Below are 144,179 nucleotides of genomic sequence, written 5' to 3'. Positions count from 1 at the left end.
AATCAAATCCAGTATGAAAATACTGTTACTTTACTCATGCAACAACATACAACTCCACTGTTACAAACATTTCAACATCAAAATTTACCATCTAATAAAAATGTCTCACTGTCTTACTGTACCCACTTCTCCCCTACTTCATTTGTAATGTTCGATACTATGATCATATCTCACCTTCTTTTGAGAAGTTATCATGGCTTAGGTTACATGAGAGGAGAAATCTGCACTCACTTTCTCTCTTATATCGAATTATGCACACTTCATCTCCCTAGTATTTATTCGCTCGTTTTCATACTCTCTCTCGCTATCATAATATTAATACTCGATCACAGCCCGATAACACGCCAGAAATTCCACTTCACACATCATCTCTGCATTCCTCATCTTTCAATGTTGCTACCTCTCGTCACTGGAACTCTCTGCCGCCTGAAGTCAAGGGCTGCCGAACATTGAAATGTTTCAAATCCAAGTTAGAAAATTATCTTATGACGAGTTGCCAAACTAACTTACTATTAGGACAAGTGTTGTATTGCATGTTTCCACGTATTCACATTTTTTTATGTGTTCTAGTGATATTTAACTTATTTTATATTATTGTTTTCATATATCTATAATGTGATAAGTTGAGCTATATATAATAATAATTTTCCTTATTGTGTGTACTTAAAAATATTGTATACATTGTATGCTTTGTACTGCACTATTTTATTACTATTATTATTATTATTATTATTACTATTCTTATTTTTATCATTATTATTATTATTACTATTCTTATTTTATTATTATTATTATTATTATTATTATTATTATTATTATTATTATCAATAATTGTCTTATTTTTTTATACTTTGTATGTCTCATTTATTTTGACCTGCTGTTCACATTTTATTATGCTTTTTTCTTTCTTTCTGTATGTTATATATTATGTCTGATTTCTACTTGTTGTTTACATTTTATTATTATTATTATTATCTTATTCAGTTTTGTGTGTAAAATTGTAGTGTACTTTGTAAATTTGTAGTGTTTTTTGTAACTCAGTTTTACTCCTGGTTGAGTGTTAGAGAAGGCTGTATGGCTTAACTCTGCCAGGTTAAATAAATTATTATTATTATTATTATTATTATTATTATTATTATTATTACTACTACTACTACTACTACTACTACTACTACTACTACTTATAGGCCTAGCTCTTTCTCTTTGAACCATGCCCCTTTCTCGAAAACTATAGTAATCTCTCAGAATTCGGAAATAAAATAAATTATGGAGCCTCAAAACGTTCCTTAATATTTCTTCGGACACTGGCAGCCATGGTTCCATCATACTTCGAGGAGGCAATACTTCTTACATAATTTATCGTTTTATTTTTTGTTCTCGCTACAAACGTTAACGTATAACTTACCTGCTGTGAGGCAAATGGAGTCGTTAGTATACGTTAGGGTGATAAAGAACAACAGCTAGTATGTAAGTGGGGGCCATCCCACTCATAATTATCGGAGGTATTTAAAGTTAACAATTTGTAGAACTACTGTAACTGAAAGAGACGGTGGGGGGAGAAAAACAAGGAAAAAAAAAATGCAACATTGAAGTTTTTCTATTGCATGTTTGAAGATTGTTATTTTCTGGACCATCACGTATATATCATAACAAAAAATGTTTTAGAAATTTGTTGTGAACAGAGGATTCAACACGTGATAAAGATGTGTTGCTAGTTGCATGGCGGTTCGCCTTTATGGCAAATACTTACTTACTTACTTACTTACTTACTTACTTACTTACTTACTTACTTACTTACTTACTGGCTTTTAAGGAACCCGGAGGTTCATTGCCGCCCTCACATAATCCCGCCATTGGTCCCTATCCTGAGCAAGATTAATCCAGTCTCTATCATCATATCCCACCTCCCTCAAATCAATATTAATATTATCCTCCCATCTACGTCTCGGTCTTCCTAAAGGCCTTTTTCCCTCCGGCTCCCAACTAACACTCTATATGTATTTCTGGATTCGCCCATACGTGCTACATGCCCGGCCCATCTCAAACGTCTGGATTGTATTTCGTTATTAGGCCTACAACCACATAAAATTATTCTTTATAAAAAGAGCATTCCTTTGATTATGAAGGTGAAGAATACAATGCGTGCAGTTATGTGTTGTGTAACTTTCTCCATTCTCCTGTAACTTCATCCCTCTTAGCCCCAAATATTTTCCTAAGCACCTTATTCTCAAACACTCTTAACCTATGTTCCTCTCTCAAAGTGGGAGTCCAAGTTTCACAACCATAAAGAACAACCGGTAATATAACTGTTTTATAAATTCTAACTTTCAGATTTTTTGACAGCAGACCAGATGATAAAAGCGTCTCAACCGAATAATAACAGGCATTTTCCATATTTATTCTGTGTTTAATTTCCTCCCGAGTATCATTTATATTTGTTACTGTTGCTCCAAGATATTTGAACTTCTCCACCTCTTCAAAAGATAAATTTCCAATTTTTATTTTTCCATTTCGTAGCAGCTGATGTAACCCGTTCAATTCCAAACCCTCTCTGTTATCCTGGACTTTCCTAATGGCATACTCTAGAGCAAAGTTAAAAAGTAAAGGTGATAGTGCATCTCCTTGCTTTACCCCACAGTGAATTGGAAACGCATCTGACAGAAATTGACCTATACGAACTCTGCTATACGTTTCACTGAGATACATATTAATTAATGGAACTAGTTTCTTGGGAATATCAAATTCAATAAGAATATCATATAAAACTTCTCTCTTAACCGAGTCACATGCCTTTTTTAAATCTATGACTAACTGATGCACTGTACTCTTATACTCCCATTTTTTCTCCATTATCTGTCGAATACAAAATATCTGGTCAATAGTTGATCTATTACGCCTAAAACCACACTGATTATCCCCAATAATTTCATCTACATATGGAGTTAATCTTCTCAAAAGAATATTGGACAAAATTTTGTACGACGTCAAAAAAAGTGATATTCCTCGAAAGTTACTACGGTTAGTCTTGTCCCTCTTCTTAAAGATAGGCAAATATTTTGAATAATATTTGAAGGGTTCAGAGCCATAGTGGGCCAAGCGCCATTTATTAAACACGGAGAAAGCAAGGGTTAAAGTTAAGTGAATACCATAGTTTAATGAAGATTGACGTATCATTTAGTTTTAATGTGTATGCTTTATATTACTTGCTATATGTTCCCATTGTATTATGGTAATAACTTCACTTTAACCCTTGTTTTCTATGGTTTTAGTAAATGGCGCTTGGCCCACTGTGGCTCTGAACCCTTCATTTATAGCCCAATAGCAACTCAGCTGTGCGGCTCTCGTTAAATGTGCTTCAATTGCTAATCGAACTCCAAAATATTCAGAATGTGACTGCTGAGTTGATTTTTTAATTCCACTTTTGTGTTTGACATTCACATTATCATGAAGCCGATACAGAACTTGAAACAATGTGTTTTAATGCTTCTATGACAGGGTTAAAAAAAAGAAAGTTCGCTTTAACATAATTTTTTCTAAAAAATTTGTTCTTTTAAGATTGTGTTCATAATGTGTGCATACGATTCATCTGCAATACTCGTAAATTTGACCGTATAACACCTTCCCTCCAGTTACTTTCATGGGTGCGTCTGAAGGAACGAAGAACAATACATTCACTGTCTCTTCTGTTTAGAATCATGCATACTTCTACTCCGAATTATCTGTTATCGCGCTTTCAATTTCTTACAACTCTTCGAAACCGACATCAAGCACTTCTTTCTATCCCTCATCATAGAACGTCTTTATACTCATATTCCTATACTGTAGAAATACCTCGCCTCTGGAATTCGTTACCTAATGATGTCAGGGACTGCCGGACTTTATCACAATTCAAAATTAAATTGGAAAATTTTGTCTTAGTTAAGGTTTTTAGGTATTGCTAGAATTATTGATTTGTGTTTTTTCTTTCTTTTTCTTTTTTAATCTAGATTAAAATTGTAAGTTTCTTGTTTATGTTAGTTAATTAGTTAGGATACAATTAATTATGATACTTAATCACTCATTTAAAGTTTGTGTGACTGCAACCTTTGTATATTTTTGTGTGGCTTTACTTTGTTTATAGTGTTTTTTTCTCTGTCTCTCCCTTTATTTTTTGTGTGGCTTTATGTTGTATATAGTGTATTTTTTTCTCTGTTTATTTCTATTATTGTATTTGTATTCCAGGTGTTGTGGAAGAGAAGGCCTGATGGCCTTAACTACAACAGAATAAATAAATAAATAGATAAATTAATTAATTAATACATACATAAATATCATTATCTCTATCCACCGAAAATTTCATTAGGACTCTCCAAGACAGATAAACAAAGAAAGATTTCCAATTAAAGTTATGTAAATAAGATACAACATGATTCCAGACAATAGGAAAATATATACCTACATTTGGCTTTATAGTATACTTCCTCCGTTCCAAAATATGGTATAGTAACAAACAAAACTAGTTTGGTTATTGCGCATGCGCGCACGAAATGTTTCGCGGTGTGGTATTCTGTTCAGTAGTGAAGGGACTATCAGACAGAGCAGTTGTGAATGTTTCTAGTCTTCTGTAGTGTATGAAACTATGATATTTAAATAGTTCATTATGAACAGAAATCAAATGGGCACCTGTTGTGGTGTTCCTGTTGCAGAAAACGTAACACCAACCCAGTCTAAGGCGCAACAGTCGTATAAAAACGGGTTGTCATTTATTACAGCTTTTATGATAATTTGTCTCTCTCAAAACACTGTTTATTTTTTCTTTTTAATTTGACATCAGAATGAAATGTAACTTATTTTTATGTTTTTCTTATGTTAATTTATCAAACAAATAAATATCTAGAAGATGTATTAATGTTACATTATATTACTGAGAACTTTTACAAATGTATACCATATTTTGGAACAGAATTAATTACATCTCTCTATACCATATTTTTGGAACAGAGGGAGTATCAAACATCTTCCGGTGCCCAAAAATTCATTCTTTCGATTCCAAATCCGTTGACGCCATTCCTCTCTATCATTCCATTGTCCTTCTTTATTGAATGTCATATTACATCATGTCAGACGTGGTCTTCCCATCTTATTTTTCCAGGAAGTATCCATTCTAAAATTATCTTGGGTAACCTTTCTTCTGACTTTATCCTAACACGTTAAAACCATTAAAGTCATTATTTTATTAATGAAAATGTGTATACACATTGTTTATTAGTAATTTGACAATGTAGATGAAAGCTTTTTTGACATATATTTCTTTTAAATTTATTAATTAACTTCATAAAAATTATGATGATTATGTTAATTAATGAATTAAAAACAATAATCAAGACTTTCTCTCGAAAACCCGTTCACCTACAATGTTAATTTACTAATGAACAATGCGTATAACATTTTCATTAACTTCTCATAAATAGCTTCAGAGAGAAAAGTGCCAGACGAAAAGAAAAATTGTCATTCTAGTATTTGTTGATGACGGAGAAAAATTCGCTCCGGCGCCGGGGACTCTGAGTTCTTCGCACTGGTTGCTCTACCCCTGAGCTATGCCGAGTCTCAATCCACAGCACCGGATCGAATCTTTCTCCCTTTGTGGCCTTACTCCATGTTTGACATACTGTATATTATGTCATCACGCAAGGAGCGCACTCATATGAGTCACTTGGGCGACCGGGACTCTACAGTTTGTTTGCACTGTTAGGCAGTAAAACCCAGTGCGTAGAACTGGGGGATCCCAGGCGCCGGAGCGAATTTTTCTCCGTCGTTAACAAATAATAACCATTAGTTCTACACGAGAATTCTGTGGGATTAAAAAATAATCATTTTTACATAGGTGTCACTCTAGTGTTTAATAAAATTGTCAACTGAAAGAAAACAACCCTAGTTACTTACTTTTGGTATCAATCAAGACAGCAGGATCTGTTTTATGATCGGTGGAAATTTTGTTTGTCCATCTGCTTATAGTTCTGCAGAAAATTCATTTTTTCTTTTGAGGTAGGCTTAAGGTAAATCATACGTAACAGCTGACAAACTTTACCAAGTGCCTTTAAATCCATCCGGCTTAAGGCTAGTTCACAATATACCGTAAACGAAAACGACAACGAGAACGAAAACGGAAATATTGTTAAAATAAATGTATTTAAATGTGAACATTCACAATTAACTATTGTGAATGCTCACATTTAAATACATTTATTTTAACATTAGTTTCGTTAACGTTCTCGTTGTCGTTTCCGTTCCTGGTTTATTGTGAATCAGCCTTTAATCTTATTGAGATTTTGTTTTCGTTTGTCGAGAAGCTGGCCCGACTCGATAACTCCCAATCTGGAAGACCGTGAGAACAAAAAAATTTGTGTTACTTTAACATACTGTTTTTTTTTTCATTTCATTTATTGTATTCTATAGATCTTACATTAACAATGAAGCTTTAAGATGAGGAACAAGTCAAAATTGTACAAGATTACAATTACAATTTTTACAATTTCAATTTCAATTTTTTACAATTTTTTTTTACCGAAATGAACTGTAGTGGACTAAATAGGCCTAGGTAATATTGCAATACAACAGAGAACAATCTACGTGAGCCATTTATTAAAAGTGGATTAGAATTGGATACTATGACAACGTCTAGGTTTCAAGTCCACAGGTAGGATTTGGGTCAGCTAACAAAGAGATGGACAATTAAAAATATTGTAACTTTTTTTATACTAAACAACAATGAAATTTTATTATCTCAACAATAGGATTTCCACTCTCTACAATTTAACTTCACTCCCGTCAACAATGGGATTTGCTCTCCGCACAGCAACACAGCGTTCGTTAGTGCACTCCAATGACGACAATGACAATTTACTTGGACTATTACGAACAACAATGAACTGTTAATCTTAACTAATATTTACAAAGCACTATTTACAAATCAGAACTGTCAGTTCTCAGTTCACAGTTCTTCTAGCTCAGTCACTCGAGTTCACAGTATCTCGAACCACAGACCTTCAGAGACAGTCCACTGTACTCGAACTCAGGTCCCTCCAACTGCGGTCCACTGCACTCGAACTCAGGTCCCTCCTACTGCGGTCCACTGCACTCGAACTCAGGCCTTCGGATGCTGACACAGTTGCGGACGCACACTCGAATCGAACACAGGTACACAAGACTGGCTGGCTTGCTCTGTTCACTGGCTTACTCACTGAACTAATCAACTGAAACTGCTGAAGTTCGCTCGCGTTTCTTCTTTTATAACCACAGCGACGTAGCCTAGAAAGTTCGAGTTCGCGATATTTCGACGCGTGTGTCCATTCTCGAATCATCTCGCACGCTGCTGCTCCCCTCCTCCACCGCGCGTAGCCATGCCCCAGGAGGCAGATGCGCGCGCACCCGCCCAAAACACGGCCGACTTAGCCTCTCCTCCTTCGGTCGTGAGATCGAATCTCACGTGGGCGTCACAATATGTTCACGATATGACAGAATAATTTAAGTAGACCAAGATGAATACGGCGATGTTGACGACGAAAAAAAGACAAATTTCTAAATCTGAATTACACTTTTATTTTGGCAGTTTACTGGATTTTGAACATATATATAAAATATCTACGTGATATAAGAAACTATGAGTAAATATTCCCATGAACTTGATTTGAAAATAAACCTAATCGAGGTTTTCTAAACAATGCCAATGCATGCGATTACAAACCGTTAGTGCTGTCATGGAGACCATACGGGGCCATACATCGTATGGGAACCTACAATTTTTTTTAATTCATCGTATGGGGAAAAGAAAATTTTGTCTGTACGGAGCTATAATGGCATATGGGTGTCTAAGTTTTGTATGTGATCTGTACAAATCTTAGATCATCTCTTGCTGTTCCTAATGTTTGTCTGATGTTCATAAACAAAAATTGTCCACCTCTGTAGCACTGAAATCCAGAAATATATAAAATAATGGTTGAAAAATAAGAAGTGCTGCAAAGACACACTCCAAGATTCATCGAGACAAGTGTGCATTTACGGTGGTGCTACATGGTGTATTGTTTTAATCAAACTTGTTGTACAATTAAAATGTAAAGCAAAACAATTTCTTTACTTCTTCTTTATTATTTAAAAAATCATTAAATAACAGTCGGAGAGATAGAGAGAGGAGAGTAAAATATATTTATGCTCGACCATGCCGAAATGTAGTAATTATACACCTGGCAGTAGCCCTTTAATGCACCTCATTAAAGTACACCTATTCATTATAATTCAGTTGTTCAGCCAATGACAAATCACCTTTGTAGCGTTATAAACCCGTCAGTATCGATTATTCTCGGATATGCAATCGAAAGACAATTAGCGAAAAGTCACGGAGGCTGGAAATCCAATACTGTCGCAGAAGGTTATGTTCTGTTACTATAATAATTAGCGTTAATTGTAAATAATATTCAAATAAATTCAATTTGTCATCTCGGTTTTCAATTCTAAATCAACTTCCAGGTTACTGTATATCAAGACTAATGTTCTCTAGGTTATATCAAAGTCAATGATATTCGTGCCTCGGAAAAAATCAATACTTTCGCGTCTGCGCACATCTCATAATTCAGGTCAGTTCCGTTCGTCACCAACATAACCATAACATGACAACTTATGAATAATTTCAAGTTAGAAATATGATCGAGCATAAAAAGTCGTATGAAACTTGCCTATAACGGTAATTAAGACGCTCATATGAAAATACTCGCGTCTTAATTACTGCCATTATAGGCTCGTTGCATAATGTACTATTCAAAGAGAAAACAAGGGGTGGGACGTATGGCCAAAGGAAGAATTATCATAACAGCACTTCAAAGAGTCAAAATTAAATGAATTCTATTTTGGCAATAAATTGAATTTTGACGATACAGAAAAACTATATCACTTAGGAAAATATTGCTGTGAAGTTGGTTTGAAACAAAGAAGTATGATCCAGTGTTGTTGACTCCTCACATTTTGAGTGTAACTTGAACCCTTATTGGGATCGTGATGAATTATCTCGATTTCTTTTTGTTACAGTGACGATTTCCAGGAACCCAGCAAGATGTTCCTCCAACAGACAGCACTGGAGGGTGATTCGTTTCTCTCAACATCGGCCTTGACTTCTCCAGTACCAGGAATCCATTCACAGCTCCACACGAGACATCCGAACTCTTCTCACATTTTTGGAATCTCTGGTTGGCGGTCCAAATATCGAACAGGATCCAAAGGTAAAAAAATATGATCCACAAAAATCCATAAATTACATGTTTTTGTGACCTAGTGTGTATGAGTCCATTGAGCCAGGGTTGCTATACGTACGACTGTACTCGTACGCATACGACTATTTTGACTAATTGCACGAGGTACGACCGAGGTCTATGTCGTACCCACTTTTGTACGACTATTTCACTGAAAGGAAAAAATAATGGGAACTTTATAATGTTGGTTTATAATTAAAATAAAATTGATGCTTAATTCGTCCCTTTTAGACAAGTTTTCTTCATTTATTATGTCCTGGACTAATATGAGAGAAACATGCTTTTAAGGGGGGAGGGGGGGAATGCTTTTAAAATCTGGAAACTATGCTTGCCATGGAAGTCATAATTTATCATCTTAAGCTCTAGGTTTCACGTATACGTCGCGGTTATACTAAAGTAATACAGGTTTAATTTTATTAACTTCCTTGTTTGTTCGACAAAGGAAGTCTTTTATGAGTATCAATTAAACAGTACCGCAGTAGCATTAAGAAGTCCAAACGCGCTGACATTATAGAGGTGTCGGGTTTGAGTTGACTGTAGATGAATTAATTTGATATAATTTTCAGCCGCATTTATTGATACTAAAACAGGCCTATCTGCCGCCGCGCCGGCCAAAGATCAAATTTCTGCTGACTTTAAATATAACAGCGTTGTTTCTAACCTAGCGTCATCGTGCACGTCTTACGACGATGACAGTGTTGATGATGAAGAAATGGGCGGTGATTTGTTGCAATGTTGAATGTCATTCTGGATGTGAACAATAATTAGTAGCATTTTTAATTCGAAATAAAATTTACTGGTAGACATATATGGGGATTATTCCTGTGTTCGTCCATGGTCTGGAATTTAGGTTAAGTTTAGATTTAAGACCTCTCCTAGCACCACATTATCATAACCATCCTATCACATCATCGGGGTAATGTAACTCCGCCTTCCAGGCGCCCCAACCTCAGAAGTGGGTTACAACTAAGCCACGGCCAAGAGAGAAGACCAGAAATGTCGAAAAGACAACCTGGTGGCATTGCATTAATATATATATATATATATATATACATCTTGAGCTATAGGTTTCACGTATATGGCGCGGTTATATCAATGTAATAAGAGTTTAATTTTATTAACTTCCTTGTTTGTTCGACAAATATATTATACAGCGTGTTTAAAAAATACGGGGCATAATTTCAGGTATGTATTTCCCACATGTAGATAATCAAAATAGTTCATTACAACATGTGTCCGGAAATGCTTCATTTCCGAGTTATGGCCTTCACAACATTGAAATTCACCGGAACGTTTTTCTTTCCGCAGGTCGTTGTCATTACAGAAGATGTTCAAAATGTCCACCTCCTGCTTGAATAAAGACCTCACATCGATGTCTCATTGACCGGCGAACACGATCCCAAACTCCAGGAGTATTGTGTATGTCCTCAGATATGATAATGATACAATTGATACTCTTTCAACAGTCTCCAGACAGTCGTATGAGGAACATTGACTTCCAAAGCTACCCTTCATGTGCTGATAGGAGTCATGTTCACAGCCTCCAGAATCTCCTCCTGTACTTCTGGAGTTGTAGATCTTGGTCGTCCCCTTCCCAAACCAGGAGAGTTAAATTTTCCATACTCGCACAGACGGTAATGGAGACGTACAAATGTCTTCCGATCTGGACATTGTCGCTGTGGGTACTTCTCCTGGTACAAACGACGAGCCAGCGCAGCATTGCCGTCCGCCTTACCGTACACGAAGTGTATCTCTGCCAGCTCTTGATTTGAATACATGTCGCACAGTCTAGCGCCTACACAACACTGAATGTAACCTTCGCCTCGGAATGAACTGTCAGAGTGTCCTCTTAATGTCTCCTTTGACGGCAACGACCTGCGGAAAGAAAAACGTTCCGGTGAATTTCAATGTTGTGAAGCATTTCCGGATACATGTTGTAATGAACTATTTTGATTGTCTACATGTGGGAAATACATACCTGAAATTATGCCCCGTATTTTTGAAACACCCTGTATATAGGTTTATTTTGCGATTATTTATCAACTGCGTAATGACACCCTGGCCCGCTCATTTCACAGTCAGATATGCTAACCATTACTACACAGCTGTGGACTAGAAATACATTAGGAAGTTGAGAAATGTACGACAATTTTATGCTGAAGTAGGCTACGACAATTTTCAAAAGTGAGTACGACGGTTTCGATTCTTTTATCTGGCAACCCTACATTGAACTGAGATGAAAGAAGTGTCAATCCATATAGTTAAAGTAAAGCGTGTTCTCGTTATAAGTGTCATTCTTTATATTAAAATTTCAACATTTTTATTCGATGTTTCGATTGTTCATAACTGAGCTTAAACTTCAGAGTAACCGCTATGCAGGCTCTAGTATTCGAAATAATATCATGTCACAGATATGAACAGAAATGTTGTTTTTCATCTTCTTCCTTTCACTTATAAGGCCAATTGCCTTTTTTATAATCTCTGGCCAGCGTTTAAAAGGGGTCTTTATAGACATCTTCTGCCTTCAAGACGATAAAAAGTTTACAGGGTATAGGCTACAGACGAGATTTACAATATAGTCTACTAGTACAACACAAAGTTTTAGTATCAATTTCATGAAGCGTTATTGAACGTCATGAATTGACCTACAGAATAGAAGGCGTGAGAAATTAGGTACTTCTTTAATTTGGCCCTAAATAATCTTATGTTTTGAGTTTCATTTTTTATATCGATATAATACTGGCCTACAAAGAAAAACCGTTTGTATGCTACTGAGGAAATATCAATTGATGCGCTGATTCCACATCTGTAATCAGATTTATCGTAGTACTTACTAAAATATATATTAAACTGTCTTGAAAATGTATTTGTACCATCTAATCATTACAAATATTTCGTTAAATGGCAGTAGTGTGTTACGATGAACTATTCTCTTGTTACCAGTTGTGCCAACTATATAATCTTCATTGAACTCTATGGACACTGGACAATTTATAGTCAAGAAGCTTTGCTGATTCAGTTTCATTTTTATTAAAACAGTTGCATTCCACTTCAATTATTAATATATATTAAACAATCTCTGATACGTGACTATCCATAATCTCATACAGCAGAAGCTAGGTATGACATAACCTAAATAATATAAACAAGATAAATTATAGAAATGTTTTAATTGAGGATGATGAAATAAACATGAATAATTTTGAAAGGTACAGTTATTGAAAGTACAATGCTGGCAAACAAAGAAACAAATGCTAGAGGAGATAAAAAACAAATGTTAGAGAAGTGATAAATATTGTGGGATAAGCAGCCATAATTGGTTGAAACACGTCATTTCGTACCGTTTTATTGGTCAAAAGTAATATGACGTAGTAAAAGCGTAATTGTCTTTGATAAAAATGAGAATAATTTCCAAGATATACAAAAATTATGTGAGAAATAAAACCAATGATGATTTTATTACTGTTGTGGACATGAAATTTCTACGACAACAATGGATAGCTATCCCTAGTGTATAAGTAGGGTCGTTTTCCACTTTAACATGAAGCTAGCTGCTGCTCTGTGTACATAGGGGAGTAGTGGGTACAGTGAGACACAAAATATTAAGACATTATGTATGCAAGTAATAATTGAAGTATTTTTAAAATCAAGTGCAATAGAAATAGACATTAAAACATGGAGTATAATAATACATACACAAAAATGTTAATAGATAAAGGACATAATATACAATACGTGTTTGTAAAAAAAAATGCAAATGTCTCACTGTTCCCATTCAGGAGGGTACAGTGAGACACCACAGTGTCTATTAATGGACATTGAAATAATTTACATTTATTTCAAAAGAAAGAAAAGCCTGCTGTCTCTTTATCTTGACATGTTCTATAGGCTTATTTAGAATCATTTTGATGTCTGACTTCGAAACCATTGAAACATCTGGAACATCTTGAAAAGTTAATTTTTCATGACATTTCAAACTTTTGCGAAAAAATTAAATGAAGTTTTGGTGACAACGAAGCTTATAGTTATAAGAATTTAAAGTAATTCTTTATTATTTTTAACATTTTCTTAAATTTTGTGAATAATTTTTTATTTATGAAACCATTAAATCGTAATGTATCCATTATTTTAAGCTACAGTTCCTAAATGGTTACTAGTATATTCATTTTTAATGTTAGTTACTGGTAAATGTAATATAATTACAGTTTGTTTTTGCAAATCATTGGTACATGGGAATAGTGAGACGTCTCAGTGTACCCTTCAATGGCATGTCTCACTGTTCCCTTTATGCATGGTTCATTTAAAAATGGTGGCATCACTTCAAAATTAAAACAAGAAAGACGAAACTTTGCCAAACACAATCTCAAATGCCATAGTATTAGGTAACGAAACATTAATATTTATATTTCATTTGTATATCCAATATAACCTTCATTAAACACAAGCCAAAATTTTACTTCTAGAGTGAAAAATTACGAATTATTTTTTCATCTCTCACCTTTATAACTAGAATCAAATCGAGTATGAAAATACTGTTGCTTTACTCATGCAACATACAACTCCACTGTTACCAACATCTCAACATCAAAATTTACCGTCTAATAAAATATGTCTCACTGTTCTCCCTGTCTTACTGTATCCACTTCTCCCCTACTAGCCGTGTAAGTGTATTTTTGGGAATCAGAGCGAAAATACATGTTGCCTAGATGTCATTCAAATTTTTATCGCCTTTTACTTTGATTTCGCAGAATCAAAAATGAATATGTTTAGACACCTGCAACTCATGTATTAATTGAGGTCAAGAAACTGTTGCGAAGACAATGCTGCTAATGGGATCTGATTGCATAGAAACAAAATGGAATGTGTTTAAAAACCCGCGACAATGAAGTCTCGTGTAGTGTAAATTTTCATTTCAACAAGTTTTACTGCGCAATCAAGGGAAGATTCAATACATGATCGATGTGCTTATGAGTTTAACCACCGACATGCCGAAAGAAAAAGTAGCAGAAAAGATTTACTGAAGAAATGGGTTTCTGAAGACAAATGTTTTTCTACTGATGGCAAAACCGTTTTCTGTGCAATATGACTTCTTAACACTTAGCCTATTACTTTAATTAATATTTGAGGAGAAAAATTCGCTCCGACGCCGGGGATCGAACCCGGGTCCTTGATTCTACGTACCAAGCACTCTGACCACTGAGCTACGCCGAATTCAATCCTCAGCACAGGACCGAACCCTCCTCCTTCAATGTTTCCCTTTGTGGCCTGACTCCAAGTTAGGCATATATGTTGACGAATATGTCCAATGTCAACTGCCATTATAATAGGAGCGCACTCAGTTGAGTGACTTATTTGGCCGGGATTCCGCAGTTAAGTGCACAGTAATCTGTACAGACATATGCACTGCAGCTATGAGAATATTCTGTAGGACAAATTAATAAATCCATAATATTCTATTACTTTAAGGGGAGAGGATGGTATTTTTTTGGTGAAAAATGAATAAATTAAAAAAAAAAAAATCTTTAAAATACTCTGTGATATGTGTGGAATGCATAGTATAACATTTTGTGGGTATTTGTGCCCTTATCGGAATTGAATTGAAAGAGGTGAATTGGGAGGACAAATTTAAAAGGTACGCAAAACGCGTCCTTGCAAGGGGTTCGGGGCTGCAAGAAACTAAATATGTGAGCTCCAAGCCTGTTGGCCACTAGTCTCACTCCGGATTACGCTGCTCCACTGAAGGAGCTCTAGAAAATTTTGAAGGGGACAACCGAAAATGGCCGTAACCTCTTAGGTACCACTTACGCGAGGGGGACGGAAATGTGATCAAAATGATCACGGGACGGGACGAGGATGAGGTAGCTGGTGTAAATCTGCACAGTGAAATGAACTGTGTCATTTCGCAGTGCAGGAGGAGTCGAGAAGACTCTGTCGTCTGTTGTTCGATGACAAGGCAGGTGAAGACCGCCGGGAGAGACGCCGTGAATTCTGAATCTGCAAATTGAAAGGTTCCCTGTCCTTTCGCATTGCGACTACATGAGTGACGTTGCACATGTATTTCATAATTTTATAGACTCTGAACTAGGGCATTAAGTTGTTTGTTAGAAAAAAGGGGAACTTATGGGGAAGAGCGTATAGGTCCGTGGCCCATTTATCTTAGGGCTCATCCCGACATTTGTCTTAACGCCTTAGGAAAACCACGGAAATACCTTAGGCTGGATGAGTTGTCTCAATATAAGAGACTAGCCAATTTGGCTTTTAGGTAAGAGGTCGATTGATTATGAATTTAGGATAGATGTAATTATTAATTAATTTAGAGTAATTAAGGGGTTCGTGGGAATATGAGTGCAGGATGTTATCGGATGTTGAGTCGCCATTTTTAAACTTCCTGCGTTATGGATTTTTAAATCACTCGCCCATTTTTATTGTTGTTTCCGGTAAATTGAATTTTCAAAAAAAAAATTTTTTTCTTTAAAATACCCTTTGATATGTGTGGAATGCATTGGATAACATTTTGTGGGTATTTGTATCCTTTCGGATGTTGAGGCGTCATTTTTAAACTTCCTGCGCTATGGATTTTTAAATCACACGTCCGCTTTTATCGGTTTCCGGTAACTTAATTTTTTTTGCTACATTGCCAGACAAAAATGAATATAATTTCTGAACTATTAAAGATACATGCATGCAATTTAGAACACACATTCTTTAGACTATTAGGAAACGTTTCCCTGTAACAGAATTTTGTTAATTGATTTCATTTAAAAAATACGTCCGTTTGTTTGCAAGAAAGGAAATCATAAAATTGTTATTAAATTTTAATTGTTTATTTTACAAACGTAGGGACTAATATCAAAACTCTGTTACAGACAGTTTGTAGAACATGCTTATGCAAATACATTGCACAAAACTGTTTGAATCTATCTTTAAAAACGGTTTAGATATATCGGTTTTAGTACAATCCTGCATTAGGTATAATTTTTTCAAATTTCGGCCCCAAATAATTCTTTTTTTCAAAATATTTTTATTTGTTTGAGTTGCCACAGCTATGAGCTCTCTACATACAAAAAATTAATATTTTACACCAAATAGGAAAAAAGTTAAAAAAAATACCATCCTCTCCCCTTAAGTTATTTTCATTTATATGGCATTATTGAATCTCTAAAGTGTAGTCCACACCTGTGGAGTAACGGTCAGCGCGTCTGGCCGCGAAACCAGGTGGCCCGGGTTCGAATCCCGGTCGAGGTTTTTTCCCGGGTTTTCCCCCAACCCAATACGAGCAAATGCTGGGTAACTTTCGGTGCTGGACCCCGGACTCATTTCACCGGCATTATCACATATCATTCAGACGCTAAATAACCTAGATATTGATACAGCGTCGTAAAATAACCCAATGTATTGCATTAGAGTGTATTTGTAATTTAATTAGGTTACTTTTATATTGTAAATTGGTACCGTACATATTTGAATCTCTCTCCTTTATTGATGTTTGTGTATATTTTTTACTGCATATATATCCATTTTTGCGCATATTTCAACAGTTTTTACTGCGTAGTTGGGTGCATATTTTCAGGTTTTTTAGTGCATAAAGTTTCGTGGTCTAGTAATAACAATAAACTTGTAATCTAGCCGCAATACTAAAAAATCTCACCGTTAACTTTGGAGGGTGTCTGAAAGATAAAGTTAGATCTCTTTGCCAAGAAGCTGAATAACTAAACAAAGAGTATACTGCTATCTCCCCAAGCAAACACGTAATTCTATTCCAATATTGCCACGTCTGTTGGCCATGTTTGAACCCGGATATGACATGAAGTAAGTATGCCACACAAAGGACAAAGCATATGTATTTTGCATTAAAGACTCTTAGCAGTAAATGATTTTATGAACTTCAGACATCGTTTATGCGCTTACTGTGGAAATATTGTTAATTTGACAGACTAATACGCTCCACGCATAGTTTTACAACATCTCGTACGTGCTGAAGTGTCATATTCGGAGTTGATTCCGTTACATAACGGTCTACGGTTTTTATTCCTAATTACGTTAGCTATCATACACTAGTAATTTCGTGTTCATTTTCTTTTACTCTTCGTGATGATGTGAACTTCCCTTTCTTTTGTTTCTATTTGATATTCCGTTTATTGTCGGCAGAAGGCACGTAGTTGTTCACAGACATTTACTTGTGACCTCGATGGTCGCAATGCATCTGGCTTTCAATATGAAGAGGTGCTAATGTATTTAGAAGTAATGCAGCGTGAAAAGAAAACATAGAATTAATAGCCCATACAATATGCGAGGCGCATCCAGAAAGTAAGTTTCCTGGTGCCGTTACTTACTTACTTCCTTACTTATTGGCTTTTAAGGAACTCGGAGGTTCATTGCCGCCCTCACATAAGCCCGCCATTGGTCCCTATCTTGAGCTAGATTAATCCAGTCTCTGTCATCATATCCCACCTCCCTCGAATCCATTTTAAATATTATCTTCCCATCTACGTCTCGGTCTTCCCAAAGGTCTTTGTCCCTCCGGCCTCCCAACTCATCATCATCATCTTCCTAACAAGAATAGCCAAGTGGCCTGTTACGGTCTCAAACTAGAATTTTCAGTCCATCTCTTCTTTGGACGGCCTAGAGATCTTTTGCCATATGGATGGTAATGAAACAGTGATTTTGGAATTCTGCATCGATTCATTCTTTCGAGATGACCCTTCCACTGAAGTTGATATTTGCTGATGAACTATATAATGGGTTCTATTTGAAGTTCTTGCATTATGTCCTAATTTTTTTTATGATCCCAGCGAGTATATCCAGCTGTTGCTCTCATAAACCTCATCTCACTTGCTGTTATTATACTGACATCTTTATTCTTCACAGTCCACGCTTCACTGCCATAGCTTAATACTGGCTGTGCTAAGGTTTTATACAAGCCTATTCTGCCTCCCAACTAACACTCTATATGCATTTCTGGATTCGCCCATACGTGCTACATGCCCTGCCCATCTCAAATGTCTCTGGATTTAATGTTCCTAATTATGTCAGGTGAGGAATACAATACGTGCACTTCTGTGTTGTGTAACTTTCTCCATTCTCATGTAACTTCATCCCTCTTAGCCCCAAATATTTTCCTAAGCAACTTATTCTGTAACATCCTTAACCTATCTTTCAAAGTGAGAGTCCAAGTTCCCTTGTGCCGTTTACAGAAAGAAAACACAATTTCATGGAAAGATTTATTGGAACAGATACAATAATTGTTAAGCTATTTTTCAACGTATCCCCCACCGGAACTGAGACATTTATCATACAGCGGGATCAACTTTTGTATCCCTATATCGTAGAAGTCTGCCGCCTGGGATCGGAAGCAGTGTGTGACAGCCGTCTCCATCTTTCTGTCTCTGTAACCGGACAGGAATATCTTGCGGTGTAAGAAACGATGGTAATCGCTGGGTCATAACAAATCTTATGCAGGAGTTCCGCTGGGAAGTGTTCCAACATCTACTCTAAAGCCCGGATCTCGTCCCCAGCGATTACCAACTTTTATTACCCCTCAAGAAATTCCTGTCCGCTCAGCATTTTCACAGTGACAGAGAGGTGTAGACGGCTGTCACACACTGGTTCCGATCCCAGGCGACAGACTTCTACGACCCAGGGGTACAAAAGTTGATCCCACGGTATGGCAAATGTCTCAATTCCGGTGGTGAATATGCTGAAAGATAGCTCAACAATTGTTGTATCTGTTCCAATAAATTTTTCCATGAAATTGGGTCTTCTTTCTCTATACGGCCTCAGGGAAACTTACTTTCTGGACGCGCCTCGTAATTAAAAAAATATTAAAGTTAAATAAGGAAAGTTTACCTTTTAAGTACCCTTAAATGTTTGTGAAATATGCCTATTTACAAATAAATTGTTCATTAATAGTTACGGAACAAGACCAAGCAAGAATAGTAGTGCCTATTTTACGAAAGTAAATAACGTAGAATTTATTAAGTTACATTTTCCAGTTCTCTTAAGAAAAATACCGGAATAGTAGGCCTAACTATTATGAAGGACTATGACCTGCTTCATGCCGAATTTTATATCCTTTAAGCTTTGCATTCCGTATGTACTAGTAAGAGCAGGTTTTTAAATTAAACAACCGTGTGATAGACGATAGTGTACATGTACACTTCCATCTCAGTCGTAATATGATTAAAAAGGCAATAATTGTTGGTATTTGGCGTGATCATCGAGGTAAATAATATTAATGGAAACAGGGCTAGATGTAACTTCTGCTACAAAACTGCAACCGCAGTTAGCTGTGGTGGTTATGGCAGCCATATTGATAATGTAATAGTAGTATACGTTACAAGAGCGGTATGTTTACGTTTTCATGTTCGAGGAAAAGATTGAAAAAGCGAAACGTAGTTGAGCTTTTTTTAATTTCCGAGAACATGAAAACAAACATACTGCTCGTGTATCGTACATTATTTTGTGCGAAGGTCGTTTATTACATACCTGAAAGACGAATTTCTAATTTGTTGCAATGAAGTCTCCATGTTGGTTTCTGTTCAATGACGCCAACTTCGGAACACCAAAATATCTTTCTTCAACATTGTTGCTGTAAAATGTTTTCTGTGTTTACTATACTCCAGCAGGCCGTGATATACGTCTGTCTTTTTTCCCCCCCAGTCTATAAATGCGAACTTAAAACAAACGGAAAGGTTATGTAATGATTTATTTTTCATTTTAATATTTTTAACAATATTATTTATATAACATATTGCAGTAATATCATCGACATCTGGAATCTCGTTGATTTTTTCACGGCTTCCTTAATGTTACTTGTATCAGGAATGCAATAAGTTTCGTGGAGTAGTAGACTTTACTTAATTTTTGCAAATATATAAAAACAATAATTAACATTGTAATTTAGGTGAAATTGCACTGGTAAGTTTCCAATTTATAATTATTACTATGTTAAACGTCTCTAAAAATAATATGTTAAAAGCCTAAAGCAGTAAAATGAATGTCGCGCTTAAGCGGTAAGAAGAGGGAAATTGTTATGTGTGTGAGGTTGGGAATACTGAATGTGGTATTTCACACTTACCGCGTATTGGTTCTGTGCGGAAAACAAGCAAATACGCACGATCTCGCACAAAAATATGTTACATTCGTCCATATGAATGCTTTCATGTGTTCAAATGGATTTCCCGAGACCGAAATACCATTGGCATTGTAGAGGATCAAAGAATAAAATATTTCTTGACTGACGACATAGAATCTGAAGTTTATGACGAAAATTAAGCTTAAGATATTCGAAATTGTCTCTTTACAAACATACATTATTATCCAAATATGTCATAGAAAGTAGAACATTTACCGTAAGTTACGTAAATAAAACGCCAATTTTTTTAAACTATACCGATAATATAGTACATTAATTAATTCCGGTTTTTATTATTATTTAATATCGGCTATTATAGTTTACAAAACAGTAATGCAGTAGCGCCGCATGTCGGTATTTGTTCGAATCAGTACTAACAGCCAGGTAACTACAGGGTGAGGCACAGTTACCAGTTGAAGCACAGATAACTGTAAAAATGACGACAACTGTTGTTTCGAAAGCTCGTTTCAAACATATCAGCGCGTTAAATCTTAGATAACTCTGTATGTACAGGTAACTGTCTTTCCAGAAACCGGGCATTAGTGTTCTGTCCAAGGGCAGGTCTTTCACTGCAAACCCAGCTTTCTCCAATATTTCCTATTTGCTTCCTTCCTTTTCCTTCTCTCATATGATCCATATATCTTAATGTCGTCTGTGATCTGAATGACTAAATAATATGCTCACAGACATTTATCGTTTTAAGTTCTGTAAAATTTATTCCAGGAAACAGCAAAGTTGATTCGAAAAAAGATTTAAATTACACGTAACCTGCAGTCCTAAAATATTGGAGAAAACGCTGGGCCTCACGTTTGCCGACCTGAATTCTAACAACAGGCCATATGAATAGATAATTAATTGAATTTAGGAATTTAAAAAGAATAATCGTATTAGTTATGTATTTACTGCTCAATTCAAAATAGTTCTATCACCCTACTAATATTTAAACACTGAAAGCGTATAATAAAATCTTAAAATATAGATATAAATCCTACTTTGAAATAAATGAGATAACTGGTAAAACAGTAATAACAGACTAATTAGTAATTTTAATTAAAATTAGTCCTCAATCCTCTGAGCCAAAAACCTCCAAAAATATCGTTACGTAGAGATGTCCAGGGGTAAAACGGTTGGTGTTGCTTCCAATAATCTCTTAATGCATGTTTTAATAAAACCGGAATCTGCAACGCATTGTTCATGTTAAATTTATCTCATATTTTTTTAGATTAGTTACTATTGTTAATTATAATCCGTGGCGCTACAGCCCACGAAGGGCTGAGACCGACCAGCCGGCTGCTGGCCTCACGGCCACATGCCGAAGCAGAGGTGGACGATCATCCAACCAGAATGGAGGTATCGTATGGTTAGCACGATGAGCCCCTCAGCCGTTATAGCTGGTTTGCGTAACCGGATTTCGCTACCTATCGTAGCTCCCCAAGTGCATCACGATTCTGGGTGAGCACCGGTCCCATACACTGGCCGAAATTTCATGAGAAAATTTCTTCTCCCATGAGGACTCGAACCAGCGCGCATTCCGTAACGCGAGTCCCAGACAGGATGCCTTAGACCACGATGCCACGGCGCGGGACTGTTACTATTGTTTCTCCGTATTATTAAATAACGCTGTTGGGATATAGTTTTGAATATAATCATGTTACATACAGGTATTCATTCATAGTGTTCTGCCCAAGGTCATGTCTTTAACTGCAAACCCATCATTCTCCAGTCTTTCCAATTTTTTTGCCTTCCTCTTAGTCTCCGCATACGTATGATCCATATATCTTAATGTCGTATATTATTTGATATCTTCTTCTGCCCTAAAATCTTCTCCCGTTCACATCTTTCACTAGGCAGTTTTTTTTATTAGCCAGTGACCCAACCAATTCCTTTTCCTCTTCCTGATCAGTTTCAGCATTATTCTTTCTTCACTCAATCTTTCCAACACAGTTTCGTTTCTTATTCTGTCTGTCCATTTCACACGCTCTCCATATCTACATTTCAAATACTTCTAGTCGTTTCTCTTCACTTCCCCGTAAAGTTCATGTTTCTGCTCCATACATTGTTATACTCCACACAAAGCACTTCACTAGTCTCTTTCTTAGTTCTTTTTCCAGAGGTCCGCTGAAGATGCTCCTTTTTCTATTAAAAGAAGCTTTGCCATTGCTATCCTTCTTTTGACTTCCTGGCAGCAGCTCATGTTACTGCATTATAGTACACCCCAAATATTTTAATCTGTCCACTTGCTCTACTGCCTCATTTAGAATTCGCAAGTCCACCTTCTTTACTTTTCTTCCTATGACCATGGTCTTCGTCTTGTTTGCCTTTATTTTCGTCCCATGCTGCTCACAGCTGTCATTTAACTCCAGTAGCATATCCCTTAGTGTCATCTCCTCTTCTGCTAACAGCGCCATATCAGCAGCAAATCTTATGCACTGCATTCTTCTTTCTCCTACTATCACTTCTCCCATGTTCTGAAAACAGTTCTTCACTAAATCCTCCAAGTAGATGTTGGACAGGAAAGGTGATAAACAGCATCCTTGACGTAGCTGTTCCTCTCCCTATTTCGCTTCCTATATAAACATAATTATATTCTTTAAAAATATATGAGATAATAATAATAATAATATTAATATTAATAATAATAATAATAATAATAATAGTTATTTTCCCTGGCAGAGTTAAGGCAATCAGGCCTTCTCTCCCACTCAACCAGGATCAAATCACACACAGAAAAATACATACCGGTATACAAATATTAACTTAAAATTAATAATAAACATAATAAAGTAAAAAAGAGAGATTGAATACATATACACAATCAGTATTAACTTTAAAATAATAATAATAAAAATATATATAATAAAAAAGAGACTGAATACATGATCACAAACAGGAAAATACATTCTAGTATACAAGTATTAACTTAAAAAAAAAGAATTAATACATATGAATATAATCTCACAACTAAAGGAATAGTACAATTAGTATGATCAGTACAGCACGTGTTACATTGAGACTGTGACAATTACCTAGAAATTAGTGTTAATGGAAAAATAAAGTAATGCCTGTGTAAAATAATAATAATAATAATAATAATAATAATAATAATAATAATAATAAATAAAAATTATAGCTAAAAACAGTAATTCTATGCATTTAAAATATTTCTAAACAACCTAATTTTAAACAACTGAGGACTAAGACTACCCCTGATTTCCATGAGCGGGCCATGGCTATTGAGAAAGAACTTGAGTACAGAGATGTCTGATGACGTGGTATTCATAGCAAGAGATTGTGCTGTGAACGTGCATTACGATTATGATGTGAAGCTAGGAGAGTAAACCGAGAGGCAAGGTAGTTGGGTGTGGAATCATGTATAATTCGATATAACAGTCAAAGAGAATGTACTAAACGTCGATCTTGCAAGCGGAGCCAGGAGAGTCGTAGAAAATATTCCGATATATGATCATGTCGGCGGATATTGAAAATAAATCGGACGCAGACAATATGTACACGTTGAAGTTTTTGAGAAAGTTCAGCACTTAGGTCGCTGTATAAAACATCGCAATAGTCAAAGTGAGATATTAAAAATTATTTCTAACAACATATTCCGGTAGGCAATATGAGAATATGATTTGATTGCAACAAATATTCTAATAGCGATAGAATCTAGTATTATTTGAATCAAGTTCGGAAGTTAGCCTGAGGGTCCAGAGGTATGGCCCACATCTACATTCGCATTATTCTACAGCCTCCGAGCCATGAAAAGAGGCCACAACTACCTGTATGCTGAGAGGATAGCGCGAGAGGTCGATTTAGCATAGCTGAATATGTTAAATTATGTATACAACAACAATTTTGCATATTTACAGTGGATTTATTTATGCGAGTAAGGTGTAGTTCGGAATTGGTTCCAAGCATAAATTATTGTGCAGGAAATACATTCGGACGACGTGGATGAGGTTTCGAAAGGGTTTAAACAGCTTCTCCTTTTCTTAGGAGTAGATCAGCATGAGTAATGCATTGTAAGAGGCGGGATTCTGATGGAAGAAAGGGGTCGAAGGAAAAGGAAATAAGAAGGAAGGGTAGTCACCTTATCCGTCCCTGTTCAACCCCCTCCCCATCCTTCGTGCCAGACTTTTTTTATTATTATTTTCACGAAAGGAGCCTGCAGACATTCTCAGGCGGGGTAGCGAAGCAGACGCGGACGAAGGCGCCTTGGATTTCTTTCAGCTTCCTCCTTCATGCTACACAAAGTGCTTCGGCTCACGGTTAGCGTGTCAGCTCTGTATTAAGTGGAGATGATTCCCTGCCTTTCCACTATGCACCTTGCATATGCATTCATACAGGATTCACAGCTTTGCTTAGTGTTCGAATACCTGATTTTGCTTATTAAGATTAATGCCCGGTTTCAACAACCTATGTTAAAAGTTAAGAAGTTGTTATTATTATTATTTATTATGTATTTATTTATTTATTCTGGGTAGTTAAGGCCATCAGGCCTTCTCTTCCACAACATCAGGAATACAAATACAATAATAGAAATAAACAGAAAAAATACACTATATACAAAATAAAGCTACACAAGAAATAAAGAGACAGAGAAAAAAACACTATAAACAAAGTAAAGCCACACAAAAATATACACAGGTTGCAGTCACACAAACTTTAAATGAGTGATTAAGTATCATAATTAATTGTATCCTAACTAATTAACTAACATAAACAAGAAACTTGGAATTTTAATCTAGATTAAAAAAGAAAAAGAAAAAAAAACACAAATCAATACTTCCAGCAATACCTCAAAACATTAACTAAGACAAAATTTTCCAATTTAATTTTGAATTGTGATAAAGTCCGGCAGTCCTGACGTCATTAGGTAATGAATTCCAGAGGCGAGGTATTTCTACAGTATAGGAAGATGAGTATAAAGACGTTCTATGATGAAGGATAGAAAGAAGTGCTTGATGTCGGTTTCGAAGAGTTGTAAGAAATTGAAAGCGCAATAACAGATAATTCGGAGTAGAAGTATGCATGATTCTAAACAGAAGAGACAGTGAATGTATTGTTCTTCGTTCCTTCAGACGCACCCATGAAAGTAACTGGAGGGAAGGTGTTATATGGTCAAATTTACGAGTATTGTAGATGAATCGTATGCACACATTATGAACACGTTGTAGTCTCTCAGCTAAGAGTGAACTTACATTAGTTAGCAAGAAATCGCAATAATCAAAATGGGGCATTACAAGCGTCTGAATAAGATTTTTTTTTAGACTAAGTGGTAGAAGTTCTTTCATATGGAACAAGGAGTGAAGTTGAGAAAATATTTTTTTGCAAATGTGTGTTACTTGAGTGTTCCAATTTAAATCGCTATCCATAAAAATGCCAAGATTTTTAACTGTTTCACTGTATTTAACAATAATCCCATTCAATATTATGTGGTATAGTACTACTATCAAGAGTGCTTCGTAGACGATTATGTCCCATTACGATTGCTTGCGATTTCTCTGGATTTAACCTTAATCCAAATTTGTGTGCCCACAGTGAAATCGAATTCAAGTCTTCGTGTATTTTGTTTACTGCGTCACTAGTCTAGTCAGGGTGGAAATCCAAATAAATTTGCAAGCCGTCAGCATACATATGGTATCTACAGTGTTTTATCATATTAGTCACGTCATTAATATAGATCATGAAGAGTAAAGGTCCGAGAACTGATCCTTGTTGAATTCCAGATTTCACGACACACCATTTTAAAGAATAATCGCATGCAACGACACATTGTTGACGTTCGCGAAGGTAGGATTCAAACCAAGTAACAGAACTTTCAGAAAGATTCAGAAGTCTTAATTTACATAATAGAAGGTCCGTGTCAACTGTATCAAATGCCTTACTGAAGTCAAGTAATGTCAGTAATGTTAATTTACGTTCATCCGTGGTTTCACGTATATCCTCATTCACTTTTAGTAGTGCTGTAGTCTTACTATGTCCATTTCTGAACCCGGATTGTTGATAGGCTGTTTTAACCATCATCATCATCATCATCATCATCATCCTGTCAAGTACTAGTCCCAAAATAACTGTTACAGCCTGAAAAAGCGATTTTCTTGCCATCTTTTCATAGGTCGACCAAGTGACCGTTTCCCATTTGGACGATACTTCATTATTGCCTTAGGGATCCTGGATGAAACCATTCTTGAAACGTGTTCCTTCCAGTTTACCTGATATCTGGAGATATAGTCCAGCACTGAAGGATATCTTCATTTTTCTTTCGATCCCATTTAGTGGGCGCATGCATCTCATCTCGCAAGCTGTTAGTCTGCTTTCATCTTTTGTCCTTATAGTCCACGCTTCGCTGCCATAACATAAGACGGGCCGAGCTATTATTTGATAAAGACGAGTACGAGTTGATTTTTGTACTAATGAAGGTTTTAAAACTCTATTAATGATGCCCATTGATTTGTTGAATTTTACAATTTTCTCTGATAAATCCAAATTTTCAACAAAAATTGTGTTATTTAAACAAATTTTGCTTGGTATTGGGTATTTACCACAAGAGGCAATTATTTTTGTTTTGTTAATGGATATTTCCATTGAATATTTTTGAGCTATTAAATTTAAATTATGTACTGACCATTGCAAATCATCTTCTGATGTTGCTAGTAAAACAAGATCATCTCCAAACGTTATTACATGTAATTTTAAATTTCTGTTACTAGTGATATATCCGTGTTTTGTTTCTCTAAAATCTTTCACAATCGCATTTATATAAACGTTAAAAAGCATCAACAAATGTTAATTTTAACAACATGTTAAAGTGCATGTTAAATTAACAACAGCTTTGCCTTGTGTTAAACCTTTAATATTTGTTAAATACATAAATAAATAAATAAATAAATAAATAAATAAATAAATAGGGTAGACCAAGGTAATTGTAAACAGGAAGTAATTGTAAAATGCTGTGAGAAATATAAAACTGTCAATATAAAAATTTTAATTCGGGGAATATTTAAATTAACATGTTGGCTAACCTACAAAGCAGTTTGGCGCCAAATAAGAGTAACTGCTTAGTTGTGAACGAATTTTTTACAAAGAAAGTTGAGAAAGAATTTTGCTTCACCCTCATTCTTGGCATTGTAAGTAAATGTACAGCACTGTTTTTTTTTTAGAATATGTTGTTTTTATGAGTAATGTATAGTAGTTAACATTTATTTCAATGGTTTTGAGATCTCCCATAACCTCAGTTCATTAAATTGTGACGTGTTTACATTTGCCCCATAGTTTTAATTGCTTGGGGGTAATTGTAAACATGTTTTACTATGGTTACATTTCGTACTTTTCAGTAATCAAAGAGACCCCCACCCAACTACACTGTAGAGGATTTAGAGAGGGTTGTCACAGATATGAAAAATGGTAACTACAGTTATCGTGAAGCTCAGGAGAGGTACTGAGTTCCTATATCCATCATATGTCATAGGTTGAAGAGACGAAATGTACCAGTGACCAAAATTGGAGTTGGAAGAGTACAGCTCTTTCTTCTGAAATAGAACAAAAATGTTCAGTGTCTTATAGCCTGTGCGAAAATTGGTGTTTACAATTACCTCCTTCTCAAAGGGGTAAATATAAACAGGTGGGGTAAATGTAAACTAGCAATTAAAAGATGAAAAAAGTCAAACTTATTATTTTAAACCCATTTTGAGGGAAAAGAAAGATCTAAAAGTAACACAATGTTTCTTTGTCATGCTTACCGTTACTGTGGGTTGTGTAAAGTTTAAATATATTTGAAATCAGTGAAAAGTGTTTACAATTACCCTGGTCTACCCTAAATAAACAAACAAACAAACAAACAAGCCCACTACATCCCATTAGGGCCTCCTACATCAGGCAGAGTGAGTTCTCCTTATACTGGAGAGCTAGTCCTGACGAGCCTATTGTGCTAGTTCAAAACTTACTACCATGATGCTTAATGATTGTTCATTTACTGTCTCTAACATTTATACATTTATAGTAATTTGTGTTTCTTTTAAAGATTATGCACTGATAATGATGAGATGTTTAATGTCAGCCCACTTTCTGTCACTTAGGGTCTGTCCATCTTCTTCCGAGCATCTGCCATGTTGTCCTGCATGTCGTCGTTCTTGTCCACTACCTACCAGCTTCCCTCCTGAAGAAGTCGCTCCATCGGATCCTCGGTCTTCCCGCTGTCCTCTTCCCTGTTCCTGGTTGTCACATACGCCCTCTGGATGTGTTCAATCTGCTTACGTGGCATCCCCACTTCCACTTAAATCATACGACTTTAAGATCTTGCGATGAATGAGTAATGGAACGGAGAAAAACTCTCTCCGGCGCCAGGATTTGAACCCGGGTTTTCAGCTCTACGTGCTGATGCTTTATCCACTAAGCCACACCGGATACAACCCCGGCGTCGGACAGAATTGTCTCTGATTGAGTTCCAACTCTTGGGTTCCCTCTAGTGGCCGCCCTCTGCACTACGTCATAGATGTCTATGAACATAGGACCGAAGTCCACACACATGTGCTGAGGTGCACTCGTTATGAGTGACTAGTTGGCCGGGATCCGACGGAATAAGCGCCGTCTTAAATCACTTCGTGATTTACGCATATCATATATTATTTCAATGTACCGAAGTACATATGATATTTCCATGCAGATATTCTGCGTCATCATACGATGAATGAGTAATGGAACGGAGAAAAACCCTCTCCGGCGCCGGGATTTTAACCCGGGTTTTCAGCTCTACGTGCTGATGCTTTATCCACTAAGCCACACCGGATACAACCCCGGCGTGGGAGAGAATTGTCTCTGATTGAGTTCCAACTCTTGGGTTCCCTCTAGTGGCCGCCCTCTGCACTACCTCATAGATGTCTATGAACATAGGACCGAAGTCCACACACATGTGCTGAGGTGCACTCGTTATGAGTGACTAGTTGGCCGGGATCCGACGGAATAAGCGCCGTCTTAAATCACTTCGTGATTTACGCATATCATATATTATTTCAATGTACCGAAGTACATATGATATTTCCATGCAGATATTCTGCGTCATCATACGATGAATGAGTAATGGAACGGAGAAAAACTCATTCATCGTATGATGACGCAGAATATCTGCATGGAAATATCATATGTACTTCGGTACATTGAAATAATTTAAGATCTTGATTATTTACAGTTTAATTATGCATCCTAACTACAGTAGTGGCAAAAAACCGGACCGACCCTTGTAGCTGATTTCAGAGCCTTGTTCATCCAGAGCACGATAGACTGGTAACTAAGACTTTCGTGGTTAGAAACCTGCCTGGGAAGGAAACTTTCTTTTGTTCCTTATTCAAATTTATTCCAAATACTTTTCAATTGCTGGTAAAATTCATGTTCTGGGAATAATAAGTTAATTAAGTAGTAAAATATCGCTGCAATCGAAAAGTATTGGGAATAAATTTGAATAAGGAACAAAAAAAAAGTTTTCTTCCCTGGCAAGATTCGAACCACGAAAGTCTTATTTACCAGTCTATCGAGCTCTGAGTGAACAAGGCTCTGAAATCAGCTACAGGGGTCGGTCCGGTTTTTTTGCCACTGCTGTACAGCCTTAAGGAATTTACAAGAGTGACGTGATTTGTAACAATTGTTGTGATAAATGCATAAGAAAGTGTAATTTTGTAGTTAAAAATCTAAAGAAAAAAAAATTGTACGAAGCAACTATGGAATTCAAAACACATTTTTAGCTTGAGAATAGTAGCTAATTAAAGAAATGATACTCCTGAATAGTTCATTCTTTATCTGTTATATTCTTTTACCCTTAAAACTCAAGAATAATAGCATTTTGCAAAGAACTTCAAATTAGTGTAATTCTGAAAATATTGAGATTAGCACAAATGTTTATAGGGCCTATGACATTTTTTGCTAGAATATGGTCGAAAATTAGCTCTGTAAAGGACGGTAAATCCTCGTGAATCACCCTGTATATTATAGATTATTCACCACATTAATGCGATTACATGTTCAGTATTGTACGAGACATCTTATCAGATTAGACGCTTCCTTATAAAGCGTCTTATCAAGAAACACAGTTGTGATTGGTTGATTTTAAGGCGGTTCTGAAACGTTATTGGCCAATATCGCAAATTCATCCTATAAGCACAGACTAGTATATACTGTACAGTCACGAAGCTTGAGTTGTGAGGGTGCTAGAAACAATAGACTGTGCCGGTATTATTTCGCATTGTCTATATTGAAGCGATATTAGCGATCCTAATGGTTAGCAACTATTTTTGGATGCATATTTACTACGTATTGAGCTTCGTGACTGTATATACTAGACTGTGCTATAAGTTGAATAGTCACTTCATCTCACTCAGACGCTAGATAAACATAGCTGTCGATAAAACGTCGTAAAATAATCAATAAAATACTACTAGTACTACTACCATCACCTAGATACCTAGAAGAATCTCTTATTGCGTTCTTATGATACGTAAAGAAACACGTTCCTGCTAGAGGTCACCAGGTATAATTGAGGCGGTAGCCGGAAAATGGGCCCATAGGTCTCTAGGCCCTTTTTCGGGAGAACGTTTAATTCGATTCTCCGTTTTAAAATCTACTTCCTTATAAAGTTTTGTTTCAATATCTTGTAAACAAAGGGCAGGGTAGCTAATTGAATGAACCCATGCACCCTTGCGTAATTATGGAATTCAGCAAACATCAGTGAAGATGATCCTCAAAGTGAGTGAGAGTCCATCCAGGATGTGCACTGAAGTGTAAACTGCACTCTGAAGATAAACTTGGGAGTGAGCGTGAATCCATTCTAGATTAATACTAAATAGTCTGTAATCTGTATTCTGTATCCAACAGATATTCTTTATTTTCACGTATTCGATACAATTTATAACGTAACTATGAGATATATGTAAGAAATTTAATTTTATTAAAATTATTATGAACTTGTAAACATCTGTAGTCCTAATGTGCGCTATTCAATGCTGATGTTTAATGTCTGCTAAAATATAGTCGTATTGAAAGTATTTTGATAAAATAAACTTGTTCTCTGGAAAAAGGGCCTATAAAATGCTCCAATAAAATATGTATATTTATAATACTATTAAAGTCGGAATGCATTATTTAACAAAAACTTGTAGACAAATATTATTGTAATAGTATGCAAATTGTTATTTTGATAAAAGTGCATTCGAATCGCAATTACATAACAATAAATATTTCAATGTTTGTTTCCTCGAAACATGACTTTTGCTTACGGGCCCTTTTCCCGGCTACCGCTCAATTTGTACGCCATTTTCTGTCACATTGAATTTAGGCATAGAATAAACTTTACAGTTGAAAGCACTGTAAAATAAAATATTACTGCTGCTGTTGCTACTAATACTAATTACTATTACTGCTACTACTATTTACTACTCATTAGCCTACTATTACTGCTATTAGACTACTACAGCTGGCGCCAGCATTTTTGGCGTGTGTCTTAGAGTATAGTGCCCAGTTTATGAGCATGTTGCTAGTGCAGCTGAGAATGGTACCACTTCCTCTACACGTCACATCAGCCATTTACCAAACACAGTTGTAAGACACTAGCACTTAACGTTCCCATTACTTATTTCACACGCCAAAAACGGTGACGCGGACTGTACTACTACTAATAGCTGCTGGATGACTTGCTATGTTATTAGTTATTACGACAAATAAAATAAATCTGTCTAAGGGAGGACACTAGGCAAAATTTCTGTTCTTTTTTTTTTTTGTCTATTTTGAATGTCAGCACTGAAATTATCTTCACAGTTGAAATTATCGATAAGTAAAATATTGCTGCTTGCTTTGCTGCTACTAGCTGTACTACCACTATCACTATTATCCGGAGACACAATGTTCAGCTGGTTGTGGACGGCTAGTTCAAACTGATTAATAATGATTTCAGACTTTCAATCGTTCAGCGTGGTGCTATATTTTCGGAGTTTTACTCCGTCATAGTTGCATAATTGCACCTAAGCTACGTATCTCCCCTAACATCTGACGTCCACACCTGTGGAGTAACGGTTAGCGCGTCTGGCCCAGAAACCAGGTGGCCCGGATTCGATTCCCGGTAGGGACAAGTTACCTGGTTGAAGTTTTTTTCGGGATTTTCCCTCAACCCAATATGAGCAAATGCTGCGTAACTTTCGGTGCTGGACCCCGGATTCATTTCGCCGGCATTATCACCTTCATCTCATTCAGACGCTAAATAACCTAAGATGTTGATAAAGCGTCGTAAAATAACCTACTAAAATAAAAATAAATAAATTAAATCTATTGATTGGATCCGTTACAAAGAGCTGTTCTTCAGGTCTAATCGTAGATGTTTCTACCAACAAATATTTCACCAAGCTAGCTACATATATTAGGCTAAAATGCTCGCCATTTTGATTAGTAATATGGCGTAACAACTTAGTGTATAGTACAGTATCCATTCGTCCCGTTTTTTTGGGGGTTTTCCGTCAACCCAATATGAGCAAATGCTAGGTAACTTTCGGTGCTGGACCCCGGATTCATTTCGCTGGCATTATCACCTTCATCTCATTCAGACGCTAAATAACCTAAGATGTTGATAAAGCGTCGTAAAATAACCTACTAAAATAAAAAATAATTAAATTAAATTAAATCTATCGATTGGATCCGTTACAAAGAGCTGTTCTTCAGGTCTGATCGTAGATGTTTCTACCTACAAATATTTCACCAAACTAGCTACATATGTAGGCTACAATGCTCGCCATTTTGATTAGTAATATGGCGTAACAACTTAGTGTATAGTACAGTATCCATTCGTCCCGTTTTTACGAGAACAATCCTTTTTTTATGGGTGAGGGCAAAAAAGCCCGCAGTCCCGAAAGTTTTTTTGCAGACGCTCAACTGTCCGTCGTTTTTGTAATGATGCTTTGCAAATGTCTTTTAACGCTACGCGATGTTTTGGTGTGTAGTTTATTGTGCAATTATAGATGTAAACGCTAAGAAGAGCCACTTGTATGACAGCGAACATTTGTTTTATCTATAATATTTTTATTTTACTGTCATGTGTTGAAAGCGAGTGGTAGCACTTGTACGTTTTTCAGTTGTCGATCCGGTTGTAAATTCTGCTGTAGAACGTGTTTTTCTCCTAGTAAACTCTGGACAAATATGAAAAAAGAATAGAATGAAAGTTGAAGCTGTGAAGGCCTTGCTCTTTGTCAAAACACACTTTAATGAGGTATCATTTGCTGAATTTTATGAAAAAAGAAATTCATAAGAAGCTAAACTTCTTGATCAATACATAAATCAAATTTATATAATCCAGTTCAAACTTTTTTCCTGGTTTCTTTTATGTCGATACATAATGTTAATAAAAGCGGTCCTAGGAAGAAGCTCGAGTGAGTAATGTGCTTTATTATAATATCGTTTAATTCATCTTACTGAATGTATCTTAATGCCTTTTAATTGGTTCATTATACGACGCTCTATCAACTGGTAAATTTATCCAGCATCTAAGTGAAATAAAGGTGATAATACCAACGATGAGAGTCCAAGTCCAGCTCCGAAAGTTACCCAGGGAAACCCCCGGACAAACCTCAAGCATGTGACTTGTCCGAAAAAGGATTTGAACTCGGGCCCTCTCGTTTTACGGTCAAACATGCTAACGTTACTTCACAGCGGTGGAAATCTTTATTTTAGCTCGAATGATTTTCTCAGTCAATCTGGGGAAAATGTGTTGGTTTCTGAAATAAAGAGGCTGATACTAGAAAATTGTGAAGTTTGGTCTATCCGTGCTCTTTCAGATGATATTAAAATAACTATGGGGAGTAATATAAAAATGTTCTCGATGACGTCATAACTTGCACAACAGTAATCGTAAAAAGATTTTATTTCCATAAAATTATTAATTTCTATATACAAGATTTTACTTCAGCTTATCCAAAATCCCATCTTCTAATTTTAATTGTAATTATGCATAGCCATTATGTATATATGTGTCCACACCTGTGGAGTAACGGTTAGCGCGTCTGCCCGCGAAATCAGGTGGCCCGGGTTCGATTCCCGGTCGGGACAAGTTACTTGTTGAGATTTTTTCCAGGGTTTTCCCTCAACCCATTAAGAGCAAATGCTGAGTAACTTTCGGTGCTGGACCCCGGACTCATTTCACCGGCATTATAACCTTCATATCATTCAGACGCTAAATAACCTAAGATGTTGATAAAGCGTCGTAAAATAACGTACTAAAATAAAAATAAAATGATGTATGCATATGTGTGTATGTATGTATGTATGTATGTATGTATGTATGTATGTTTGTATGTGTGCTTAAATGCGACAGGCTCATGTCACTAGGTTTAGTGGCATGTAAAAGAACTCCTGCGGGACAAAATTTCAGCATACCGACGACGCTGATATAACCTCTGCAGTTGCGAGCGCCGTCAAATAAACCATAATTGAGTGGCTCAGTGCCAGAGTTGCCTAAACCAAAAATTTCTTAGCCCCAGATTTCTGCATAAAATGACTGTAAATTATCATTTATACGTATGTGTGTCAAAGTAGATGTATTAGATAAATATTAGATTAGAGTAAATGAGAAAATATAACTTCCAATTGAGAGCATATAGTTAAAAAAAAAGCGATGTCTGTGTTTGGACTTCAATAGCTTTTTTTAGTGTAATTGTGGCTTAGGCAACTCTGGCACTGAGCCACCCAATTTAAAAATGTATGTATGTATGTATGTATGTATGTATGTATGTATGTATCGTTCCAGGACGTTTTGTCCACTTTTTTTTTGTCCAAAGACAACCGTCAAGCAAGAGGCACAAAAATAGGAGATGGGTTCCTTCAAGATTTTGCTCGCACTTTGGAATGTCAATGACCAAGTAACAAACGTAGCTCAGAGTGCTAATAATTATGTGGAAGGGTAGCACTTCCGTTTCCAGAAAATCATTAGCACACATCATTCGAATATTCGCAATTTTTCGAACTCATTAAAAAATGTGATTCAGAAATCCGAACATCAATTCTACAGTTGTTCTCTGGACACGTAAATATTCGGTACCGAATTAAAAACGTACATTCTGGAGCAACTGTAACTAGAACAGATTGTGGGTAGATATCAAACTTATTTTGAACATAACATTTATCTGTATTTAAGAATCATAAGGGCAGAAACATGGACATTACGATGAAGTGAAGAGAAGCGAATAGAAGCATTTGAAATGTAGATATGGAGAAGAATTGAACACGTGAAGTAAACAGCGAGAATAAGAAATGAAGCTGTGTTGGAAAGAGTGGGTGAAGAAAGAATAATTCTGAAACTATCAGGAAGAGGAAAAGGAATTGGTGGATCACTGGCTGAGAAGAAACTGCCTACTGAAGGATGCACTGTAAGAAATGATGTACGGGAGAAGAGTTCGGGATAGTAGAAGATATCAGATCATAGACTACATTATATATGGATCATACGAGGAAACGAAGAGGAAGGCAGAAAATAGGGGAGATTGGAGAAAGCTGGGTTTGTAGTGAAAGACCTGCTCTCGGGCAGAACACTGAATGAATGAAGAATCATAAGTTACAAAATTAAATGAAATTGTATTCGGTGGAACCACGAGAAAGAAGAGAATATTATTAACAATAGGCCTAGACAAATTTTGAGACCGAGAGAATTATTATTATTATTACTATTATTATTATTATTATTATTATTATTATTATTATTATTTTCTTGGCATCCTGCCATCACCAGCCTGCATTTTGTGCCATGAACAGAAAAACATGGATAGACAACATCTTGAATATGCCCTGCTCTGAAATCCTCCAAGGAAGTCGACCGCTACTGGGAAGCCAGAGCCCGAATGTTTTTAATTACTTAATCCGTAGTTTTGTTCACCACTTTCTTGTTTTTCCTTCAGTCAGTGATAGTAAATATCATGTACTAGCCATTAGACAAATAAATAAATAATAATAATAATAATAATATTATTATTATTATTATTATTATTATTGTTTGTCATTTCGATTAATTAAAATCTGTCTCAGTGAAACGTACAGCAGAGTCCGTATAGATCAATTTCTGGCAGATGCGTTTCCAATTCACTGTGGGCTAAAGCAAGGAGATGCACTATCACCTTTATTTTTTAACTTTGCTCTAGAGTATGCCATTAGGAAAGTCCAGGATAACAGAGAGGGTTTGAAATTGAACGGGTTACATCAGCTGCTTGTCTGTGCGGATGACGTGAATATATTAGGAGAAAATCCACAAATGATTAGGGAAAACACGGAAATTCTAACTTGAAGCAAGTAAAGCAATAGGTTTGGAAGTAAATTCCGGAAAGACAAAGTATATGATTATGTCTCGTGACGAGAATATTGTACGAAATGGAAATATAAAAATTAGAGATTTATCTTTTGAAGAGGTGGAAAAATTCAAATACCTGGGAGCAACAGTAACAAATATAAATGATACTCAGGAGGAAATTAAACACAGAATAAATAGGCTATAGGAAATGCTTGTTATTATTCGGTTGAGAAGCTTTTATCATCCAGTCTGCTGTCAAAAAATCTGAAAGCTAGAATTCATAAAACAGTTATATTACCGGTTGTTCTTTATGGTTGTGAAACTTGGACTCTCACTTTGAGAGAGGAACATAGGTTAAGGATGTTTGAGAATAAGGTGCTTAGGAAAATATTTGGGACTAAGAGGGATGAAGTTACAGGAGAATGGAGAAAGTTACACAACACAGAACTGCACGCATTGTATTCTTCACCTGACATAATTAGGAACATTAAATCCATACGTTTGAAATGGGCAGGGCATGTAGCACGTATGGGCGAATCCAGAAATGCATATAGAGTGTTAGTTGGGAGGTCAGAGGGAAAAATACCTTTGGGGAGGCCGAGACGTAGATGGGAAGATAATATTAGCTAAAATGGATTTGAGGGAGGTGGGATATGATGATAGAGACTGGATTAATCTTTCTCAGGATAGGAACCGATGGCGGGCTTATGTGAGGGCGGCAATGAACCTCCGAGTTCCTTAAAAACCAGTATCATTTGTCATGGCCGTGATATCATATGGACGAAAAATTCTTGTGGGCGGACAGTATAGGTGGACGAATAGCCAGAAGGGAAAAAGAAATGTGTGGACACGTATTTACAATGGACCAAAAATAAGAGTGATCGAAAAGGTAATTGACGGAAATCATGTGGACGAAGCGTCTGGATGTATGTACATATGTATTCGTGTGTGTACGTGTATGTGCGTGTGTATATGTATTAGTATTTAGGTCTAAGTATATAAACTTCAGTTTTTTTTCTCGAAGAATTTCTTTTTTCAAATGCAATTCATATTGTGAAATTGTATTATAATGCATCTCAGTTTAGATTTAAGAATTAAGCGACAAATGATTTTTAGTTGTGGAGATGATGAGATCTTGTTAATATCTGTGCTCTGTCATGGAGAAACGGAAGACGAGTACGTAACAACGGAAGCCAGCTCCTCACACAGTCGCCTCTTTGAGAATGGGCCCATGGTCTAGAGAAATTTGAGCTTGAATGAGTTTAAGCTGATATGAACACTCAGGCCTTGGGATAAGGCAACACTAAACGAGAATGGGGGGAGTTTCTTGGAATGAACAAATGAGAAGGGGTGGGAATAGGACCCCCTCCGAGTATGCATATAACTTGGTCCTAAGAACACAACACCACAAGGGATAAGGTGGAGAGAGAGAGGGACGCAGACAGCGAGTGTAAAAAGGGATATGAAGCATTAACACTGACTGCATCTATACTCAAAACTGTCCTTACCCTGAGTAGTTTTTATATGGGTAGAGGGTTGGGGGGGGGGGATCTGCTCTGCATACGAACCTTAAAAGAGTAAAGAATCTTGGAACCATATGCAAAACTATCTGCATACATTCAAAGCAACCAAGGGAACAAAAATAATGTGGTAGTAAAAGGGTTACGAGCTGTTTTTTAACTTCCCAACCCTTCGTTTTCTCACAACGAACGAAAAGCAGCCCCTCTTTTTAAGATCTGATTTGCTTTACTTTTTTATTCTTAATGTGGTCCTGCGTTCCGTATGCAAAGCATTAACAAGGCCGTGGGAAGGTAAACGATGAATTAAAAAAAAAAGGGTCGGAGGACGAAATGAAGGAAAGATAGGAGCCAGCAAAGAAATATATATGTGAGTCATCAAAGGGTTGTAATTGATCAGGTGCGCATCTGAAAGATTTGTTATGAAGAATACATAATCCCACGACAGTACAGGCATAAGCGAGACGTGGGGAAGTAATTCCAGTAGTGGAAGTGCCACCTTTCGTGTTCAAAAGCCCAAATCTTCTTTATACAAACTTAATTTGAAAGTATTTGCATTTTCCCAAATTCTAAAGAATATTAACACAGATTTAACGGATACAATGAATGAAATAAGCCGGTGTAAACCTGTTGAAAAGATTTGGCAATCCATTTACATGTGGAAGTTTCAGGCCTCGAGAATATTTACATGTTCTGACCTGATCAGGATGCATAAAACGTAGCAGAAACCGTTGGAAGTTGGTTATATGTACAGTTCAGTTGGAGACAGATTTATTTGAAAATGCGTAAAGAGGTACGTACACGCAACAGAAACCGGTATTACAAGAAACCATAGCGCACACAGCTGGTCTGGTAGCTGTTTGTCTCTCACTTCCTGGGCCGGGTTTGATGCTCGAAGAAGTTATATGTATGTGACGACACCTGTTTTGGAATTCTTCTCGAAGCCGCTACGTGGATAAGTTTAACGTATTACCACAGTATAGTATACAGCAGGCGTCTCAAGGCCAACGCATAAAAGTTGGTATAGAGAGCAAGTATAAATAACATAGTCAGCTGAAGAGATAAGCGCAGTACCCGAAGATAGCCGATCGCTGATTAATGTTATAAGCATGAGCGAGCTAAGTTGTAACTGTCGCGGGAGAAATGCCACAAAGCTGCACTTTTGAGCTGTACTGTCACTATAGACGGTTGTTTTCGGAAGGAATTTCTTAAGTAGTTTGCAGTAATAATAATAATAATAATAATAATAATAATAATAATAATAATAACAATAATAATACATTTATTTTCTAATTATATACTATCTATGAGTAAAAAGAAGACATCTGAAGCATGAAGAACCATACATGTTACGTAATTATTTAAGCACCAGGAACTGGCCACCTAACTCCATTATCTCCTGGCCTAGTTGACTCATAAGTGGTGCCTTGTTGGTATAACTTGTGAGGTTCAGACCTGTCTTCGAACAGTTGACCAAACAATAACAATATTTCATTTCTAATAAAGGTTCTTGGTATCGCTCTTTTTTTAAGTTTATGCTATATTTAATAAAATAAAATTCAATTAAATAATAATAATAAAATTACAATAAAAACTTGTTGGTTGTTAAAGTAAGTATTCTTACGTTACGCTAATATTAATATATTAATTACAATAATATATTTCGTAATGTTTTCAATAATTAAAAATAACCTAAACATCTTAGAAATTCACAAGCAATTATTTTAAATTAGAACTATTCAAATCTTAAATCTGATCTGAAATTCTTTTCTCAAGTCCTTCAGTATTTCATTATATTTGTTACACTGGTCTTGATTCAAATCAGGTAACAATTTTAGATTAATAAAGTGGTACCCACTGAAACTTGCGTCTCCCACAATTTCGCTTTCTCTATGAAAGCTTTTATTTCTTCATACATTTGCGGTAATAAGAACATTCTTTCCTCGGAGATGGACACAATGACTGACTGTTACATCGTAGCGGTTGCAGATGTCTATTCAAACGTCGCGGTCAATGACGTCATCCGGAGATACACGAACTTCTCCTGCATCTTGTTCCACTTTTACATTGAAAAAGAGAAAGAGGAGGAAGTGCTCTGAGAAGGCCCTATTGAGACGTCTGGTATACAGGATGATTCAGACCACCCGTAACAGTCATTTATTTCGGAAACAAGTGCATTAAAATTTTCGAGACAAAAATATTTATAACTAAACCACATGTGAACTTTCACTTTAGATTGATTTTATCAATCAGCTCTAACAGGAAGTAGGGTCAGTGGCGTATCACTTTAAAATTTCAAATGGGAATCGGGGTCAAATAAGGTACCATTTGATAGAGCTCTTCAAAAGAAACAATTTTCATAGGGAAACGTTTTTATTAATTCCTGCTCTTTCTATGAGAAAACGTACGAAAAGGCAATGGGTAATTCGGACCACTCGCAAGTCATTTATTTCGGAAACTAGTGCATGAAAACTTTCGAGACAAAAATATTTATAACTAAGCCACATGTGAACTTTCACTTGAGCTTGATTTCATCAATCAGCCTTAACAGGAAGTAGGGTCAGTGGCGTATCACTTTAAAATTTCAAATGGGAGTCAGGTCAAATAGGGTACCATTTGATAGAGCTCTTCAAAACAAACAACTCTCATAGGAGACGTTTTCATCAATTCCTACTCTTTCAATGAGAAAACGTACGAAAAGACAATGTCATCAGTGTTGAAAAATGTTACAAGACGAAAATGCAAACAAGACAATTAATGTTGACATGTTACTGAAAGGCTTGACAATTCTATTAATTTTTCATAAATTTTCAAACTAGTTTCCGAAATAAATTACTGTTACGGGTGGTCTGAATCACCCTGTAAACAGTAACGAAGCTCAATATTTAATAAATATGCATCCATAAATAGTTGCTTCTATCGCAACATCACAGATCTTTTTCCTAGCAGACGATAAAATGTATTGTACTTTCGATATCGTGTTCTTTTGAAAAAATTAACACCTTCCTTCCACTATTGAAATATGAAATACATAAGTTTATGTATTATTTTAATAAAGTGTATATTATATTTTATAAACTCACTTTCCTGGATCATTCGGAAGAAGAATAACTCTGACCTCTTTTCCTTACAATTTATAGTACTACAAACGTCTCCTTGTCCCATATTATTATTATTATTATTATTATTATTATTATTATTTGCGGCCGGGTAGCTCAGTTGGTAGAGCAGCTGGCTACGGACTAGAAGGTCCGGGGTTCGATCCCAGGTGGCGACAGGTGCCAAACTTTCAGAACGGCCCCGAGGTTCACTCAGCCTCCTATAAAATTGAGTACCGGGTCTTTCCCGAGGGTAAAAGGCGGTCAGATCACAAGATCACACCACCTCATTCTAGTGCCGAGTTCATGGAAAGCATGGGGCTCTACCTCCATGCCCCCCAAGTGCCTTCATGGCATGTTACGGGGATACCTTTACCTTTACCTTTTTATTATTATTATTAATATTATTATTATTATTATTATTATTATTCATTTTAAGTTTAGAATGGAAGCTATTTTGAGGTTTAATAAAATAATATAAGTTATATATATATATATATATATATATATATATATATATATATAACCTATAATTTCCATATGACATAACATACATAATGTAATGGAAGGGCATTGGAGACCACTAAAATTAGACAGAAAAGGGCAACTGGTACAGTAAACATAACCTATAATTTCAACATATCTAAATATCCGTGCGGTGGAACTGAAAATTATTGAATCGTGCATAAATGAATGTACAAGAATTTCGCAATATTTAATCGAAATAAAGGCAGGTATTACACATACGAACGACGTAATTTTCACACCAAAAATATTACACCTTAACTCGCCAGTGAATTATGTCTGAAGTGTCTCATAATCATTGTTTTAAATTTTATTAATGCAATTACACTACATTTTAGAGAAATATATGTTACTCTTTATGCATTCCAAATAATTTATATGATTGAAACGCTGTCCTTCGTCATCGGATTAAGCGACTCACATGGTCTGCCTTACGCCCTGTATTAGATCACGATGGCAGTGGGATAGTCTATTGTTCCTAGTACTCACAGCGCTCCAAGCGGCTAGCAACTATCCCGAGAAATGAAAAAAATCATCCCAAGCTTCGTGACTGTATATCCTACTATACTGCGATATTACATAAAGTACAGAAGAAATGATCCCCTACTTTTCCCTTATAGAAAGTATTTTTATCTCGCAAAAACTCTATCGCCCCGGTCAAAATGTGATTATCAGTGTGAAGAAATCCTTGAAAAAAATATATTTAGAGATTTTCGCGAAAATAGTTTCAAGAATAAGCTTACCTGTTACCGAAGAAGTAATTATTTTGAATTTCGGAACGTGTCATATAATCCAAGTCTTCACACTTTGGCACCCGGTCTCAACAAGAAAATATTTCTCTCATATCTAAGCACAGACTATACAGTTATTCCCAATCTTTCGCTATTCATAGCTCTCGAATCTGAAATATTCTTTCCGCTGATAATTACACTGAACAACAAATTTTGACATTTTTGTCTTGTTCCGAAATAAAAATAGATGAATATTACTATTATGTGTGGTCTAAATCTTAATTCAAAATCCAAATTGCCCCATCACGTACCATTTTCCAAGGAGACTGAATTGATTTTTTTAATGATAAAACTTCTTTCTTTTTATTTTTCACTGCTACTGATAAAATTACAACAGACTAGGGATTCAAAATTCCTCACAATACTTGGAAAATGTGTATTGGATATAAAAATGATGTTACATAGTTTAAAACACAACAACAATAAAAATATTTCATGTATACAATGAGGAAAATCTCAGAATTTGAACTTACCATTTAAAACGATATTCTGGATGACTTCAGTTTGTAACTAGACCCGGGGTTGTCTTTTAAAAGGAATCAACAATAGTCTGCAAGTATTCTGGATGATGATTTCCTTTATATCGCCTTTCCATTTCAGATATTTCTTGACGAAATCTTTCTCCTTGCTCATCGCTCCTAGGTTAGGAGGAAAGAAATCCAAATTAGAATGTAAAAGTGTATTTTGAGAGACATATTACACCCCATATTCTCATATGCACTTCATATTCTCATATGCACTTGATATGGTTTCCACAACAAGTTTTATGTAGTTGTCTGCCCTAGAATTTCCATGGAAATTTGAGCAAACATCTTTGAAAGAGCGCCATGCCATTTTTCCTGTAACGGGAAGTTTTTCCTCAAACAAAGAGTTAGGCATAGCTTTCCGAATTTGTGGACTAATGAAAATGCCCTCTTTCAGTTTGCCTTCACTCAAACTGGTTAAATTTTCTTTTAAATACTGAAAACCACACCCTTCATTGTTCCTTACGTAGACCTCACTTTGAACGGTTATAAAATTTACTGAATAGAAGGGACAAATATCCGTTTATTTATTAGAAGTACAAAAGAACATGCCAACAACCATAAGAATCCGGAAATAAGTTATAAAATCATAAAATGTATTAGCTTTTGTTTTGGTTTACAACCCGCAACCCGCGCCAGATGTTTCCTTGGAGAGCGCTTATCGAAAAGTGAAATCATAGTGTATCTTAAAAGCCTTACGTGATACGAAGAAAAGAGATGCATTTTCGGATTCAGCGCACACCAAGCCATAAGGGACACATTGTTTTAAGTCGGAGCAAAATTCTTGTTGTTCAGTGTTATTAGAACCTGTCAGACGCTATTGCTATTAAGGGTAAAACTGACAACAGCATAGTTACAATATTTATTATATGTCATGGGTTAAGCCGAAGTTGCGCAACCTGACAGGTATTTAACAAGCAATTCCATGAATTAGAATGTGATTCTTCAATTTAAATCTGAATTTTGATATTGTCCGACAGTCTCTGACATGGTCAGGGAGAGAATTCCAGAGGCGTGGAAACGATATGCTGAAAGAAGATGAGTAAAAGATGTTCTATACAGAGGAATAGAGAGAAGGTACATGTTCCGGGTTCGAGGTAGTGAAAGGTAAACAAAACAAGATGCTAGGTAAGAGGGTGTGGAGGTGTGGATGATTTTAAATAGTAATAAGATTGGATTCCATGACAATAGTCCTAGTGACAGTGTTATATGATAGAATTTTCTAATGTTACAAACGAAACGCTGTAATCTGTGGGCAAAGTCAGTATTTAGATCCGTGAATAGAGAATTGCAATAATCTAAATGGGGCATCACTAAAGTTTGAATTAGATTCTTTTTTGAGACTAAGAGGTAGAACTTTGGTCAAGTGTTTGAGAGAATGAATTGTAGAAAAAGTTTTCTTACATAATATGTAGATCACTTGACTTTGGAAAGTTAAATTTGAATCTAAATATACTCCTAAATTTGTTTATAGTTTTGCTACATGTAATAGTGGTATTATTTATTTTCGTGTTCGATATAGTGGCTAGATCTAGTTTGTTTAATACTCGTTGGTGTCCCATTATTATAGCTTGCCATTTGTCTGGATTTAGTCTGAGTCCAAATATTTGTGTCCATTTAGCTACAGCATAGATGTTCAATAGTTGTAACTCGTATGAGGTAACCCCTGGCGTAAGCAACCCGCAGCGCATATTCTTTAAGATCGTTTTTCCTATTTTATATGGAAAGTTATTGACCTTAGCGGAGCATGCTTAACGTGCAAAATATCTCCTGGTTCTATAGGCGTTTGGGCACCCATGAGCTACAACAGTGATGTCAAAGCAAGCGTATTTTTCTGACCTTGACGTCGTGCGTGGGCATTAAGCTCTAGGTATTCTAGGAGGAATAAGCAGCCTGTTGGATTAAGAAAACAGTGATGCACAAACTTCAAACGGAACGTGAAATTTTATGTCGTTATTTTTATATGGCTTCGTTCTGTTTGTTATTTTCTATATTGTCTGTAAAAAAAAAGTACTAACACCTATTTCTTAGCCCAATATTGCAGTTGTGTTTTAAACGTTAATAACATAATAAAGAGTAAAGAAGGAATATTCACACAAATTCCATAATATCTACAACTATATTGTACTAAGGGAATTAAACACATCATTAATAAACAAAGTGTTATCCCAAAGAAAGACACTGAATATGACATGATAAGTTGAAATTGATATTGATGGTATCTTTAGCCTTATAAAAGTATTCAAAACAATATTATAGTACAAAGCAAAGTTGTCTAGGTATATGTTTTAACTGTAACTAATATTACATAATAAAACTCTCATCGCATTATGCTTTTAGGTGATATTGGAGCGCAAGTTTCTGTTACCAGAATATTAAATTATCTCGAAATCTGTTGAAGCTATAGAGCTGACGTTTTACCAACACACAGGCACATATATTTTGTTTGTGAAGTAACAGTATTTGCTTTGTTAATTCATTTCCTTACAAACATTTTCCATGCGAATATTTTCAAAATTTTCAATACACTATCTTCAGTAATACGTATTTACGATATATTAGTTTTACGAGAACATTGTTTTAGTACCTGTGAGGCTATTAAACAAACATATCTGAAAATTTCACTTTTCTGTAAAAAAATGTTGAGAAAATATTCCTTTTGAATAAAAAAGCAAACTTGTGAAAAATGAGCATTAAAATTAAAACTTACATTCTTATAATGCAGTTATACTTCTCAGACAAATCTAAAAATTTAACATGAATACAGTTCTAATAAGTTCTATTCCCTTTATCCCTGAATATAGCTCGACCAAGCGGCATATACTACCTCTTTCGTCTGTCTCTTTCCTTTCCGCTGTAAAACGCTCAGGCTCTCCTGGGCTCTAAAGCGCGCGCTTGCTCCTATGGGCATCAGTTGACATCGCTGAGCTACAGGAATGAAGTTTAAGAAAATATAATATTGTAATTATTGTACAATTATAATGCCAGATTACGTGAGATGGAATGTTGTTGATAAGTGCTGAAATATCCTTTGACCGCCAGACAGATTACAACTTGTTTAACTGCAATACAATCTTTTTGTATGTGTACCTATACAACTCTACGACATTGGTGACTACCAGCGCCTCTTACTCAAGTGACATTAGTCCCAGAATAGCTTGTTAACAATAGTCTTTGCTGTTACATTGAAAACTAGCTTCACCGACAAGGTATAATTTATATGCTATGCAAAAAAGTGCGGAGTGAAAGAAAAGTTACATGTAGTTAGAATTTCTTATATGACAAACAGAAGAAGAATGATGGTAAAATTTTCTGTGAAGGGTTAGATAGAAATACCACCCTTCATTTTCATAGGGGTAAGAAGAAGAAAAAAAGGGAATATAATATGCCATGGGTGCGGGATTGGAAGATGCTAAAAAAAAAGGTGGATGTTAGTTGATGTATGCACAGCGTATGCAAAGGAGGTAGGGATGGAAACAACGTCCCGTCTTTTTTTTTCTCCTTTCATTTTTTAAAAATGGTAGCGTTATAAAAACAGCGATAGACCACGTAGCCATCTCCCTCTTCACCCCTCTCTGTCCTCTTCCGATCTTGCCAGGTGTATGGGAGATACTGCTTGATGCTGAGAGGGGGAAAAAAAAAGGAAAATACATAAAAAAATACAAAAAAGGGGTGTATGCAAAGGAGCTGCGGGATCCTAATCTACATATGGCAAGCAGGCAGGCAGGCCAGCAGACAGGAAGAGAGGTTAGATGAGCCCATGTCTCGGGACGGCACCCCTCGGTTCCTCCCCCTTAAATGGATCTTAGCCCAAGATGGGAAGTTCTCACACTGACCTCTCATACTCTGATTTCTGAGCGAGGTACCTCTGTACGCGTGATTTGCATCTGGAATATATTCAAGGGATGATCTGTCACAGCAAACCCTAGTGCTAAAAGAAGAATGAATTAATATTTTCAAGGTCTCATAACAGTGATGGGAAGTTGCGAGAAATTTCCCTTCTTCGGGGAAATTTTGTCATTGTTCAAACAGAACGAGAAAAAATAGATACGTTGAAGTTGTTGCGTAAGATCGGGGAAATTTTATGGTTTAAGAAATAATAATAACATTTGTAGCAGCAAAATTCTTAGTACGAGAATTAGATTGAATTTATATTCATCGCAATTATGGTAAACTGAGGAAATATGTCTTCTTCGGAGAAATTTTGCTAGCCTTCATTCAGCACTTACTTACTTACAAATGGCTTCTAAGGAATCCGCAGGTTCATTGCCGCCCTCACATTAGCCCGCCATCGGTCCCTATCCTGTGCAAGATTAATCCAGTCTCTATCATCATATCCCACCTACCTCAAATCCATTTTAATATTATCCTCCTATCTACGTCTCGGCCTCCCCAAAGGTCTTTTTCCCTCAGGTCTTCCAACTAAACACACTATATGCATTTCTGGATTCGTCCATGCGTGCTACATGCCCTGCCCAACTCAAACGTCTGGATTTAATGTTCCTAATTATGTCAGGTGAAGAAAATAATGCGTGCAGTTTTGCGTTGTGTAACTTTCTTCATTCTCCTGTAACATCCCTCTTAGCCCCAAACATTTTCCTAAGAACCTTGATCTCAGACACCCTTAATCTCTGTTCCTCTCTCAAAGTGAGAGTCCAAGTTTCACAACCATACAGAACAACCGGTAATATAACTGTGTTATAAATTCTAACTTTCAGATTTTTTGACAGCAGACTAGATGACAAAAGCTGCTCAACCGAATAATAACAGGCATTTCCCATATTTATTCTATGTTTAATTTCCTCCCGAGTATCATTTATATTTGTTACTGTTGCTCCCAGGTATTTGAACTTCTCCACCTCTTCAAAAGATAAATTTCCAATTTTTATTTTTCCATTTCGTACAATATTCTCGTCACGAGACATAATCATATACTTTGTCTTTTCGGGATTTACTTCCAAACCAATCGCTTTACTTGCTTCACGTAAAATTTCCGTGTTTTCTCTCATCGTTTGTGGATTTCCTCCTAACATATTCACGTCATCTGCATAGACAAGAAGCTGATGTAACCTGTCCAATCCAAACCCTGTCTGCTATCCTGAACTTTCCTGATGGCATATTCTAGAGCGAAGTTAAAAAGTAAAGGTGATAGTGTATCTCCTTGCCCGCAGTGAATTGGAAAACATCACATAGAAACTGACCTATACGGACTCTGCTGTACGTTTCACTGAGACACATTATAATTAATCGAACTAGTTTCTTGGGAATACAAAATTCAATAAGAATATCATATAAAATTTCTCTCTTAACCGAGTCATATGCCTTTTTGAAGTCTATGAATAACTGATACTCCTCATACTCTCATTTTTCTCCAATATTTGTCGAATACAAAAAAAAATCTGATCAATAGTCGATCTATTGCGCCTAAAACCGCACTGATGATCCCCAATAATTTCATGTACGTAAGGAGTTAATCTTCTCAAAAGAATATTGGACAAAATTTTGTACGACAACAAAAGGGATATTCCTCGAAAGTTACCACAGTTAGTCTTGTCCCCTTTCTTAAAATTAGGTACAAATATGGACTGCTTTCATTGTTCTGGTACAATTTCCTTTTCAGGAAAAATAAATAAATACTTATGAAACACAGGAGAAAACATGATAAAATAAGTGATATGGCAGGCTGGAGAATTTGCGTAGCTCAGGCGATAGGTGTGATTGACTACTAATCCGGGCCTGCTCTCAGGGGTTTACCGACTGGACTAATTACATAGTTTGTTTTTCTCTGACGTTTTTCATAACTATAAGGTGAATGTCAGGTAATGATACGGAGAATCTTCGGTCTCATACCGCCAAAGACAATCTCGCTGCCACCAAGTCTATTAACAATAAATAACCTAGTAGTTGATAAAATGTTGTTAAATAACCATCTAGAAAACGTCTGTCAACTTATTGGCATCTAGTCTTCTTTTCTTAAGAGTAAAAATAATATTTTAAATAATCTTATAATCAACAAGAATGGGCTGGCCTTCTATGCCCAAGGTTGCGGGTTCGATCCCGGGCCAGGTCGATGGCATTTAAGTGTGCTTAAATGCGACAGGCTCATGTCAGTAGATTTACTGGCATGTAAAAGAACTCCTGCGGGACAAAATTCCGGCACATCCGGCGACGCTGATATAACCTCTGCAGTTGCGAGCGTCGTTAAATAAAACATAACATCAACAAGAATGGACTAACTTTTTACAAATAAATAAATAAATAAATAAATAAATAAATAAATAAATAAATAAATAAATAATTCTTCCCGTCACCTCAATAAAATATATTAAATATTAAATAAAATAATCAAACAAAAAGAAAACATATATACAGAATTAACCGTAAGTGCTGTCATTAATTTTTTTTAGATATTTAACACAAAAAATGTTTCGTACACTTTTTGCTCGGTTTTGCTTCCTTTCCGAGATAAATATTATTTTATATTAACCATTTTTCATAACGTGTTTTGGGAAAACCTTTGTCTTAATTCCCAATATGCTAAGTCAGTTTAAGAAAGCAATGTATTGTGATAATAAATAATTGAAATAATTTTAGTTTTGCCCTAGAAATGTATAGAAATTTGATTTGAAGTATAATGTTTTAAAATTTATTTTTGAAACGAAAAGTTACATCTATTCAAATCAAATTTCCGCACATTTAAAGGATAAAACTAAAATTCTTTCAATTATTTATTGTCATGATACACTGCTCTCTTGAATTGACTGAGCATATTGGGAATTAAATCAATGACTTTTCCTAAACACGCTATGAAATGTTTCATATAAGCAATTTTTATCTCGAAAAGGAACCAAATCGGCAAAATTGTAATAAAGTTTCTTGTTTGAAATATCTCAAAGAATAACCCCCTGAATTTAATGACGTTACTTATGGTTCAGTTTGTATATACAGGGACATCATTATATTTTTACTAACATTTCTAATATTAACCTGGCTATAACTTTGGATTAACGGTTGAGAACCGGAAACACCGTTTGCTACTCCCTTCCACGAATGGAGTTCGAATGATACTGGCGTAAAATACAAACAAATCACTTTACTAGGTATAGGAGAGAAGAAAAGTAGTTCATCCATTTACGTAAACTAGGAAATATCGAAATTTTGAGTTTCATAATTTTTCATTAGGTTTTTATTTAATCAAAATACAGTACTGTATTAACAATAAGTGTTTTTACTCACGAACTGAGCTATCCATTCGGACGTATTCATTAAGCAGTGCATATTATATTATACTCTCTACAGTACATTAGCGTACAATTTAGAGAAGGAAGTTAAATTGAAAAATAATCATAATATGGATATTTAAATACATTTTTGATACAGGCTTCAGTTCTCTTGTGCATATTATCCCACTTTAGACAATTGTACGTAATTCCAATTTCCAGTTTCGTCCTTCGTAATTACTAGTAAGTCATGTAGTAATAACTCTATAAAAGAGTACCTTACGTACTGTAAATTCAGTCTTCACTTCTGCCCGATCCGAAAAGATAAAATTACTCAGACATGCTATCTACTTTCCGTCCAAGTGGTTATGTCTCAGGGTTACAGAAGGGGGGGGGGAATCACGTGACAGTGAATTATTTAACGAGCTCCTTTTATTGAAGTTATTTTTAACAGTTGTATAATATTACGTAGACGTCCAATTCCTAACAGAAATTAATGTTTTAGGAAAGAGGAAAGACAGCCCACTCACTAACCTTTACAGAGGGGCGAGCAGAAATGGGTGGGGGAATCCGGGATAGGACGTAGGCAAACGGATGACAGTACATGTGCGAAAATATAGTTCAATATTGAAAGCTCTTTCGTTACTGGAAAACGCGAACATATTTCTGGAACGTAGTATACTCACTAACTCAGTACTGTTTACTGTAACAGTAAGGCGATTTTGACTGCATATGCGGACTTGGTTCTGAGTGGAGGAAGATTGGAAGTTTACTAGTAGAGGGGATGGGAAATACATTCAAAAACTCAGGTACTATAAAAATTGAAGTAAAAATAAAATGATGTCCCTGTATAAACTCTATAAACTTTTCTGGTCCCGTAATTCCGATAATGTGAGCTAAGCTCTGCTAATTCAAGGCAATGAAATCTATTTACATTAGTCGTAGGTTTTATATTGAAGCGTTTCTCAGTTTAATCTTCGAACAGTTTTTGATTGGTGTCCTCGTATTGCTTTTGGCTGGATAAACCATCTCTCTTACTACGTCTATCCCTTTTTTAACCCCCCCCCCTCTCTCTCTCTCTTGCCATATAAAAATTTCACATATGCAAAAAAGAAGGGTAGAAGAAACGCTACCCATATTCAAATGCTTCAGTACATATGCATTACAAAAAGCAGAAAACGAGTGGAAAGGTTTTTGTTGTTGGTATGCCAAAGATTCATGTAATTTCCATCTTCTCTGGAAAAGGGAGTGTGTATGTAGGTTCCCCTTGGGAACCGGTGTACCCTCCACGACTGCTACCTGACATCTTTCACGCTGTACCTACACATTTCATATGTAATTGCTTGGCAACACATCAACTCGTAGGAATTATTAACATTTTTTTTTTTTCTAAACCGAGTAGGGAAACTTAAACGCCTGGTTCTTTACGTATTCAAGGCCAAGTTATCTGAGTTATGTTGATATGTTATTCTCGTCCTAGCTACTAGAATTCATAAAACTGTTTACTGAACAGGCAGTCTTACCGGTCCCTTCTTGCTATCCTCAAATTTCACTCTTCTGGGCAACATAATCACCAGTCACCACCATCTTTCGGGGCAGTGAGTCCTGTTTTACAGGAGTTACTGCATCAGAAAGAGAATATCGCATTACCAGACTATAAGCTTTCAGAAAGATCTAAGTTGAACGTCAAAGAGTATTGGAAATAAACCAACTAATCACAACGATACGAAATACAACTAAACAGACTAAATTCGTCGTTGAAGAAAAATGAATTGATGTTTTTAGTAAATTGACCTGCTGAAAGAACTTCAGCTTCGAGAAAAGTAAATTGATTTTGTTGATAATTAAATAAATGGAATCGAGATTCGGTTTTTGGAAAAAAATCGTTATCATGTGAATGCAATGAATAAAAAATACAGTGAAACCTCTCATTTACGGACATCAAAGGGACGTAACAATCTGTCCGCAACTGGGAGGTGTCCTTTATTGGGGAGGAGGCTGCCCAATCTAACAGTAAATTTATAATATGCATTATGTATCCCTTCACGCTTTAAATGAAATGTATTACTGTAGTTTAATTATAAATACAGTATACTACAGTAAATTCTTTGGAACTTTGAACTACAGTAGATAAGACCGAAAAAGGAAAATACAGTACTGTGCCATGCAATTTTATTCTAGGTCTACAGTTATGCTGTACTGTAATTTACAGTTTTCAACTTAACCTTTACGTCCAGGTGCCATGTCTCTCGAAACAGAACAACTGATTGAAGTGAAGAGAATAATCCTACTAACCCTATTATGTGTCGAATACAATTCACGATCGCGGAAACCTTGGACCCATCAGACAGGTTAAATTTTATGACTTCGTTTATCCACCCGCTTTCAACTAAGAATGGGAAGCTGGCTAATCTAGTGGTAGTCTACGAGACCCTTATTGTCTTCTTTCATGATAAGGAATTTCTGTACAGTTCTCAAAACTAAATTTTCCATTTTTCTAACACATTAGGTCTTGAAATCCAAGTACTGTCTGCAGTCAGGAAGTAAAGCAAGGTTTAGGACTGTGAAACAGCTGTCCGTGTCCGTAAACGAGGGTTAAATTTATCATTATTTCTATATTATTTCAATTGGAACATAAAAATCTGTCCGTATATGAGGAGCGTCCATATCTTGGAGGTGTCCGTAAAGAGAGGTTTCAATGTATGCGTTTCACGACCAAAGAGGTCCTGAGGTAAAGCGAGTGTATTTATGGTCGTGAGGCTGGTAACATAACCCCGTTGCGGTGTAAGCTTGGGAAACATTTTACAAAAGCCATCTGAAACCTGTTTTGAACCTCAACCATTTACACGTACAGGTCCGTATGAACGGAAATAATACTAAAAAATAAATATTGTTTTCCTCTGTTGTGAGAACCATAATAGCAGCAGTAAGCCAAACTTTGAATCTACAATAGCCTACGTCTAAATATTCTGGCAAATAAATACTTGGTTGGTAGGCAAACATGCGCAGTAGCTGAGCTATAATTCCAGTACTGTTTATTTTGGCGCATCCTGTGGATAACTGTTTAATAAACATTGAATATTAAGTGGCTGTTTAGAATCGAAGTCGTGACAGTAGTACTGATGTTGCTATAATTACGTATACTACTAAAAATAACCATAAAGGTGATGGTGATAATGATTCTTGACAATTATGATGAGGTGGTGATAAAGTAGTAATAGTGGAAAATAATGTTTGCGAAATCTATTTCTATTAGAGATATCTTACAAAATGTTTAAGCCCTATTGCATTAGCCATTTGATTTTACAGTAGATCAGAGATGAAATGGATCTCCGTGTAAGCTAAACTGGGAAATTTTTGTTGCATAAACGTTAACCCTCCTGCTACCAAGTGGGGGTAACAACATTACCCCACTGATGATTTTTCGATATTAGTTTCATTTTTTTTCTATATTTCCTTTTGAAATTCCATGTATTTGTCTGTTATATAGTATGTACGTCTACTAATAGTTTGAATTAAAATTAACATTAATAATTTAAATTAGTCAACTTTAAGATGTAATTCATGTTATTCATGTAGGGTAATCTTGTTACCCCCCTTGGTAAGCTGTATGATGAAAATACAAGGATATAAAATTCAAATTGTAGTTTAATTTTCTTGATTTTTGAGTTCATCTGCTTCCAAATTATTTTATTTTGTGTTAATTATAACTTTATATTTTATATTGTTTCTTTAATATTATATTGAAGTTCTGATTACAATTTTTTATTTTTTATATCTATGTTATGGTTTGTCTAAGAGTGATTTTGTTAGAAATTTGTTCGAATATTTGAATTCCAAGTTTGAAGTTTTGATTGCAATTTTCTATTTTTTATATCTGTGTTATAGTTTGTCTAAAAGTGATTTTGTTAGAAATTTGTTCGAATATTTGAATTTCAAGTTTGAAGTTTTGATTACAATTTTTTATTTTTTATAATCTGTATTATGGTTTGTCTAAAAGTGAATTTGTTAGAAATTTGTTTGAATATTTGAATTTCAACAAAGAACTAGAGTTCTTTATTAGGTTTATATTTTTATTTGTTTATTTTTAGAACTTAAAAAGTTTGTCTTTTATATTTTATTTTATTATAGACCACTGTTTTTGAGATGTTCATGGTTATCTATATGGTATTCGAATATTTAAATTTGAAAAATTAACTGATTTTATTTCCAATTTAAGATATAGTGCTGTGATTTTCTTGACTCGTCAATGTATTTTTCATTGTCTCAAAACTATATAGCATTGAGAAGTTTGTCTTGAAATGGAAGGTAGCAAGTTTAAATTTACTGTAGATGTTATCTAATAAGTGTGACCAGTAACATATCTAAAGTTCATTAATTTTGTTATAAGTTTTCAACAAAATGAAACGGAACTTTTGACTCACCCTGTATTTTAAAAAAGGAAGTTAATTTGTATTTTTACATTTTGGAAGTCTTTAATCAATAATTAATACATACATTTTTATGCTGGATAACTTTCGATGCTGGACCCCAGATTCATTTCACCGGCATTATCACCTTCATGTCATTCAGACGCTAAATAACCAAAGATGTTGATAAAGCTTCGTAAAATAACCTACTAAAATAAAATAAATAAAACATAAATTTTTAATATTCCAAAGGCCTAACAAAGATCGGTATAACATGACTTTGATAAGGGTAATTGTATTACCTCCTTGGTAGTAGTAATTTGTGAAAAATCTTGGTAGCAGGAGGGATAATGGAAGATGAATTCGCCTTGAATTCGGGTCAAATTTGACTGAAGAAATTTCTTTGATCGGAGTTCAAGGATACTCTGTTTGAGACGTAAGAAGAACAGGCTTAAATGTAGGTTTGTAAACAAAAAAGAAACACTATTTTAAAGTAAAATAGCAAGTAAATAAATACTTAATTTATACATTACTAAATTTCGGAATATATTACATATTGGGAATATATAGGTCATTTTAACGCTTCATAGGCTAAATGTCGGTATGACATAAATTAACAATCTGTGAAATTTTTACTCTACAAGATTTGTTGCGATGCCACAGGGCAACCGGAGCTCCCGGAGAAAAATCCTGTCTCATTTGGACCACGGACTTAACCAATACAAGTTATAAATTAGAGGTGTGCTGGCGATGGAGCTCGGGTCCACAAGATTTTAAGTCCAGCGCTCTAGCCATTATAATACTGTGGCGCCATATTCGCAAAATATGGAGTCGAATTGTTACATTGAAAACTGAGTTTAATAAAATGACCAGCAAATGAAATGAAGTGGGAAAAATCTGCTAGACTTCTCTGATGTAATGCCACTTTCATCCACAGTTAGCATTACGAATTATCCACTTCTGCTCTATGCAGTTCAACCTAAAATTGTGGGCATCATTGTGACATTTGCTTTTCCTTAACGAGACATATTGAGTGAACCGTAAGTAATGTTATTAATTTCAGGGGGTAATTCTTTGAGATACATTTAAAACAAAATGGTTTAATATAATTCTGCTCGTTTTTGCTTCTTTTTCGAGTTAAACTTATTTTATATGAAACATTTCATAGCGTGTTTTGGGAAAGTCATTGATTTAATTCCCGATATGCCAAGTGATTGAAAGAATTTTAGTTTTGTCCTTTACGTACGCAGAAATATGATCCGAAGACATGTAACATTTTAAAGTTCGTATTCAAAACGAAAAGTTACATGGTTTAATATAATTCTGCTCGTTTTTGCTTCTTTTTCGAGTTAAACTTATTTTATATGAAACATTTCATAGCGTGTTTTGGGAAAGTCATTGATTTAATTCCCGATATGCCAAGTGATTGAAAGAATTTTAGTTTTGTCCTTTACGTACGCAGAAATATGATCCGAAGAAATGTAACATTTTAAAGTTCGTATTCAAAACGAAAAGTTACATTCGTTCGGAACAAATTTCTGTATATTTAGAAGGATAAACTAAAATCATTTAAATCATTTGTCAACAGTAATCTCACTAGACGATTTGATTTATCTAGAGAAAATCAAAACTCGAGTGGGATTTAATTGACTATTACACGATTAGAAGAAATATATAAAGATTAGAAGTAACGAAGTACTCCAATACAATAAAATATTATTTGACTTACGAAAATAGGCCTACAACTGTCTTCAAATGTATTATTGTACAATCTCAACGTTACAAATATTATGCTAGATGCATGCTAGATGGCAGTAGTGAGCAATACCTTCCAAGAGGCCTATATATATATATATATATATATATATTATAAGTCCTCTTGATGCCTTCTCGTCGAGAAAGTTCTCTATCTATTATACACAATGACAATGTTACTAGTCAAGAGGCTTTGTTGATTCAGTTTCATTTTTATTAAAATGCAACATTCCACTTCAGTTATCCGAATCCCAGTAATCAACGTCACTTGACAGATGATTTTCAATAAATCTTAATAATAAACAATCTCTGATACGTGACTATCCATAATATCATATAGCAGAAGCTATAACATAACCTAACTAATATACACAAGTGTTAGAAAAGTTTTAATTAACGACGATGACATAAAAAATAAACATGAATAATTTTAAGAGGAATAATTATTGAATGTACAATTTTCAAATTTGAATGTGGTTTGCGGTTCAATTGATGTTATATTGGACGTGTGCGTAATAGAAGTGAACTCGTTGCTTTAGGCCTACATGGTGTATTCAACTTATTCAGAATTTCCGAATGAATAATTTTAAAAGGAATAATTATTGAATGTACAATTTTCAAATTTGAATGTGGTTGGTGGTTCAATTGATGTTATATTGGACGTTTGCGTAATAGAAGTGGAACTCGTTGATTTAGGCCTACATTGTGTATTCAACTTATTCAGGATTTCCGAATAGTGCTCTTCATTTATTTGTAAATCGGATTTCAGAAGATGCATAGGTATGATCAGTGATTTTTATTAATTCTTGTTCTTGAATGCCAATGCGAGTCATATTTGAAACTGCTGTGCATCGGCTGGAGTGGTTTGTAATTATATATATATATATTTTTTTTGACGTCCAGACCAGCGCAGTTTCAAATGTTGGCAAACAAAGAAACAAATGCTAGGGACGCGATAAAATTAAACAAATGCTAGGGACGCGATAAAATTAAACAAATGCTAGAGACGCGATAAAATTGTGCGATAAGCAGCCATGATTGGTTGAAATACGTCCTTTCTTACCGTTTTATTGGTCAAAAGTAGTATGACGTAGTAAGAGTGTAATAGTCATCATAATACACTTACTTACTTCTAATAGCTTTTAGGAACCCGGAGGTTCATTGTCGCCTTCACATAAGCCAGCCATCGGTCCCTATCCTGAGCAAGATTAATCCAGTCCCTACCATGATATCCCACATCATAATATACTGCTCTCGTAAATTTAAAATTTTCATTATAAAACAATTTTCATCTCGAAAAGGAAGCAAGAACGAGCAAAATTATATTATACTTCTTTGTTTGAAATATCTCAAGGAATAATACCATGAAATTAATGACATCACTTACGGTTGCCTCTACATAGTTGCCACGTATACATACTTACTTATGGCTTTTAAGGAACCCGGAAGTTCATTGCCGCCCTCACATAAGGCGCCATCGGTCCCTATATGAACAAGATTAATCCAGTCCCTACCATCATATCTCACCTCCCTTAAATCCATTTTAATATTATCCTCCCATCTATGCCTTGGCCTCCCCAAAGGTCTTTTCCCCTCAAGTCTTCCAATTAACATTCTCTCTATACATTCCTAGATTCACTCATACGTGCTACATGCCCTGCCAATCTCAAACGTCTGGATTTAATGTTATATTAGGTGAAAAATACAATGCGTGCAATTCTGTAACTTCATCCCTCTTAGCCCCATATATTTTCCTAAGCACCTTATTCTCAAACTGCCTTGCTCTCTGTTCCTCTCTCAAAGTCAGAGTCCAAGTTTCACAACCATATAGAACAACCAGTAATATAACTGTTTTATAAATTCTAACTTCCAGCTTTTTCGAAAACAGACTAGATGACAAAAGCTCCCCAACCGAATAATAACAGGCATTTCCCATATTTATTCTGCGTTTAATTTTCTCTCGAGTGTCATTTATATTTGTTACTGTTGCTCCATGTTACTTGAATTTTTCAACCTTCTGACAGGATAAATTTCCCATTTTTATAGTTGTCACGTACACAGTATAATTATATAATTATGATTTCATTCATATTTTATACTATGTATTCAAGACATTTCTGTGAAATTAAAGTGGAAAAGAATAGCTTAATTTTGCATTATTTTTTCTTTATAAAACAAAACCATTTTGTAATATATCCATTCATAGATTATAGTCTACATGAAAAAGGCCGTGTAAATTACACAAGTAAACAGGCTTAGATGTAAAATTATAGTTTAAGACACATCACTGGTTTGAACTCAGTTCATTTAGCGATCTTAGATCAAAGATGATGTCTAATGATCGAGTTTTAAACAATCGGACCTTAGTCTACTAAATATGCCGAAAATCGGAAGATGATTTTTAGAGTATCGAACTTTGGATTTTCAGTACGATTCGCAAGCTGAGCTAAACTTAGGCCCGGTTTCTTCAACCTTTGTTAAATTATAACAGTGTGTAATTCCATTTTAACTGTAAACTTAACAGTTGAAGCATTTCTTCAACTACTGTTAGTACTAACAGGCTGTTAAAACCTATGTTAATTTAACTGCCCAATTTCATGCAGTTAAATCATTTAACTCTCTGTTAGCATAGAAGTATCCAATATGGCTGGTGTGTTAGATGCTGAACTTATATATCTGTATTATTTAGAAAATGATATCCATGAATACATAAACAGAGCGGATGATTTCTGTGATTTGACAGACCAGAATTTCATACAAAGGCATAGGCTATTTTCTGCCAAGCCTCACTTTTCGCTTTCAACTTAGATTCGTTTGTTTGTTTATTCTCATTAATTGGTTTATACTGCGAAATAATTTCCAGCAGAAGGTTTCTTTCGAGCGAAGAGAAATTAGTCCCACGATTTCTTTTTGTTCCTGTGTTTTCCATTTCATAACAGCAATACCAATACGCCGCTCCACGCTATCGTGATACAGACGAGGAAAGAAGCAGAAATCAAACCTGAGAGAATAGAAAGACTATTATTCTCTCTGAATCAAACAACGGAAACAAGCGAGAATCACAATTGTCAGAGTTCAGAAAACAGAAGTGAGCCTATACTTGGTTATAGATTATGGTTAAACTCTAGAATCTCTGATCCTAACAGAGAGTTAACAAACAGAATGTTAAAATGTGAAATGTAAAGTCGAAGAAACGCAATATTTTTAACAGCAATTCATACTTTTAACTTACAGTTAATTAACGCTATGTTAGATGCATTTTAACAAAGGTTGAAGAAACCGGGCCTTAGACTCTCAACTTTTGGAGGATGAGTAGGCCTACTTCAGAGTCTGTCAGTCAATTGCATTATCAGAAAGATTAGTTCTTTGTGGTTCCCATGGCTCCCCTTGATACAAGCATGTTTGGTAACCTCTGTGAGCATTATACAGCAGTAGTGTTTCCGACATAGAAAAGTGCCTTCTCACGACTTTGGGACCGCCACGGCGACCCCTTTAGTATGCACAGTGTATGCAGATTTTCTTGTAACTAGGAAGGGGGAAGGAAAGGGCGAGGGTGGGGGGGGGTTAGACTCTTCGCTTAGCCGAGTCATGAGAACAGAATATATATCCTATGAACTCAACAGCACATATAGGCTTTAAATAACGTATGATTTATGTGTGATAATAATAGACGTTGTGACATTGCTATTTTTGAATAGCTAAAAAGGTTTGGAGGTAATGCTGTATGTGGGTTGGAGGTATCCAGTGGATTATTATCATGTTTATATGTAGATAGGTACAGGTAGAAGTTGAGTGTCGTACCAGGAATACTTGCAATATAAATAAAGGAAAATTAAATATGGAAATACTAATTTATGCTAAAGCAAAAGGTTCAATCTGTATCAAATTATTGCCTTTTAGGGCTTATTAGTAATCTTTGACAATGTCATCGTCACGATACATTCTTTTACATATCTTTCAACCGTTTCTCTGTAACTGCCTTTATTATTACGCAGCATTTTCTACCGGATGGTTTTTTAAAAGTATTTCTATACATGTTTCTTAATTTTTATTACATGCAACCATAGTTTAATGAAGATTGAAATCATTTAGATTTAATGCGTATATTTTATTTTACTTGTTATAGGTTTCCATTGAATTATGGTAATAACTTAATTTTAACCCTTGTTTTCTACGTATTCAGTAAATGGCGCTTGGCCCACTATGGTTCTGAACCCTTCAAATAACTTAAATTATATTACATAATATTACATTACATATATTATATTATATTATATTATATTATATTATATTATATTATATTATATTGATATCAGAAGTTACTGTAATAACATTATAGCATTAGGTCCATCTAGAGAAACTACACTTTCCAATGGTGAAATAATAATTAATTATACAAATCGGTTAATATAGCATCCGATATTACTTCATACAAACACAGAAACATTCTCTGTAGGCTATGTTTAATATCTTTCGATTTTTGTTGTCCAAGGCCCCTTATAGACGAAGTCATTTGTTATTTCATTGCACCGCCTTAGATGGCATTATTTTAATTTTAAAACTCATTTATCTCATTACATATCAGTCCTATCAAACTTTTGCAGAGAATAACACTTATCGGAAATCATTTGTAAAGAAACTTTTGTTATGAAACATTTTTACAAAAATCAATAATAAGCGAGATATTTCGATTAATTTAATTCAGGCCTCCTTATAACCCCCTTTTCAAATAAAGTATTTTGAATGCCATATAGCGTAAAATCTAAGTTACAACGAACTTAATTTATATTCCAATTTTCATATAAATCGGTTCAGCCATTATCGCGTGAAAAGGTAACAAACATCCAGAAAGACAGACAGACAAACAAAAATTTCAAAAAAGCAATTTTCGGTTTCAGGGTGGTTAATTATATATGTTAGGACCAATTATTTTTGGAAAATCGAAAATTACCAGAAAAATTTCGGCTACAGATTTATTATTAGTATAGATATGCAGTTTAGATGTATTATGTATTTCTAGAAATAGATGCCGTTAGATGGACTCCATAATGTAGCTTGGCCACTGGGTACGGATGGTTTTTTAAATATTTCTGTAAGTCGTAATTAATCATTCAAAGTAGTTATACTATATATAAGTAAAACAAGCTCATTACACGAGCAGTTCAATGTTTTTTTTTTTTAAATACCTATTTTATAAGGCCATAGTCGGAGGAAAAATGATGATTATTACACTTTTGCTACGTCATACTACTTTTGATCAATGAAACGGCATGTTTCAACCAATCATGGTTCCTTATCCTAAAATTTTTATTCACCTCTCCAGCTTTTGTTTTTATCACTTCCTTAGCATTTGGTTTTATTACCTACTTATTTCTTCGTTTGCCAACATTGTACTTTCAATAATAATATCTTTTAAAATGATTCCTGTGTATTTCATCGTCCTTAATTAAACATTTTCTATCATTTATCTTGTTTATATTACTCGTATTATGGTTATGTTATAACTTCTGCTGTATGAGATTATGGATAGTCACGTATGTGTCTGTGTGTATGTATGTATATATATATATATATATATATATATATATATATATATATAACATTTTGTAAAACCCGAGAGGAAACTAGTCTAAATTACGAATTCAGTGGTGTTGTAATTCCGCAAGAACAATGTTGTAAATACCTAGGAGTGTATTTAAACTCCAAACTTTCTTGGGGAGAGCATGTTGATAATGTTACAGGCAAAGCATGGAGGGCACTTCACTTTATTATGAGAATCTTGAGAAAGGCTAGCCCCAAATCGAGGGAAATAGCATATCTAACATTAGTGCGACCGTTAATGGAATACGGAACTACGTGTTGGGATCCCTATAGAATATATCAGATAAATTCCTTAGAAAGAATCCAGTATAGGGCAGCTAAATTTGTTAAAGGTAAAAGAGAAGATGGGAACGATACGATAAAAGAACTTAAATGGGAAACTTTGGAAAACAGACGTAGGAAAACTAGAATAACATCATTGTATAGAGCACATCTAGGTCAGAAAGCATGGGTAGACATAATGGCTCGGTTAGAAAAGCCAACGTACTATGGTAGGAACGATCATGATTTTAAAATCAAATGTAGGAAACAGAAAACGGATGTAGGTAAATTCTCATTTTTAAATAGAACTATAAATGATTGGAATGACCTACCTGCAGCGGTCTTTGAGGGCTGTCCTTCCTTAAGGAGATTCAAGAATAATTTAAAGAGTTGTGTATAAAGTGAAAATTAAAATTAAGGTGACATTCAACACTTAATTTTTTAAGGTGGCATGTATTTATCTAGCCTGACGAGTTTACTTCCTTGGTTTGAATTGTAAATTATTTAAAAATAGCGTGTAAGAGGGCCTTACACTAGAAATGTTTAGTTTAAATGTAGTTCTATTTATAAGTATGCATAAGAATGCAATTATTTGACTTATTTGAACTATTGTATCAGTGAAGCGAGGTGAGTCAGTGAAGTTATGGTTTTACAGTGCAGTGAACAGTTCCGATCAGTGATAATTTATAGCGTCAATGAAATGTGTTCTATAGTGTCAGTGAAATGTGTGCTAAAGTGTCAGTGAAATGCGTCATAGTGCCACTACAGGGAATGAGATGAGAGTAAAGTGAAAGACTATTGAAAATTATGTAGGACCTATACATAATTATGTAGGTTGTGTTGTAAAATTAGGTGTTTTATTTTATGTTTAATTATTATTGTGTTAAATTGTATTGTGTATTCTTATTGTATTGTGTATAAAATTGTATATGTGTTGTAAATTTTATTATGTAGGCTATTGTAAATTTTATTGTGTATTGCTTATCATTTTAACTGTGTATTGTTAATATTGTATATACCACTGCCACCGGGTGCTTGCCCACTTGCAGTGTAAATAAATACATACATACATATGGATAAAATTCTAAAATCAAAAAATCAGGCGACGAGTAAAAGTAGGAAATTTGGAATATGAGACCAGATCAGTATATATTCAGACACTAGTCTATGCAGATGATGATTATTGGTCAATAGTGAAGAGGAAGTACAACAATAGGTACGGTAGTAGAATAGGCCAAAGTGGACGGAATTAGAGAAAAAGGGTGACGGAGAATGTAATGGTAGGTTACATAGAAAAATTACTAAGCATTAGAGAAATAAATGGCAGTTGAGGAAACAGAAAGATTGACACAAGATAGACTAAAATACAGAAAATGTATCACGACTCGGTTAAGAGACACAACTCCCAAAAAGGCAAAAGGGAAAGAAGAAAGTTCAAATATAATTTAAATCAAAATAAACTAATACAACAGATAGTGTTAAAGATCTGGGTGTATTCTCTGACTGTGAGTGTTGTTTCCATAAGAATGTACCTCTCATATACAACCATTCAATTAGAATATTCGATCTAATACTGTCTATAATATATTCTTTATCTAAGACTGATTCACTTATAATACATTACATTATGCTGAGTGAGATGTAAGGTTGTGATTGACATTGCGTGCGCAAACTCACATACATGGAAGCTCGACGTAATCTTGCCTAATCGCAATTCATGACCCAAGGGTGACGTAAGGGGTCAAGAATTAATGTTATTGGGCAAGACAATGAGCTTCCGCACATGTGAGTACGCCCACTCAATGTCAATCACAGTTTTATATCTCATGTAATATAGAGAGATCGAAACTCATTTCAGCTCAGTTTTTTGCTGAGTATAGAGAGCTCGAAACTCGTTTGAGCCCAATTATTGCTGAACATAGATAGATCGAAATTCGTTTGAGCTCAATTCTTGCTGGGTATAGAGAGATCGAAATTCGTTTGAACTCAATTTTTGCTGGGTAGAGAGATTTAAACTCGTTTGAGCTCAATTCTTGCTGAGTATAAGCGAGATCGAAACTCGTTTGAACTCAATTCTTGTTGAGTATAGAGAGATCGAAATTCGTTTGAGCTCAATTCTTGCTGAGTATAAGAGAGATCGAAACTCGTTTGAGGTCAGTTCTCGCTGAGTATAGAGAGATCGAAACTCGTTTGAGCCCAATTTTTGTTGAGCATAGAGAGATCGAAATTCGTTTGAGCTCAATTCTTGCTGAATATGAGAGAGATCGAAACTCGTTTGAACTCAATTCTTGCTGGGTATACAGAGATTTAAACTCGTTTGAGGTCAGTTCTCGCTGAGTAAAGAGATATCAAAACTTGTTTGAGCCCAATTTTTGCTGAGAATAGAGAGATCGAAATTTGTTTGAGCTCAATTCTTGCTGAGTATAAAGAGATCGGAACTCGTTTGAGGTCAATTCTTGCCGAGTATAGAGAGATCGAAACTCGTTTGAACTCAATTTTTGCTGAGCATAGAGAGATCGAAATTCGTTTGAGCTCAATTCTTGCTGAGTATAAGAGAGATCGAAATTCGTTTGAGCTCAATTCTTGCTGAGTTTAAAGAGACCGAAACTCGTTTGAGCGCTCAATTCTTGCTGAGTATAAAGAGATCGAAATTCGTTTGAGCTCAATTCTTGCTGAGTATAAAGAGATCGAAACTCGTTTGAGGTCAATTCTTGCTGAGTATAGAGAGATGGAAACTCGTTTGAGCTCAATTCTTGCTGAGAATAAAGAGATCGAAACTCGTTTGAGCTCAATTCTTGGTGACTATAGAGAGATCGAAACTCGTTTGAGCTTAATTCTTGCTGAGTATAGAGAGGTCGAAACTCGTTTGGACTACTATTTTTGCTGATCTCTACTCCGTATCCCTGCATCACTGTACCGATTATTAACACCCTCTATTTAATAATAATATAGTTTTAAATGTAGGCTTCCTTGCTTATTTCATCGACTGCTTTTTACAGCAATTTAATGCGTATTGTACTGCCATGTAAACGATATTCGGTCTACTGTTACAGCTAGTAGCTGAACTTCTCTCCAGTTTCCCCACATAAGCTCAATCTTATCATTCTGGTGTAAAATGCATACAGTTTCCGTGTTACGCAAGATTTCCCCCTCCCAGTCTTATCGTAGACACAAGTGTGTTCCACATTTTACCTTCATTATATTATACAGTCTGTTCGCAGTGAATTCTCATCATCGCATTGATCGCAGTAACAGTAATAATAATAATAATAATAATAATAATAATAATAATAATAATAATAATAATAATAATAATAATAATGTTTATTGCCAGAAAAATACAATACAAAGAAATTGTAAATTTACAAAATTCTAACATTCCCCTGAAAGAGAATGTTCTTGTGCTGAGGGGAGAATTCGAGAAATAATAAATTTACATGCTTACAGTACAATAAAATAACATTTAAAATAAAATTAATAATTAGGGGAGAGTCGGGTAGTATCGGACATCGGGTAATATCGGACAGTGCATTTCTTTCATCTACCACCATATGGTAGTACCTGAATTACATGGTTACGTTTCTCTATGCGACATCACAGAAACGTAACCATGTCAATCAGGTACTATCATCGTGTGGTAGATGAAAGGAACTCACTGTCCGATATTACCCGATGTCCGATACTACCCGACTCTCCCCTACTCATAACAAAAAGCTTACATACATTTTTAAATTTCAAACTGTTAGAGGTAAATAGATGTTGATATTTTGTTTATTAATTTGTTATAAATTCTAGGTCTGAGTTAGATTAGTTTTTTCTTAAAAAGTGTTACAGCCTTTTTACTTTCACGATATCATCACAGTCTACTATATACAGTCACGAAGCTTGAGTTTTGAGGGTGCTAGAAACAATAGACTGTGACAGTACTATTTTGCATTGCCTGTAATGAGGCGATATTAGCGATCCTAGTGGTGAGCAACTATCTAATGTTTGCTTATTTACTACGTATTGAGCTTCGCGACTGTATATACTAGACTGTGATATCATTACGTCATAATATTATCAGGATTACGTGGAAGAGCTTGGAACTGCAGACCACACGTCTTCAGAGTCTTACCATAGAGCAACACTTGTGAATAGTGATTATGCTAATACACATACTATGTGGGTGGATTTTAGTCCTCTGCTCTTCATATGCTTCTATGAAACCTTAGAAGACATAGTTGTTTGCTGCAGACTCGTTTTGTCATAGTGGCAGGATAATAAGATATTCAGTACTGATATTAATTAACTGCCCTTTTTATAAGCGGATTACATATCTGACAAACCATTTAATCTGAAAGAAAAGACGAAAATAAACAAAAAATTATCGGTGTCGTGCCATATTCATTACATTTTTAATGCGACTCACAAGAGTTCAATTTTTCAAGTTACCGATATTCTTGATTTTATATATTTTCTTGAATTTATTGTTGCTTATTAGACATAAAAAAACGAAATAATTGACTTTGCACTAAAATGAGACAAACTTGCACTGGCTTCAATGCACGCAGCAGACATTTTTTGTAGGTAGTGTAATCCTGAAACCTGAATAACTGACTTAAATTTTAAATTGCGAGATGTAAAGACATGTAGGCCTATATAATTTCTGCAACTCCGTGATTCCGCCTAGAGAACACGAACTCCAGGAATTCGTCTCCACGGGCCTTCCATGATTTCCATACCAGGAAACTCTACAATTTCGACTCCAGGACGCTCCATGATTTTGACTCCAGAACATTCTACAATTTGGACAGCAGGACACTCCACGATTTCCACTTCTGGACGCTCCAGGATTTTGACTGAAGGACGCTCTACGATTTCAACTAAGAGACAATCCACGATTTCGACTCCAAGATACTTACGATTTTTACTTCAGGACGCTCCATGATTTTGACAACAGGATGTTACACAATTGACTCCAGGACGCTCTACGATTTCGGCTCCAGATCACTTAGTGATTCAAGACGGCGTTCATCCCGTCGGATCCCGGTCATTTACGATCGTATTCATAGACGAGACTTTGGACCAAAGTTGACTTTTGAAAGTCACCATTTTCCTATTCACAGTCGACATTTTGAGGAAAGTAAACTTCAATTGTGACTTTACTTCGAAGTCGCCGAAAATCTAAACTTTGACGTTGACTTTCATTCGTGGACAAATGGAAAATGACTGATATTTGGGAAATTGTTGAATTTTCCGAGAATATTGAAGATATCTAGGATATTATTAAAACTGCTCATACATCTTAGTGTATTATTATAGATTATAAATTCAAATCAAGGTACATATTTGATAAACACTCAGTATTAAATATCCTCGCTATGTTTAAACTTTCATTGATGAATAATCAAAGAGGATTATCTGTTCCACCAATAAATAATACAACTTATTTCATCACGATTTTATTCTATAGCTAAGGATTGATAGCTTAATATTGATTATTACTATTTCATTCTATAAAGTATAGGTTATACAGTTGGAAATGCAGTTAATTTATAATCCTTGTGGTCGTCATAATAATGTTTTCTGCGTATTGATTTCAGATCATTTTTAAATAGTTTCTGCAGACATGCAGGATAATATGTCTCTTTCATACTCTGTCATTGGTGGCATATTATCTTCCACATCTTCACAACAAAATTATTTTACAATGAAATAATTTCAGGGCTTAATGTGAAACTAACGCAACTACAATCGATGTTTTATTCACTACAAAATTCTTAACAGGCAATACTATTTCAGATAAACTATACCATCATGTTTTGTAGTTATGAATTGTGTTATATACAAGACTGTTCGAACTGAGTTGCGATTTTTCGTGACCAGGTAGAAGAACAAATTATGATCGATTGGTGTAAAGACCTAAAAATAGCAATTTTTGTACTTACGTTAGTTTCACACTAAGCCCTCGAATAATTATTCTTATGTAAAGCTGCAAGAACGGTTAACAATTGCTTAACATGTACCGATGTTCAATTGTTTCATTGATTTGTGTATCAAAAGATGGCTTTGATTGTGGCAATGTCTACTCTATTTCAACTATCTATTAATTTAATTCGTTTACAAGGCAGTGATTTTGATTGCCAACATTAGAACAAGATCGTCAAATCTCGACTTGCCAAAGTCAAAGTCTCAGCAGTATTGTCTATGAATAGGACTTTTAACAAAGTTAAACTTTACTACGAAAGTCGACTTTGGGAAGTCTTCATCCAAAGTCTCCTTTATGAATACGGCCCTAAATCACTCGTAAGAGTGCATCTCTGTACATAGTGCGTTGGACATTGTGCCACTTTCACATATTCTTTGAAACAGTACATGAGGCTAGGCCACCAAAGGGAAAACTGAGAGGTAGAACTTAAACTGAAGATATTCGATCGGTATCGGAACTGGAATCCGGTGTGGCTTAGTGGATAAAGCGTCAGCACGTGGAGCTGAAAGCCCGGGTTCGATTCCGGTGCCGGACAGAATTTTTCTCTGTTCTATCCATCCTTCATCAAAAAATAATTCAGTCTTATCTGGGTTAAATCTTTATACTCAAATTTGGAACTTTATAGCTCTGAATCCGAAGTAAAACTTCGTTCATGACTGATTCATTCTCTGCAGTAGGTGCGAAACGTTCCAGTCCAGGTAAAGTCCGAATATATGTGAAGGGTCCATTTTGGGTCGTGGCTCCCTGCCCCGGCTAAATATGTAGATGCCAACAACCATAATTTTACAGGCGTAGTTTATCGATAGTCATAATAACACGGCCGTGCTGTTATACATTCCAGGCGGCGATGCGAAATAATGCTTAATACTTACGTATGTGTAGTGTCTGCCCTAATAAAAGTCTTCAGGACGGGCAATAAATTCCCTCGAGGGACAGCAGAGAGCTATGCGGTCCGCACAGGTTATCCCAGAGATATGCAAAGAGCAAGGCCTTTATGGACCGGTCCACAATGGTTAGGAAGACAGCTCACTTCCACTTGGCTCTTAATATAGGCATTACGTGAACTTTCGCAGAACGCTATTCTTCTTGTAAGCCTTGAAGTGTACCGTAATTTCTATTCTTCAATCTTCTCTTCCTTCTTGTTCTCCTTTTATTCTTGTACGTGCTCTTTCTTCTCTTTTTCCTTGCATCGGCAACCGAGTTTTCATCGTCATCATTGTTCTACAGCTCACCTTTCATCTTCTCTCTCTTCATATTCTCACACTCATTTTTTCCCAATATCTTCTTTTGCTCTTTTCTCTTCTACTGGTATTTTTCATTAACTTCACGTGCTTCTGTCTGTCTAATTTATTATGTTTCTGCTTTCTGTTTATATTCTTGTACTCTGTTTTCCTTTTTATCTTCATCTGGTACTCCCTCACCTTTATTGCTCGTTCGTTCCTCTTCGTCTTCTTATCCTACTCTTTTCTGTTTATTTCCTCCCTTTTTTTTCTTCATCTGCTAGTTCTTATGAACTTCATGTGCTCTTTTCTCTTTATCTTATTATGAACTCTTTTTGTTCATATTCTTGTGCTCCTTTTTCATATTTGCTTCCTCATTCTCTTCCATTATTAATATTTTCCTACTCTTTTCTGTTTATTTCCTCCCTTTTTTTCTTCATCTGCTAGTTCTTATTAACTTAATGTGCTCTTTTCTCTTTATCTTATTATGAACTCTTTTTGTTCATATTCTTGTGCTCCTTTTTTCATATTTGCTTCCTCATTCTCTTCCATTATTAATATTTTCCTACTCTTTTCTGTTTATTTCCTCCCTTTTTTCCTTCATCTGCTAGTTCTTATTAACTTAATGTGCTCTTTTCTCTTTATCTCATTATGAACTATTTTTGTTCATATTCTTGTGCTCCTTTTTCATATTTGCTTCCTCATTCTCTTCCATTATTAATATTTTCCTACTCTTTTCTGCTTATTTCCTCCCTTTTTCCCTTCATCTGCTAGTTCTTATTAACTTAATGTGCTCTTTTCTCTTTATCTTATTATGAACTATTTTTGTTCATAGTCTTGTGCTCCTTTTTCATATTTGCTTCCTCATTCTCTTCCATTATTAATATTTTCCTACTCTTTTCTGCTTATTTCCTCCCTTTTTTCCTTCATCTACTAGTTCTTATTAACTTCATGTACTCTTTTCTCTTTATCTTATTAAGATACTATTTTTGTTTATATTCTTGTGACCCTTTTTCATCTTTGCTACCTCATTCTCTTCCATTGCTAATATTTTCCTAACCTTTTATGTTTATCTCCTTTCTTTTTGTCTTCTTCCACTACTTTCCCATTATCTTCCTTAACGCCATTCTCTTTATCTTCTTGTAACCTTTTATATAACTTTTTATTTCTCTTTATCTTCTCCTACTTTTCATTACCTTTTGCGCTCCTTCATCTTTTTCTGCTTATTTATTTTCTTCTCGTTCCTTATTTTCTTAAGGTTCTCCTTTCGATGTCTTCTTTTTCTTTTCCTTTGCCATTTTCTACTCCTCTTTTCTGAATATTTTCTAATCTTTTCCCTGTATCTTCTTGATGTTTCTCAATCTTCTCTTTTCCTCTCTTTTTATCTACTTCTGCTACTTCTCATTATTTTCCTTCGCTCCTTTCTCTTCTTATGTTCCTCTTCTCGATTTGTTTTCTTCTTCTCCTTTCTTATTACCTTCTTTGTTTCTTGCTCTTTATCTCTTTGCGTTCCTTTTGAGTAATTCATTCCCCTTTCTCTTTAGCTTCTACTACCACTTCTCATTATCTCCATTCGCTCCATTTTCCTTCTTATGTTCCACTGCTGTATTTATTTTCTTGTCCTCTTTTCTCATTATCTCCCGTTGTTCTTTTCTCTTTATCCTTCGCTCCTCTCTCTTCTCACTCCCTTCCTTCCTTCCATTCATTTTCTTCTGCTTTCGCTTCATCTCCTTTTGATCCTCTTTTATATCTGCCTTCTCTTTCTGTTTCTTTACATTCTTGTGATCCCTCTTTTTATTTATTTCCTTCTGTTAGTTACTCATTATTACCACAGTCTAGTATATACAGTCACGAAGCTTGAGTTTATGAGGGTACTAGAAACAATAGACTGTGCAGGTACTATTTCGCATTGTCTGTACTGTGGCGATAGTAGCGATCCTAGTGGTTAGCAAGTATCTATGGATGCATATTTACTACGTACTGAGCTTCGTGATTGTATATACTAGACTGTGTTATTATCTTTTTTGCCCTCTTTCTTTTCAACTCATTACGCTCTCGGCTTCTTTATTTTATCCTACTCCTCCCTCATCTACAAAGGCCTTATATTCTACTACCGCTATTTGGCTTTCTTTTGCTGGTCCTTCATCTCTACCGTGAAGAATAGAAGAACTGGGGTTAAAAAAGAAATGGTAGAAAATGGGAAAAGAGTAGGCAGGAAGAAAATGAAAGGTAGTAGAAGAAAATATAACAAGAGGCGGAGAAATGAGCAGAAAAAGAATAAGACGGAAAAGGAAAAATGTGAATTTCTGTAAGAGTCGAGGATCGAAATGCGATGCTTTGACACGGACACAGACACACTGGTGCTGTCGGAAACCTCGCCGCTTGTTCGCTCTCGCATTTGAGCGTTACATAAGAAACAGCACCAGGGAGGCAGACTCTAATCAAAATCTAACAGTAAACAGGCTATCTGCTGCCACGAGTTATTTAGATAACTAATCTGTCCCGCGCATACAGTCCCGTCCTGTAATACGAGTATTAGCCCAGCTACAGCACAGCAGCTTCAGCTTGAGGGAGCTGCCTGCGTCACAGGGCTTGAAATACAGGATCGTCTTTGTGCAGCTCGTAGAAATTATTAAACTGAATGCGTTAGGAAATTTCCTTACTAAAATTTGTATGTAACATAGAAAATAAGAGTTTTTAATCATTATTATATTATGCATACCTCATAATGTTTTATTTTTCCTGGTGCATAATTCTTACAATTCTCAACATATACATACGTGCGTTCACTACAAAATTATTGTTCATTAATTCAAGTTCAGTCCAGTCAGTCAACCAGTAAGTACAAATCGTAGGAACAGTCGGTCCAGTAAACACACATACAATGTTGCCAACCCTAAGGAAATTTTTCTAGATTTAGGAAAAACATACGCAATGTAGGGAAATATAGGGTTACCATCCGTCAGGCAAAGGGAGGACATGTCCTCTTTTTAATCACTTTATCCTGTCCGGCAGGCATTAAAAAAAAAAATTGAAATGTCCTGCATTTCTCATTGCAACTAGAATTAATATGAATATTGAATAATGTGCGATATTATGCACAGAATATCTAAACAAATGGTGAGAACCTATGAAAGAATTTAACTGCCTTCAATGGTTGAAGCTGGAGCACTTAAAACATAAAATATGATGACCTATTGACATGCATTGAATTCTTACATTCTAAAAATGTCAATATTCATGATTCTAAGCTATTTTACCAATTTTATTCTCCAATGTACAAAGATATGCCAATCCAGTTAATTTTGACAAAGATTTAAGTTTAGATAAACAGTAGTGCAAATTCTTCAATTCCAATAGTTCTGCGAGCACTGAAACTTTCTCAGAACTCTAAAAAATATGTCAATTCTATTTATTTATCCCAAGTTACAATGGAAGTGCTGAGAGAGTATTTTCCCTAATACCTGCTCAATGGACAAAAGAACGAAATCGCATGCTAACGGAGACAGTCAGAGATATCATCATGGTGAAATATAATTTCAAGGACCTGTCCTGTGAACAGTTCCATAGTTATTTATTACAAGATATAAGTCTGTCCCTTCAGGCTCTTGTGCACAAAGTGGGCTCCACCGATAAGTGGGTTTACAGATGTAATACTGATCCAGCAACTAGTGAGAAAACTAAGTAAGGTGAGCCATTGTTTTTATCTTTAATTTTGTTCATACCAATTTTTAAAAAGTCCTCCTTTTTTCAGCAATGTCCTCTTATTTTAGATTCCATGTTCTCCTATAGAATTTCTTCTCAAGGTAACCCTAGGGAAATAGGAAAACTAGACTTGATTCTAAGGAACATTTTTTGGATCATGTTTTGAGATTTTCTCGCTCATAACACTTGTGTACTATAAGTAGTAACTTGAGCTGCTGCTAGGAAGTGAAAAGGAGGATAGCTATGGCAAAGGAAGCTTTTAATAGAAAAAGGAGCATCCTCTGCGGACCTCTGGAGAAAGAACTAAGGAAGAGACTAGTGAAATGCTTTGTATGGAGTGTGGCATTTTATGGAGTAGAAATATAAACATTACGACAAAGTGAAGAGAAGCGAATAGAAGTATTTGAAATGTGAATATGGAGAAGAATGGAGCGTGTGAATGGACAGACAGAATAAGAAATGAAGTTGTATTGGAAAGAGTGGATGAAGAAAGGATGATGCTGAAACTGATCAGGAAGAGAAAAAGGAATTGTTTGGGTCACTGGCTGAAAAGAAACTGCCTGCTCAAGGATGCACTGGAAGTAATGGTGAACGGGAGAAGAGTTCGGGGCAGAATATACCAGGTGATAGACGACATTAAGATATATGATCATATGAGGAGAGAAAGGGAAAGGCAGAAAATAGCAAAGATTGAAGGAAGCTGAGTTTGCAGTGAAAGACCTGTCCTTGGCAGAACATTAAATAAATGAATGAATGAACACTCGTTTCTTGATTGAAAGTGTATACCAAATTTTTAAACATTTCCATTTGAAAAGCTTGGCGTAATTACTCCACATTCTGTTCTTGGCAAAACAGGTAGGATGTTAAGTGCTTCATTAGCAGCTGTGAATGTATTTCTTGTATAAAACAAAAACAGATAAATGACATTTACAGGAAATGCCGATTATTACAAATGTTACTATTCATAATGCAGGTAAATATATGTATGTGGAGGCTTTTTAGGAGGAAATTGCTCTGATAAAGAAAATGACATTAAGATGGCATTTGCACTCCTTGTTACGTAATCATGTTGGGCATATTGTGATATTATCACACTCTAGTTTTTCTGTGGAGAGGGTTTTCTCATCTGTAAACAATATGAAAACAAATACAAGGAATAAACTTGCCAGCTCAACAATAATGTCAGGCCAACTGCAAAGTAGAGAAATAATAGAAGGGGGTCTACATTACGAGTTTTATATAAAGAAAAAGTATGAAATAAAAATGTGATACCATATGCATTGTTTCTTATAAAATTTTCTTTTTTTTTTCTTTCTTTTTTTTTGTATAAGACAAATCTACTGTAGAATAACTACTGTAATTTGTCCGCAGAATTGCAATAGTGTTTGCCCTTAATAATATACCTACTTTGCTGTTATTAGGAAAATTTAGTCATTTCTAGGGAGAAAACAAGCGACGACTAGGGAAATTCCAGCTCATGCGAGTGGCAATGCTGCTCATATGTACAATCGGTCCAGTAAACTAGTAGATGCAGTCAGTTCTAGCAACTTGCAGATACATTCGGCCCAGTCAACCAGTAGGTACAACCGTTACAATAAACTAGTAGGTATAACCTGTCCAATGAACTCGTAGGTACAGACCGTCCAATCAACTAGTAGGTATAACCGGTTCAATAAACTAGTAGGTACAACCGTTACAATAAACTAGTCGGTATAACCGGTCCAATGAACTACTAGGTATAACCGGTCCAATGAACTCGTAGGTACAGCCCGTCCAATCAACTAGTAGGTATAACCGGTTCAATAAACTAGTAGGTACAACCGTTACAATAAACTAGTAGGTACAACTGGTCCAATGAATTCATAGGTACAGCCCGTCCAATCAACTAGTAGGTACAACCGGTCCAATGAACTACTAGATATAACCGGTCCAATGAATTCGTAGGTACAGCCCGTCCAATCAACTAGTAGGTACAACCATTACAAAAAACTAGTAGGTACAACCGGTCCAATGAACTACTAGGTATAACTGGTCCAATGAACTACTAGATATAACCGGTCCAATGAACTACTAGGTACAACCGGTCCAATGAACTACTAGATATAACCGGTCCAATGAACTACTAGGTATAACCGGTCCAATGAACTACTAGATATAACCGGTCCAATGAACTACTAGGTACAACCGGTCCAATGAACTACTAGATATAACCGGTCCAATGAACTACTAGGTACAACCGGTCCAATGAACTACTAGGTATAACCGGTCCAATGAACTACTAGGTATAACCGGTCCAATGAATTCGTAGGTACAGCCCGTCCAATCAACTAGTAGGTACAACCGTTACAATAAACTAGTAGATACAACCGGTCCAATGAACTACTAGGTATAGCCGGTCCAATGAACTACTAGATATAACCGGTCCAATGAACTACTAGGTACAACCGGTGCAATGAACTACTAGATATAACCGGTCCAATGAACTACTAGGTATAACCGGTCCAATGAACTACTAGGTATAACCGGTCCAATGAACTACTAGATATAACCGGTCCAATGAACTACTAGGTATAATCGGTCCAATGAATTCGTAGGTACAGCCCGTCCAATCAACTAGTAGATACAACCGGTTCAGTGAACTAGTAGGTACAACCGTTACAATAAACTAGTAGCTACAATCGGTTCTATCCACTACTAAAGCCAAGCCAAAGTACAGTTGGTCCATTTAACTAACCATAGCCTGTATAATTATTATTGTTCCGAGGCCAGGTATCGATCCCGTACCTTTCGATACTCCGTCCAGGAACAGTTTTTCCATTGAAATTATTCAAGTCTGCTTCACAGGGATGAAAGCCAGATTTTCATAGTCTGTATAGTCATCTATAAAGTACATCCTGTCCAATAATCTGTTGAGGGTACAGTCACTTCAATTTCTAGAAAATTCAGTCCAATAATTCCATGAGTCCAATCTGTATTCAGTAGGCCTATAATGAGTCCAGTACCTAGGAATTACAATAATCTAACCCAGGGATGTCAAAACGCCTGCATTGCTTGCTCTCACGAACCCGCATAACATTTACTTAAGAGCGATGATTGTACTTTATCTTGCTGATAAGTGAACCTTATTGGTTTTTCATTGCTTGTAACATGAGCACGTAATATAGGCGTTTTAATGTCCCTGATATAATCAATACTGCCATCCTAATATCTAGTAATAACTTAGTTGAATTTGAGAGAAGAAATTTTCCTAGAAAAGTTTAATCACATTAGTCTTGGAAACATTAAAATCCACAAACGATTAGGGAAAACACGGAAATTTTACTTGAAGCAAGTAAAGAGATAGGTTTGGAAGTAAATCCCGAAAAGACAAAGTATATGATTATGTCTCGTGACCAGAATATTGTACCAAATGGAAATATAAAAATTGGAAATTTATCTTTTGAAGAGGTGGAAAAATTCAAATACCTGGGAGCAACAGTAACAAATATAAATGATACTCGGGAGGAAATTAAACATAGAATAAATATGGGAAATGCCTGTTATTATTCGGTTGAGAAGCTTTTATCATCCAGTCTGCTGTCAAAAAATCTGAAAGTTAGAATTTATAAAACAGTTATATTACCGGTTGTTCTTTATGGTTGTGAAACTTGGACTCTCACTTTGAGAGAGGAACATAGGTTAAGGGTGTTAGAGAATAAGGTGCTTAGGAAAATATTTGGGGCTAAGGGGGATGAAGTTACAGGAGAATGGAGAAAGTTACACAACACCGAACTGCAGGCATTGTATTCATCTGACATAATTAGGAACATTAAATCCAGACGTTTGAGTTGGGCAGTATATGTGGCACGTATGGGCGAATCCAGAAATGCATATAGAGTGTTGGTTGGGAGGTAGGCGGGAGGAAGACCTTTGGGGAGGCCGAGATGTAAATACGAGGATAATATTAAAATGGATTTGAGGGAGGTGGGATATGATGATAGAGAATGGATTAAGCTTACTCAGGGTAGGAACCAATGGCGGGCTTATGTGAGGGCGGCAATGAATCTCGGGGTTCCTTAAAAGCCAGTAAGTAGGTAAGTCTTGGAAACATTAATTTTCATACCATTGTCCTCAGGCCACAATAATAATAATACTAATAATAATAATAATAATAATAATACTAATAATAATAATAATAATAATAATAATGTTAGAGCATGGCATAAAAAATTTACAATACCTAATGTGTGTATGTACGTAATGTATGTACATGTGAGTATGTACTTGCGTTTATAATATACACGTGTGTACATATGTACATTTAGGTACACATACAGCACATATATAAATAACACGAAATATAAACATGAACGGTAATTGAATTTTTTAGTAGCAAATGTATATAATTTTCTAAACATTTAAGTAACCCAGTTTCAAATTTTGTCAACGTTTATTTCTAGGAAATGTTGTATTGAACCAACCTGTAGACCCTATGCAGTGGGAGGGTTGAGGGAGGTTTCACTTCTCCCCCTTCACTTCTATCACCACTACCCCCTCTCACCGCTCCACAATTTTTCTCACATATATTTCCCCCTTCCCCTCCTCTCCTCAAATATCACGTGATTGTTCTGTAGTGACGTCACATGGGGGCGCCGACTTTTGCCAAGATGGCGGCGGGGTTGATGGCGCAGACTCAGATGAAAGTGCGTCGGATTTGTGGCGTCGTGACGGCAGGGGTTTGTACTACAAGCTCGCTCCGCGGTCAGAGGTCCACAGCGGGGCAAGGCAGAAACCACACATCCCCTCGGCTCTGCAGTCATGTTGCATGAACTTCAGATAGTGTCCATGCCTATAGGCCTAACGGACTCTTTTTTTTCTTGTTGTTGCTTCATTTTCGATGTTCAAGATTACTGAATCTCGTTGTAAGGTAGGCGGTGAAGATTGCTGGTGATATTGGGTGTAAACGTTACAGAATCAATCATCTTACGTATAATCTGAGATATTAAAAAATTCCGTCAGAAATCTGTGGTATCTCGGATAAAGTACCCAAATTGCATGCTAATAATAGTAATATGCGTTACAAGAGCGGTATGTTGACGTTTTCATGTTCGAGGAAAAGATTGAAAAAGCGAAACGTAGTTGAGCTTTTTTAATTTCCGAGAACATAAAAACAAACATACCGCTCGTGTATCGTACATTATTTTGTGCGAAGATCGTTTATTACATACCTGAAAGACGAATTTCTAATTAGTTGCAATGAAATCTCCATCTTGGTTTCTGTTTAATGACGGCAACTTCGGAAAACCAAAATATCTTTCTTCAACATTGTTGCTATAAAATGTTTTCTGTGTTTACTTTACTCCAGCAGGCCGTGATATACGTCTGTCTTTTTTTTTTTTTCCCAGTCTATAAATGCGAACTTAAAACAAACGGTAAGGTTATGTAATGATTTATTTTTCATTTTAATATTTTAACAATATTATTTATATAACATATTGCAGTAATAACATCGGCATCTGGAACCTTGTTGATTTTTTCACGACTTCCTTAATGTTACTTGCATCACGAATGCAGTAACTTTTGTGGTGTTGTAGAGTTTACTTAATTTTTGCAAATATTTAAAAACAATAATTAACAGTACAATTTAGGTGAAATTGCAGTGGTAAGTTTCCAATTTATAATTATTACTATGTTAAAGGTATCTAAAAATAATATGTTAAAAGCCTAAAGTAGTAAAATGATTGTCTCTTAAGCGGTAAGAAGAGGGAAATTGTTATGTGTGTTACGTTGGGAATACTGAATGTGGTATTTCACACTTACCGCGTATTGGTTTTGTGCGGAAAGCAAGCAAATACTCACGATCTCGCACAAAAGTTTGTTACAGTAAAGTGGGTTTTAACGTGAGGAATTGCGTGGCTGTATTTTATCGTAATTTAGCTAAACAAATTATCGAATTTATTAACTGTTCAACCATGACCTGAGTAAACACAGTTTGAAATCTGTGATACCTCAGACAAAATACATACTGTCCGTTACTCAGGAGAAGACGAGCGGAAAGAATGTGACCTTCTTGACTATCGCCGCTGATTATTATAAACATCGCTCAGATAAGCATCCCAGCAGCCAGGTTATTACTTGTGCAGGAAACATGAGTAACAATGCTTATGGAAATTAAAGCTAAGTTGAACAGAAGGAGACCTAATGTTTCCGCTTTCTGCAGTACAAATACTGCACGTGTTGTCGTACGTTATCTGTTCACATCCCTTCCTCCTCAGTCCGCTCTCGTCTTCTCCTGAGTCACCAACAGTACCCCTATTGTTTACAAATAAAAAGAACGTAGCCGACATAAAATTGGTGTATTACGTGACAGTTTTAAATAATTTTGGTCTTAAATGAACTCGAGCAATTATCAAATTATTAACTTATTAAATGTGGGTTGAAAAAAATCAGTGGTCTATGAGAAAGTAAATCCTTTACTGAGAAATATATACGTTGTTTATAATAAAATTATGTTTTAAGTGACAGTTATAAAGGATTTTGCACTTTTCAGACAATATGTAAATGGGGTAAATAAATTATGGAACTCATAAAAAATTAAAGGGATTGAATGAGTGCACTATAAATCCATGATCTCTTGAAGGAAAGTTTTCGTATTCTTTAGGCCTAAAGGAATCTTCTTCCTTGTTGTTACTTCATTTCCGATGTTGAAGGTTACTGAATCTCGTTATAAGGTAGGCGGTGATGATTGCTGATGATATTGAGTGTAAGCGGTAGAGAAACAATCATATGATAAGCTGGGACATTAATAAATTCCGTCAGGAATCTGATATATCTCGGTTAAAGTACCCCCATTGCGTGGTAATATAAGTTGTTTACAGTAAAGTGATGCCTTATCATGAAGAATATTTTATCGTAATTTAACTAAAATCATCAAGAGTAATCTCCTTAGAGGTTTTGGTTTATCTAGAAAATATCAAAACTCGAGAGGAGTTTAATTGACTATTAATAATAATAGTAATAATAATAATAATAATAATAATAATAATAACAATAATTTATTTATTTATTTATTTACTTATTTATACTGGCGGTCGGGTAGCTCAATTGGTAGAGCAGCTGGCTACGGACTGGAAGGTCCGGGGTTCGATCCCAGGTGGTGACAGGATTTTTTCTCGTTGCCAAACTTTCAGAACGGCCCCGAGGTTCACTCAGCCTCCTATAAAATTGAGTACCGGGTCTTTCCCGGGGGTAAAAGGCGGTTCAGAGCGTGGTGCCGACCACACCACCTCATTCTAGTGCCGAGGTCATGGAAAGCATGGGGCTCTACCTCCATGCCCCCCAAGTGCCTTCATGGCATGTTACGGGGATACCTTTACCTTTTTTTTACCTTTTTTATTTATTTATACTGGTAGAGTTAAAGACATGGGGCCTTCTCTTACACTCTACCAGGTCACAAAGTATACAAGCAGTCAAAATTTAACAAAACGTTAGAGAACAGAATACTAACATATTACAAAAAAATAATAGCATAACAAAATCGACACTAAACAACATGAAAATAATACCATAATAGAAAAAAGAAAGTAAAATACAGATCTAAACATTGGAATATAATAAAAAGCAATTCAATTAGTATAAATAGTTAATAGGGAAAACGTAAGAATACAACAAATGGAATGTAATAAAATAATAATAAAAAATACGAAAATTAAATAAAATCCACAATAAAAGGGGTATGATAATAAATTCATCTGGTGATCAAGAGAACAATAGAAGGGGAAAGAAGGAAAAGAAATGTATATATTTTTTACAAAACTATCGCAGAGAAAAGGCCTTATAATTGAAAGGAATCTGAATTGAAAAAGTGCAATTTTAATTTATTTTTTAAACTAGATAATGTCCGACAGTCTCTGACATGTTGTACACATTAGATTACACGATTAGAAGAAAGTATATAAAGATTAGAAGAAATGAAGTAATGTAATACAATAAAATATTTTACTGACTTACTAAACTGTCTTGAAAATGTATTATCGTACCAAATATTCCGATAGATGGCAGTAGTGTGTTATGATCAGTGTTCTCTTGTTACCAGTTGTGCCAACTATATAATCTTCATTGAACTCTATGGATGATTACTAGTCAAGTAGGATTTGTTGATTCAGTTTCATTTTAATTAAAACATTTGCATTCCACTTCAATTATCAATATATATTAAACAATCTCTAATACGTGATTATCCATAATCTCATACAGCAGACAGTATGACATAACCTAAATAATATAAACAAGAGAAATGATAGAAAAGTTTTAATTAAGGATGATTAAATAAACATGACTTATTTTAAAAGATTATTGAAATTATAATCGTGGTAAACAAAGAAATAAATGCTAGGGAGGTAATAAAGACAAATGCTAGGGAGGTGATGAAAATAATTGCTAGGGAGGTGATAAAAATTAATGCTAGGGAGATGATAAAATCAAATGCTAGGGAGATGATAAAACAAACAAATGCTAGGTAGGTGATAAAAACAAATTCTCGAAATATTACGGAATATAATTTTATTTGTTCCGCTCATCTGAAGTTATAAATGTTACAATATTCCTTAATTTCTACATTCAATAGGATTGACAGTGATTAGTTTCACTTGGTTTTCTATACAGAGAATTTATTGTGTAGACATTAATATTACAATTACGCCTTTTTATATTAATTGAGGAGCTTATTTTCAAAACGACTCTTGTCTATTCCCATAACTTTTTGGAAAATCACGAAGAACGTTTTCAGATCTAATATTTCATGCCAGCTAGACAAGATACATTATCAAATCAAAGAGATTAGGTGCATTTAGAATCAAATGGGAGCATGGGACTCTTTGATTCCAAAGCTGGAACTAATATTTTGTCGCAATTTTGGACAAGAGTCAGTTTGATTCCAATAATCACTTTTAACGAAGATTTTCAGTGGTTTAGAAGGTCTTTTGAAGCCAAATCATGACAATTGCATGTAGAGTTTTGAAGAAAGCTCAATTCCGTTATGTGGTGGACAAGAGATGTTTTGAAAATGAACTCCTCAATTGATAAATTTCTTTCAGTCTCTTAATTTAGTATTAATATAACTAGGCGTAATATAAGTTCAATGATGATTTAATGCTTATGACAACATCATGTAATACGAACTAAAGACCACGAGAACAGCTAAAGCGGTAGTGTATTTGCACAGCGATCCGAGATACCTTTCGTGCTTCGCTTCGATTCGAATTCCACTTGGGTGGATTACCTGGTTGGGTTTTTTCACTGTTCTTCCACAACTTTATAGCGAATATCAGGTAATCTTATAGCGAATCTTCGGACTCATCCAGCCAAATATCTTACTATCAACAAATCCATCGATTATGGATAACTTTCCAGTTGATAAAAAAAAACTGATTATAAATATGAAATGCCTTTTACTTTTTAACTTTGCTCTAGAGTATGCCATTAGGAAAGTCCAGGATAACAGAGAGGGTTTGGAATTGAACGGGTTACATCAGCTGCTTGTCTATGCGGATGACGTGAATATGTTAGGAGAAAATCCACAAACGATTATGGAAAACACGGGAATTTTACTGGAAGCAAGTAAAGAGATAGGTTTGGAAGTAAATCCCGAAAAGACATATGATTATGTCTCGTGACGAGAATATTGTACGAAATGGAAATATAAAAATTGGAAATTTATCTTTTGAAGAGGTGGAGAAGTTCAAATATCTGGGAGCAACAGTAACAAATATAAATGTTACTCGGGAGGAAATTAAACACAGGTATTAATATGGGAAATACCTGTTATCATTCGGTTGAGAAACTTTTATCATCCAGTCTGCTGTCCAAAAATCTGAAAGTTAGAATTTATAAAACAGTTATATTACCGGTTGTTCTGTATGGTTGTGAAACTTGGACTCTCACTTTGAGAGAGGAACATAGGTTAAGGGTGTTTGAGAATAAGGTGCTTAGGGAAATATGTGGGGTTAAGAGGGATGAAGTTACAGGAGAATGGAGAAAGTTACACAACACAGAACTGCACGCATTGTATTCTTCACCTGACATAATTAGGAACATTAAATCCAGACGTTTGAGATGGGCAGGGCATGTAGCACGTATGGGCGAATCCAGAAATGCATATAGAGAGTTAGTTGGGAGGCCGGAGGGAAAAAGACCTCTAGGGAGGCCGAGACGTAGATGGGAAGATAATATTAAAATGGATTTGAGGGAGGTGGGATATGATGATAGAGAATGGATTAATCTTGCTCAGGATAGGGACCAATGGCGGGCTTATGTGAGAGCGGCAATGAACCTCCGGTTTCCTTAAAAGCCAGTAAGTAAGTAAGTAAGCAATGACGTAATTTTACTACATGGAAGTTCCAACTTTATTTCACATTCAAAGGAAGTCAAGCATAGGATTTTACTGTTACACAAATATATATATAAGAATTTTTATCTCGGAAAGGAAGCAAAAATGAGAAAAATTTTATTAAAGTCTTTTGTTTGAAGTACCTCAAAGAATAACCCCCTGAAATTAATGGCATTACTTACGGTTCATTCTGTATAGCATAAGAAATGCCATTAATTTCAGGGGGTTATTCTTTGAGGTATTTCAAACAAGAATTTAATAAATTTTTCTCATTTTTGCTTCCTTTCCGAGATAAAAATTCTTTTATAAGAAACATATCATAGTCTGTTTTGGGAAAGCCATTCATTTAATTCCCAATATGCTCAGCCAAATTAAGACAGCACTGTATTATGATAATAAATGATTGAAAGAATTTGTTTTGTTCTTTAAATGTGCAGAAATTCCTTCCCAACAAATGTAACTTTTCTTTCTACAAAGAATTTAACAATGTTACATTTGTTCGAATGTAGCAGAGAGATAGTATATCTCTCACGTTACCGGGGACTAGTTTTGGAAATGCTAAATGTATGTGATGTCACTTGTCACGGGAACGACTAGCAGATAAAGTATGTGATAGAGGAGAAGGTGGAAATACGGGCTACCATTTTGTTTTCCTCATAATAATGGAAAATGGTGTGGCATATTGCTTGCAAATCTTTGTTGACATACAGAGTAGTTATTCATATACAGTTTTTCCAGTCTTAAAGGTCAATAGTTGCAATAGATATTTGCACATAATTACTTTTTGAAAGAAAGACGAACTGGTTCTCTATAGGTAGTAGGGTCTAAATATGGGCTACCACAAAAATTTGAAAATGAAATTGGAAAAAACAAAGAAACATAAGTAGGAAACCTGTGTCACATGAATGGCAGTATTCTGTAACAAATAACGCAAATCACGATAGTGAAAATATGGGGCGTGTTAATGTGCTGGTAATATGGACTGCCTATCCCGTATTTGACACATAACGGTAGCCCATATTACCAGCATCGACTCATGAAAGTTTCTAGGATTATGTATACCAATTGTTGTCCTAAATAAATATTACTCTTATGCCATGTGATGGAGCTATTCTTAATCAAGTGTGATTTCTAAACACGAAATATATTTCTTTCAATAAAATTGAAACTACATACCTGCAAAAACTTTGAAATTGATGAAAAACACAAATAACGCACCACATCAGCACCATAACTGGTTTGTCTCTTTGTGCACGCAGATTGATGGACACCAGATGTACTTTTAGAGCTTTTTCGCTAGGTAACAACACCATATATAGTAAAAAACGAGGTAGCCCATATTACCACGCCTAGCCCATATTTCCACATTCTCCTCTAGTCTCATGTTATCGAGTTGTTTCTAGATACAAAGTAGGCGATCTCTTTTGTTCGGCCACAGGGGACGAATCTCTGAGACATAGGAAGTATGCATTCCTTCTTGTTACTCGTGACTAATGTTCAAGACACACAAAGTAATCTGATCACCCTCGTGCTATATGAGACGAGATTTGCAGAGAGACAAATTATGTGATATCTCTCATGTTACACTGAGACAAGTTTTGGAAAGAGACAAAATATGATACTTTTCACATTAACGAGGGATAATTTCCCAAACACAGAAAGTAGCCTATGTGATAGTCTATATGATCCGTTCAGAGCAAGAGTGGTGTAAGTCAAAAATGAGTAATGAGGGTTAAAGTAAACATTCTGTAAAATACAGCGCAAAGTAGCAATTAATATTCAATTTATTTAAGCTATTAGTAGTCAGTGAATAGCAGTAAGGCCATATTAATTGCTGCTTTGCACTGTATTTTACAGAATTTTTACTTTAAACCTCATTACCAAATTTTGACTTACACCAGTTTTGCTCTGAACGGCTCATATCTTTTATCATCGGGAACGACTTGCAAAGACGCAAAATATGTGATATCTCTCATAACACCGAAGACGAGTTTTTGAGATACAAAGTACGTGATCTCTCATGTTAACCAGTGACGAATTTCTGAGAAAGACAACACTCATTCTCTCTTGTGTTACCGGTGACCAGAGTCAGAAATACAAGGAATACGTGGTATCTGTCATGATATTAGGGACTGTGAATATCTCATGTTGTCGCGGATTAGTGTACGAAACACTGAAAGTATGCCATATCTCTCTTTATCAGCGATTAGTTGTGGAACACATCTCTCATATTATCGAGGGAAAGGTCTATTGTTCCAAACACAGAAACTGTGATATCCATCATGTTATCAGGATCTACTGTCCGAAACACAAAGAGTAACGTCTGTGACATTTCTCATTTTATGGAGGATTAGTTTCTGAGACGAATGTATGTGACATCCCTCGTATTATCGGAGACTAGTGTCTGAAACACAAAAGTATGTGATCTCTCATGTTATTGGGGACATGTTTGAAATAGAAAGTAGGCATAAGTTATGTGTATCACTTATGTTGTAGGAAATTAGTGTCCGAAACACAGTGTATGTTATGAATAAGCTTTGCCTGTTGTGATCAATAACAAAATAAAATAAATAAACGTAGATTGTAGTATGTGAAGTCTGATGTCTCATGTTAACGGGTATTAGCGTCTGAAACATAGAAAATAATATGTGATATCGCTCATGTTATGGGGTCTACATTGCTGCCCGAAATAAAGGAAGTGTGTGATCTCTCATAATATCCTGGACGTGTTCAAAACGGAAAGTATGTAATTTCCCAAATCTTATCGCGGACGAATTTTTGAAACGAAGAAAGTAAGCACAACGGAGCCAACGGAATGTATTCTGTTAATGACAAATTTTCTTGCGCCAATATTTCGTGACGTCTAATTGAGGACCGTTTTTGCAAAACTTGCTAACTGAAAAAACTAAATTTTACAGGAGAGACAAAACACAATAGTAAGCAAGTTTTGCTGTATGTCTCACTTATAGCAGAAAGCAAGTTTTGAAAAAACGATCACACTTTGACATACTACAATGAAGAGAAATAACCTAATATTACTAAGATGCTTTGAACATCATGTAGAGGCCTGCCTTATGTTAACGAATCTATCAAAATCTCAATTTTGCAAATTTTGCAGTCAGCAAGTTTTGCAAAAACGGTCCTCAATTATAAATTTTCTAAAAGTCAGGATTATTATATAAACTGGTAACGACATTAAATTTGCATTATTAATGTTCAGATATCCATTATATTGTGTGTCTTAACCTCACATGTTTCTTCACGATTACATGTAATATGAATAACAAAAACCATAATAACAGTGATAGAAATAGGCGGGAAGCAAACAGTTGAATTACTAAGTTTGTATGGGATGTAATTCTCACTTATTTCTACGTGTCTCAATTATTCGGATTTATGTATGTGTATGTTTCTTTTACACACATTAACACTGTTGCATGCAGTAGGTTGTACCACGCCACTGGGATTCTTGGAAAAGTGTTTGTTCTTTTATTCTACCGAATATGGCACCACGCTTAACGTAAAACAAAAGTGAACACGTGTACCTCATTTCTAAGCACATGAGTTGAAATTAATGCTGCATTTGAAGCACTAGCTGGCTACTTTTCTTTTTATTTTGTGTGTAAAGAGAATAGATCTAGTGTAATACGTTAGGAAGTTAACAGTTGTATTTTGTATTTATGTGCACACAAGCACAGTCTACTATATACAGTTACGAAGCTTCAGCTTTGAGGGTGCTGGAAACAATACACTGTGACGGTACTATTTTGCATTGCCTGTAATGAGGCGATATTAGCGATTCTAGTGGTGAGCAACTACCTAATGTTTGCATATTTACTACGTATTGAGCTTCGCGACTGTATATAATAGACTGTGACACAAGTATGAACAAAGTAAATGCAGCGGAACTGAAATTTCTATGCTCACAAGGGAAGTGTACAGGGTGTGAGTTCAGTTGGTTAATGAAACTTGGGTCATGCAAAGCAGGCAGATAGTCGACTACAAAACTGAAATCCGTTTTGGCTGACGTTCATGTTTTTAAGAGATTTCGTGATACTAAAATTTTGGTGCAAAAATAAGATTCAAATTTAAAAAAAAAAAAGTAATATTTTTAATGTACATACATGCATTATTAGATTTCAGGAAGTTACACGTCAGCACTTTACTTCAAATAAATATGTACAATATTTACAAACAAGCAATACAAATAAATTTGTTACGCACAATAGACTTAACTTTATTTAAATCGGTAATTATGTATGGAATTATAGGATGGGGTAGCTTATTTAAATCCAATTTTAATCCACTTTATTTATTACAGAAGAAAATAATTAAAATATGTCTTCATAAACCTATTGATTTCCCATCTCAAAAATTGTTTTTAGACTTTAATGTTCTTAAAATAAGACAAATTTCTTGTGTTGTATTAATAAAATTCATACATAAAAATCGAAATAATTTTGAATTGTATTCGCATAGTTATGAAACAAAAGGTATGAATTCTTTAAGACTGTTTGAACCAAAATGCAACACTGCTACAGTATTTAATCATAGTAGTAATTTAGGCCCAAGAATAGGGGAGAGTTGGGTAGTATCGGACATCGGGTAATATCGGACAGTGAGTTTCTTTCATCTACCACCAGATGATAGTACCTGAATGACGTGGTTACGTTTCTGTGATGTCGCATACAGAAACGTAAACATGTCATTCAGGTACTACCATCTGGTGGTAGATGAAAGAAACGCACTGTCCGATATTACCCGATGTCCGATACTACCCAACTCTCCCCTGTATAACAAATTTATATTTAAGTATCCTAATCTTGTCGATTCTACTAAATCTAGTACTAAATTTAAAAAGTTATGTATGGATTTTATAAAAACCGAAAAATTGTAAATTTAAATTTATATATTCTTATTGCGTAGTAGACATAAGACAAATTGTACTATATATTTCTTAATTTCAATTCAGGAATCCGCCCCTGAGCACGAGTTCTACGCTTTCAGGGGCGAGCTAAAGTTGTTCTGTTTATTTATATTTTATGTTACTATTATTAGCAAAATAAATGAATAAATAAATTTGATTATCTGTCATCTGCAACATTCACGAATTATCACAGATGCTATAAATACACACACACACATTTCATGTTTCATGCAATTGATATTTCTTCCACCAGAGAGAGATGTTATATTATAGAAAAAATTTAAAGAGAAAAAATGGCCTCGTGAAATAAAAAAAATGCTAACACAATAACTTCCCAAAATAAAGCTCTGTTACATATCAATCAGCGCATTGATAAGCATATATTTTTCACCAAGAAGTATACAATGTCAATACTTACTTACTGGCTTTTAAGGAACCCGGAGGTTTATTGCCGCCCTCACATAAGCCCGCCATTGATCTCTATCCTGAGCAAGATTAATCCAGTCTCTATCATCATATCCCACCTCCCTCAAATCCATTTTAATATTATCTTCCCATCTACGTCTCGGCCTCCCCAAAGGCCTTTTACCCTCCGGCCTCCCAACTAACACTCTATATCCATTTCTGAATTCGCCCATAGCTACGTGCTACATGCCCTGCCCATCTCAAACGTCTGGATTTAATGTTCCTAATTATGTCCGGTGAAGAATACAATGCGTGCAGTTCTGTGTTGTGTAACTTTCTCCATTCTCCTGTAACTTCATCCCTTTTAGCTCCAAATATTTTCCTAAGCACCTTATTCTCAAACACCCTTAACCTATGTTCCTCTCTCAAAGTGGGAGTCCAAGTTTCTCAACCATATAGAACAACCGGTAATATAACTGATTTATAAATTCTAACTTTCAGATTTTTTGACAACAGACTGGATGATAAAAGCTTATCAACCGAATAATATCAGGCATTTCCCATATTTATTCTGTGTTTAATTTCCTCCCGAGTATCATTTATATTTGTTACTGTTACTCCCAGGTATTTGAATTTTTCCACCTCTTCAAAGGATAAATTTCCAATTTTTATATTTCCATTTCGTATAATATCCTCGTCATGAGACATAATCATATACTTTGTCTTTTCGGAATTTACTTCCAAACCTATTTCTTTACTTGCTTCAAGTAAAATTCCCGTGTTGTCCCTAATCGTTTGTGGATTTTCTCCTAATATATTCACGTCATCCGCATAGACAAGCAGCTGATGTAACCCGTTCAATTCCAAATCCTGGACGTTCCTAATGGCATACTCTAGAGCAAAGTTAAAAAGTAAAGGTGATAGTGCATCTCCTTGCTTTAGCCCACAGTGTGAATTGGAAACGCATCTGACAGAAACTGACCTATACGGACTCTGCTGCACGTTTCACTGAGATACATTTTAATTAATCGAAATAGTTTCTTGATGTCAATACTTACCATTGAAAACAATTTGGACCACAAAACGCAGCAAAAAAAACTCTTCCTTTAACAAAGGAAATCGGATGGTGTATTAAAAGCTATGGATCTCACAACTCTTAAAGTAGTTTCAAAAAAACCGCTCACGTCAATGCAAGAATGCAATGAACAAAATCTATGTTATATTACATCTTCTGCCATTTATACTATACCATCAGAATCATATTTGTTACTGGTATAATCTCGTGGTAAATTTAAGAAGATATATCACGAAATTAGTCGACTTTTCCCTACATGATTATTACTAATATACTAATATAATACAAAATAACAAATATAAATGATACTCGAGAGGAAATTAAACAGAATAAATATGGGAAATGCCTGTTATTATTCGGATGAGAAGCTTTTATCATCCAGTCTGCTGTCAAAAAATCTGAAAGTTAGAATTTATAAAACAGTTATATTACCGGTTGTTCTTTATGGTTGTGAAACTTGGACTCTCACTCTGAGAGAGGAACATAGGTTAAGGGTGTTTGAGAATAAGGTGCTTAGGAAAATATTTGGGGCTAAGAGGGATGAAGTTACAGGAGAATGGAGAAAGTTACACAACACAGAACTGCACGCATTGTATTCTTCTCCTGACAAAATTAGGAACATTAAATCCAGACGTTTGAGATGGGCAGGGCATGTAGCACGTATAGGCGAATCCAGAAATGCATATAGAGTGTTAATTGGGAGGCCGGAGGGAAAAAGACTTTTAGGGAGGCCGAGACGTAGATGGGAAGATAATATTAAAATGGATTTGAGAGAGGTGGGATATGATGATAGAGAATGGATTAATCTTGCTCAGGATAGGGACCAATGGCGGGCCTATGTAAGGGCGGCAATGAACCTCCGGGTTCCTTAAAAGCCAGTAAGTAAGTATACTAATTTATTCTTATTCATAGGAGAAAGAAAATTATGTATGGAAGAATTGGGTTTTTATTTTCCTTTTTTCTGCTTTGCTCCCATGGGTGAAGGGAAGACCAAAGACTTCGCACAACAGATGGAAGCAAGAACTGTGTCTATCTGTGTGGTACAAGAAATTCACGGCCTACCTTTGTCCGCGTAGCTAATGCGAAATACAAGGTAATCTATCTGCCCGGTGCTGGGCAATGCATCTCCCATGAGTTGTACAAACAAGAGACATACGCTCCGTCCCAGGAATAATAAAATAAAAACAGACCGGAAGTTGAGTGTAATAGCAATATACATGCATGGCAACGCGATTATTTTCCTTCTTTTTTTCCGTTTCTGCTATAGTAATAATAGTAAGAAACAATTTGCATTCACCGGTGGAAGTTCCACTGGTCTAAGAGGAGCGTATTTTTTGTTGCGGTACTAACGAGTGAGAAACAGGAGGAGAGCGGCGAAGAAAGAAATAAAAGTTCCTTACTCCCATTTCTCTTAAATTGTACCGAATAGAAGGGGGAGTAGTGGGGGTTAATTTTACAATCCTGACCATGACACGCTATTCCTGCAGATATCATCTTGGAGTTGTTTTTGCCAACTTTTTTCGGTTGGCGGCACCTTTGGAAGTGCATGACACCTTGAAGATGCATGTTTGGGGTCGCAGAACCCTTCCTCATATTTGAGGGACTTGTTCAAACATGAGCTGCAGCGAATCGGATAGGTGAAGTGCCAACGAGAAATCAAACACTTTCTAAAGTGACTCCCGAATAGTTACTTTCCATCATTATGAAGATCATCTGATGATTTGGGCAAGCACATTTGTGTTATTTAATTATCAAATATATTTCTCTCTATTAAAAAAATAATACTTTATTGCACTTGTGGCATTACATCACATAGGCCTACTTACATGGTTTAGGTTTAGATTTATTTAATAATAACATATACATAAAATAACCTACATGAAAGTACCCCGAAAGAGCAAAGCTCGTGTTCGGGGACAGTTTCGTTTTGATAGAAAGACTTGAAAATGATATACAATTTTACATTGCTCACCATCATACCTATTTTTTTTCTGAAATAAAATTTAAGATTCTGATTAGGCCTATACAGATTATTTAGAAATTAGAATTTAGCCTATGATAGCGTTTCTCAAACATTTTTGAAGTGGGGACCACTTATTAAAGTCAGAACAGTTCCGCGGACCACCTTACTCTTGTCTCCTTCGAAAGTAAATTTATCATTTTCGTAGCGTATTTTAATGCTAGTAAACTTATATTTTAAAACTGAATTAAGGTTCGGTACTTTGGTCCTCTGTTATGAATTCGGATGGTCCCTGGCTGGGTTACAGGCGCGGCGCCAGATGTGCAGGGAAAAGATGTCGAGAAACACCACGTATATAGTACTTTAAATCCCTCTTTTGTTGCTGAGAGTAGAGTGGGGAGTAGATAGACGGGTAGGGTAATACATTTCATAAAATATCTGTTCTGGGAGAAAAAGTGAAATTCGATTGTCATGTGTTATTTCCAAACTGAGATTTTAAGCTATAGTGTGACGGCAATTCGTTTGAATTTTCTCTTCTCTTCTCTTCTCTTCTCTTCTCTTCTCTTCTCTTCTCTTCTCTTCTCTTCTCTTCTCTTCTCTTCTCTTCTCTTCTCTTCTCTTCTCTTCTCTTCTCTTCTCTTCTCTTCTCTTCTCTTCTCTTCTCATTTATGGTTTCTTTCTCCTTTTAGTTTCATTTCTCTTCATTTTCGCCTTCTCTCTTCCTTTTCGTCTTATCATCCTTTCCATGTTCTTATTCCTTTATTTCTATTCATTTCCTTCTTCTGTTGCACGTCTTTCACTTGTCTGTAACTCAGTCCATTTTGACTAATCTTCATATCTTTCTGTTCTCTCTACAAATACCTCATCTCTATTTTGCTCTCCATACTTTATCCTCTGGCCTATTCATTTCCATAGGCGTTCTCATTTTCTCTCATTCTTTCTCTAATTGTTTTGAGTTTCTTCTTCTGCTCTTCTTCCTTTTCTTCCTTCATCTTCGACTACGGCGATATGTTATGAACTTGGGAAGTCGATCCCCTGCCTTGTAATACCCTAATGCGGAGGGACTGTGCTATTAAGCTGTTTGAGTGTATGGCGAAAACCTAGAATGCCAAATTTCCCGGCTGTTAACGCTTGATTTATGACCGTATTCAGCAGCGTTTCATATTAACGAACTGTTGAAACTTTCTCAACCTTGTTAGCACGCATATGTTGTATTCCTTTACGTAAAAGGTGGAATGGGAATTGAATTAAAATAGCAGACCTAGGAGAGAAAAAAAAAAACAATTGTATAACATTTGCGGATGTATGCAACACTTACAACATCCGTATACGCCATTGGCAATGTCTAATAATTTTTCTTGTGAATAAACATGACAAAAAGTTTTATAGTGAAATTGCAGTGTATGTATTAAATTGGGGAGTTCTTAAGTATGAAGTTCTTGGAGAATCATCGTCGGAGGACCGACAAGCTTCCGGAGAGCCTCCAGGCATCACAAAACTAACCACGAACTGTGATGGTTCCTGCTTTAAACATCATCATCGTCCGTCATGAGGACGGGACGCGTTACCAGTGGAACCACGCTGTGCAAAATGCTTTATTCAAAACTTCCCATGCCCCCGCTGGCAGTTTCACTTTTTCTCAAAGGAAAACACCTTTGATGTTCATTCAATTGTGACTGAACTTGTATAATTCTTGGTAGTTACGATAATCTTTACATAATTTCTTGTAAGACTTCATAAAACGTAGCATGTCAACTGAATTCCTACTCCTTGTTTTATTCGCATCACGTGATACCGCTTCGTTTTTAATTCTCTTTAAAGTCACTTTTAAACTCAACTGTCTGGCCAGATTTTATGCAAGTCATAGTGTTGGTTGGTAAAGCTGTGTGATAAACGACCAATACGGGCTTATTTCTTTCTACTTGCGCATTGTGAAATGTATTGGTACATTGAAAAAATTATATTTCGACATTTTTTATGAAAATGCGCCTTTTTAACATTCCTGATGCCAAGAAAGAATTTTGGGCATGCTGTCTGCAGCGATTTTTTTCCTATTAACAGATTTTCTTCGTATTCAGTATTCATTATTCAATTTATCGGAGAATTAAGTATAAATCATGTTGGTAAAGTATTAATGGATCTTTATCTGTAATAAAAATATAAATAAAGTGAATTTAAATACTATTATAGTCACAATCATGCCATGGTATGAAAGACAAATTTCACAACCTCGAGCGGGAATCGAACCTGCGACTTCCTGTTCTCCGGTCAGGCGCTCTACCACTGAGCTATCATAAATAAAGTGGTGAACTCATAACCGCTCGCTTTTTTTAATGTTTGTACTCGACCTATAAGAGAGAGAAGCTGTAACTATTTTCCTGTAAACTCCAACGTTATTTCTGAAGAAGTTCCTAAAGTTTGGACAGCACTATAGCTTTCATTATTGTATCAGCTTATAGACGAGTCTCCAAATTGTGTATAAAAGTAAATAGGCTTTTCTGCTTCTGTTCTGCAGTCAAGCAGAAAGTTTTATCTTCTTCAAATTCTTTATCAAAATACGGAATACTGAATTTGGTGAAATTCCCATAGCTTCTGTAAGTTCCTCACACGTCGCTCGAAGATCTTCTTGGCAACCACACTACATAATTTATCTGAATGGTTTAGTGCTAATGGTGTAAGTCTTAAGCGGAGTAAACTCAAACTTTTGTATTTATTCTTTATAATAATGTTCTATTACTGTCGCGTAGGAAGGGGTCCCACAAGGATCCATATTGAGACCTTTTCTATTTATAATTTTATGTGAACGACCTACCAGCTCCCATACCTGATAAAATTGTTTCATACGCAGATGATACCACTGTTTTGAAAGCTTTTAATACACTCATATAAATATGGCAAGCATACTACATAATTTATCTGAATGATTTAATGCTAATGGTCTAATCCTTAATCTAGTAAAACTCAAACTTTTCTATTTATTCTTTATAATAATCTTGGAAGTGATAAATTTACTAAACTTCTATATTATTATCTCGACAGCAAACTTGGAAGGAGTATATTCGAGCGTTGTGCGTCAAATTGTCAAAGATTATTTACTTATCATACTTATCAAGAAGATTAAAACGGTTGTTTCCCGCTATTGCCTTATTAAATGCCTATCGAGTTTTTTTTCAGCCTCATTTGAATTAAGGAATTTTATTGTGAGGGGAAATAGTGGCAGTGCAAAAGATGATTATCTTCTTCAGAAAAAATATGTGCGCATTCTTAAGGGTTGTGGCCCAAGAAAACATTGTAAGTCCTTATTCAATGTATTTGGAGAAATCCTCTCTTACCTAATGACCAACAATTCAACAAAAACCCTCTTATTAATGAATCTAATAAGAGGTATATTAATTTCAATTTCAACTAATTCATGATTAGGGGTATGAATAGGACTAGAAATTAATTTATTATCATTTATTCCTCTAATATCAACCAATAAAAATGTATCTTCTAACTCTCTTCATTATATGTTTTGCTAACTGTATGTTCACATATAAACATATATTAATGGTGTAATTGATGTTTTATTATTTGAAGTATTGTATCAGTGAAGAAGTGTGTTGTGTCAGTGAAGTGTGTTGTGTCAGTGAAGTGTGTTTGTGTCAGTGAAGTTTTATAGTTTCTAGTGGTAGGGCAAAGTATTTGAACAGTGAAATGTTTTTGAAGTGTTAGTGAAATCAGGATAGTATCAGTGAAATGTATCGTAGTACCAGTGCAGTGAGTGAGTTGACAGCGAAATGAGTGCAGTGCTGAAATGTACTTGTGCATATATGAAGATATCATAGTCGTGAGTTTTTAGTTCGAACTTAGGGTTAAGATACAAATTAAATTTACTTCAAATGTTATTTTAAGTGATCGTGCATCATTTAATTTAGGATGCTCCATGTTAATTTTATTGCATTATTATTATTATTATTATTACTAATACTATTATTATTTATTTGTATTAATTATTATTAGCATTAATATTATCAATTTATAATTCATTGTGTTTATTATTGTCATTATTGAGTGTAATTACTAGTAGTTACCACTGCCACTGGGTATTTACCCATTTTCAGTGTGAATAAATACATAGGGCCTACATACATTTACAAGAAAATGAATCTGGTAATACGGTACATTCTCATGAGAATAGAAATAACCATAACCTGACTGTTCTTAAATGTAGATCAATCAGTCAACGTTTTAACTGCCATTTTGTTGTGGTGTGAAACTTTTTAATAAATTCCTTTTAATGTTAGAAATATTGATTATAGCAGACCTAGAGTTTTTAAAACCAAATTAAAAGACCTGCTTTTTAGCAAAAACTTTTACATAGTACGGGAATATATTGAATGTAATTTTGACTAATTTGTACGTAAATAGTTTTAACTTTGACGAAGCCTATTGTAATTTTATACTATTTAATGGCTTTTAAATAAAATAAACTGAACTTAGGTCACCTAAGGTAGCTGAAATGACATTCTAAACGAATGAATATTAAAGCGAGAATTTCTGCGGGAAAGGGATAATATAACTGTCATCTTTTATTCGTTGAATTGAAGGTATTGGGTATTTAAGACGTATCTTCTTACACGTGAGGGAATCTGAAGTTAGGCCTATGTATTTCAATGGAATCAGGATAGAAGAGACAACCGAAAACGAGACTGACCAGAATTCGAGAATAAAGAATATCACAATACGAACTAAACGCAGGCGAAACAAAGATCTGGATACGTGGAACAAGAACAACAAAGTGGGTACTGGTACGGCGTTTTATTGACCGTGCAAGGCACTATTGTAATGAGCAACACCTGCCCATGCAAGTTGCGAGTCGGGACGAGGTCTTTTGTAGTTTTACTCAGACCCTCCAGGTGGATTCTGCACCTTCCTTCCAGATGCTTTCCATGTGGCTTTGTTATTAAGAGGTACCTGTTTTGCAGGCGCTCCGATGAGCAGCACTGCATCACGCCCAGCTCAAATCCCGCCGAAAATGCTGATTCTTAAAGCCGTCTTGTTAGTTCTGTATATACATTCTCATGTAAAGATACTATCACGATCATATTTTTATATAATCACTCAATTTAAGAGACTTTCCTGTGGTTGTTGTTCAATGTTGTTGAAGGACAGCATTGCTGTTGTATAGGCTTTCATATTTAGGTTAATTATAAAATGACTATCATAGTTCAAATTAATACAATTTCCAAACATATTAAGCAATCTGGATGAATTAAGCACCTATGGAATATATGCAGATTACGCTATAATTCAGCGTTTCTCAAAGTATCTTCATTAACAGTTGTTGTAAGAGCAGTGTGGTAGTAATAGTAGTATAGAAGAATAAAGTACTATATATGAATTAACCATAACCTGAAAATCCATGTTTTGGTACTTACTTCTTTTTGCCTTCTGACGCAGGTACTGCTTCAACTATTACTACTGTTGCTACTACTGTTATCATTACCGTTACTACTATTGCTGTTAGTCTACTACTGCTACTATTACTACTATTTTCTACTATTATTATTACTATCACTACTATTTCTATTACTACTATTACTATCATCGTTACTACTATTACTGCTACTACCACTATTACTATTATTTCTATTACTACTCTTGCTACTACTGTTAGCCTACTGTCACCGTTACTAGTATTACTGTTACGGTTACTACTATTACTGCTATTGTCACTACTACTGTTACTACTATTTCTATTACTGCTGTTACCGCTACTACTGTTACTATTATTAGCCCTACTGCTGCTACTGTTACTACTACTACTACTACTATTACTGCTGCTACTGTTACTACTACTACTATTACTGCTGCTACTGTTACTACTACTATTACTGCTGCTACTGTTACTACTACTACTACTACTATTACTGCTGCTACTGTTACTACTACTAGTATTACTGCTGCTACTGTTACTACTACTACTACTATTACTGCAGCTACTGTTACTACTACTACTATTACTGCTGCTACTGTTACTACTACTACTATTACTGCTGCTACTGTTACTACTACTACTATTGCTACTATCACTGTTACTATTACTACTATTTCTATTACTACTGTTGTTACTACTATTACTATCACCGTTACTACTATTACTGCTGCTGTTACTATTACTACAATTATTAATACCACTGTCACTACTATTGTTACTACTATTTCTATTACTGCTACTACTGTTACTACTATTGTCACTAGTATTGTTACTATTTGTGTTTCTATTACTACTGTTGCTACTATTACTACTGCTGTCACTACTACTATCAATATTATTTTTATTACTACTGTTGATACTGTTACTATTGCTGTCACTACTACTGTCACTATTATTTCTATTACTACTGTTGGTACTATTACTATTGCTGTCACTATTATTTCTATTACTACTGTTGTTACTACTTCTATTACTGTTACTGTTGCTACTACTATTACTACTACTATTAATACCATTGTCACTACTATTGTTACTACTATTTCTATTACTGCTACTATTGTTACTACTATTGCCACTAGTATTGTTACTATTTGTGTTTCTATTACTACTGTTGCTACTATTACTACTGTTGTCACTACTACTGTCACTATTATTTCTATTACTACTGTTGCTACTATTACTATTGCTGCCTCTACTACTGTCACTATTATTTCTATTGCTACTGTCGCTACTATTACTATTCCTGCCTCTACTACTGTTACTATTATTTCTATTGCTACTGTCGCTACTATTACTATTGCTGTCACTACTACTGTCACTATTATTTGTATTGCTACTGTCGCTACTGTTACTATTGCTGCCTCTATTACTGTCACTATTATTTCTATTGCTACTGTTGCTACTATTACTATTGCTATCACTACTACTGTCATTATTATCTATATTACTACTGTTGTTACTACTTCTATTACTATTACTGCTGCTACTGTTACTACTACTACTACTACTACTACTACTACTACTATTAATACTACTACTTTTATTACATTTGGAAGTATAATGCGTTTAGAGTGATTCTCTCTTGTTTTCTGAAGGTAAAGAAATTACGTTTTGTTTTTCCTCACTGATTGTTTCACGCATTTCACCCAGTGTGAATCCCGTCTATCCTACATTTAGGGAAGTTTAGTTAATTGACTGAGACATTTCGTCAGTCTGTTCCCAACAGAAATCATGCCCCTTGACAAAGCAGTGACGTAGTCAGAATTACCCATGATCGAAGCAGTGGTACACATTAAACAATAACATGTTTACTCTAAGAGAATGGCTGAAGAGTTCTGTCTATTTTTAGACACGAGTGACTGACCCGGTGAATTTGACATGAGGTCGGGACTCTTGCTTCTAGTACAAAAGTTCTGCCCCATATAGATTATTTGTAATGCAGGTCGTGATTTGTGGAGGTTAAATAACAGAAGATAAAAATATAAGAGTTAACTAATGAAACAATAATTGAAGAAAGAAGGGAAAAGAGGAAAGATGAAATTAAAGAAGAAGAGAGGGTAAATAATTAAGGAAGGAACAAAAAATTAGCACAGAAAAGCAACAACCAATACGTTACATGTCCGATACTTCTGTATATAGACCCAACAGAGTAGGTCACTCTTAAGGCTGTACTAATTTGCTCTAAAGGTGAAAACTGTAAGGACCTACGCAGATATCCCCTTCTCTCCTCCATAAGTTGTTGCAAAGAAAACACACAGTCTATTGTGGGTCTTCATTGTGTAAGTACACTTACTTACAAATGACTTTTAGAGAACCCGGAGGTTCATTGCCGCCCTCATATAAGCCCGGCATCGGTCCCTATCCTGAGCAAGATTAATCCAGTCCCTACCATTATAACAAGGGAGCGGATTTTTATATGCTAAAAAATGTAAATATATTTATTTTTTATGTGCTAAAAAGTACGAAAATATTTGCTAAAAATAAAAATAATATATATATTTTTTTAAGTATGACAAAATACCTTACTTAGCTTGAAAAAAAAAATGTTACTAGGTACTCACCAACCACACTTGAGTGCTAGTAGTTGGCCGAGAATTGCAGTGAATAACAAAGGTCATCTCCGAAGAACGACTTAACTGTTAAAACGATCTTTCCACATCACAGGACGTCAGACGTGCATATTTAAAGAGAGGAATGTCACAAACACATACACCGTCAATTTCACCTACACACACATCCTCCAATACTTGAGCAACTTTACACATTTTTTTTTTATATCCACTGTTTTTCCCAAACACATTCTGGAATTTGTCCCTTAGTAATTGTGCTTCTGAACCTGGTAGCGAGTTTAGTTTACTTTCCACGGCACGCACCTCCCTGTTTCAGACAACAGGTTTTTGGATGTTTCCGGTTTTTTTATGGTGTCACACGAATAGCTTAAATTTGCTAATAGGAAAGCCAAATCGTTTTTTAAATAACCATCTTTCAGTATATCTTGAAGGATATCGATTGATGAAGCCCGATAACAGAGAATCGCAACAAGATATATTGCCTTACTTGATAGACATGAGCGAGAGGCGAGAGATTTGTTTAAATTAAATAATGTTCATACCCGAGCTCTTATCTGTTGTGTTTCACAAACAAAGCGTGGAATGATATCATCTTCAGCAACAATAAACAATCCTAATTTTGTGTTACAAGATCTCTCCTCCTTGTCCATGTTAATTTATTCTCTAATAATAACACTGATATGCTGCCTAGCACTTCTCAGAACTTGTGGCGATACTATTACAAAAATGGATCACGGATACACCACACAGCGCTTAGAAACACGAAGTAACCGAGAATTCTTAAAAAAAGATAACGTACTTCTGAGTGATATAATTGATTTAGTTTTAAAATATTTGAAAGTTCTTGTAAAAAAATTGTTTAAGTAAAAAACTCCAAGATTTATGTCTTTATGATAGATTTCCTGAAAATATGTATTTACATATTTTATTGTGAAAATATGTGTTTTTATGTGAAATAAAATTCGGGTTTTAAACTTGAAACTTCATGTTCGGAATTTTTAACTTTGTTAATTGTGTTTTATCACACGCAAAAAGAATATTTAATTACATAGAAATCCGCTCCCTAATTATAACCCACCTCCCTCAAATCCATTTTAATATTATCTTCCCATCTACGATTCGGCCCCAATATTTTCCTAAGCACCTTATTCTCGAACACCTTTAGTCTATTTTCCTCTCTCAAAGCGAGAGTCCAAATTTTACAACCATACAGATAATATAACTGTTTTATAAATTCTAACTTTCAATTTTTTGAAACTAGACAAGATGACAAAAGCTTCTCAACCAAATAATAACAGACATTTCTCATATTTATTCTGCATTTAATTTCTTATCGAGTGTCATTTATATTTGTTACTATTGCTCCAAGGTACTTAAATGTTTCCATCTCTTAAAAGGATAAATTTCCAGTTTTTATATTTTCATTTCGTGCTGTATTCTAGTCACGAGACATAATAATATACTTTGTCGTTTCGAGATTTACTTCCAAACCTATCTGCTTACTTGCTTAAAATAAAATGTTCGTTTTTTTCCTAATCGTTTATACATTTTCTCCTAACATATTCATGCCATCCGCATAAACAGTCAGTTGATGTAATTTGTGCAATTCTAAACCCTCTCTGTTTTGCTGGACTATCCTAATCTAGATTTTGAGAACTAATTGTATTTCAGAATAAAACAAAACACACACTACAATAAACAATAGGCTATTACACGAAGGCCATCACCTGCAGGATTGCTGACATAATTATTAGAGTTCAAATTCAATCGGTTATTAAAAACTTCAAGACTTACTACAAATAAATTACAGGTCTGATTCTGCGGTGTGTAAGTTTCTGAGTACAGCTATGTATTGTATATTAAAATCTACAAAACTTGAGGTGGTTTGATGACATTATTACCATTAGAAATGAAGTATTATTATAGTTAATGCCATTATGTGACTATTTTTAACTAATTATACATATTAATGCTATATTGATGATATGAAAGTGTTATATAAGTAGCTGTAGACAATATCTTAAATTAGATCTTCATTTCTATAATTTACTGAGTGGCGGCTATTATATATTAAAACTACAAAACTTCCGTAAGGTAATAATATTATTAGAAATCAAATATTTTTATAGTTATTAATCAAGTGGATCTTTGGATCTTTTTCATACACTTAATGGCGGTGTGGTGTAGATATTTATATGCGTCATTTTCTTCAGTATTGGCTCGAGAGAGAACAGAAATTACAGTACCTAAGGAAAGACCAAGAGTTATTGCTTACTCATAAAATAGGAGGCCTACAAAATTATGTAGTCTCCCGATCATTTCAGCAAGATCTCTTAGCTTTACATCCAGAAGCTATACCAAGATGCTATGTCTGTTGTTCGAAAGCATAACAAACATGACTTTTTAAGCATTCACTTACAATCCACAATGACCTGAAATAGCTATTGCTTTACTTCCACATGAAAAATCCACTGATTTTCCTGATATTGTTATTTGCGGTTTTGCATTGAAACTCAAAAACTGAATCTTAGAAAGCATGTTGAAATGTTCAGATAGTCAATATAATATAATATAATATAATATAATATAATATAATATAATATAATATAATATAATATACTATTGTTTTATTAATTCAGTGTAATTGACATATCACAAATATAAAAAATCAATGACACTTACCCATGTGAGTGATCATTGTATACTATACAAATATATAAAAAATTAAAAATTTTAATTTTAATTTAATTTTCATATATTTTTACAATATACAATGATCACTCACATGGGTGTCATTGATTTTTTATATTTGTGATATGTCAATTAGACTGAATTAATAAAACTATATTATATTATATCAAACCGAGCGGGCTAGCGGCGTGGTAGAGGGCTGGCCTCGCATTCGGGAGGTCCGGGGTACGATCCCAGGGGCCGGCAATCCTAATTGAGGTTTTCCATGGTTTCCTCAGTTATATTTCCAGGCAAATTCCGGGATTGTACCTCTTGAAAGTCCGGCCATGGACGGCGATCCTTCCCTTAATCCTGTCATATGTGTGAGTGAATGCTGTGTAATGTCTTAAATGTTTGTGTTGTATCGGAGGTGGCCCTGGCACTGAGCTGATCCCTCATCCGGGGAGGCCCTCCATGTCCTTGTGTGGTCAAAAAAGTATGTATGTGATCCATAGCTTAATATCTCTCCCGACAGGTCGCGGCCCTGTAAGGCCCGGGTGGCGTGGGTCGTGTAAATGCACCTAAAAGGGAGAGGTTAAACTGAGAGAAAGAAAGAAAGAAAGAAAGAAAGAAAGAAAGAAAGAAAGAAATTTTATATAAAAAATTGAAGGTGGATAGGTTGAAGAGGGAATGTCATTATTATGGAAGCAAATAACTTTCAAAATGTCTGGTATTCTTCATATAAAATAAATCTGAAAATGTTTATTTGAACGTCTAATGAACTTAGTTCGCAGCACTCCCTGCACAAGCCACTAGTTCATTATATTGGCATCCATTTATCAACTAGTGTCTTGTTCGTTAGAATTTGTTGGATCATTAGTGCCTCTTGACTATCTCAGAGTTGTTTGCGATATTCATATTAGCGTCTGGAATTTATTAGAAGGGATTGGAGTTGGTTATGAAAGTCAGAAATTTTGTTTACGTGTCCCTACATCGCGGGAGACAAGGTCATTCACCATTCGTTATGTATTTTTAATTCTCGGAACAAACAAAAACTTGTCTTTTCTTTCCCAAAACCAGATCACGGGTTCACTATAATTAAACTTGACCAAAATGGGCGGGTATGTTAATATAAAGGTGAATGAATCGTGAATTACAACTCTTCTTTTTGTTCCTTCTGGCCCAGTATATTAACACTGGCCAAATTTCAGAATCTGCTATAAATTGAATAGATTTTAATGTTACTGGAAGACTTTTTTATATTCAAATTTCTTCAAGTTCTTGTCCTTTTCTCAACTCATTTTCAAAATATATATAATACCGTAAATTTTGTCCTACAGTTCAAGGTTTTTGGAAAATTGAGGACCTAACGTTCTAAAGGTGCTAAGTACCAAAAACAACTTTATAAGATATTGAAAAAAACACCGCGAAATGTAAGTTGAGATACCTACAACACCGTCTTTTGGGGCACGATTGAGTCACGGTTGAGCTACAAAAAAGAAAATTTAGTATGATATTCTCATATGATGTTCATCCCTTAAGTTGAATGAAATGAAATTTTAAAAACTGGAACTTAGCACCTTCAGAAAGTTAGGTCTTCAATTAGTGTTCTAGATGTGGAGATCCAACGTTTCGGAGCTACATACTGGCTTCATCATCAGTAAAGGTAGAAAAAGAGGAACGGGGAAATCTATCTGTTGGAACTGTTACCAAGAGGTTTCTTCAGGACAGGGATGGTAAAAGATTCAGTTCTGGAGATGATCCTGATGATGATGATGATGATGATGATGGTGACGACGAAGACGTTAAATAGCAAATATCATAGTTTATAAGAACAATATAGGCTATGTTTCGACCGAAGAATCAATGGCTTGAATAGTTGAAGCTGCGACGGTCGTCAGGGTCAAAAACTTAAAGAAAAAGGAAAAGACGAAAAAAAGCATTATGATGGTGATTACATGAAGATATGATATATAGCAAAGATCATGACGTACAAGACCAATGCATGTTTCGGCCGAAAAAGAGATATTTGGAATATATGAAGCTACGAAAGACATGAGTTCAAGGTTTGAAGAAGAAGAGGAAGAAAAGATGATGGAGAAATATTGTGTTGGTGACTGTATTATGATGATGAACAGCAAAAATCATAGTCTGTAAACAATGTAGGCCTGTGTTTCGACTGAAGAAGAGATGATTTGAATAATTGGAGCTGTGAAGGACAATAGACTCCAAGGCTTGAAGAAGAAAAAGAAGAAGATTATAGTCATATTATAATGTTGATGATGATGGTGATAAAAATATAAACAATTATAGTCTATAAGACTAATGTAAATTTCGACCGAAAAGGAAATGATTGGAATATTTGGAGCAGCGAAAGACACGAGTCCAAGGTTTGAAGAAGAAGAAGATATTATAGCGGTGATTATATGATGATGAATGGAAAAAAATAATTGTCTATTAATGTAGGTCAATGTTTCGACGACAGACAATAGACTCCAAGGGTTGAAGAATAAAAATAACAAGAAGATTATATTGGAGGACAATGGACTCAAAGGCTCGACGAAGTAGTAGACAATAGTGGTAATTATACATATAATGGTGACAATAAAACTAACAAAAATCATAGTGTACAATAACAGAGTATTTTTCAATCGAAGAAGAGGTAGTTTGAATACTTGGAATAGCTTTAATAATAATAATAATAATAATAATAATAATAATAATAATAATAATAATAATAATAATAATTTATATATTTACTAATATTTAATTGTGCTGTACAACAGCGAGAGGCCAATAACAGTTCAGCACAAAACATAATTACAATATGACAAAATTAATAATAATAATAATAATAATAATAATAATAATAATTTATTTATTTACTATTATTTATTGTGCTGTACAACAGCCAGAGGCCAATACAGTTCAGCACAAAGCATAATTACAATATTACAAAATTGATAATAATAATAATAATAATAATAATAATAATAATAATAATAATAATAATAATAATGAATAGTGTGGAGATAACTTACTAATGATAATGATGACTAGCGTCCACACCTGTGGAGTAACGGTCAGCGCGTCTGGCCGCGAAACCAGGTGGCCCGCGTTCGAATCCCGGTCGGGGCAAGTTACCTGGTTGAGGTTTTTTCCGGGGTTTTCCCTCAACCCAATACCAGCAAATGCTGGGTAACTTTCGGTGTTGGACCCCGGACTCATTTCATTCAGACGCCAAATAACCTAGATGTTGATACAGCGTCGTAAAATGATGACTAGCAAAAACCATGGTCCATAAGAACAATGCATGTTTCCACCCAAGAAGAGATGTTTGAACATTTGAAGCAGCGACGGACATGAAGATTTCAGTATTTGAAGAAAATATAATAAAAGGATTGTGATATGGTAAATAGGAAAATCTTAGTCTGTAAGAATAATGCATATTTCGACAGAAAAAAAAAAGGCTTGATTAGTTTGACATTAAGGGTGCTATTCATAGACATTTCGCTAGCCCGCGCTACGAGCGTGCTAAACTAGCCCCGGCTATCGACTAGTTACTTGTACGGGATACATATCATATCGTATCGCTAACACTGGTTTATGAATACGAAAAACGTTAGTTCGCTGATCATCCACCGGAAGCCCGCGCTAAGAATGTCTATGAATACGGCCCTAAGAGTTCAGTGCTTGAAAAAAATAAGGATAAAAATGTGATGATTATGAGGATAGTGAGGATGAGACAAATGGAAAGAATCTAAGAGAATGATATTAAGAGAACGTTCTCAGTGCAAATAAATCTAAATGCTGGAGATAAAAATGTAAACAACACGTTTAAGATTTCCAATCGCTAGCACTTGATGCAATTTCATAATCGTAAATCAGTTAACAACTGTTAAATCTTAAAATGTCTTCAGGCTTAGATGAGGTATGAAGATGGTAAGGACTTGCAATTCATTGCCTCCCACATTACTCCTCTGCGGGATAGTGAATATTCATCTACGAAAAAACTTTTAATAACAGCTGAACCTCGTAATTGAATCTCGGCTTCACATACGGTCATAATTTTCACCGACTTCGTACATGTTGCATTATGCTGGAAACGAACAAACCCACGTAATGTAATGGCATTGAGGAAGTCGTTATATACCTGGCAGGCAAATGCATAAAGCACAGTCGAGGCGGTATCCTCTAATAGACTTAAAGCAGCAACTGAAGGGAGAGCAAAAAAAAGCTTAAAAGATAAGAAACATCATCCATTTTTCACCGGACAACAAAAAGGCAAGAGTATGGGATAGTCTTAAGCAATTCTCTTGCAATCGAGAAGGCTGTGGTGGCAATTGTTACGTGATCTGTGTTCGTAATATGAAAACACACCCACATGAACGTTAAGACCCAGTAACTTAAAAGGCTGGTCTCCAAGGAAAAACAAACTAAGTCCAAAAAATATTTTCTTCTATGATATATTACAGGCAGTAACTGTAAGAGAGAAACCTTATCTCTTAGTCTCAAAGCTTTGCTTTTCGTGCATTATTTTCATTTTTCAACCCGCCCTGCTGCTTCGTAATTGATCTGATACAATACGGACTAACGTCAAGCACAAAGACGTGTTTTCATATGCAGGGGTGTCAATAATTTTATACCTGAGTTGTTCAAAGATTCGATTTCTTTAATTTTTAAATATTGGTCCTATCAAAAATCCGCGGGTTAAAACCTAAGGTAAATCAAAATTATTTTCACTTCTCTGTTCATTGTTTTCAGTTTCCCTTACATATCTCACGCTTCTGGTTACGATTTTAATCTCAGATTACAATAATATAATACAAAACAAACACAACAAAATTTGAAGGGAGTTAATATTCCTGCTGGTTCAGGCAGTCGGTTGCAAAGAATGTAACATAGGCCTATAATAGTAGGCAAAAAAATTGTCCGACTAGAATATTTATTTCTATGTTAAGGAATGAAGTATACGCTTGTCCAAAAAGTAAAGCTCTTGTTCGCAACACTTGTGAAAATGTAACTTGGACGTTTCTGTGTAAAGACTCGAGTTGAGAAATAGTGAAATTATTTTTTCTTATTGCATTCTTTGGCTTAATTCAGTGTAATTTTTTTCCGTGTTTTTAGAGTGTCTTATTAAATATTGCGAAATTACTCAAAGAATCACACTATTTATATGTAAGAAGTCATTCGATTTATAGTACACTTATAACAGTTTCATATTTAATATTTATAATATCAGAATAATCAATATGAATGGAGTCACTCTATTTATAGCACATGTATAACAGTTTCTTACTCAATATTTCCAATATCAGAATGATCAATATGCAAGGAGTCACTCGATTTATAGCACACGTATAACAGTTTCTTCCTCAATATTTCCAATATCAGAATAATCAATATGCAAGGAGTCACTCGATTTATAGCACACATATAACAGTTTCTTCCTCAATATTTCCAATATCAGAATAATCAATATGCAAGGAGTCACTCGATTTATAGCACACGTATAACAGTTTCTTCCTCAATATTTCCAATATCAGAATAATCAATATGCAAGGAGTCACTCGATTTATAGCACACATATAACAGTTTCTTCCTCAATATTTCCAATATCAGAATAATCAATATGCAAGGAGTCACTCGATTTATAGCACATATAACAGTTTCTTACTCAATATTTCCAATATCAGAATAATCAATATGCAAGGAGTCACTCGATTTATAGCACACGTATAACAGTTTCTTACTCGATATTTCCAATATCAGAATAATCAATATGCAATGAGTCACTCGATTTATAGCACACGTAGAACAGTTCCTTACTTCATATTTCCAATATCATAATAATCAATATGCAAGGAGTCACTCGATTTATAGCACACGTATAACAGTTTCTTATTTAATATTTCCAATATCAGAATGATCAATATGGAAGGAGTCACTCTATTTATAGCACACGAGTTTCTTACTAAATATTTCTAATATCAGAATAATCAATATAGAAGGAGTCACTCGATTTATAGCACACGCATAACAGTTTCTTATTTAATATTTCCAATATCAGAATAATCAATATGGAAGGAGTCACTCTATTTATAGCACACGAGTTTCTTATTAAATATTTCTAATATCAGAATAATCAATATAGAAGGAGTCACTCGATTTATAGCACACGTATAACAGTTTCTTACTCAATATTTCCAATATCAGAATAATCAATATGCAAGGAGTCACTCGATTTATAGCACACGTATAACAGTTTCTTACTCAATATTTCCAATATCAGAATAATCAATATGCAAGGAGTTACTCGATTTATAGCACACGTATATCAGTTTCTTACTTCATATTTCCAATATCAGAATAATCAATATGCAAAGAGTCACTCGTTTTATAGCACACGTATAACAGTTTCTTACTTCATATTTCCAATATCAGAATAATCAATATGCAAGGAGTCACTCGATTTATAGGACACGTATATCTGTTTCTTACTTAATATTTCCAATATCAGAATAATCAATATGCAAAGAGTCACTCGTTTTATAGCAGACGTATAACAGTTTCTTACTTCATATTTCCAATATCACAATAATCAAAATACAAAGAATCATGGGGTTTATAGCACACGTATAACAGTTTCTTACTCAATATTCCTAACGTATTTATTATCAATACGCATATTGTGAAGCGATTTATAGCACAAGTTGCTAAGAGATTTTTGTTCATAAAAAGAATGACACAATACTCTTGTATTTTAAATATATATTGAAACTGAAATAATTTTTGTATCGTTCCTGATATAATTTTTACAGCGATTTTATGTCTTCGTTAACGGATCGGACTGTATACTGTATTGATTAAATAAATATACTGGGATACTGAATAGCGCCTGTCTGAACGACGTTAGAATTTAAATTAAATCAGGAGTTATTTAACACTTATCTCTCCAACTACTGACAACATAACTTTCGATCAAATCGGTTGATTTATCTTGACACGTAAATAATAAATATGTTAGCAAAATCTTATAAATAATAAACCAATCTTGGGGTATAAGAAAAACATACACTTCGCCATTAAATCATCCGAGTGGGTTACACTTGGTATGTTTGTAATCCATGACTGTCACCTCTGGCGCCATTGTACGAATTTATATTTACACGGCGCACATTTACATAGCACAGTTAGCAGGAGAAGAAAAGAGGGTTAGTGCACAAGAATGCAAAGAGACATGTGACAATACATTATAATCTTCAACGAGTGTTATCTCCTAGGGTTGTATATTTTTTGCCAGCTGTTATCACCCAGCGCCATCCTGAAGTAAGCTTGTGCATACAAACACACATGCACACATTCAACAACACTGGCAGGCTTCCTCTGATCCCCCTGAATTCAAACACAAGGAGCAAAATGGATTCCATTTTTATGTTCTAAATTTAACTCTGCAGCGACTGAAACAGTTTCAACGTTACGCGGAAAGTTTGGTAGTATCGGTTGAAACCCTATGTAATCAATTCACAGATTTCATATGCTTTTCGGTATCCAATATATAGCTTTGTTAGCTATATGGGATTGTGCCCTTATGTTATGTTTGTTTTGTGTTGTCTGAAGCGGTTGTCTCGTGGTGACCCCATGATCAAATAGACCTGCTAATTATTGCAGATGTCATGTATTGATGCACAGTTCAATGAGCAAGCAATGGATTTTAGTGTACACTGTGGATTTGTACCCTTATACTATTAGTCTATAGTTCTGTGTTGTCTCGAGTAGTCTCATACAGCGTATTCCGAATCTCACCGGTCCGGTGGCATCAATGACGTCACGTTGCAGCGAAATATGGAACAAAACTGCTGGAAGGATCGATGGCTGTCATGGCGACTGTGCAAGTTGTTGTCTGTGCTACGCTAGCAAAATTTTGCGAAATTTTCGTACTGCCATCTCGTTCAAAGAAAAGATAGCATAAACAATTTATTTCTTGAACCGGTAGTAATAACGGGTCCGTTGACATGTTCGCTCATAAGCCATTGACATATTGTTTTTACGTTGTGCTCATTACAAACAATGCAGCAGAACTAAAGCAGAACACACCGCCATGACACAACAGTGCACGATGTTATTCGTCTGCTAATTACCGCCCTATACAAGAACCAATCAGATTCACTGATGGCGGCTGATGGAGACTGCCACCACCTCTGCAAGTTATGGCACCGGTGTGACGCCGGTGGAGCATCAATGACGTCATCGGTGGAATTCGGAACACCGTGATGCCATCGGATTGCTCACCGGTGAGATTCGGAATACGCTCATAGTAACCCCATGATCGAGTCTAGGGCATTTCGTAACCGGAAATTTCGCCACTGCTACAGTTGTCGCCTATTTTTCATTAGTTTTTTGGTCATCAAATACATTTTGTCAATGGTTTTTCTCACTGAGGATATTTTGTCACTGAAGATATTTCGTCATCATACACATTTTGTCATCTTTTTTGATACTGAGGGGATTTCGTCACCAAAATAATAGTACTGTATGTCGCTGTAAAATAGATGACGTAGCTTCCGCTGAAGTTCCAGCTTCAGTTTCCATTGCTTCTACACATTCCACAGCTCCAATTCTACCCAATTAGCTGAGTGGTTCGAATGCTCTGTAGGTTCTTTTATAATGGTTTTCTTATCTGAGGAAATAGTCATCAGTGAATTACAAATGTCGCGCTGATCACATTTCCATACAATATCGGTCTTCGTAACTTTCTGCTTTTTTATACATACGTATGTCCATTATAGATTAACTTATCTCTTGCTCTATTACTTTTTACGAATCGAAATAATTCCGTCATACCTTAAATTGAAGATTTTGAAACCAATGAATCCTGTAACTTGAAGATTTCGAATCCAAAAAAAAAAAAAAACAGTGCATCTTTGGAAACGAAATTAATATGAACACAATGAATCCTGTAAGTTGAAGATTTCGAAGATTACTTGATGATTACGTATCATTTTCTATACATATTATCAAGGGAAGCGACACGAAGGTAGGGAAAAAAGTGTGGTAGGGAATAGTGATGGAAGAAATTAATATGGTGGTGACAAAAGTGATTTGGTGACAAAATATGGTGGTGTCAAAAATGAATCGGTGACAAAATGTTGCAGTAGTAAAATGTAATATGTGACGAAATCACTGGGTGACGAAAAATTGGTGACGACAATTCTGGACCCCCCCCCATGATCAATTGCAGATGTTTTGTGTTCGTGCACAATTCAATGAGCAAATAATGGATTTTAATGTACAATATGGGTTTATACCCTTATGTTATATTATTTCTATGTTGTCTGAAGCGGTTATCTCGTAGTAACTTCATGATAAAAGAGTCCTGCTAACTATTGCAGATATCTTGTGTTGATGTACAATTCTCAATGAGGAAGGAATGGGTTTTAGTGTATAAACATTGAGGGTATATGAAGTTATTGATTATAAAAAAGGATAAATTATTATTATATTATTATTATTATCTAAATGCTCTATTTTTGTTCCTTCTTAAAGTATTTCAGCATTTCATGAACTATTTTACATTTTTCAGTTTTGTTAGTGACTGATTCAGCATTGAAAAAGTTCTCATTTCTCTTCTGGTTTGTTCATCTTACTCCTTTTCTGAAAAAAAGTGTCGCGAGGACCGGATTGTCCAGTAACATGTACAATGAAGACGTAAAATATTAAAACTTCGTATTTTTCAACAAAATTTTGTTCCATTAAGGGAACACTGGAGTTAAGGATACTTGTTAGAAAATGCTGCTGTTACGTACGCTTCACCTTACCTCAAAATAAAATGAATTTTCTCCAAAACTATAGAAGATAGACAAAAGAAAATCCAAAAATCGTAAAGGAGTTCCTTTTAAGTCCATTGATACCCCCAATAAGTAACTAGGTTTATTTTCTTCAGTTATGAGCAAATGCTGGGTAACTTTCGGTACTGGACCCCAGACTCATTTCACAGGGATTATCACCTTCATATCATTCAGACGCTAAATAACCTAGATGTTGATACAGCGTCGTAAAATAACCCAATAAAAAATTATCACCTTCATCTCATTCAGACGCTAAATAACCTAAGATGTTCATAAAGCGTTGTAAAATAACGTACTAAATTAAAATAAAATTTTCTTTCAGTTGAAACACTGATTTTTTTTTTCATCTGCTACCATTAGTCCTTTAGTTCTTAACATTTTGAAACTCATAACAGTCTAATTATTATCATGAATATAGTGCCCAAGACTTGAAAAGTCACTCTCTCTGTTGAATTCTTTATGTCCGGTTAGGCCAGAAAACTTCTAATGGAGCCTTCTGAGTTCCTACATACAGAGTGCGAAGAAACTACTTCCAAACAATTTGTGAGGTGACAAATGAGATCAAAACAGATATTTAAGGTCAGAAACTGTATGCCGGAAATGTGTAATTGCTACTCTAAGGGCTTAATTCTATAACACGAATCGTTGAGATTATACGCAACTTCTTAGACACCATTGAAAGTGTGATGTTTGATAGAACACTCTACCACTTTTATGATATGCGATAGGTTGTAGCAAAAATAAAAAAGAGACACTTACACCTCCTTGGGCAGGTATTGTGAATAACTTTCTAGTTGTTTCTTATCTATTTTCACCATAGTGAATGCGGATAATTATTAATTATTCTTCCTGAAAGATGTGTTACAAGAATTGCTGGAGGTAATGTGGCTCCAGCATAATGGGCTCCCGTTCAATTTGTTGGTGGCGTGCTGTCTTTGGAAGTAATTTTTGACAGGAGATGGTTCGGAAGTTGAGGACCAGTTTTCTGGCCTTCAAGGTCTCCAGACCTGCCACATCTGGATTTATTTCTTTTGAGGATATATATAAGATTATTTATTTCCAAGAGATGGAGTCTGAATCTTACATCTCGCGTGGTTGAGGATTCACAGACCATTAAATATATCTCTGGAATTTTCAAGCGAATACATGAGAAAAAAAACCAAGGAGGTAAACGACTCAAACGGTATTTAAATTCACGTCCAAGCTTATCCGTGAATGTTTAAAATATTGCTTAGTTCAATCGTTTTAAGATTTAAAACGAATATAAAATTCTTCTGTCTGGATGAACTAGTGTTGAGTGACGTGAACCGTGGCTTTGCACTGCCGAAATAAGATAAGAGCTGGAGACTGGTTTTCCTTGGGTTGGAGCTACTGACTTGCGCGTGTGTAGAGGCATAGAGGATCCTTTGCTGGAGGTACGTGAAGGTAATGGGGCTCCAACATAATGAGGCTCCTGTTCACTTTGCTGGTGGCGTGCTGTATCTAGAAGTAATTTTTGACAGGAGATGGTTCGGAAGTGGAGGACCAGTTTTCTGACCTTCAAGGTGTCCAGACTTGCCACATCTGGATTTATTTCTTCTGAGCATAAGTTATATAAGATTATTTATTTCCAAGACTTAGAGTCTGAATCTTAGGCCTACATCTCGCGTGGTTGAGGTTTCACAAACCATTAAAGATATCTCTGGAATTTTCAAGCGAATACATGAGAAAAAAAAGCCAAGGAGGTAAACGACTCAAACGGTATTTAAATTCACGTCCAAGCTTATCCGTGGATGTTTAAAATATTGCTTAGTTCAATCGTGTTAAGATTTAAAACGAGTATGAAATTCTTCTGTCTGGATGAACTAGTGTTGAGTGGTGTGAACCGTGGCTTTGCATTGCCGAAATAAGATAAGAGCTGGAGACTGGTTTTCCTTGGGTTGGAGCTACTGACTTGCGCGTGTGTAGAGGCATAGAGGATCCTTTATTCAGCGCTGCTTGCTTTTCCAACCAAAGCTCCTGCCTCTTCTCTCCAGCTTCAGTCTAGGAGCACTCATGGCTCTCGCATCCTGTTAAATCACGCAATCTGAACACCCATGCACAGCGGCGTATTTTTAAATCCAATTGTGACTTTCATAATTCCATGCAGACCCATTCTCAACTTTATCAACTGACATATTTTTTACCAAACTGACCAAATACTATCCCCCAACAATTTCTGAGAGATGTAGCGCAGTTTTGAGGCAGATTTTCTTTATCTTCATAGTACTGCAATAATTCTCTTCACAATTTTCATTCCTTCATTACCTCAAACATTACCATATGGTTAGTCGTATATAAATTATGTTTGTAGTTTAGAAAGAAAAGTAAATATTTTATTCATTCTTTATTTATACACTTTTAATAATTACGTAAGTGTTCTGCGCAAGGGCAGATCTTTCACTGCAAAACCAGCATTCTCTAGCCTTTCCAATTTTCTGCCTTCCTCTTAGTCTTCGCATGTAGATAATCCATATTTATATCTTAATGTCGTCTATCATCTGATATCTCAGAGTAGGCCTCGGTAGCGTAGTCGGTATAGTGCTGGCCTTGTGTGCTCGAGGTTGCGGGTTCGATCCCGGCCCACGTCGATGGCATTTAAGTGTGTTTAAATGCGACAGGGTCATGTCAGTAGGTTTACTGGCATGTAAAAGAACTTCTGCGGGATAAAATTCCGGCACACCGGCGACGCTTGTATAACCTCTGCAGTTGCGAGCGTCGTTAAATAAACTATAATTTTAATTTTAATTTAAACTGACTGAGCAAATTGGAGATTCAATCACTTTGCATTTTCGTTTTTATTATTATTACTAGCCGTACCCGTGCGCTCCGCTGCACCCGTTAGAAATAAATATAAAGTAATTACATAATTAAAATAGGACGTTTGATCCAGGGAACATTCGTGTTTGATAGAAGGATAAATCGTTTAATATCTTACTTAATTTAAATTGCATCCAAATAATTAAAATGCGATCATTTTAGTCCAGAGACACTCATTTGGTGCAATGACAATTCCTTTAACCTGTTTCTTAATTTTTATTACATGCAACCATAGTTTAATGAAGATTCACATCATTTAGATTTAATGTGTATATTTTATTTTACTTGTTATAGGTTTCCATTGAATTATGGTAATAATTTTAACCCTTGTTTTCTACGTATTCAGTAAATGGCGCTTGGCCCACTATGGTTGTGAACCCTTCAAATAACTTTATTATATTATATTATATTATATTATATTATATTATATTATATTATATTATATTATATTATATTATATCATATCAGAAGTTACTGTAATAACATTATAGCATTATGTCCATCTAGAGAAACTTCACTTTCCAATGGTGAAATAATAATTAATTATACAAATCGGTTAATTTAGCTTCCGATATTACTTCATACAAACACAAAAACATTCTCTGTAGGCTATCTTTCGACTGTTGCTGTCCAAGACCCCTTATAGACGAAGTCATTTGTTTTTTAATTCATTACACGGCCTTAGATGGTAGTTATTTTAATTTTAAAACTCATTTATCTCATTAAATATCAGTCCTATGAAAATTTTTCAAGGAATAAAACTTATCGCAAATTAGTTTTAAAGGAACGTTTGTTATGTAACATTTTTCACAAAAATCAATAATAAGCGCGATATTTCGATTTATTTAATCCAGGCCCCCTTATAACCCCCATTTTAAATAATGTATTTTGAATGCCATATACCTTAAAATCTAAGTTACAACGAACTTAATTTATATTCCAATTTTCATCGAAATCCGTTCAGCCATTATCGCGTGAAAAGGTAACAAACATACAGACAGACATAAAAACAAAAATTTCAAAAAAGCGATTTTCGGTTTCAGGGTGGTTAATTATATATGTTAGGACCAATTATTTTTGGAAAATCTAAAATTACCAGAAAAATTTCGGCTACAGATTTATTATTATTATTATTATTATTATTATTATTATTATTATTATTATTATTATTATTATATGAATATGGTATAGCCTATCTCGCCAAACGTCAAAGTAATTTCGTTATTTCTGCTGCATTTAATTGTTGAATTTGTTTCTCTTTGTAAATGTTCATACTTTAAACCCGTATGTCAACATCGGAATGTACATAACATAATTTTCATGGGCGCAATAGAGGTTTCTTTCGTTTGATAGTTAAAATAGGTTAGTGCTCTTTTTTATACGTAACTGTCAATTTTCTGACAGTTTTTTTATTGTCGGAAGTTTTCTGGTTTTTAACACCAGCCCTTCAAATGGTTCCGCCAGCGCAAACACGAGGGCTGTGTGACAATATAAAGTTAGTTGCATTATTAGCTGACACGCCCTTCGTGTGTGATGTGAGTACGACATCGCTACCTCCAGGGAGGAATAAAATGTGATAACCTGGCCTAATTCAGTCTATGCATTAGCGTGAGTCCCATTTATTTCACACACTGACGTCAGACTTTGCCATGATTTCTCAGTACTGTATATAGCCATGTGTTGTGGGAGGAAATGATCGAAATATAGGCTCTAATCTACTCTCTGTCTACAGACCACCGTACATATAATTTCATGGTGTGTTATTATCCAATATTCTCTACACATTGTAGGTGTACTTTATTTATGAGAAATTCATAGTGACTTCGTAACTGATGGAATTCCGAATATGTGCGCTAATTTAATTGTGTTTAAAGATGATTTAAAATAAAACAAAAACAAATAGTAATTTTGTCGTATTACTGTTAAAATGTCCATCATTCATTGTGTACAGTTGTATACATATACACATTTATTTTTAAACAGTAAACTTAACATGGAAGTATACCGATAAGTCGTTTGTCCCAGATAGATACCTCATTATTTGCTGATGATATTGGGTTTATGGCAACTTTAGAAGATAATTTATAACGTTTGGTTTACAATTTTAATTAAATGGCAGAAAATTTCAATATGGAAATTTCAACTGACAAATGTAAAGTGATGGTTTTTTAGGAAAGGAACCAGTCCGTAGCAAAATATGCATCAGTAATAAGGTCATCGAACAAGTCAAAAATTTTAGTTATCTCGGTTACCAAATTTCATATGAAGAAGAAAAGGATTTGAATGAGAAAATTATTAAATTCAACAGAGCAATGGGGATAATTAATCAGATATTCAAACCAACCTTAGTACAAAAACACACGCGCACCAGAATTTATAAAACATTGGCCAGACCTATACTCTGTTTTGGTAGTGAAGCTTGGACGATTCGTAATATTGATTCACAAAGATTAACGGCGGCAGAAATGAGATTTAAACGTCGTACAGCGGGATACACGAGACTGGATCACATTAAAAATTTTGACATTATGAAAGAACTGCAGATTGAACCGATTACGGAATACCTACAGAAATAGACACAACTGGAGATCACATGTCATGAGAATGCCTCGTTCTAGAATTCCACGCCAAATTTTAAATTACCATCCTGTGGGCAAGAGATCCTTGGGAAGACCGTTCAAGCGTTGGCAAGAGACCGTAACGGGCCACTAGGCCCAATACATGCAAGGGTGATGATGATGATGATGATGATGATGATGATGATGATGATGAAACTTAACATACTGTAATATTATTTATCTGGAATATTTATCTTATGTAAATGACAAAGACATACATACATACATACATACATACATACATACATACATACATACATACATACATAGTGTTGTCCACACCTGTGGAGTAACGGCTAGCGCGTCTGGCCGCGAAAACAGGTGGCCCGGGTTAGATTCCCGGTCGGGGCAAGTTACCTGGTTGAGATTTTCTCCGGGGTTTTCCCTCAATCCAATATGAACAAATGCTGGGTAACTTTCGATGCTGGACCCCGGATTCATTTCACCTGCATTATCGCCTTCATCTCATTCAGACGCTAAATAACCTAAGATGTTGATAAAGCATCGTAAAATAACCTACTAAAATTTACAAAAAGTACATAGTGTTCTGCTCAAGGGCAGGTCTTTCACTGCAAACCCAGCATTCTCCAGTCTTTCTTATTTTCTGCCTTCCTCTTTGTCTCCGCATATGATTCATATATCTTAATGTCGTCTATCATCTGATACCTTCTTCTGCCACGAATTCTTCTTCCGTTCAGCATTCCTTCCAGTGCATCCTTCAGTAGGCAGTGTCTCCTCAAACAGTGACTCAGCCAATTCCTTTTCCTCTTTCTGATCAGTTTTAGCATCATTCTTTCTACACCCACTCTTTCCAATAGAGCTTCCTTTCTTATTCTGTCTGTATTACACACGCTCCATTCTTCTCTATATCCACATTTCAAATGCTTCTAGTCGCTTCTCTTCACTTCGTCGTTATGTTCATGTTTCTGCTCCACACAGTGCCACACTTCACACAAAACATTTCACTAGTCTCTTCCTTAGTTCATTTTCCTGAGATCCGCAGAAAACGCTCATTTTTCTATTAAAGACTTCCTTTGTCATTAGTCCAGTGAGTTTGAATTATCTATTTAATTAATGGTGTAAACAATTTTCTTTTAATTGCAAAGGGGTTGTTTCAATAATAATTTAATAAATTGTCACTTTATTATTTTTTAATTTTCTTTGGGGTGCCAAATATGCGCGAAATTACTACTTTTCTTTTACGAAATGTTGACCGAAATCAAACCATTTTAATCATTGAAATCGGAATAAAATAATCTGTAGTAATGTCACGAGAGCCATCTCTGTTTAGATAGGCCTAATCAAAAGACGAATTTTATTACGCCATACGGAAAGCAGTTTGATCAAAGACCTTATTATTACTATGCAAGGTCTTTGGGTTTGATATGCGATGATGTTACATAAATTTGAACATCTGACTTTCTGTTAATTGTTTCATTTCATTCACAAAAAAAAAAAAAACAAATTTTGTAGCTTTATAGGTTACGTTACCTGTGGGAGCAGGACCAATGTCAGCTGTGCCTTATTTCGACCGTTACAATCAGTGCTACACGAAAGCATTTTTTATAGCTCGACAAACTCATTCTCGCTGTAGTGTGTAACGGAACTAAAGCCGCATCTACACAGTTCAATATCCAATCGAGTATACGTGCAATCTGGTAAGAATATTGAAAGAATCGAGTTTAAAAGGTACGTTCAATGAAGATGCATGAAGATTTTGTGTCTACATGGTGCGCCGTTTTGAACGTCGTCTTCACTGCGTAAATATATTAATTAATATTAAATATCAATCTTGCATTCATTGTTTTAAAGTTGAAAGAAAAGTTTAACCGTGTAGTTGCATCTTAATGTATTCATGATCAATTTACGGGGAAACAGTTGGCGACTACGACTAAACAAAAGAACGACCATGCGATAAATTGATAGCGATAAATCTAGCTGCAAAAATTATCGCAAAGTGTGACTGTGATTGGTTGGAATTCAAAATTTCATTACACTTCATTGGTCGAAAATGGAATGACGTCATATAAACGAAATAATCAACAGTAATCTCACTAGAAGTTTTGATTTATCTAGAGAAAATCAAAACTCGAGTGGGATTTAATTGACTATTACACGATTAGAAGAAAGTAGATAGAAGTAACAAAGTACTCCAATACAATAAAATATTAATTGGCTTACGAAAATAAAACTGTCTTCAAATGTATTAATGTACCATCTCAACATTACGCTAGATGGCAGTAGTGTTTTATGATAGCTTTTTTCTTATCATCAATTGTGCCAACTATGGAATCTTCATTGAACTCTGTGGACAGTTACTAGTCAAGAAGGCTTTGTTGATTCAGTTTCATTTTTATTAAAACATTTGCATTTCACTTCAATCATCCGCATCCCGTAATTAACGTCACTTGACAGATGATTTTCAATAAATCTTGGTATTAAACAATCTCTGATACGTGACTATCCATAACATCATATAGCAGAAGCTATAACAAACATAACCTAAATAATATAAACAAGTGTTAGGAAAGTTTTAATTAGAGATGATGAAATAAACAAGAACCGTTTTAATTAACGATGATGAAATAAAAAAATAAACATGAATAATTTTAAAAGAAACAATTATTGAAGTACAATTTTCAAATTTGAATGTTTTAGTGGTTGGTGGTTCAGTTTATGTTATATTGGACGTGTGCGTAAAAGAAGTGAACTCGTTGATGTACATGATGTATCCCTCAACTTATTCAGGATTTCCGAATGGTGCTCTTCATATATGACCAGTGATCTTTATTAATTCTTGTTCTTGAATGCCAATGCGAGTCATGTTTGAAAGTGCTGTGCATCGAGTGGAGTGGTTTGTAATTTTCTGTTTTTTGACGTCCAGACCAATGCAGTTTGAAATGTTGGCAAACAAAGAAACAAATGCTAGGTATTGATAAAAATAAACAAATGCTAGGGACGCGATAAAATTAAACAAATGCTAGGGACGCGATAAAATTAAACAAATGCTAGGGACGCGATAAAATTGTGCGATAGGCAGCCATGATTGGTTGAAATACGTCCTTTCGTACCGTTTTATTGGTCAAAAGTAGTATGACGTAGTAAAAGTGTAATAGTCACTATAAAATCACATGCCTACTTATCTTACTTACTTACTTACTTACTTATTGGCTTTTAAGGAACCCGGATTCATTGCCGCCCTCACATAAGCCCGCCATTGATCCCTATCCTGAGCAAGATTAATCCAGTCTCTACCATCATATCCCACCTCCCTCAAATCCATTTTAATATTATCTTCCCATCTATGTCTCGGCCTCCCCAAAAGTCTTTTTCGCGCCAGCCTCCCAACTATTACTCTATATGCATTTCTGGATTCGCCCATACGTGCTACATGTCCTGCCCATCTCAAGCGTCTGGATTTAATGTTCCTATTATGTCAGGTGAAAAATACAATGCGTGCAGCTCTGCGTTGTGTAACTTTCTCCATTCTCCTGTAACTTCATCCCTCTTAGCCCCAAATATTTTCCTAAGAACCTTATTCTCAAACACCTTAATCTCTGTTCCTCTCTCAAAGTGAGAGTCCAAGCTTCACAACCATATAGAACAACTGGTAATATAACTGTTTTATAAATTCTAACTTTCAGATTTTTTTACAGCATACAAGATGACAAAAGCTTCTCAACCGAATAATAACACGCATTTCCCATATTTATTCTGCGTTTAATTTCCTCCTGACTGCCATTTATATTTGTTACTGTTGCTCCAAGATATTTGAATTTTTCCACCTCTTCGAAGGATAAATCTCCAATTTTTATATTTCCATTTGGTACAATGTTCTGGTCACGAGACATAATCATATACTTAGTCTTTTCAGGATTTACTTCCAACCCTGTCGCTTTACTTGCTTCAAGTAGAATTTCCGTGTTTTCCCTAATCGTTTGTGGATTTTCTCCTAACATATTCACGTCATCCGCATAGACAAGAAGCTGATGTACCCCGTTCAATTCCAAACCCTCTGTGTTATCCTTAACTTTCCTAATGGCATATCCTAGAGCAAAGTTAAAAAGTAGAGGTGGCAATACATCTCCCTGCTTTAGCCCGCAGTGAATTGGAAAAGCATCAGATAGAAACTGGCCTATACGGACTCTGCTGTAAGTTTCGCTAAGACACATTTTAATTAATCGAACTAGTTTCTTGGGAATACCAAATTCAGTAAGAATATCATATAAAACTTCTCTCTTAACCGAGTCCTACGCCTTTTTGAAATCTATGGATAACTGATGTACTGTACCCTTACACTCCCATTTTTTCTCCAATATCTGTCGAATACAAAAAATCTGATCAATAGTCAATCTAGTACGCCTAAAACCGCACTGATGATCCCCAATAATTTCATCCACATATGGAGTTAATCTTCTCAAAAGGATATTCGACCAAATTTTATACGACGTCAACAAAAGTGATATTCCTCGAAAGTTACTACAGGTAGTCTTGTCCCCTTCTTAAAAATAGGTACGATTATGGACTCCTTCCATTGGTTATCAGACCACAAAATTAAATCCTTGGAGGTGTTGCTGATGAAAAACACTACTTCCTCCGGGAATCGAAGCATGAACTGTCGAGACATAGCCTTCGGCTTCCAGGGCTTTGAAGTCTGGTAATATTTCAATAAACCTGTAAAGAAAGTGTGCAGGAAGGCCGATGCGTGCGCCGCTCCCGCGGCTGTACAATGGACTTGACCGCAACACTAGCTTGATTGCGGCTTCAAGTTTTATTCGTAACAAAAAATTGTTGTGGGGGGTGGGGGGGGGCCGTGTAGCCGAAGCGTCTCAGCAACAGCTGGTGGCTGCGGGAGATGACTGCAGTCGACATCGCTGTTGCTTCTGGGCGAAGCGCTGACCACCGGTCACTGCTGCAGCTAACTAGCCAGGTGCTCGTACTTGACTACGAAATTTCTCCACCAACTTGTTATCCACATATTTCAACACAAGGATGTCCAAACCGAGAAGTTTACATGGAGTAAAAGTAGCAGCACAGTCTAGTATATACAGCAGGGTTGGGCACATTACGTGATTCTGAGAAATGAGCGCTGTGTGCTTTAAAGAGCGCATCTTGCGAGCGCTGTGACGTAAGCATACTGTACGTCATTCAATGTCGGTGCAGTGGTGACTCTGCGGTATGATGACGAACTTTGAAGACGGAGCTTCCGCTCATACACTAAAGCGGCCCGCTACTCTCAATGCTTTTAGGGAGGAGGAATTCTTTTTGGTAGAGAGCAGTGGATATTAAACGCAGAATAAATATGGGAAATGCGTGTTATTATTCGGTTAAGAAGCTCTTATCATCCAGTCTAGGTGAATAACATTATTGATAAAATAAAACAATATTTCATTTAATGAATTGTGTTATTTAAAGATTGGGTTAGGTTAGGTTAGGTTAGCTTTACATCAGCTTCTTGTCTATGCGGATGACGTGAATATGTTAGGAGAAAATCCACAAACGATTAGGGAAAATACAGGAATTTTACTTGAAGCAAGTAGGTTTGGAAGGAAGTTCTGAAAAGACAAAGTATATGATTATGTCTCGTGACGAGAATATTGCACGATATGGAAATATAAAAATTGGGAATTTATCCTTTCAAGAGGTGCAAAAATTCAAATACCTGGGAGCAACAGTAACAAATATAAATGGCACTCGGAAGGAAAGGAAATTAAACACAGAATAAATGTGGGAAATGCCTGTTATTATTCGGTTGTGAAGCTTTTGTCATTCAATCTGCTGTCAAAAAATCTGAAAGATAGAATTTATAAAACAGTTATATTACCGGTTGTTCTTTATGATTGTGAAACTTGGACTCTCACTTTGAGAGAGGAACATAGGTTAAGGGTGTTTGAGAATAAGGTGCTTAGGAAAATATTTGGGGCTGAGAGGGATGAAGTTACACGAGAATGGAGAAAGTTACACAACACAGAACTGCACGCATTGTATTCTTCACCTGACATAATTAGGAACATTACATCCAGACGTTTGAGATGGGCAGGGCATGTAGCACGTATGGGCGAATCCAGAAATGCATATAGAGTGTTAGTTGGGAGGCCGGAGTAAAAAAGACTTTTAGGGAGACCGAGACGTGGATGGGAAGATAATATTAAAATGGATTTGAGGGAGGCAGGATATGATGATAGAGACTGGATTAATCTTGCTCAGGATAGGGACCGATGGGGGGAGGGGCTTATGTGAGGGCGGCAATGAATCTCAGGGTTCCTTAAAAGCCAATAAATAAGTAGTTATTTAAAGATTACATTTTCTCATTTAAATGTTCAAACACTTCCTGTTTTTCTAAGGTAACTTTCCTAGGAAGGTTCTTTTGAAGAGAAGGCAATAAAAGGTAATGTATTTGTAGTGCAACGTTCTGGAGCGCTCGCGACCGACCAAGTAGAAGCCTCAACCGATCGGTTATAGTTACTCGACTCCATGCCCTCCAGTGAGACATTACCCGACTCCCTTCTTCACAACCGAAGGCTGTGTGGTGAGCTTCGGTCGGTTGTTTTCATGAGAATGCAAAGATCTATCTCAAGTTGCTTGCCTAACATCTCGCTATATTAGCTGAAAATATGTCTGTGTTTTTCATTAACACACTGTATATATTTTTGTGCGAGATCGTGCGTATTTGCTTGTTTTCCGCACAGAACCAATACGCGGTAAGTGTGAAATACCACATTCAGTATTCCCAACCTAACACACATAACAATTTCCCTCTTCTTACCGCTTAAGCGCGACATTCATTTTACTGCTTTAGGCTTTTAACATATTAGTTTTAGAGACGTTTAACATAGTAATAATTATAAGTTGGAAACTTACCACTGCAATTTCACCTAAATTGCACCGTTAATTATTGTTTTTAAATATTTGCAAAAATTAAGTAAACTCTACAACTCCACTAAAGTTGCTGCATTCGTGATGCAAGTAACATTAAGGAAGCCGTGAAAAAATCAACAAGATTCCAGATGCCGATGTTATTACTGCAATATGTTATATAAATAATATTGTTAAAATATTAAAATGAAAAATAAATCATTACATAACCTTACCGTTTGTTTTAAGTTCGCATTTATAGACTGGGGGAAAAAAGAGACAGACGTATATCACGGCCTGCTGGAGTATAGTAAACACAGAAAACATTTTACAGCAACAATGTTGAAGAAAGATATTTTGGTGTTTCGAAGTTGCCGTCATTAAACAGAAACCAACATGGAGATTTCATTGCAACTAATTAGAAATTCGTCTTTCAGGTATGTAATAAACGATCTTCGCACAAAATAATGTACGATACACGAGCAGTATGTTTGTTTTCATGTTCTCGGAAATTGAAAAAGCTCAACTACGTTTCGCTTTTTCAATCTTTTCCTCGAACATGAAAACGTCAACATACCGCTCTTGTAACGTATATTACTATTGTGCGAGATCGTGCGTATTTGCTTGGTTTCCGCACAAAACCAATCCGCGGAAAGTGTAAAATTCCACATTCAGTATTCCGAACCTAACACACACAATTTCCCTCTTCTTACCGCTTAAGTGACATATTGATTTTACTGCTTTATGCTTTTAACATATTATTTTTAGAGACGTTCAATATAGTAATAATTATAAATTGGAAACTTACCACTGCAATTTCACCTAAATTGCACTGTTAATTATTGTTTTTAAATATTTGCGAAAATTAAGTAAACTCTACAACTCCACTAAAGTTGCTGCATTCCTGATGCAAGTAACATTAAGGAAGCCGTGAAAAAATCAACAAATCAACTTGCCGATGTTATTACTGCAATATGTTATATAAATAATATTGTTAAAATATTAAAATGAAAAATAAATCATTACATAACCTTACCGTTTGTTTTAAGTTCGCATTTATAGACTGGGGGGGAAAAAATACGTATATCACGGCCTGCTGGAGTATAGTAAACACAGAAAATATTTTAAAGCAACAATGTTGAAGATAGATATTTTTGTTTTGCAAATTTGCCGTCATTGAACAGAAACCAAGATGGAGATTTCATTGCAACTAATTAGAAATTCCTCTTTCAGGTATCTAATAAACGATCTTCGCACGAAATAATGTGTGATACTCGAGCGGTATGTTTTATTTCAATTCTCGGAAATTAAAAAAGCTCAACTACGTTTCGCTTTTTCAAACTTTTCCTCGAACATGAAAACTTCAACATACCGCTCTTGTAACGCATATTACTATTATTGCACATGTGGAAAGATTTTCCTCAGTTGTTCCCTGAAACAATTTGAAGGATGTAAATTTCTCAGCCCTTTCATCACAGAACTCTTCATAGTTCCTCTGTGTAGCTCCACTGCAGTATTAACTGAAAAAAGAGTGTATCTGTCAAGGACTAGAATATATCCTTACTAAAACTTTTATTTTCTATACAATGTAAAGATACGGGAAAGGAGTTTACATAGAAATACAAGAACTTGGCAGTGGAGAGCAGACAGTCAAAGAATTATGTCTGTGTAAGATGGAATATAAAGGTCAAAGTATACTAATTCTGCACATATTCAGGATTATCATAAACACATCTGTTGAAATTAACTTTCAAGCAAGCAAGAAGTACAAGAAAGCTCTAAGTTTTTGCTAGAATAATAATAAAAAAAGGTTGGTTGATCTCATGACATCACGCCATACCCACGCAAATACTTATTGTTCAATAGGCCTGGCGTAACAACCCACAGATAAAAGTCTTATCTGTTTGAGTCACACTGGTTAAACCTTAAATAAAAGTGAAATATTATGGATATACATATGATACGAAACACAAGTTCTACTGGAATCATTTTCTTGTTTGTATTTTTTTTTCTTTCTCAGCTAGGGCATTTCCTTCGTTACTTCTTGGGTGGGGCTCCGAGAGCTGGTATGTTAACCCTACAGCATACGTAAAGCACCGTCTGCCCACAATTCCAACACACTTACTATATGCCGACAGTGATGGGCAATAAGTGGACCATTTGTATGCTTACACTATAGCGCTCTCGCTCTCTACAGGATATTCAAATAAATTGGTCCACATGACAATTTTACCTTGACCGCCCAATAGCTACGGGGAAGAAATATATTCCGCACATATGCCAACCTAACAGAATAAAACCAAGACTAACTAAAGCTGTTTTTCTTGAATGGATTTTGTCTTTTTACATTATTTGTCGTGCGATATTTATAAAAGAATGGTTTTCGTAAGAATTTATGGCGATTGCTTTCATCTAAATATCTCTATGCGAAGAGAAATTCAAGCCGAACTGAAGTATTTAGGGGCCTATATCAACTCTCAAACAGGGAGATTTACTTGTATAGGAAATTATAATTCAAATCCTACAGACCCCTGCTGTTATTTTCAATCTTTAATATAAAAATACCACTAGTATCGGTTCTATTCTCGATGAGCGCTGTTTATGTTCCACAGTCAAAAAAATAAGGATTTATTTTCTTAATAACTGCAATAATAATAATAATAATAATAATAATAATAATAATAATGATAATAATAATAATAATAATAATAATAATAATTTATTTATACTGGCAGAGTAAAGGCCATAGGGCCTTCTCTTACACTCTACCAGGTCACAATGTTATCTAAATATCTTAATGATGTATTAAAAATTGTAATATCATAACACATCATCATCATAATCATCATCATCAACAACACGACTTATGCCATAAATAACATATATCAAAATATAATTATTTATTCCGTCTTATGGCTTAAGCATTGAATTACATATGAAAGAAAAACATATGAAAGGAAAAAATTGATGTGTTACATCATACCAGCGTTTTCGCCCTTTGTAGGACATCTTCAGGTACGAGATATAACAAAATATCATCTAAAATCAATTACAAAACATGCTTTACATTTGGAAATGACATGACTAGAGAAAAAAATATGGCATAGTGACAATATTAATCATCCACAGCAACATTAAAATATCCTGTCAAAATATTAAAAACAAATTTAAAACGATGTGGATTTGCATAGCTATGAAGTAAAACTGAATACGTGATGTTGGCATACAAAGTACATAGTATCCTAAATATAGGCCTATTGTGTTGTTGCCAATAACTTGTTGAAAGTAAATAGAGAAGCATACAGAACGTGGAAATCAATGTGGTGATCACAATAAAATCAATAAAATACTATACCGGTGTCTGGTAGAGTTCCCGGGTAGCCAAAGGTCCCGGGTTCGATACCCGGCCCCGGAACAATTTTTCCCTCGAAATTATTCAAATCAACTTTACAGGGAGTTATACCTGAAAGCTTGATTTGCAGGCTACTTGATTGTTTATATATATATATATATATATATATATATATATATATATATAACAGTTGCCAAAGTAGATAAAAGTTCAGTGAGGTATAAACAACTGTGGCGGTTCAAGGCTGCTTGACGTTCGGGACTTCGGGAGTGATCAATCTCGGCGTCTCGAAACACTCACAAGCAGTCTTTACTACGCGACGTATAGAACATTATCGTGCGGGTTTTCGGCTTTGCGGGCGCTGTTAGTCTTGCTTTCTCGATCGTTGCTCATCTCTAATACCTACTATGTTACTATGGAAAATATTATGAAAAACAAATCAACCTCCACTCTGCACAAATTAAACAATATCAAAATCTATTATTATTATTATTATTATTATTATTATTATTATTATTATTATTATTATTATTATTATTATTATTATTATTATTATTCCTATTATGTCAAGATTGACAATAACAGATAATAGTACATTATGCAACGAGCCTATAATGAAGGTAATTAAGAAGCGAGTATGGATATTTATGAAACGAGCGCAAGCGAGTTTCATAATTTTCATACGAGCTTCTTAATTACCATTATAGGCGAGTTTCATACGACTTTTTATGCTCGACCATATTTCTAACTTGATATTATTAATTTTCTTTGTATCTGACCTTGACCAATGTCCCGTATGTTGTGCGCAGACGCGAAAGTATTGATTTTCTCCGAGGAACAGATGTCCACATTGACCTTGCTAGGCTATAAGAACCTACAGAGATAACACTGAAATTAAATTAGACATTGAAAAACGAGATGACAAATTGAATTTATTTGAATATTATTTACAATTAACGCTAATTATTATAGTAACAGGACATAACCTTCTGCGACAGTATTGGATTTCCAGCCTCCGTGACTTTTCGCTAATTCTCTTTCGATTGCATATCCGAGAATAATCGATACTTGCGGTTTTATAACGGTAGAAAGCTGACCTGTCATTGGCTGAACAGTTGTAACCTGAGTCGTCATTGGCTGAAAGACCTGACCTTTAATGAGTAGGTGTACTTTAATGACATGCATTAAAGGTCTGCTGCCAGGTGTATAATTACTACATTTCGGCATGGTCGAGCATAAACTATATAGATATTTAAATTATGAAGAAGTGTATTATAATGTTTTTACTCTAGTTTTTAAATAATTTTGCATCATTATATTGATATTTGGCACTATATTAACTGCAATATTATATTCTAGCATCTACTACCGTTATGTATTTTCTTCCTTTCGTTTGTGTTGTTTGTTTTGTTTTTTTCCTTATTATGTATTTTGTGTATGTATCTGTGTAAGACACCTGTAATTGGAAGCCTGCTTCTGTTGGTGGTGGATTTAAATAAATAAATAAATAATACAGCATATTAAATTCTTACAAATAATAAGAGAGAGGGTGATCTCTACTATCTACACTTGTATTGCCGGGAACCGAACATGGGTCTTGTATGCACAGAGCTGGTAGTCACGAACTCTATTATAAACCATAATTTGAATCAATTATTTATTCTTATTGTGATGTTGTTTATTTATAAAATTAAATTAACTTCCCTTCTCTGTACGTGTACAAGCAACTACATCATTTGTCCATAAAATTAATTGCCACACTCGGTGTGGTATATGGATATGTGTTTAAAGATTCTTATATCCACCCTTCTCTTATGAATCTTATAAAGAATGCTAACACGAAAGCCATTCAAGCATTGCATGTATCCACTCCTAAGACCTTGGTAATTGCCACCAAGCCTAGAAATGCCGTAAGCATACTCTCAAATGTATTTTCCAGCTTTGTAGTACACTTATTGCAAATAGAAACTAAATACGACGCACGTGAGGAGAGATATGATTTTGAATTTGTTTGTTTATTAGATGGCATTTGTAATATACGTATGTAACTATGCATACCCCAAGGTTCGTATCTAGTGTGCACTATATAATAGTAATAATAATAATAATAATAATAATAATAATAATAATAATTCTTTATTTATACTGGCAGAGTTAAGGCCATAGGGCCTTCTCTTACACTCTACCAGGTCACAAAGTATACAAGGAGTTAAAATTTAACAAAAAGTTAAAGAACAGAATACTAACATATTGCAAAAATAATAATAATCTATACTAATAATAAATCTGTAGCCGAAATTTTTCTGGTAATTTTAGATTTTCCAAGAATAATTGGTCCTAACATATATAATTAACCACCCTGAAACCGAAAACCGCTTTTTTGAAGTTTTTGTTTGTATGTCTGTCTGTCTGTCTGTCTGGATGTTTGTTACCTTTTCACGCGATAATGGTTTAACCGATTTATATGAAAATTGGAATATAAATTAAGTTCGTTGTAACTTAGATTTTAGGCTATATGGCATTCAAAATACGTTATTTGAAAGGGGGGTTATAAGGGGGCCTGAATTAAATAAATCGAAATATCTCGCTTATTATTGATTTTTGTAAAAAATGTTATATAACAAAGGTTTCTTTAAAAATCATTTCCGATAAGTTTTATTCTTTGCAAAATTTTGATAGGACTGATATTTAATGAGATAAATGAGTTTTAAAATTAAAATAACGCCATCTAAGGCGGTGCAATGAAATAAGAACTAATGACTTCCTCTACTGTATAAGGGGTCTTGGACAACAACAATCGAAAGATATTAAACATAGCCTAAAGAGAATGTTTCTGTGTTTGTATGAAGTAATATCGGATGCTAAATTAACCGATTTGTATAATTAATTATTATTTCACCATTGGAAAGTGTAGTTTCTCTAGATGGACATAATGCTATAATGTTATTACAGTAATGTCTGAGTGAATTGAGGACAGGTAAGATTAAAATAGCTTCTTACGCACAGAAAACTTAATAGGCTATTTTGTACATTCATTAAACTATGGTTACGTGTAATAACAAATAAGAAACATGTTAAAGGAATTGTTATTGCACCAAATGAGTGGTATCTGGACCAAAATGATCGCATTTTAATTATTTAAATACAATTTAAATTAAGTGACATATTAAACGATTTATCCTTCTATCAAACACGGATGTTCCCTGGATCAAACGTCCTATTTTAATTGTGTAATTACTTTATATTTATTTCTAACTGGTGCAGCGGAGCGCACGGGTACGGCTAGTAGCATAATAAAATCGACACTAGACAACATGAAAATAATACTATAATAGAAAAAAAGAAAGTAAAATACATTGGAATATAGTAAAAGCATCTCATTTAGTACAAATGGTTAATATGGAAAAACTTAAGGAAGAATATATCAAAATGTAATGTAATAAAATTATAATAAAAAAGAAAAGAAATATGAAAATTAAATAAAATTCACGATAAAAAGGCTATGATAATAAATTTATCGGATGATAAAGAGAACAAAAAGGGGAAAGGAAGGAAAAAGAAATACATAGCCTATATTTTTACAAAACTATGATAGAGAAAAGGGCTTATAACTGAAAGGAATCTAATTGAAAAAGTGCAATTTTAATTTATTTTTGAAACTAGACAATGTCCGACAGTTTCTGACATTGTGGTAGAGAGTTCCAGAGATGAGCTGCAGAGACCGTGAAAGATGAAGAGTAGAAGGATATTCTGTGTTTAGGAATGGAGAGTGTGATATGGTGTTGTGAGCGAGTATCTATATCTATATATCTATATATTGCTACATAAAAATATATATGTGGACAGAAATGGATAATCGATGTGATCATTTCTTTCCACTCTCCCCCACAAAGACCAGTTTCTTTTTTCTACCAAGCTCGGTATGTTGAGCATCAATTTCCTGAGGCTGGCGGTAGATAAATCTTTGTAACGTGGTTATTTTCTCCGCCACCACGCAAACCCATGTGCTTGTCAGGGTCAACAAAGCTACTCGTGTAATTTTAAGGGTAGGATTTGTCATTCGTGAGAATAGAAGAATGTAGAAGTATCGTGCGTGACAGCTCTTAACTCTTTCCTGCCCTGAGACAAAATTAAAATATCCACAGCCCGCAATTAAAATATCATTATTACAAGCTAAAAAATTAATGACCTTCCTTTCGCTTCTTGACTTAACAAATTGGACACAGGAAGGAATAGATACCATGTAAGCGTCTGATTAAAAGTTAGCAGAGTTATAACATTTTATCTTATCCCTGAAGTCGGTATTAGTGTTCTCATTTGTGGCTTTGCATGTGGACAGTAAAATTATATATTACACCACTATTGAATTCGAAATATTTTAACTGTCATCTCCAAGAATTTAAGTTTTCTATACCTAAGTCACTGCATTTTCATATGACTCCTATCTACAGGGTGTATCTTAATTAGACCGACAAAACTTTTGGTTCGGGAAGAGAACTTATTTGACATTTTTTGTTAAGGTACTCATGAGCTATGTCGTTTCGTTGGGTATAGGTAAACTCTGGAAAGGTGCATGTAAATATCGCCAAAAATGTTTTGATATTTGTTACGGCCGTTTTTCCGTCAAAACCAATCAAAACAATTCTGCTTTTCAGCCATATAATAACAGGCATTTCCCATGTTTATTTTGCTTTAATCTTCTCTCGAGTGTAATTTCTTACCAATGTTTATTATTTCTTACCAATTTTTATTATTGTCTTACTAGCATTCTTATCCAACTTTCATTATTTACTTTCATGTTGTTTTATAGTCTAGATATTAATGTAATAACTATGTAACCAATTGTATTGAATTAGAATTAGAGTCTGGCTGGGCGGAAGAGAAGGCCTACTGGCCTTGGCTCTGCCAGATTAAATAAATAAATTATTATTAATTATTATTATTATTTATTTTGTTACTGTTGCTCCAAGGTATTTGAAACTTTTCATATCTCTGTCCTGACAAAAAATTCTCCAAGAAATACAGCACCCTCTAGAAATAATTGAATATCATTCTGAGCAGTGTGTTGTTTCATATCTAAAATGTCTGATACTCTGTATCTAAAATTTAAGATTTTTTAATTAAGTTCTTGTTCCAGAGAAGGTCTCAATTATTAAGATAGGCCTTACCACCCAACCAGAAAACAAGCAATCGAACCAAATAAGCTTCAACCAAAAGCTGTTACTATAACCTGGGTAGAAAATCTTACATAACATGAAGTAGCCTAAATCGGACATAACATTCTCGACCTTTTCAATATTTTCTTTTTCAAAATTCCTTCAATCCAAAAGCTACTAATACATTGATGCAGTTGTCCTAAAGTTAGGAGCTGAAGTAATTGTTTCTATGACGCCCATAAAGGAGCTTGACGTCATCTTCTTCATTTAATTGCTCACGATTCAGCGTAATGTTATCATTCTTAAATTTTTGGTTGTTACAAACATAATCGATAGGCTGGAGTATTGTCATGCTGGGAAGAACTTTCTTTCGGGTAACTCATGACGGATAGCACTTACGTAAGACATGCTAAACACGATTCAGTTCTTGATCTTCCTGAGTCTCATTTTTTTATTTTTCATTTATCCATTATCTGTAACTTAATTCATCATATATGCGGTAAATATAATAATTTGTGACGAATATGACGATATTTTGCTTTAAAATTGACATGCAAACTATTTTGATATTATTTTCTATAAGCTAAGAGTTTTTCTGCCTTTGGCAATGTGCCACTTAATAGATACTAATTTTCAGAGATCCTTGAATCTGACTTTAGGTTTACACGGAGTATCTAAAGTTTAGCGCGTCTTACCGCGAAACCAGGTGTCCCGGGTTCGAATCCCGGTCGGGACAAGTTACATGGTTGAGGTTTTTCCGGGGTTTTCTCTCAACTCAATATGAGCAAATCAATCAATCAAACTCCTGTTTCTCCTCATGAGGAGCATAGGGCATTCACAAAGTGCCTCCATCGGACCCTATTTGTAGCCAACTTCTTCACTTCGCTCCATGTTTTCCCCTCACTAGCAATTTTCTCCAAAACTGTTCTCTTCCATGTATTTTTTGGCCTTCCTCTTGTTCTACTACCCTCGGGGTTCCAATCCAAAGCCATTCTTTCTACTGCTCCATCTTCTTTCCTGATTGTGTGCCCTATCCAAATCCACTTTCGTCTTTTGATTTCTATTGTGATTTCTTTCTGATTTGTTATCTTCCATAGTTCTGAGTTTGTGATTATATCTGGCCATCTAATTTTTAAAATTCTTCGTAAACATCTATTAACGAATGTTTGCAGTTTATTTTGTATAATTTTACTTGTTTTCCATGTCTCACAGCCATATAATAAGAATGATTTCACATTACTGTTAAAGATTTTAATTTTTGTAGATCTAGATATAATGTAAGATTTACATATTGGGTACAACTCGACAAATGCACTATTTGCATTTTTTATTCGGTTCTTTACATCCTCAAAAGCTCCACCATCCTCGTCAATTATTTAAATTCTTGAACAGTATCAATGTTATTAGCAGGCTTCGAGACTTCGGACCCAATAGAGCAGTTCAGTGGGAAATCCGCATAACGGCGTACTGAGTATAGTGGTAAAGCGTACAGTGGGTGGGGGTACTGTAGAATGAATGCCAACAAATACGCAAAGGAAAACGCTCTGGATTTGAAGGTTCTGACGAATAATTTGGTTTTCATACAAACCTATTTTCAAACTGTGTCTGAAACTATTATACGGTTAGAAAAGTCAGAGCAAGAGATGCCGGAAGCCCTCAAATTAGTTGAGGAAATGACACAGAGAATTAATGAGACACAAAGTACACCGGTTACTGAACGTGTAAAACAGAAGTGAATCAATTTTATATAAAAATAACGGATATGGAACATTGTGTAACATAAACAGCAAATTAGTGGATATAGAGTCACCCGAGAATAAAGGACTGTCTCTTAGAGACTGCAATGATGTTAGGTTTTTTTCGTTTTGCTCCTATCACGTCATGCGGCGTAGAGTACAGCTTTCTACATACAAACTTTGGCAGATAACCGAAAAAGATTTAGCCTACGTTTGAGACACTGAGAATGTATCTTGTAGTAGGTACATTGCAATTCGGTACTGTAACTGCACTTCCTAAAGACGACCAATAGGATAAATGAAAAAATTAAAATTGCTACATGCTTATTTCCACCATTAACACTGTGTATAATTAAACACAAATGCTTACAAAAGACAGGAGAATAAATGCTTTTCATATTCTTTTGACATTATCATTGTGTAATGTATATTTACTTTCAGAATGTACATATGTGTTTCCCCATACTACCGTACTCTACTCTAAATAGCAACGTTGTTACCTCAACACATCTCTATCTATCTACAGTGAGTCAATAGCCTATAGTGCATGTACAGTAAACTTATTGTGTCGGGTCCAAAGTCTCGAAGCCTGGTTATTATTATTTATTATAACTTTGTCTGTCTTTTTACTATTTAATCTCATTTCAATATTAGCAAATGCTGGGTAACTATCGGTGCTGGACCCCGGACTCATTTCACTGGCATTATCACCGTCATTTCATTCAGACGCTATATAACCTGAGATGTTGATACAGCGTCGTAAAATAGCCCAATAAAAATACATGCAGTATCTCGTAATGTAAAATGACGGTGTGTTTATACTTAAAATAATGCAGAACCACATAGTGATAGCGGGAAAAATTAATTAATGCCCAAAGAGGGATTTGCATTCGAAGCCTGAGTCGGGCTTTGCGCCACAGCAGATGATTCTTAAGTCCTTTTACATTTGACACAACTACGTATTGCAGCCGGGAAAAGAAATAATGCAACAGTGTCACTCTTAGGAATTTCAAATTAAAAATAAATAATTGAAACAAAAGAATAGAGGACTATTAAAATGAATAATTACATCCTACCGGGTACGATCGCAGTGGGATTAATAGGAAATATAATTGCTCGATAATAATTAATAACAGCAGGAAAATAGAGTACTGTCGTTACGCTACGCATTATTAAGGCTCTCACTGGAACGAAATGACGTTTCACACCGAACAAAGGACGACTTTCAATTAAATATAATTCCGATAGTTTTAATGGTGTTCTTGGCCTCGAACTAGTAGTTATGCTTAGGGTTTGGATTTTTAGGTGCTAAAAACCTGGAAAACATTTATTTTTTATGTGCTAAAAATCGGGAAAATATGTGACTAAAAAAGAAAAACATGTAATTACGTTTAAATTATTTTATGTGAATAGTACTCACCGGTATAAATTATGCTCTCTTGTCAACTGTTGAAGAATTCCAGTCCACAATGAGATTCATCCACATGTTGTCCATCACAGTGACTGACGATTATAGCAGAACACTGTCTTGTACTGGTAAAAAGAGCGCCCTGGCCATTCAGAAATAATAATAATAATAATAATAATAATAATAATAATAATAATAATAATAATAATAATAATAATTTATTTAACCTAGCAGAGTTAAGGCCATACGGCTTTCTCTAACACTCAACCAGGAGTAAAACTGCGTTACAAAAAATACTATCTAAATTTACAAAGTACACTACAATTTTACACACAAAACTGAATAAGATAATAATAATAAAATGTAAACAACAAGTAAGTAGAAATCAGACATAATATATAACATACAGAAAAAAAGGAAAAAGCATAATAAAATGTGAACAGCAGGTCAAAATAAATGAGACATACAAAGTATAAAAAATAAGATAATTATTGATAATAATAATAATAATAATAATAATGATAAAAAATAAGAATTGTAATAATAATAATAATAATAATAATAATAATAATAATAAAATAGTGCAGTACAAAGCATACAATGAATACAATATTTTTAAGTACACACAGTAAGGAAAATTATGATTATATATAGCTCAACTTATCACATTATAGATATACCATTATCGGAAAATATGAAAACAAAAATATAAAATAAGTTAAATAACACTAGAACATAAAAAAGAATGTGAATACGTGGAAGCATGCAATACAACACTTGTCATAATAGTAAGTTAGTTTGGCAACTCGTCATAAGATAATTTTCTAAATTCGATTTGAAAGATTTCAATGTTCGGCAGCCCTAGAGACATGTCTATGATTGGAAACGAAAACAGAGGCAGCTGCTGTTTATGAAATTATAATTGCTTCCTGAAACTTACAAAACACTCCTAAATGACACATCAATGTTTGTGTGTGTTACAGTACAATTTTTTAGTGGTGACAGCTCTTATCGCTTGTGGTCAGAGAGCAGACTGCAGTTCCACAGGTCCACAGATAGGCAATTCCGAGAAACAGTTGCCAGCTATCACGTCTAAGCAACTGCAATGAACTTTCCGGTGATGATTAATCTGAAATGGGGCTTTTGTCGAAAATTATTTGATGAAAACTTAATTTTTACTCATATGTTTTTATGTGTATTTACATTTAAAAAAGCCACCGGCGTGGCTCAGTCGGTTAAGGCTCTTGCCTGCCGGTCTGAAGTTGCGCTCGGGCGCGGGTTCGATCCCCGCTTGGGCTGATTACCTGGTTGGGTTTTTTCCGAGGTTTTCCCCAACCGTAAGGTGAATAATAGGTAATCTATTGCGAATCCTCGGTCTCATCTCGCCACACACCATCTCGCTATCACCAATCTCATCGACGCTAAATAACCTCGTAGTTGATACAGCGTCGTTAAAATAACCAACTTAAAAAAAAACTTACATTAAAAAATCGAAATATGTGTTTTTATGTGAAATGAAATTCAAAATATATGCTCAGGTGGCCTTGTCCGAAACTTAAAACACAATTACGAGTTTCCGTTAAAGTGCAAATAAAATATTTATTTACCTAAGAATCCTAGCCCTAGTGATGATATAACAGCGTGCCTGTCCGCGTAACGAGAGGCTCAGGTTCAAATCCTGGTACGGACAAGTTACCTGGTTGGGGTTTACTCGGAACTTTTCCCCCCTCAACTAATTGAAGCAGAATTGCTGCTAACTTTCGGCGTTGGAGTACGGATGTATTTCGCCTTCGTTAATTTCATCTTCATCTATCATCTTTCAATAGATTCAGGTCGACCGAGGATGTAGCTGATGTGGTACAATGATTTTCATATAGTTGGCATCTGTCTGAAGGCACTGCATAAGTCCTAGGAGGGCTCCGTCGGCCGTGGTTGACGTGCAGCTGACTCGATAGTTGGCACTAAGTAGTGAATTACGATAACTACAGTAACGCGATCTTCAGGTCAATGTAGGATGCAGCAGGATGTAGTAACGAGATTTGTATACAGATGGGCATCGACATGAACGCTCAGGGGAGATGAGGGGCGTTCATCGCGGACTCTGTCGGGCCTGAGTGTTGTTGCTGAATCCATAGATGGCACCAAACAGTGAATCATGATACTTACAGGAATGCGATCCTGCGGACTTCAGTCATCCTTATCTACGGAAGTCAGGTTAGCACAATAAGCCACATCCTGCAGATGCAGTATTTTGGGCCTTCCTCCGTAATAGAGGAAAAAAGATCAAAACCTGGATTTCATGAAATTACCTGATATTCTTCTTATAGCGACTTCAGTATTGCATTGCTAGTGGATATGGTTACCTGAAGGATGTGTTTTTTTTAAATAACTTCAGTTGTGTAAATAAACAAAAATATAAAAATATAATTAAATAATTTCATTTATTTCTTTATTTACTCGTATTTAATTAATTCATTTATTTCTTTATTTATTTAAGCCATAAAACCCAATGGGGATCAGGGAAACCCGGTTACAATATTGTAATATCGCAAAATACTTGGATGAAGAAGCCCCTCAGCTCTAAGATTCTTCAAATATAAGGATAATTGGGATTTTCCGTCTGTAATCGGGTCTAAAGCCCTGATAGAACTGATATTTAATCCTTGCGGTGAATTTCGGTGACGTACGGAGGACCCAGTCAGTCAAATCCACTCTCCTCACTTCCACGCTGGGGCCCCCTGGAATATATTAAGATTGAAAGAGAGAGTGGTGTGCAGAAACCAACGGGAAGCTACCGCATTTATTCTTCCCAAGAAAAACTGCAAACATACTGAAAGGAATGGTAAACGGGAAAAGAGTTCAGGGCTGAATATATCAGATGATAGACTACATTAAGATATGTCGATCATATGCGAAGACTAACAGGCAGAAAATAGGAAAGATTGGAGAATGCTTGGTTTGCAGTGCAAGACCTGCCCATGGGCAGAACACATGTATGTATGTATGTATGTATGTATGTATGTATGTATGTATGTATGTATGTATGTATGTATGTATGTATGTATGTATGTATGTATGTATGTATGTATGTATGTATGTATGTATGTATTTTATTTTAGTAGGTTAGTTTATCAACATCTTAGGTTATTTAGCGTCTGAATGAGATGAAAGTGATAATGCCGGTGAATTGAATCCGGGGTCCAACACCGAAAGTTACCCAACATTTGCTCATATTGGGTTGAGGGAAAACCCCGGAAAAAACCTCAACCAGGTAACTTTCCCCGACCGGGAATCGAACCCGGGCCACCTGGTTTCGCGGCCAGACAGGTGTGGACTGTATGTATGTATGTATGTATGTATGTATGTATGTATGTATGTATGTATGTATGTATGTATGTATGTCCCAGTTCTGTATAAAATGTCAAATTTAATATTAACACTTTTTCAAACGTTGGTTACCCTGCATTAGCGTCATCTCATTTCCGCAGGTGGTGTTACAAACTTTCAGGGATGATGGGGAAGGGCACATGTATCAATTTGAGATAAGGAACCATGGTTCGGAAATGACAGAGTCGAAAGTTATAAGCAAAAATAGTTGTGCGGAAATGAAATAATTTTATTCCCCTGTACACCTTAGCCTATTTATGTGTATTTATCTGTACATCTTACACATACTGTATTCATCTGACGTTGTTTACGATGTCTACTTACAGTATTCCATTCAGTGCGCTGTCTGAGGGATGGGGACAGGAAACTACACTAAAGCAATGCAGATAGCGTAATGTGTAACGGACATGGTCGGTCCTCATATGCACGTCTGTAGACAGCAGTGTAGGTGTACAAGTTGCAGTGTCCAGTCGATCAGCCTTAGTGAAATGGAGGAGTACACGAGAGCGAAATAAGCAGACCTGATTTTCAATACGGATGAGCCAATGGGAACAGTAGACAAGCTCACAGATTGTATCGGTCGAAGTACCCACGTAGGAGACATCCGGCCCATACTATTTTTCCGCGACTGTTCCAAAAGTTAAAGGAAGGAGGAACACGTGGTGCCAAATTACAATTCCATTTCCACACAACTATTTTTGCTTATAACTTTCGACTCAGTCATTTCCGGACCAGGGTTCTTTATCTCAAATTGATACATGTGCCCTTCCCCATCATCCCTTAAAGTTTGTAACAAGAGGCCGGAAACACTCTGTATATCATACATGGGCACAATTTTCGGTTACGTGAGGCACTCGATTTGAAATAGTTTGTTTACTAGGAGAGGAGACTGCAGAGTAGGTTGGGAAATATAAACTGCTGTGACCTGCGTCACCTTATCGTAATCGCTAAGGCGGTCAGTGGCGAATTATTAGGAAAGCGCTTGGTTGACGTGAGAGACTCGAAAACTTCTATTCAATTTGGCAAATTAATTCGGCAGCTTTAATCATAAACCTCTTTACTATTTCTCCATCATTGAATTGATTTAAATCACAGGCGAGAAACTGCGTAACTAGCCAATAATATTCCATCACGTTGTCTACGTTTTATTTTCTTAAATATTCTGGCGTTTCTCAAGATTACTTAATAGATTTGCACGTTCTCGACCTAAAATAATTCCAGAAAATCTTATTTCGTTTTCTACGCACATTTGATATATGTTTTAATAAATTCCTTTTGGAAATAATACGTACAAACAACATTTAATTCCTCGTACCTTTTAATGCAGCGTGTTTAAGGTATAATGTCGTATTTAGTATATTATGCTAATGTTAAGATCATAAATTTTCTTCGGAATAGTACTAAGAATAATATTTAATTTTTCTTACCTTCTAATTCAGCATGTTCTTTATGACATAAGGAGTAATGTCGTTGTATATTAAATTTATTAATGCCTAAAAGGATTTTCGCATGTTCTCCCCTTCTAAACAGCAGAAAAACTCTTCCTCCCATTTCTCATCAAATAATCGTTTTCTAACGCGTACACACTGCTTTTATAATGCCATTATGCCACCACTGATATTGCTTATGAAACTGATATAGAACCTTCCCACGCCTAGGACTGTGAAGATGTCACTCAGAGCGATAAGCTCTGTGAAGGTCAGTGAGGCACAAATTCTCAATTGAGGCACGATGCCCATGTATGCTGTATATTGTAGTTCCTATCTTGGCCGTTTATCTGCCTTATTCTAACTTTTGAAAATAGAACTACAATCATTTTGTACAACATATTGGTCGTTCTAGCTTTTAAGCGTTGATAATCATTATGTTTACTTGGATAATCTGTGAGAAAGAAGAGATAGCATTAACTAATTTGTATGACAACCATACTTCCAATTCCGTGACAAGAGCTTCTTGAACGATCGAATGACAATCAATTGTTGAGAAAGAACCAAAGAGTTATATGCTAGGAAAGGTACAATTCTCTTTGCCTACATCAGTTATACATGATAGCCCCAAGTCGCATCTGAAAGCCACGAAAAGTCGTGAGCTATATATACAAGAAATCGGTCAAACTTCTTTACACTCGTGTAGGAATTCACGAAACATTCATCTAATGAGGCATGCACTGACGGAAAATTGGTAAGGCGAAATGACAAAGACTCTTCCTTGCTATGGCTACTGCAGGGGCAGGTGGAGTAATTCTGTTCTCCGAGAGGCCCATACAAGGGAATGTTTTAAAAAATGTAACGGATGAATTCAGTCTTGAACTTGGAGAAATAAATGTGATGGCGTTATCCATATCTTCATCGTCATCAGCAAGTCAAGCAGGTTTTCACTCTTGTTCTGTTTATTACGACATCTTCCGGATGAATGTGAAGTGAGACATTTGTAATAACTCCACGTAACTCCATTTCCTGTCACCGTTAGAGGACGCGTCTTGTGGCCAGAGAAAAGATATAGGCTACAATAAGTAGAGTTAACCGGTATTTTGTCACAAGTATTTGGTTGTCTGTGACTGATGACGCGAAATATCTGTGACAAAATATCACTATCGAAATCTTCTCCGTATATTGAATAGGCTATTCAGCACTCTGTGACTGATATTTCTATCACTTGTGATCGGAGAGTTTTATTCAGTACTCTTATCTCTTATCTCTGCATCAACATCGGTTAAAAACGCAGTAATCACAGATTACGAAACGACGGTTAAACAGTAACCGTGGTTAAAATGTAATTTCTGTGCACCATTCATAATCACCGATTACTAAAACATGGCTACTGTTCTCCAACCAGGAGATCAACCGTGAAAGGAATGTGCTTACTATTGCGTCATCCATTGGAACGAAGTAGATAGACGATAATACCGTTATAACTTTAGTTTAAAAACCATGCGCTCTCCTCCATATGTTATTTCCTGTACGGCGAGATTAAAAGACCAGGAGCTTAACCGTGATCTAATTTTGTAACTAGGGTAGTATCACTATGTCTGTATCAATGTTATGGTTTGTGCTGTGAGAGCTAGCCAATAGAGATAAGAGTACCCACGTGTGTGACCTTATGACATCAACATTCATTCACAGCATTATCCCGCTTCGTCTCAGTCCCCGAAGACTTTCTCGTGGTTGGAGTACAGTAGCTGACACCTCATTTGACCAGAGTGAAGTCTATGATGGTACTGTCGGTGACTCAGGAGAAGACGAGAGCGGACTGAGGAGGAAGGGATGTGAACAGATAGCGTATGACAACACGGGCAATATTTGTACTGCAGTAGGCGGAAATATTAGGTCTCCTTCTGTTCAACTTAGCTTTAATTTCCATACGCATTGTTACTCATGTTTCCTGCACGAGTAATAACCTGGCTACTGGGATGCTTATCTGAGCGATGTTTATAATAATCAGCAGCGATAGTCAAGAAGGCCACATTCTTTCCGCTCGTCTCCTCCTGAGTAACGGACAATACACTGTTCCTACAAAATGACTAAAGGAAAGCATCCATACCGCTGCAAAGATAATAGTCAACGTCTAAAAACGACTGCGCTCACTACGTTCTACATCGAAATAAACGTGTCCTACATTTCGCTTTGCATTTGTTTGCCTTTGGACGCTGTTATATTTGCGAGTTGCATTTCTTGTTTTTCAGTGTTGTTAGGTTAAAATCGTACAAAATGGAAAAGTGAATGCAAAAATCAATATATCCCAATGTGAGGATGAAGTATCGATAGACTAATTACTAGATTTAAATATATTATCTAAAAAAAAAGATATCCATAAAGGAAAAGGATGCAGAAGGTTAGTAGGAATGTGTGTACGATCTTGGACCCCATTTACACCAGGGAATTGTGCATTATCCTAAGATCCATCCATAACGTTTCTTTGTTCAGCCAGTGACATAGAAAAAGGGATATTCGAGTATTCCCTCTTAAAATGCAGAAAATAACAGTTACATGGAATCGTAATATAAGCAGCCGATCCATAGGAGAACACATCACAAATGCTAACCACATCAACACAGACATGGAAATTGTACACATTCAACTAAAAAGCCAGAAAATAAACACACTAGAACAATACGAAGTATATACACACACAAAAACACATCCAAATGAAATTCTGAACACACACACTCTTTGACTCCACATTACACTACATAAACACACCTACACAGGAAACACAAA

The sequence above is a fragment of the Periplaneta americana genome, chromosome 14, assembly GCF_040183065.1.
Source record: "Periplaneta americana isolate PAMFEO1 chromosome 14, P.americana_PAMFEO1_priV1, whole genome shotgun sequence".
In the NCBI taxonomy this organism is placed as follows: domain Eukaryota; kingdom Metazoa; phylum Arthropoda; class Insecta; order Blattodea; family Blattidae; genus Periplaneta; species Periplaneta americana.
The sequence above is the reverse complement of the archived record's forward strand: the minus strand, read 5'-3'. Positions refer to the sequence as shown.